The sequence below is a fragment of the Motacilla alba genome, chromosome Z (assembly GCF_015832195.1).
Source record: "Motacilla alba alba isolate MOTALB_02 chromosome Z, Motacilla_alba_V1.0_pri, whole genome shotgun sequence".
NCBI lineage: Eukaryota > Metazoa > Chordata > Aves > Passeriformes > Motacillidae > Motacilla > Motacilla alba.
The window spans coordinates 409,739-548,991 of record NC_052046.1 but is presented as its reverse complement, the minus strand read 5'-3'; the positions used below and the strand labels follow the sequence as shown (position 1 = coordinate 548,991).

At 55.1% G+C, this 139,253-nt stretch overlaps 3 protein-coding genes and 1 long non-coding RNA gene across 8 annotated transcripts in view; 3 read left to right on the top strand and 1 right to left on the bottom strand.

Annotated features, from left to right (window-relative positions):
- LOC119696162 overlaps positions 1 to 6,849 on the top strand; it is a 12,039-nt gene extending 5,190 nt beyond the window's left edge. The window contains exons 2-3 of one of the 2 annotated variants that reach the window (XM_038125835.1): positions 5,388 to 5,656; positions 5,726 to 6,849. In XM_038125835.1, coding sequence (XP_037981763.1) covers positions 5,816 to 6,733 — 918 coding nt within the window. In that variant the 5' untranslated portion in view covers positions 5,388 to 5,656; positions 5,726 to 5,815 and the 3' untranslated portion in view covers positions 6,734 to 6,849. Of the gene's footprint in view, positions 1 to 5,387 lie in introns of both variants that reach the window. The other variant, XM_038125834.1, reaches the window with a different exon arrangement.
- Positions 6,850 to 30,981: 24,132 nt separating this feature from the next.
- On the top strand, positions 30,982 to 33,803 carry LOC119696163. Its single transcript, XR_005255510.1, has 2 exons — positions 30,982 to 32,045; positions 33,347 to 33,803. It is a non-coding gene; the product is annotated as an uncharacterized LOC119696163 (long non-coding RNA).
- Positions 33,804 to 65,204: 31,401 nt separating this feature from the next.
- On the bottom strand, positions 65,205 to 73,605 carry TXNL1 (thioredoxin like 1). Its single transcript, XM_038125686.1, is given in 9 exon segments — positions 65,205 to 65,412; positions 66,256 to 66,360; positions 69,380 to 69,552; positions 70,582 to 70,651; positions 71,034 to 71,051; positions 71,053 to 71,157; positions 71,404 to 71,577; positions 72,107 to 72,203; positions 73,430 to 73,605. Coding segments are annotated over 9 exon segments (870 nt in total). The 5' UTR covers positions 73,528 to 73,605; the 3' UTR covers positions 65,205 to 65,382.
- A 1,152-nt stretch (positions 73,606 to 74,757) lies between these two features.
- On the top strand, positions 74,758 to 130,519 carry WDR7 (WD repeat domain 7). Of its 4 annotated transcripts, none has more exons than XM_038124411.1 (29): positions 74,758 to 74,896; positions 80,680 to 80,848; positions 81,535 to 81,641; positions 82,348 to 82,426; positions 82,557 to 82,731; positions 83,325 to 83,401; positions 84,117 to 84,236; positions 84,947 to 85,092; positions 85,500 to 85,602; positions 85,730 to 85,871; positions 86,161 to 86,409; positions 87,988 to 88,208; positions 88,724 to 88,919; positions 89,194 to 89,408; positions 90,561 to 91,324; positions 91,458 to 91,546; positions 92,910 to 92,990; positions 95,704 to 95,822; positions 97,234 to 97,357; positions 99,078 to 99,191; positions 108,372 to 108,593; positions 112,496 to 112,682; positions 115,474 to 115,591; positions 116,304 to 116,453; positions 116,742 to 116,824; positions 119,322 to 119,421; positions 127,173 to 127,277; positions 128,098 to 128,301; positions 129,357 to 130,519. In XM_038124411.1, the coding sequence occupies exons 2-28, from the start codon at positions 80,693 to 80,695 to the stop codon at positions 128,299 to 128,301; spliced, it is 4,446 nt and encodes a 1,481-aa protein (XP_037980339.1). In that variant the 5' UTR covers positions 74,758 to 74,896; positions 80,680 to 80,692; the 3' UTR covers positions 129,357 to 130,519. The 4 variants fall into 4 exon arrangements, with proteins under 4 accessions (XP_037980339.1, XP_037980341.1, XP_037980340.1 ...); XM_038124412.1 differs by lacking the exon at positions 74,758 to 74,896 and adding an exon at positions 74,913 to 75,090; XM_038124413.1 differs by lacking the exon at positions 92,910 to 92,990.
- Positions 130,520 to 139,253: the final 8,734 nt, after the last annotated feature.

Genomic DNA, 139,253 nt, shown 5'->3' with positions numbered 1-139,253 from the left:
ACTACACGTGTCAGGCTGGGAGCCGAGGGATGAATATTTTAAGGACAATGATTTCTTTTTCCCATTTTTCCCCCGCCAGGACTAACCCAAACTGCTGATCTGCACTTTGGGAGGCACTGCGACACTTGCTCCCAGCTGGAAAAACCAGCCCCAATGTGTTTAAAATTCCACAGGAAATGGGATTTCCCTAGCTCTTCCTATTTTTGGATGCTCTGCTCTGGTTTTCAAGATTCCCTCTCTGATGTTTTCTATTTCCTGAGCTGCTATCCCTGATTATCAATCCCAGGATGGAATTTGCCACCTCATGCCTGGCCCAGGGCCCCTCTCCAGCTCTCTGGAGCTGTAACAGGACAAGCAGTGAACAATCCAGCCCCTCCTCGCAGAAAGAGGTGCAGTTCTGGCAGGACGCAAGGAAACAGGCTCAGGCCGTGCCAGGGGAGTTCAGGAGGAATTTCCCCAGGGAAAGGTTCCTTGGAGGTGTCCAGGGAGGCACTCGGGGACACAGGCTGGGCTCTGTGACCCGGGAGGTGTCTCCAAGCTCTGATGCCACCAGGAGGAGGAGGAGGCGGCTCCCCTGAGGAAGGGCTGGGGCCGAGGTGTGGCCAGAACCCTTCCCCAGGTAATTCCCGCGGGGGTGGGGGCAGACGGCCCGCGGGCACCTCTCCTTCCTTTGTGTCCCTCCGTGTTGCTGTGCATATTGAGCCGTTCCAGCAGGAAATTGCATTTGCATCTTGTGTGGCACAAGCATGTTGTGAATATCATAAAAACACATATGGTCATAAAGGCTGGGAGAGAAGGCGATAAAAGTGACATTTAGGGAACAGCTTTGGGAAAGGCAAAACATGTTCAGGGAGCTGCTTTTGTGCAGCTCCTCCCTGCGAAAGATTCTGGGCTCTCACTTGAGAAGCTTTTACAGCAAACTTCTTAATTTTGTGACAAACTTCTTAATTTTGTGACAAACTTCCTAATTTTCTGCGCAAACTTCCTTTTGTACAAACTTATCCTTTCCAGTCTTCCTTAATTTGTTGGTGCAAACTTCCTCAATTTCATTCTACAAACTTATTTTTTGTTCAAGCTTCTTACTTTTTTCTCCCAAACTTCCTAATTATTTTTGTACAATGTATTAACATTCTCACTTCAAACTTGAGAAATTTTCCTTTGCCTTTTGAGCTTGAACCTCCTGGGATATCCTGGAAGAAACTCGGCCTTTCCCACGTGTTTCCCAGGTGTGGGACAGATTCCGTGGCAGGTTTAAGTGCAACTCTTGAATTTCGAGTAGCTTGGGCTATTGGATGGAGCAATATTTTGGGATGCTTAGCAGTGGGATTTCATCGCTTGCACTTTGATCAGGAGGTTCATGGTGGAGGCTGGGCTGGATGGGAATATCCCTGAATTCAGCCTTTTCCTGCCTGACCTGGGGTAATACTGCAGTTCTGGATAGCAGAAGCCTGTGGACATCATGAAATATTAACTTTCAACAAGGAAAAATAAATTACTGGGAAAAGATTTTCCTGACGGGTCAGAGGCCCTGGATGGAAAAGCAGGAAGTCTCCCATAAAACTATTCCCAGTTTTTCCCTGTCTTGACGCTCCGTGGGTCAGGGTTAAGAGCTCCCTGTCAGGATCGTCCCAGAGCTGCCAGCAGGATGGTTCAGCACAGCCAGCCCCATGCCCGTGCCCTTGGAGCTGCTTTTCCAGCCCTCCTGGTCCACGGGCAGGATCCCTGCGAGCCCTTGCCGCGTGCTCCCAGCAGGGAATTCATTCCAATTTTCCAGGGCTGTAAACTGCAACCCTTTTATCTGGAGCCTTTAGCAGGCTCTGTGACAGCAGATCCGATGGGAGCGTGCTTTGCCATAAATCCTCCCAAAATGTTCCTTTGCTCACAAATGATGGGGCTGATTCATGCTCCAAAGGCGGATCTTCAGCTCCTGCCAAGTCACCATGGCTCCCTTCTGCTTGGAACGAGCGGGAGAAGTGTCTACCCCGGGAAGCAGCTCTGCATCACACGGGCAGGGGGAGGAGGAGGAGGGAGCCTTGCAGATCTCCTGCTTTTCCAGAGGATTTCACTTCCACGCAGCTGTGGCCTGTCCTTCAGCCGCTCCACGGGGACACTCCCAGGGGTGCCTGCATTTCCTTCTGCTCCCTGCAAAGGAGCTTCCTGTCCCTGCTTTGTGCAACCTGGGAACGAGCACCCTTGGCCCCGCTCAGGGATCCCCGCTGCGCTCCCAGGGGGTGGCCAGCCTGGAGAAGGGAAGGGCCCAGGGAGACAGAGCCCTTCCCAGCGCTTCAAGGAGCGCTGGAGAGGGGCTTGGTTCCCTTCCGTGTCACCGGAATCATTCCAAGGTCACGGGCGCTGCCCATCCCTCCAGTCCCGCGTTAGGAACCACCGGGACAAGGTGACTCCCTGGCTGTCCCCGATGCTGGCTCCCTTCCCCGGCTGCAGCGAGGATGCGATTCCCCCCGCGCTTCCCTGGCCCCCCGCCCAGCAGCGACTTGGGAAAGAGGGGGAGCCCGCAGGCTTTGGGAATTCACAGCCTGACAAAGTTGTGACTTGCAGAAGCACGAGGGAAGAGGGGGAAGCGGCTCCGTCCCCGCGCCAGCCGCCTTTTCCCGGCAGCTCCCATCCCGGTGAAATTCTTCCCCCTAGTTTCCAGTCATGGAATAGTTGCCATTACAGCCAGAGCTGCTGCGCAGCGCCGGGGGAGCCGGGCTGGCTTAGGGTGGCTCCGGAGCAGAGGAGAGGAGGAAGGCTGGAGGATGGGGCAGAGATGCCGCAGATGTCCCGGCAGCTACGTGCGTCCCTCCACCGCTCCGGGATTCACTTCCCAGCTGCTCAATGGAAGCGATTGTTGCTTCTCCCGAAAGAGAAGCGGCCTCTCCCAGCTCCGGAGCCTCCAGAGCACAGCAGGAAGAGGGGCAGCAGCAGGCAGGAGCCGGGCAAACACAAGGATCTGCCCAGAGGGAATGCAGGGGGCAGAGCTGCAGCCCTTCCAGAGGCAGGAGCCGGGCAAACACAAGGATCTGCCCAGAGGGAATGCAGGGGGCAGAGCTGCAGCCCTTCCAGAGGCAGGAGCCGGGCAAACACAAGGATCTGCCCAGAGGGAATGCAGGGGGCAGAGCTGCAGCCCTTCCAGAGGCAGGAGCCGGGCAAACACAAGGATCTGCCCAGAGGGAATGCAGGGGGCAGAGCTGCAGCCCTTCCAGAGGCAGGAGCCGGGCAAACACAAGGATCTGCCCAGAGGGAATGCAGGGGGCAGAGCTGCAGCCCTTCCAGAGGCAGCAGTGAGTGCCCAGTGCCCAGAGCTCCTCAGACCCCATGGAGGCACTCTCCCAAGAGCCTCCTGCTCCCACTGCTCAGCCTGGCTCGTGCTTCCACACTCTTTTGAGATGGATGGGAGAAGCTGCTCTTCCCTGCCTTCACGCAGGTGGCACTTTTGTCACCGAGCAGGCGTAATTTTGGGAAGTGTTTGTACTGCAAATGGAAACCTGGCGTTCCCAGCACCTCCCTTCCCACTTAATCACAGCAGCCACTGGAGACCGTGCTGCTCCCATTGAAACCCAACACTCCAGAAGCACAGACCACTGCCCCCTTTGTCCCTCAAATTCCAGCAGACTCCAAGCTCCTTCCTTCCAGCACCAGAAACCATCCAAAGGAGGGGATGAGACAGGAAGGGGAATATTAAATCCCTGTTTTAGCAAATCCTTCTTCTGAGGAGTTGGGAAGCGGGATAGGTGTTGTTTGAAAACTAGCATGGATTAAGGGGGAGGGAGGAAGAGCCACAGCTGGAGAGAGGCTGAGGGTGATGCTCCACTGCAAGGAGAAGCTCTACTGCAAGGAGATGCTCCACGGGAAGGATATGCTCCACGGGAAGGAGAGAGATACCATCCTGCTATCCACACACCCCGGCTGTGCTGCAGACTGGGAGCTGGCTTTGGTTCCTGTTCCTCTTCCCCAGAGCTCCTGGATCTGGTTTGTGTCCCACAGGGGTTTCTGGGTGTGAGCTCCAGGCAGGATCCGGGTGACTGAGGCTCCTCCAAGCCCGTTCCCTGTGCCCGCGTCCCTGTGGCACTGCAGACAATCCGAGCCCATCCCTGTGGCACAGCCACATCCATTTTTAACACAGGCCTTCTGTGCTCTCCCTTTTCCAGCTCTGAACAGAGTGAAAGATGTTCCTGGCTTAGCGGGATTAAAAAACAAAGTGCAGCCCAAATACCCTGGCAGGCACAGCAGCACTGCCCTAAACTGCGTGCCACGGGCACTGCTGGAACGGGGAGCTGAAACCACCCGGCCACCGAGCCATCCTTTCAGGAGTGCCACACATGGACACACAGGGCAGCTCCCCACGGCACGTGGAGAGGCGGATGTGGATGGAGGGCTGGGATGACCACGGGCAGGAGGATGGAGATCTGGGACTCAGAGCTGCTGCTGGGCCCTTTCCATGCTCTGCAGGTTCCCAGTGCCTTTTGCTGCCGCTCAGAAACACAAGTCTCTCGGTTGCTGTTCCAGGATTGCAAATTGGAATCAGAGAAAGAGGATGAAAAGGAGATGAGGGAAAAAGAGAGAAATGGTGCTTTGGAAGCCTGTGCAAGTGTCTGATCTCCTGTGCTGTTTGTGCTGAGAGAATAAATCCATGCTGCATTCCAGGCTGGGCCAGTGGGGAGGGGAAATCCCCCTTCCCTGGGCAGGGAGTCATTGAGGCTGGAAAAGATCTCCCCGTGGAGAGGGCACTCGGGCACTGGCAGGGGCTGCCCAGGGAGGCTTGGAGTGCCCAAGGAAGGACTGGAGGTGGCACTTAGTGCTCTGGGCTGGGGACAAGGTGGGGACCAGGAGCAGCTTGGACAAGATGGTCCTGGAGCTCTTTTCAACTGAAATGGCTCTGGGTTTCTGGGATCCTCGTGTCCCACCCTCATGCAAAAAACAGGCACTGTGTTCAGGCAGTTCATGTGATCCTTGGGGAAGATTCCAATGTTTTCTTTGAGGGACTGTGAATTCCTGTTGTGTTTTGTTTTGCTCTTTCCCAGAGCAATATTGTTTTTCCCCGGTGTCTCAGGAACTTCTCCTGGCCATCTGCACCATTCCCATTGCCGCTTTGCTGCCAAAGCCCTTTGGGTTTTGCAGCCCAGCGAGGGCTCCCCCAGCAGGCGGGCAGTGCCAGCCAGATCTGCTTCTGCTCCTCGGGAGAAGGCCCTGGAGGCAGCGGGGCTCCATCCCAGCCCCGTGCCCACAAAGCTCTTTCACAGGCTCATAATGGAGCCATTGAGAGCACGGAGTTATTTGGAAAACTCCCGAGCCGGGAGGAATCTGCGCCTGTTGGGGTTGAGTCACGCCTTGGCAGCGGCCAGCCCTGCACAGATTTCCTTTTTTTAAAGTGCACTTTTCTCTTCCAGATCCAGAGACAAGGGACCTTTATCAGCCTGAACTTCATCTCCGCCCCAGAAAAGCTGCACCCGGCCCAGTCCTGCCAGAGGAAACTTCCAGAAGGTCTTCATTTGGGGACTTGGAGCTTCCAGTGGCTGCACTCTCATCCCAGCTGGAACTTGGTCCCCAGGCCTGCTTATCTCCAGCCTGAAATGATTTGGCTGCAGCTTCCCCTGTGGGTGTCAGTGCCTTCCTGCCTGCAGGATTAAGGGATCCATTCCAATCTCTCCGTTGGCAGGTGTGTGAAAGCCTCTGGTTTCTCCTACCTTTTCCTGTGCTTTCTGCTAAAAGAACAGCTTTTCCTTAGGCAATTTCGGTGCTCTGGTGCTGCCCGGTGCAGAACACACCACACTCCCTTGACCCCACAACATCCACACTCAGCTCCTGCTCAGCCTGGATGGACCAGAGGGGAAAAGCTCCATCCCAAGCACCCTCAGGCCCTGGGTGCTCCGGGGCTCCTGCATCCCTGGGCCATCTCCCAGCCATCCCCGCCGAGTCAGGCCGCTGCCTCCATCCTGCCGTATCCCAGTGGAAAAGCGGCTCTCTCCTGGGAACGGGGCACGGGCTGGCAGCCCCGCGCCTCCTGCAGCGGCACCTGCGGCCCGGGAGTGGCTCCGGGCCGGGCGTGGGCAGCGCGGGAGCTGCCGGGCCATTGTTGCGGAAGCGCCGATGGGATCGGGCACAGATGGGAGACACGGAGCTGTCGCAACGAGCCGGGATTGGAAAATGTTATAATTGGGATGGTAAACAAGTTCACAAGGACCCCATTGAGGCAAGGCATTGCCATGGTAACCGCCCAGAAAAGTCTGGGAATGAGGAAGGGATCGATCCGTGGGGGCAGCGGAGGGAAGGCGCCGGGGCTGCTCCGGGGAATGAGGGCTCTGGGACGTGCTCCAAGCCTGCCCCGCTGCTCCAGGCTCCCAGCTGTGTGGGATGGGATGCCGTGCTTGCAGGGCCTGTGGGATGGGGCTGGAAAGGGCCCTTTGGGGTTGGAACGCAGCCCCCGGTGCTGCGGGGCCTTTCCCATCAGGCCGAGCAGCACTGGAGCTCTGTGGGCTGGGCAGGACGGAGCCTCAGCATCCCCAGGATGCGCTCACCTCCCGGGGCTGTGCTTGGACAGCAGGCACAGGTGCCGTTCGGGGTGCCCTGTGCAGGCCACTCCTCATCCAGGTGGGTCCTTCACCCCAGGAGATCCTGTGATCTTTCCAGCTGGGAACAGCACGGAGCCGGTAGCACTTCACCATCACCATCAAGATGGGCAGTGGCGTGTTTGGAGTCCCTCGTGCCCCAGCCTCTCAAGCCACAGATTCCATAAATGAGATAGGTGGGGTTGGAAGTGACCACTTTTCAGCACAAGGAGCAATCCCCCCTCCCTCTGCAGCCCACACCTCCCTGCCGCGGCCTCTCCCAGGTTTAGGGCCAGAAGTTGGATGAGAGCAAAGTAAATAAAAGGTCCTGCAATGAAAGCAAGCTTAGCAACTTCATACTCAAAATAGTGTTTTTAAAGCCTGATTTTATTAATCAGCTCCCCGTCTTTAATGGGGTAATGCTCCACATTCCAAGATGGATGCAGCAATTTTCCTCACTCCAATAAAACGATAAAATTTGTTTATAGGCCAAAAGAAATGTTAAGGGCCCGGGGCCACTGAAAGCCTCAGAACAAATCTTTTTTAAGTGGCAGGGCTGCAGCCCAGGGCAAAGGACACCAGAAGGAGTTGTCTGCCAGGACTTGCACAGCTCACTGGGGAAGAGGCCCTTGAAATCCAGCTGCTTTCCTCCTGGAAATCAGTGGGTTTGAAGCAGGGAGGTTGGACTGTTCCAGAAGTGGAGGGAGCACACGTGGGCACAGTGCTGTTCAGCCAGATTTTTCCATCCCTCTCCGAGCTGCACGGCAGCACTATCCATCATTTTTCCGGGGGCTGCAGTCCCTTGCAATCCCGATGAATTGCTGGGACAGATCTTTAATAATAACCAGCCAGCAAGACATGGGAGATTTCATTTGTTCTGGCACAATCCACACATTACCCGACTCGTGCGGGACCATATGGAGCGCTCTCCGCTGAATTTGGTGGAGTTACTGGGGTGAAACAAGGAGGAATTTTGTTCCTCCTGCTCTTCAATTATGCCGTGGATTGGATTGTGCAGCAAACTCCGAGAGCTCATCTGGGCACAGCAATCAGCCCTGAGGAGCCATCGCCGAGCTGGGCTGTGCCAGGAAACCCTCGGAGTGAAAGCACTGCTGGGAGCCCCTCCCTGGAGGGAACCGCTGGGGCTGAACGCTCCCCTAAAGCTGGCCATGGCACCACAGCCCTCAGGCTGTCACCTGTGGGGTGGCACAGAGGGAAAAGTGACATCAGATGACCCCTGCTAGATTGTACACTTTGCCATCGGTAGCTGGGAAACGAAGGAACCCGGCCTTGCTCCTTTGCAGAGAATGGTTTGGGATGGGAGGGACCTTAAAGCTGGCAGGGACACCTTCCTCTGTCCCAGGTTGTTCCAAACCCTGGCCTGGCACATTTCCAGGGATGGGGAGTCTCCAGCCTCTCTGGCCACCCCACACCCAAACTTCTGTGCCCGTATGAACCCTTCCCCAAAATCTCCCCAATACACAGACTGCAAGGGACCAAAAATGCCAAAATGCCCTTTTCTGTGCCTAGGGCCTAGTGGAACATGACATTTCTCATTCCAGAGGGTGCCAAAGGAACCAAGGCCTTGATTCCATGTGAAGAGGCAGAGTGGGATCCCTGCTCCTGCCTCTCGGAGCCATCAATAACAGAACGGTTCCCATTCCCATTCCATTATGGCTAATAATGACTTATGGATAAAGCCACCACGTCCCGTGCAAAAAGCAGGATCTGGGCTGATTATTAGAGGCTCAAATCAAGAGATTGATGCCCAAAGCCAGCCTAATTAGCAGGAGTCTATTGGAGAGGAAGCTGAGCATGCTGCTCCAGCACTGCCAAATGAAATTAAGGCCCAATTATTGATAAATGAAGAGTGGTTTGTGCTGGAGCCTGGCCTGGAGTCGAGGAAATGCATCTGTCACTTGGGCTGCCCGGGAGTCACTCATGTGTGACACGGCATCCTGTGCGTTCCCTGTGCTGCAGCTGGAGGCTCCGTCTGACTGGAGCTGCTGCCATGGCAGCCACAGCGGGGACACGGGGGCTGTCCCCACACGGGACAGCGGGGACAGCACCTGCTGCTCCTGCCCTGCTGCCCTGGAGACACACACCCCATCACTGTGCCTTCACCGTCACCATGAAAATGGCAGTGGGGAGCTGGAAATCCCCCGTCCCCCTGCCTCTCAAGCCACAGATTCCATTCATTTCCCCCACCCCTTTGCTCTCAGAACCAATCTTAAAGGTGCAAAGCTTATTTCTGGGCTAAACAGATGAATGGGGATACGAGCATCATAAAATCACCCCAGGACACTGGGGTTGGGAAGTGACCACTTTTCAGAAACCTTCAATTGGGGCAGAGTTTGTTCAGTCCACTGCCTAAGGCAAATGGAAAACATTTGAGCACAGAGAGCAGAGGGAGTTTTTTCAGGAGTTCTGGGGCAAAGGAGGGCCAGGGATGGCAGAGGAGACCTCCTGCCATGAAAAGGGGAGGTTTAGATGGGATATTGGGAAGAAATTCCTGGCTGGGAGGGTGCCACAGGGTGCCCAGAGCATCTGTGGCTGTCCCTGGGAGTGTCCAAGGCCGGGCTGGACACTGGGGCTTGGAGCAGCCCAGTCATGGGGTGGAGTGAGCTGATCCTTAAAATCCCTTCCAGCCTGAAGCATTCCATAATTCCCCAGTGCTTCAAAGAGCCCTGGCCAAGCTCTTGGCTTCAGAGGCCCCAAAATACCGCTGAGGAAGTGGGATCACGCCTTGGGAAGTGCCTTTTCTCAGCAGGCACCTGAGAGAGAACACGCTCGGAAATAGGCTGCTCGTTGTCACAGGTGTCACCGCTTCCCCGCTAGGACCCCGCGTCTTTTCATACCCAAACGCTTTTGGAAATCTGCCCCACTTTTAAGTAGGGCAGGAAATGGCAGTTCATCTGCGGGAGCTGCAGATCCTTTCTCCACGCAGGGAGGGAGCCAGGTTTGGTGACCGTGGCTCCTCCGAGGCTGTGCCTGGATGCCAGCTTTGCACGGTGTGTGCCCCAGCTCACCGCTGACCACTGTGCGGAGAATGCCGAGGTGCCAGGCCTCAGGCTGGCCAGAGAGGAGCTGGAAGTGTTCGAGGCCGGGCTGGATGGGGCTTGGAGCAGCCTGGGCTGCTGCAAGGTGTTGGAATAGGGTTGGGTTCAGGGTCTGTTCCAATCGACGTCGTTCCGGGATAAATCCTCTCACTGCTGGGTGAGCCTGAGACTCCAGTGGGTTTCTGCACTGGATTTCCCTTGGATTAGACACAGGACCCTTTCCCTTCCCTTCCAAAGAATCCTCACTCTCTGACTGATAGAATTTGCCACCCTGGATTTAAAGCATTCCCATCTAAGATCAAATCAATCCTTTCTGGAACATGCTTTTCCTCCTGACATATCTCCTGGTCCCTCCAAACCAGAGAAGTTATCCCAGGCTGCTGCTCCATGGATACTTCTCCCCCCGGAGCAGCACCAGGCCAGCAATCGAAGCTACATTTCAAATATTAAAAATAACAATGAAATGTAATTCCAGCTACTCATCCTAACTGGATTTGGGGCTGCCAGGAGAAGCCGGCTGCCATATGGAGATGTGCTGGCCATTCCTGCAGCAGCCCGGTCCCCCTTTCCCATGGATCGCTGCTCTGCAGCCTCCAGGGCAGCTCTCGGGGATTTCATCCACTTGCATCACCTCTGGCTGCCCTGGGAGGCTGAGCTCCTGGAGAGGTCCTGGAAGGGACAGAGCCCACAGGATGGCAGCTGCTCCGGCTCACCTTGGCTGTCCCCTGGCTGTTCCACCTGTGCCGTGACCCCGGAATCCGCAGGGAAAAGCAGGTTTTGCTGCCAAGGCCAGCTGTGTGTGTGCAGAACAACGTGCAGGGCTGAGGGGACAGGGACGTTTTCCTGTCCCAAAGAGCCACATTCCCTGCTTTGCCTGAGTGCACAGCTCCAGGACAGGGCTTGGAGAAACCTGGGGTGCTGCAGGGTCCCTGCCAACGGCAAGGAAGGAGCGAGAGGAGCCTCAGGGTTCCTGCCCACCGCAACCATTGCAGGGCTCCGTGCTGCAGCTCTGGGTGCTGAGGCGGAGGGGAATACAGAGAGGAAAATGTCTTTCTCTTAGTAAAAAAGCACAGCAATAAAACTCTTAGATTAAAAAAAGGAACAGGAGGAAAACAATCTGAGCTACAGAGACACAATAACCACCGAGGGCTGAGACCTTGGGAAGGAGCTGGAGCCCAGAGTGGGGTTTTGCAGTGAGGCTTACACCGCTCTCAAATGTCAGCCTGGGCTTGTTGATGCTCTCACATTCCCTCCATAAAAATGAAGGGATCCGAGGACCCTGCTCAAGGCAAGGAGGGTTTGGAGCTGGGCTGGTGAAGCTGGGCTAGTGAAGGAGGGTTTGGGGCCGGGATAGTGGAGGTGTCCCTGCCCAGGGAAGGAGGGTTTGGGGCCGGGATAGTGGAGGTGTCCCTGCCCAGGGAAGGAGGGTTTGGGGCCGGGATAGTGGAGGTGTCCCTGCCCAGGGAAGGAGGGTTTGGGGCCGGGATAGTGGAGGTGTCCCTGCCCAGGGAAGGAGGGTTTGGGGCCGGGATAGTGGAGGTGTCCCTGCCCAGGGAAGGAGGGTTTGGAGCTGGGCTAGTGGAGGTGTCCCTGCCCAGGGAAGGAGGGTTTGGGGCCGGGATAGTGGAGGTGTCCCTGCCCATGTCAGCTCCCGTGCAGCAGCCCCGGGCTCAGGAGCTCTCTGTGCCCTCGGCAGGGCTGGGAGGCCGAGCTCGGTGCCCAGGATGCTCCGCAGCAGGAGCACTGAACACTGAAGCAGGGCTGGCTGTAATGTGTTATGACACAGATCAGCTGTTGTTTTCCAGTCTCAAAGGAAACCTTGTGGAATCTCATGCCTTTGACTGGATTAAATTAGCTGCAAATGTTGTCCTTTAAACGCAAACTCAAGGCCTTTCGCTGGAAAGCGAGGATGGCAGAGCTGGCGAAATCTCTTTCAAGCCATTGTTTCTTTGGAGCTGTGGTTTACCTTTGGTTCCCTAACAAAGTAAATTAATAAATGAAGGGGTAGCAGAGTTGTTTCTATAGCAATCCCCATGGAAACATCAAAAATGCCACAAACACTCATCCTCAGCCTCCAGCTCCCAGGAGAGCACAGCTCAGGGTAAAACACAGCCATGGCTCCTGGATTCAGCCCAATTCCTGGTGCCCTTTCCCTTCAGCAGCTTGGATAGCCACAGATCCCAAAAATCAAAGTTTTCACAGCAAACCCAGTGACATTCCTCTGGGAAGTGTCCCTGGGAGGAGCTGGAGCTGCGGGATGCCCTTCAATCAGCCCCAGCACAGGACGGAATAAAGAGGCATTGCTGGGGGACTCGTGGTGGGTGAAATCCTGGGGATTTCCCTGAAATGAACCTTGCTTGGGAACTTTGGTGAATTCAGTGAGGTGGTCCCACACCTCTGATCCTGGCATTCCTGGCTGGGAGGTGGGGAGGCCCTGGCTGTGGCTGCCCCTGGACCCTGGCAGTGCCCAAGGCCGGGCTGTTCAGGGCTTGGAGCAGCCTGGGACACTGGAAGGTGTCCCTGCCATGGCAGGGTGACCCCAAGGTCCTGCAGGGCTGTAATGGAAGGGCTGAAGGAGCAGAGCAGGGAGCAGGGGTGGGCTCTGGAGAGCAGCCACATTCCAGGGCCCAGCATCCGGCCGGGATGGATTTGGCTCCCGGTCAGGGCTGACAATTAGGCCGTACAGTTAATATTTTTACAGCTGTTTTATTAATAACACATCCAGAGCACGCAGCCAGGATTTGTTGGAGACACCTCAGGAAAAGGAATGATGTAAATAACAGATGGATGCAGAGCAGTCTTACAAACAGGCACCGAGATATTCCCATCTTGTTTAGGGAGAAGCTAAATAGACAGATTGGAGATAAACAGGCGAGTGGAGAGGAGAGCCTGGGACTGGGCAGGGATAAACTCAGCTCCTCGGCATGGTGGCATCCCTCGGGGTGAGCAGCCCTTCCCGCACACCTGCAGCCCAGGCAGCCTGCCTGACCCCTGGCAGGGTCTCGGTCCCGGCTCCCGGCCTGGAAATGGTTAATGGGATCGTTCCAACAGCCCCGCATGGCTTCGCCTTTAACTCTTTACTCCTCTGTAGCACGGGCTTGCTGCTCTGCCGGAGCGCAGGGACTGGGGGACACGGGGCAGCAGCTCCCGCTGGGAGGGGGGCACGGCTTCCCAGAGAAGGCAGCCCCACGCCGTTCCTGCCGGGATTCTCCCGGCTCCGAGGCAGCATTCCCACCTCCACATCCCAAATCCACAGGTAGGTGCCGCTCCGCGGTGACCCCAGCGGGGAAGCGGCGCCCGGAATAGCAGCCGAGGCTGGGAAAGCAGGGAGAGCGAAGCGAGGCAGGAGCTCCAAAAAGCAAACTGTGATAAATCTCAGCCTAACACGCCTCGGTTGGGAACACACCGTTCTCCCGCAGGAGATGACTGCCTATCAGTGCCTTCGGAAAGGCGCTTTCTCCAGGGCTCGCTGCGGAGCGCGGAACACAAACACGAGCGCCTTTTGCAGCCCCGGCAGCCGAACGGGAGCTTCCGCCGGCAGGGATGGAAGTTCATCCCGCCTGCTTCCTACCCATGGCTTCGGCAGAGGGAGAAACCAGCGGCGATTGGCGCCTGATTAGCGCCCCCGACATTTCCTGCACCCCCTGCGCACAGCCCGTCACCTGCCGCATCTCAGCGCGGCTCCAGGTGGGGTTTTGGGGAAAATTCCCGGTGGAAAAGGTGCTGAGGCACTGGCACAGCTGGAATCCCCACTCCTGGAGGGACTGAACTGCCGTAGGGGATTTTAGGGAAAACTCCTCCGTGGACAAGGTGCTGAGGCACTGGCACAGCTGGAATCCCCATCCTGCAGGAATTGAGCCGCCCTGTGCTCGCGGCAGTGGTGGCCTGCGCAGGGAGACACTCAGTGGTGTTGGAGGCATCGGTTCCTGTGATTCCAGAGGATTCCAGGAGAACATTCTGGCCATGAAATCACATGTGCACTTCCCAAACTTCCGGCTGGAGGAGCAGCCGCTCCCCTGGATCCCGGACGGTCAGGAATTCCGATGGAGAGGAAGAGGGAGACAAAGTGGAGGCAGGAAGTGTGAGGAGCTCCGTGTGCCGAGCCGAGCTCTACAGTACAGACGTGTTAACACATAAATTTAACCATTATTATTGTGTTGCCCTTTTCCCGGAAAGGGTAAAGGAGATTTGTAGGAGCACTTAACACATGTAAATCCCCACCTCTTTAAGGCAAAGCAAGGCGCTAAATGGGGCCATAAATATCCCCGGTATTCTGTCCTTTTGGAAATCATACCTTTTCCCCCTCCTCTCCCTGCAATTAAAGCCGGGCCTTATTCTAACTCTGGGGAGGCAGCGGTTCCAAACCTCCAAACAGGGAGACAGGAGCTCCGGGGTGCTGCTTTCCCAAACATGGGATCGGCTCCCAGCCAGCCGCACTTTATCCTCGTGCAAGGGCTGAAATTCACCTGTGGCTCCTCCTTCTGCTTCGTGGGCAGCCAGGGAGGCAGTGCCCGGCCTCCAGGGTCACTGAGTCCAGCCGGGCCACCCGAGCAGAGTCTGCTCACTCCCTGGCACTGCCACACCTCCCTGAGCAGCCCCTGCCAGTGCCCAGGGCTGGCATCCCAGCCTGTGCTCCACTCCCTGAGGATCCCAGCAGGTTTCCTGGCTGGAGACCCTGAGGATCCCAGCACCTTTCCAGGCTGGAGATCCTGAGAATCCCAGCAGGTTTCCTGGCTGGAGACCCTGAGGATCCCAGCACCTTTCCAGGCTGGAGATCCTGAGAATCCCAGCACCTTTCCAGGCTGGAGATCCTGAGAATCCCATCAGGTTTCCAGGCCGGAGATCCTGAGAATCCCATCAGGTTTCCAGGCCGGAGATCCTGAGAATCCCATCAGGTTTCCAGGCCGGAGATCCTGAGAATCCCATCAGGTTTCCAGGCTGGAGATCCTGAGAATCCCAGCAGGTTTCCAGGCTGGAGATCCTGAGAATCCCAGCAGGTTTCCTGAGCTGTTCCCTGAGGAACCCAGAACCTTTCCCCTTGAGATCCCTGAGATTCCCAGCAGGTTTCCTCTGGAGATGCTGATAATTCCAGCACCTTTGCAGGCTGGAGATCCCTGAGATTCCCAGCACCTTTCCAGGCTGGAGTTCCCTGAGATTCCCAGCAGGTTTCCCCTGGAGATGCTGACAGTCCCGGCGGGTTTCCAGCCCCGGTGCCAAGGTGCCATTTACGTGTCCAAAGCCCCCGTTGCCCGTGGCCGAGCCTGGCCAGCCCTAAATGCCCATTGCCAGCCCCAAGTGCCTGCCTGGCCTCTCCTTTTAGGATTCCTGTCAGAGCTCGGCGGCGCTGCACCGCTGCCAGTTGAACTCCCCTCGTACCGGGAGGACGAGGACGCAAAAATGGAAATCACATTTGGCACATTTAATCAGATAATTATTTTTAAGGAACGAGCAGGAATGTTAAATACATTTCCCCGTTTTTTTCCATCTGTTGAGGCCGACGTGCAAGACTGGGGCCCTAACGGCAAGGCACATCTCCTGATGAATGTTTCAGGATTGCCGAGGTGCGGGACATCTGGCTGCCACGTGTGCCTGGCTGCTCACACCTGCACAGGCAGGGGCGGCAGGAGCCCGGGATGAAAGGGTTAATGATGGATGGGCAGGGTGTCAGGAAGCAGGGCTGCAGCCAAAGTGCTTTGTGTGCTGAGCTCTGGGCCATCCCATGGGATTTACTGGGTGAGCTTCAGAGCCATCCCTTGATTCTGGGGGAAATTCCAGGGAACTTTTCCCTGAGCAAACCCAGAACTTTGCCGTGGAGCCAAGAGCATGGCAAGGAGGGGAACTTGCCCCTTTGGAGAGACTTTCTTACGGATTTGTCAGCCCAGGCAGGGTGGGACAGTCCTGGGAAGGTCACTGACCACGGAGCCACCTGGCCAGGACAGAGCCAAAGAGGGAAGCAGAATCCCTGGGAACAGGAGAAGCAGCTCTGACGTTCACCTAAAGTGAGGTTTCCAGGGATGTGTGCTCTCCACAGTTCCCTGTCCAGCTGGGAATGGCAGCACGGAGGTTTGCTGTCACTCCGAGTTGGTTGGTTTAGGGAAAGCATTCCGGAAAATCAGTTCCTTTGTTTGTTGCTCCTTTCTCCTGTGTCCATGTGAATGGACATGTGAAAGGTCTTTTCTCCCTTCCAGAGGAGGGTCCCTCATTCCCAGGGAGACAGGAGTTCTGACACGGCCACCTCGTGGGAAGTTGAGCATTCCTGAGGATCTGTTCCACTGGACAATGGAGCAGGCCTGGAATCCCCCAGGGACTCGGGAAGCACCAGGGTAAGCTGCTTTGCTCAAAGTTTTGAAGTTTGCTTTTCCCCCAGCCAGAGGAACGAGTCCAACCCCCTGGACATGGAAGAGGGAACATCTCCTGTTGAATTTTGCCGTTGCTATAGCGATTGATTAAATAAAATAAACCCCCCCTCCACTTGTAAATTCCAAATCCTAATTGTACTGACAACAATCTAAATGTGGTTGGAACAGTGAGTCACACTCCAGATTCCGTGTCTGAGCAGGGCTTCATTTCCATCTAACAAGGCAATTACTGTACCCGTGTTAATTCCATATCATTTGATTAACAAAAACGTGCTGGGGAGCTTTAGCACCTCTGCTGTTCCAGCAGATCCCGATCTGCCCCCCTGCCCTGGCTCATGAGCATACAATACGCAGATGTGGCAGTGCCCCTGAGAGGCTCCCAGCAGCTCCCAGCCTGCTGGGAATCTCCAGCCCGGGATGGGCACGGGACTGGGCACGGCCCCGGAGCCCCCAGGAGCCCCAGGTGTGCTGATGTCACCCTGCTTTCCTGCCAGGACCAACTCAGAGCCATGGGAAGTCATCAGGAAAAGATTTCCTTTAAAGCTGAGGTGCGCTCTGCAGAGAGGCCCCGTGGCCTTGTTTCAGTCATTTGCACATCTGATCCCATAAAAGCTTCTGTTTCTCAGCCCTGGAAGCTGCCAAGGAATTCGGGGCCACTTCCAGCAGTTAGGTCAGTCCACAGAGTCCCCAAAATGAGTTGTCAGTGACTCAGCCCCAGCCTTGGCCAGGGCAGCAGGAACTTTTCCCGCCTGGCTCTGTTCCTTCCTCCCAGGGAGATCCCAGAGGATCCCAAGGAGCAGCTGCAGCCACCCAACCCCTGGCTCAGCCCCGAGCCTCTTCCCCAAAAACCATTCTTTAACACTCCAGGAGGAGATGGGGAGGCCATTCCAGAATGCCAGGTGGGAAATGAGGCCCTTCAGGGATGATCCCGTGGCAAGCAGAGCTTTGGGGTGTTCAGGGATGATCCCCTGGCAAGCAGAGCTTTGGGGTGTTCAGGGATGATCCCGTGGCAAGCAGAGCTTTGGGGTGTTCAGGGATGATCCCGTGGCAAGCAGAGCTTTGGGGTGTTCAGGGATGATCCCGTGGCAAGCAGAGCTTTGGGGTGTTCAGGGATGATCCCCTGGCAAGCAGAGCTTTGGGGTGTTCAGGGATGATCCCGTGGCAAGCAGAGCTTTGGGGTGTTCAGGGATGATCCCCTGGCAAGCAGAGCTTTGGGGTGTTCAGGGATGATCCCCTGGAAGCAGAGCTTTGGGGTGTTCAGGGATGATCCCGTGGCAAGCAGAGCTTTGGGGTGCCTGAGGCAGCACCGGGATGTGAGGCCGGGTCCCATTTCCCCGTTTCTTTCAGCCATGTCTCCCTGATTACTCCTGGCCTTGATCTGGAGTCATTGTGGGTGGATGTTTAGCTACAGACAAATGGCATTTCCTTTGCAATCCCCATTCCCAAGGCTGTGGACAAGCCCAGTTGAGCACCAAATCCCTTGGAGGGCTGGACTTTGGGATTTGCCCCTGGGAAAAGGGGAAGCAGCTGGAGCTGGGAGCGCTCTGCAGCCCCAGTGCCACGTGCGGAAGCTGTTTGCCTATGAATATAGATTACATTTGTTCCATGGCAAATAAACAAATGCATAAAGATGCATTATTTCATAAGCATAAAAAAACCCTGCTGCAACTATAGTGCTCTTCATTTGTTTTTATGATTACTTGTAATTAATTAGCATCAAAAGAAGATTATCAACATTGCTAAACCCCGAGATCGTAGCGGCAAGCGCAGCGATGATGGCGCTGCTTTATCTTTCTATTAAGGTGGGAAAACAGGAAATTATCCTTTTTTTATTTCATTTCTTAACTCTGCCGAGATTGAATGTCAGAACCCGGTGGCAGCTCGGCCTCAAAATGCACCGAAATGCACAAAAAGAGAAATAATCTTCTCTAATTACAAGCTGTGCTGAGACCAGGCCCACAAGTATTAAAGGCAGTTTAAATTGTTATTAAAGTTAGGTTTCCAAAAGCCTTTTTCCAGTCCATGTTCACATTTTATCCAGCAATTTATGAGGTCGCTGCTCGTGCACCTCATCAAAGCCCTCCCCCTTGCCCTGAGAGCCATAAAGCTGAGGCTTTTAGAGGGGATCTGCAGACTTTTACCAGGTTCTCACTGGCTGTGGGCATGGAAATCCCGCAAAAAGGGATTTTCCTGACCCTCATCCACTGCTCCTGGCATGCCTGCTGTCAGGTCTGTACACAGCCTTAGGGACTTGAGGAGAGGAGGTGGCTGCTTGTATCCCAGGGATGTGGAACGTGTCAGATCCCATCCTCACATCCAAACCTCCCAGCTGGGAGGGAAAAAACAAACGCACACCACAGGTATGTTCCCATTCTTGTGGGGATCCAGCAGGTCATGGAGGAGCACGGAGCTCTGCTGCCCTCCCAGCTGGGAGTGTCCCAGCAGCGCCCAGGATTCCAGGAGTTTCCAGCTGAGTCCCCTTGGTCCTCCAGACACAGCCAGACCTTGGGAACGAGGCAGCGTCCCCCCAGAACTCTGATCCCATCTCCAGGGGCTGCCAAGCCTCTTCCCAGACATCCCTTTTCCTGGGAAATGCCAAATCCAAACGCTGCCTGATTAATTAATTAATGAAGTTTGTCCCAAACTGATGGGCACGGGTCTGCTCCCGTCCTCGCATGAAATATTAACGCAGGCTCGGGCTCAGCACCCGTCTGCAGCCATTAGCTTTCATTTGCATATTCATGAGGGCTCATAAATGTTGGAGGAGCCCGAGAGGAGCCGGCAGCAGCAGCCGGGCGGAGCCAAGGCGTATTTACAGCCCTTGGTGGGACAAATGGGCAGCACCAGATCCCAGGAATTCCGGTGTGCCAGCACCGTCCGTCCCGGGAGCGCTGCCCCTCCTGCCTCGGAACATGAGTGAAGCCTGGAAACTGACCTGATTAAAGTCCCTGCTAGCAGGAGAAATGCTGGTGATTTACCTCGCTGCTATCGATAATAAACTGCTAAATGAACGTTATTTAATAACATTTTCCTGTCTGTTAAGTGTAGCTAAAGCAGGACAGCGATTCATTGGCAAGACAATAAAAGTTCCTTTTCTGCTTACTGGATGTTTTCCCCTCTGCAGAGAATAAATCACATTTTGTGTGAAGTGTGCATCCTTGCTCTGCCAGTTATTTGAATCTCTGGTACTTTATAATAAATGCTTTTTATTGATTTTTATTGTGCAGAGCCAGGAATTGAATAAACTCCTGGAGCAGGCAGCTGAGAGGAGCGGGCTGAAGGAGAAAATGGGATCAGCATCTTTCAAAGGTAAAGGTGCCAGCACAGGGGGACTTGCCTTGCTCAGCAGCTGCGGGAGCGCCACCACAGCACAAACTGATGGCCCAGTGGCTCTTAAAGTCCCCAAGCTGGGTCGGCTCTGGGCAAGGCCAGGAGGGGCTGGAGAGTCAGTGAGTCCCAGGGGGAGCTGCCTGGGAAGGGACCTGGCAGCTCAATGGGGACATTCCACTGGGCCAGGTCCCCATTTCCCTTGGAAACCGAAGGGTGCAGCCGTGCTTTGCCTTCCCGCAGGGGTATTTCTGCTGCAAGGGTTCAGGGTTACCTGCCCTGAGGAACTGGGTCCATCTTTGGAAGGAAGGAGGTTTTGGGGCCCCTGGGCCGGGTGCTCTGCTCCGTGTCACTGGCAGCCCTGGAAATGCAGGATGGCAGAGCGGGGCACTGCCCTGCGGTGGGAAACTCCTCCCCATGCAGGGGGCAGGCACTGCACACACTCCTCTGATGTCCCCCTCCCCTGGGGCTGGCCTGCAGGACTTCCAGCCATCCTCCCAGCCCCTCAGGCTGAGGAGCTGCTTTCTGTGGGCGCTCTCTCTGGGACCTGCTCCGGGAAGTGGCACCTAAATTCCAGGCGGATGGAGCAGGCTCAGCTCGGGGCTGCGCTGTCACATAACAGCCCGGACTGGGAACGGCGCTGGGCTCTGTCACACGGCTCAGCAAAGGTGGGATTTCTGCAGGGTATGGGCTCACGCCCCCTGGCACAACAGAGCTTCACACCCCAGAATCACCCGGCAAAGGCCACGTTGTTTCCCTGCTGGGTTCGCTGGAAATGTGCTCCTACTCCAGGTAATGCGGTGCTCATTACACAATTACCTCAAGTGCTTCACAATGCATTAATTGCTGCTTGATTTAAACATTCCCCATCCAGGAGCCCACCTCTGTCATTGTGACAAATTGCACGGCAGTGATGGGGTTCCTGCAGGAGGGAATGGAGAAGCTGCAGGTTCCTTGGTCAAGGGAAGCAGACCCTCAGTGAAACCCCTGGCATCAGCTGTGGGATGCAGTGCCTGGATCCCAGGAGAAGCACGAGGCAGAACTGATCCTTCTGGTACTCAAAGTACCAGTCACAGGCTCACAGAATCATTTAGCCTGAAAAGGACCTCCAAGGTCCTCTTCCAGCTCAGGACATTCTGTCATTCCATGACTTTATGGTGTTATTTCGGCATTATTCACAAAATATTCCTCAAGCCCCGGGCCTTGTCAAGAACACGGTCCCAGCCACCACCTCCATGACTCTGGTCCCAAATTCTCCAAAGGGACAGGGGCATTCAGAGCACATCCAGGTTCCCCACACTCGCCCTGTGGGATGACACCTGGAATTGCCAGTCTGGGACAGGCTGGCAGCAGCTGGGGGATGCCAGCCCCGCTGTCCCACTGCCTCCTGCAGACCTCTGCAACGGAGCCTGGGGACACAGCCTGAGCCTGGCTCCGGACCTGGGCACAGCCATGAGAGCTGTCACTTGTGAAGCCCAGCTGGATCCAGAAGAGAAAAGTTCCCCATCAGCCTGCAGCCCTTGTCTCCAGCGTTCCACCCTGGCTCTGGGGCTGTCCCTGCCACGTCCCCGTCCCACAGCCCGGCACTCCCGGACGGAACCGTGGCCATTTGGAGGTCACAGGGAATTTTCCATTCAGCGGCGAGAGGATTTTGCCCGAGGTGCCTGCAGATGTTCCCAGAGATGCCCCAAGGCCCTGTGGATCACCAGGAGGGGCTCCACTCCCTCCCTGCAGTGCTTCCTTCTGCCTCGCTGCCCGTGGAGCCATCGCAGGGAATCCTGGCTGGCCCAGCCTCCCTCCACCTGCTGCCATCCTCCCTGGCACAGCCCTGGGCTCTGCCACGCCTGCAGGACGCTTCCAGCTCCCAGAGAGAATTCCAGGGGGTTGTGAGCTGCAGATTTCCCCCAAGCTTTTCTTGCAACGGAGAATCGCAGGCCGAAGAAGGTTCCAGGGGTGCTCCTTCGTCAGTGAGAGCCGCATCCTCCCTCCAGGGAGAAACGTGTTTGGAACAACACTGAGATGGGAACCAACAGGTTTAAAAATAATTGCCAGGACTGGCGTTGCAGGCGGCGCGGCTCCGATGTGAGGGGCCTTGAATTGCCGGGGTTTGACGAGCCCGCTGCACACGCAGGGAAACTGTCACCGGGAATTCTCCCTTCCAGACTTTATATAATAGGGGAGGTATTAATCAGGAGTGGAGGTCTGCAAATATTTGCCTGTTTCCATAGCGATGGGGAGCCCACACACACAATAAATACCTTTTCCCACATGCGTTATCATCGCTGCCTAATCATATAATCACCAAGCCGTGGCTCAGGCGGGGCCGGGAGGAGAATAAACACCATTAATTAACAGATTTATCAACTAGAGGAGGAGGAGGAGGTGGCAAACGAGGAATGGAGTGGAAAACGCGCTTCGGAGCAGGTTCGGGCCTTTCTCATTTCACCAGGAAACTTCGCAAACTCTTAATTAGCTCACCAAATCCTCTCCGTCTTCTTCCAAAAATAAAACTTCTGACAACTGTTCAAACCACGCCGCACTCTCACCCACCAAACACACATTGGAGTACAAATAGAAAGCCATGGCGGGGAAGTGTCACAGGCATTGCTTCGAAGGAGGAAAAGTGACACTCTTGGCGTCGCTCGCGAAATCCGACGGGCTGTCTCCGGGAGCGGGCTGGGATCCTCTGGGGCTGCGGGCACGTGACAAGGAGTGACGCTTGGCCAGCGAACTCCGAGTGTGCGGGCAGCAGCTCCCCTCGCCTCAGCTGATCCCTCCTGGCACTGCCAAACGCCTCTGCCCAGGCTGGCACGGCCAGCCTGCTCCCCATGCCGGGAATGGAGCGTCCCGACCCAGAGGGATCTTCGGGGCTGGGTCTGGGGCTGGTCATTCCTCATTCCGTTCTCAATCAAAATCGAGTTCTGTAATTAGCAAAGTTTGAAGAGTTCCTTTGGTTTCCAAGGGCCCAGAGGATTGAGCCCTGAGTTTCCAGGCATGAAAGTACCTCTGGCTGCTCCTGCTGCCGGGGGTGAAGAGGAGCCATCCCCAGGGATCGTCCAGTGGATCATGGAATAAACCATTCCGTGGTTTGTGCTGGGGCTGAGCAGGGACCCAGAGCAGGGCAGGAATGTCCCTGTCCCAGGCTGCTCCTAGCCCCGTCCAGCCTGGCCTGGCACTCTCAGGGTGGGGATGGAGCTCCCTGGCTCGCAAGGTTTGTCATTCCCACGGAGGTTTGTTATTCCCGCTGGGAATCTGTGATTTGGGGGCTGCTGCAATGCCAGGGTGGGCACCCGCAGACCGACCCTGTCCAGGGCAGGCTCCCGTCGCCCTCTGCGGGACCCCCAGGCGGGGTGCAGGGCAGATTGGGGGCGAACCGGGGTGTCCCCACCCTTAGCGGCACTCGGAGTGTCCCCGGGCTGCCCGGCCCTGCTGGGCGTGGAGCCGGGCTGGGCCACGCCCGTCCCCGCTGACATCTGAGTAATGTGCATTTCGCCGGCATGACGAGCTCATTATGGAGCATAATTGCGACGCAGTCTCCTGGTAAACACTGGGTTAAACCCCCTGGAAGATGCTTGTTCCTCTCGTTATTAATTAGCACGTGTCCACTCCGCCAGATCCAGAGCCCAAACTTCATTTGTTATGTTCAGCCAAATGCATGAGTAGCTTTGGAGTAATTATTTTCCAACATCATCTAATACCTCTCTGCACATCAATTAAAAATCCTCTTAACAAGGAACTGCATTTTGTTTGAGATCAAATGCCTCGTCCAAAGCTGTATCAATCATGTAGAGCTAATTAGTGGGTCTGCTTTATATCATTTGTTTTACTTTATTATTCTATTATACACTTCCTAATGAAACCAATTGAACAATTTTGAAATCTTTGTTCAATTAATTGAAGGCTTAAAGGCCAGCTCCCTCTTCTTTTGGCTTTAAAAAGCACGGATGCAAAGGGAAATAAGATTCCCTGCGTGGTTTATATCTATTTCTTCTCTGGGGTAAATGCTCCACAGCTGCTTTTAAGGTCTAGCACTATTTTTATGTCACTTGCAAACACCTCCTGGCCCAGCGCCCCTCAAGGCCTTTCTTCACAGGCAGGTGATGGCAAAGGGCTGGAGCAGCAGGACAAGGATCTGGGGGAGCTGCCACATCCTCAATCATTGCTGCTGGACACGGGTGTTTTCCAAGCCTCTTCCAAAAAGGAGCCTTGGAGAGGATCTCTGAGTAAATATTGATGTGGGGAAAGGAGCTTTGAGTTCCTTCCTGCTGGAAAAGGAGAGGATCCAGTGCTCCGGGAGGCTGCGAAGAGCGGATGCTGTCGGTGCCGCTGGCCACGAGCTCCTCGCTCACTCCGTGGTTCTGGAGCAGGGCTGTCCCAGGAAGGCTCTCCAAGCCCTGCTCACTCCATGGTTCTGGAGCAGGGCTGTCCCAGGAAGGCTCTCCAAGCCCTGCTCACTCCGTGGTTCTGGAGCAGGGCTGTCCCAGGAAGGCTCTCCAAGCCCTGCTCACTCCATGCTTCTGGAGCAGGGCTGTCCCAGGAAGGCTCTCCAAGCCCCGCTCACTCCGTGGTTCTGGAGCAGGGCTGTCCCAGGAAGGCTCTCCAAGCCCTGCTCACTCCATGGTTCTGGAGCAGGGATGTTTAAGGAAGGCTCTCCAAGCCCTGCTCACTCCATGGTTCTGGAGCAGGGCTGTTTAAGGAAGGCTCTCCAAGCCCTGCTCAGCCCATGGTTCTGGAGCAGTGCTGTCCCAGGAAGGCTCTCCAAGCCCTGCTCAGCCCCAGCAGGTCCAGCAGCTGGAGCTGAGAACTTCCAGGCCATCCTGCAGCTGTTTTCCAGACAGCACAGGGAGAGGGAGAGGCCCAGGCAGGATTAGAGCCAGAAGCAATAGCAGAGCATCCCAACAATAAAACTGCAGCTGGAGAGAGGGAGGACTGGGACAAGGGACAGGCTGAAGGATGGGATAAAGGGGATCAAAAAGTGTCTGCATCCAGGAAGGCCGATGGCACCTGGATTGTGTCACCCCCTGTGGCTGCAGGAGCAGGGCAGGGACAAAGCTCCAATCCTGGGCACAGTTCTGGGCTCCTCATGACAGAAAAGATGTGGAGCATGTGCAGGGAGGGGAAAGAGCTGGAAGGGGGCTGGAGAGTTCCCGAGGGAGCTGGGAAGGGGCTGCAGAGTTCCTGAGGGAGCTGGGAAGGGGCTCAGCCTGCAGAAAAGGAGGCTCAGGGCGGGCCTTGTGGCTCTGCACAGCTCCTGCCAGGAGGGGACAGGGACAGGAGCAGAGGGAGCAGCCTCAGGCTGGCCCAGGGCAGCTCAGGGTGGACACGAGCAGGAATTTCCCCATGGAAAGGGAGCTCAGGAGCTGGAACTGCCCAGGGAGGTTTGCAGTGCCCACGGTCCAAGGTGCCCAGCGTTCTCGGGCACCTCAGGCGTGGCACAGCGCAGCTCCAGCAGTGCCCCCACTGCTGCTGGTGAGGAGCAGGAGCTGAGTGCAGCCAGGCTGCCCGAGCAGCCCCTCTGCAGCCACCGTGAACGCTTCTCAGCTAAATCAAACTGACAAACCAGCAGATGCTGAGGGGCTTGCAGCAAATGGACTGTGTTTCCTTTTTCATATGGAGAAGGAGGGTAAAAATAAGAATGACTTTCACATGCCGTCAGATTGCTTGGGAGAAATCAAGGGATATTCTAGAAGCATTGGAGCAGAGGGAACTCAGATTTAGACCTCTCGAAATCTGGGGTTCGAGCTGAGCTCCTGCTTGGCAGTAATAGAAAAATCTATCCCTCGGTTGGTTACCAGGCACGTTTAAAGGCCCGGGTCTGTCAGAAGGGCCAGCAGGAGCCACCTGTGCGTGCCCGTGGGCTCTTCTTCCCCAGCACACGGGCCCTGCCATCGCAGGACCAGACAGGCACCTCCGAGCCTTGCCACGGGCTGCAGCAGCTCCCAGCCGAGCAGAGAGGGACTGGCAGCAGTGCTGGGTTCCCCGTGAGCAATCAGAGCACTTAGGCTGGATGTTTATTGTGCACACAGGTCCCCCTCGGCTCCAGCTGCTCCAGATGTGCTGGAAGTGCAGCCGAGCGCATCCCGAGAGCGCCGCTCTGCCGAGGCAGCGCCGCTGGACGCAGCCCCCGAGCGCGGGTGGTCCCGGCCCCGCAGAGCCTTTGATGTGCACGCCCAGGTAGGAAGGGCTTGGTTCGGGACATTTGGGAGCTATTAGGGTTCCTCGCTCGCACACAGCCTGGTTTCCGTCCCTCCCCGGGAGGCAGGGAGGGAGGGAGGCGGGGGAAGCATCCTTTTCGGATTATCCCGGCTTCCTGTTTGGAGAGTTGCGGCCAGCAAGAGCAGCCCCAGTTCACATCCAGCTAGGAAACAAAAGCAGACACGCACACCAAGCCCAGGGCCCCTCGGTGTCAGAGGAGAGCTGAGCTGCCCTGCCTGTGGGGCCTCAGTCACTTCCGAGCTTAGGAAGCGTCCCAGGAAAAAATCCCGAGGCTGGGCGAGAGCAGCCGCGGAGCGGAGCCCGGGGAGTGCGCACAGGGAGCTGAACACGAGCGGAACAGTCGCTGCAGCATCCGCGGTGACCTGGGCCGGAGCTCACCTCTGTCCTGAGGGTGTCACTCAGCCCTCACCACACTGTAGCCCCGTTTCCAGTCTTAAAATAGGGCTTAAGTAGGCCAGAAGTGCCGGGAAGCTTGTGCTGCCGGCGCGGGGATGTTTCAGCTCCAGCGAGCACTGAGTTCTCGCTTGGCCCGGCCGAACCCTGCTGGCACCGAGCCCTGAGCCGGGTTTAGCGAGGGGGGCTGGCTCCAGCGGCCCGAGCGTGCCCTGAGCCGGGTTTAGCGAGGGGGGCTGGCTCCAGCGGCCCGAGCGTGCCCTGAGCCGGGTTTAGCGAGGGGGGCTGGCTCCAGCGGCCCGAGCGTGCCCTGAGCCGGGTTTAGCGAGGGGGGCTGGCTCCAGCGGCCCGAGCGTGCCCTGAGCCGGGTTTAGCGAGGGGGGCTGGCTCCAGCAGCCCGAGCGTGCCCTGAGCCGGGTTTAGCGAGGGGGGCTGGCTCCAGCGGCCCGAGCGTGCCCTGAGCCGGGCTTGCCGAGGGGGAGCTGGCTCCAGCAGCCCGAGGGGTCCTGAGCCGGGTTTAGCGAGGGGGGCTGGCTCCAGCAGCCCGAGGGGAACTGGCTCCAGCGGGTCCGGCAGCCCGAGCGTGCCCGGGGCGAGCCCAGCGCGGCCGGGGCCGCTCCCGCCCGGCTCGGAGCAGCCTTAGCGCATCCCGGCAGGAAGGACAGTCAGCCGCGGGATGCGGCCTCCGTTGCCTCGTGCTTCCCCTCTGCGCTGCGAATTTAGAACAGCGGGAAGAAGGCGCAGCCCTCTCCTCGCATGGGTTTAGGGACAGCAGCTTGCGGTGTCCTGACAATGAATCCGGAAAAAGGCGGGAGGGTCCCCTCCCGCTCCTGGTCCGCGCAGCCTGGGATCCTCTCCTTCCCCTCAGCCGGCACAGCAGCCATCTGGAAATTAATTTGGAGCAAAGTGTAAAGGGAGAATATTTTTGTGATCTAATCCTGTAGGTCCCATTATTTAATTTATTGATACAAAGCAGGGAACACAGAGACAGATGCGGGAGAGAGCTCGAGAGGCAGCGAGGACATTGTTCAGCTCTGCTCCTCTGAAGAGCCAATTATTCCCTTCAAGTCCTTTAGTTTCAGGGGCTGCTGCAGTAGTTGAAGGGATAAAAGTGGGAGTCTTTCATCTGGAGCATTCAAGTGCCAGTCCTCCAGGCAGACCAAAGCCACATGGAGTGGGCTGGCTTCTTTTCCTCCTTAATGCATTATTCTGGAATGGGATTATTAAACATTACTGAATAGAGAATTTAAATTTGCAGCATTGACAGATGATTAATTTTTATTTTTTTTAACAAGAAAAAAAAATCACTCATCATCAGAAATATAAATTAAACCTTTTAAGGGAACCTCCAAGGAAAAACACAATGGTTGCTGTTTTCCCTGGCTCTAGGGCTCATTTCTGTAATCCTGCATTAAAGGGGAGTTTCCTTTTAGCTACCAAATAAAATCCAGGTTTCAGTCCATGAAATCAGCAAGTTGGAGGTGTGTGTCCCATGAATCCCTCCCAGCAGGTGCCAAGGAGCTCCTGCACATCTGGAATTCACCAATTCCTTGGCAGTGTCCAGCACTGACCAGGAACTGGGCCCCAGCCTCTGGCACATCCATGTCCATCCATACCCATCCATAAACATCCATACCCATCCATGTCCATCCATACCCATCCGAACCCATCCATACCCATCCATACCCATCCATGTCCATCCATACCCATCCATACCCATCCATGTCCATCCATACCCATCCATGTCCATCCATGTCCATCCATACCCATCCATGCCCATCCATGTCCATCCATACCCATCCATACCCATCCATGTCCATCCATACCCATCCATGTCCATCCATGTCCATCCATACCCATCCATGCCCATCCATGTCCATCCATACCCATCCATGTCCATCCATGTCCATCCATACCCATCCATACCCATCCGTACCCATCCATACCCATCCATGTCCATCCATGTCCATCCATACCCATCCATGTCCATCCATACCCATCCATACCCATCCATGTCCATCCGTACCCATCCATGTCCATCCATGCCCATCCATGTCCATCCACGTCCATCCATGCCCATCCGTACCCATCCATGTCCATCCATGTCCATCCATACCCATCCATGCCCATCCATGTCCATCCACGTCCATCCATCCATGCCCATCCATGTCCATCCATACCCATCCATGTCCATCCATGTCCATCCATACCCATCCATGTCCATCCACACCCATCCATGCCCATCCATGTCCATCCATGCCCATCCATGTCCATCCATACCCATCCATGTCCATCCATACCCATCCATGTCCATCCATGTCCATCCATACCCATCCATGCCCATCCATTTCCATCCGTACCCATCCATGTCCATCTATGTCCATCCATACCCATCCATACCCATCCATGCCCATCCATGTCCATCCATGCCCATCCATGTCCATCCATACCCATCCATGTCCATCCATGTCCATCCATACCCATCCATGCCCATCCATGCCCATCCACGTCCATCCATCCATACCCATCCATGTCCATCCATGTCCATCCATGTCCATCCATACCCATCCATGTCCATCCATACCCATCCATGCCCATCCATGTCCATCCATGCCCATCCATTTCCATCCGTACCCATCCATGTCCATCTATGTCCATCCATACCCATCCATACCCATCCATGCCCATCCATGTCCATCCATGCCCATCCATGTCCATCCATGTCCATCCATGTCCATCCATACCCATCCATGCCCATCCATGCCCATCCACGTCCATCCATCCATACCCATCCATGTCCATCCATGTCCATCCATACCCATCCATGCCCATCCATGTCCATCCATACCCATCCATGTCCATCCATACCCATCCATACCCATCCATGTCCATCCATGCCCATCCATGTCCATCCATGTCCATCCATGTCCATCCATGTCCATCCATACCCATCCATGTCCATCCATGTCCATCCATGTCCATCCATGTCCATCCATACCCATCCATGTCCATCCATGTCCATACCCTCCCATGTCCATGTCAGAAAATCAATGTAACTTTCATCCCAAATGGAACTGATCCATTGGAAATCAATGAATTTTGGATAAGGATAATTCCAATTTTTGGAATGGATAATTCCCATCAGCTCTCCCACGTGTCCCGGTGGGGAACGTCTCGTCAGGGAATCACGGCATGGTTTGGGTTAGAAAGGCTGGGAAATTAAATACAAACCAGCCCAAATCCTGACGGAGCAGCTTCAGGAGCCGCGCCCGGCTCTGCTTGGCTGCCGGTCCCCCTGCCCTGGGCGAGCGGCAGGCGGGGGACGATCAGCGCCCCCGTGGAGCTGACCTCCATCCCTGCCCGGAGCGGCAGAGAGGCCCTTCCGGGGCACCCCGGCATGGGCTGCTCCTTGGCATTTATTATTATCATTATCATTATCATTATTATTATTATTAGTGCCGTGGGTCGTGGAGCACGCCGCGGTCCAGCCGCTGGGAATGAGGCAGAGGAGGGTTTAACCAGAGCACGCACTGGGGATGGATTTAGGTCACAGAGCCACAGCACCCGGAATGGTTTCAGCTCCGGGGGTTCCAGGGATTGCCTCATTCCTGCCGTCCACAGAGGGACGCCTTTCACTCGCCCAGGCTGCTCCAGAAGCCCCGAGTGCTCACAGCCACCACACCGGGAAATGCAGCATCCCATAAAAATGACACAGCCCAGGAAAATGGGGATCCTGCCGCACCTTCCAGCTCTTTGCATGGACTTGGGAATCCAAGGGATTAGGGGCTTTAGCTGTAAGCCCAGCTCAGGCTGCTCGGCAGCACTTCAAACTCCTAATTTCCCAAAATCTCCATTTTACCCGGTCAAGATCTTTGAGCAGCCAACAGATTTGCCCAGACTGTTAATCCCACATTTCATCCTTTTCTGGGCTTTTTTTAGAGGCTGAGAAATGTAATCCTAATTTAATCCTGACTGGAAGCCGGCGAGGGAGGCCAGGCGCAGGGCTGCAGTGGCAAGGTCTCCATGTGGCGCTGGCACAGCCATGGGTCAGCAGGAAAGGCTTTCCCAGAAGTTTCCTTTGTGCTCCCGAGGCCAAGGCTGCGTGGGTGGGGCAGAAAGGGAGTTCCGGGGACACTGGTGGATTTTCCCCCATGGCATTCATTCCCTGTGGGGTGGGTCCTGGTGGGACGCTGGAAGGTGAGGGGGAAACTTGGAAATCTGCACCAAGAACAGCCTCAGAGACAACCTCAAGTCACTTAATCACCATCCGCCTTGGTGCCAGAGTAAATATCCTTGGCTCTCTGAGGCCTTGGCACACTCAGAATATTCTGAGAGCTTTCATTCTCCTCGTCCCCATCCGCCTTTTTCAGAAGAGCTCTTGATTTTAAGTTGGGAAAACCAGATCGAGATTGAGAACACGGAACAAATCAGAAGCTGGACTCTGCTGATCCCTGTGGGTCCCTTCCAGCTCAGGAAACTCTGTGGTTCTGTGATCCTCCTTCTCTCACTCAGGTTCCAAATTCCACAGGAGCCGTGTCCAGGCAAATTCCACTGCAGAGGAACCCCCCGTGCTTCCTCCCGGCCCCAGCCCTCGCAGCTCCTGCCCCTACTGGCAGGAGGCAGCCCCGTTCCCACCTCCTGCCCAGCTGCTGGGATAATTCTCAAGGCATTTCTCATTTTAGTTCTCTGTTCCGAGGGAAAAAGCAGCTTTCCCTCCCCGTGCTATTCACACTGCACCCCAGCAATGCTGGGCTCAGTTCAGCCCGGGTTTAGGTGGTGCTGTAGGGCTCGGGTTCTGGGTTTGGGAGGTACAAATAGAAAATGTGCCATCCCAAAAGCAAGCGGAGAGACGAAGCCGGAGGTCTCGGCCTCCAACCCAGTTCCTGGAGCCGGGATTTAGGGGATTAGTGGGATGGATCACCTCACTTCCCCCGAAGATTCACCAGGGCTGTGATTTGTGCCTGCTAAGCCGCTATAATGATGAACAATCCTTTTTATTAACGGGCCTAAAAATAGCAGCTGCAGCCAGCCCTTACATAAAGCAGCAGTGCCATGTGCCAGCCCTGCCCCGGTCCCCTGGGACACTCACAGCTCTGGGGCAGCAGAGAGGGCAGCGTGGGGTTCAGCTGCTCGGAGCTTCCCCTGGAGCTGTCCCAGCAGATCACGGGGCGTGTGGGGGCTCTGGGGCCACGCGCGCTTGGGCACCCATGCAGGACACCCAGACCCCACTGCCACGGGGGGATTTCACCCCGTGTTACCCTCAGCTGTCCCCTCAGTGTCCCCCACCGTGGCCACTCACACACAGCAGTGCTGCTCCCTCTTTCTCCATGAGTTTAGGGGCCCACCAGGCAGCCTGAGATCCCCACTGGGCTGTAGGCAGCTTTGATTCCTTGGAGTCCTCTCAGGGATGCCTCAGAGAGCACCTGAGCACCTCCTGGAAGCAGCCTGTCCCCTTTCCACGTGGCCTCTGGAATTCCAGCTGTGCCTTTGGGAATCAACCCTGGCATAAAACGGGGATGAACCAAGAGAGGGAATTCTGTCCTGGCAGAGATTAACCCTGGGGAGAACTCCCAGCTCCGGGGGAATCCTTCCCCAGGGAGCTCTGAGAGCCTGAGGCAGCTCCGAATGCTGTGAGTCCCAGCACCCCAGCCCTTTGCAGCTTTTCCCCAAGTCTCTGCTGCTCTCTGGAACTTCCAGCACCGAATTAGCAGCGCAATCATGAGAAAAGGAATCGCAGCCTTCTCCAAGCTGTCAAGTGCATTTTGCTGGATGATTAATTGGCAGAGCTCTGGCCAAGCCCTGGGTCCTGCTAAAGGCCATGCCCTTGACTTGCACCTGCCACTGATTGCAGAAAATGGATGTCTTCACTTCTCCCTTTTTTTCCTCCCAGGTTTTTTTTTTGGTGCAGCTGTTAAACTGCTTTAAGGAAATCTTATTTATCTCGACCAGAAACTTGAACTTCTTCTCTAATCTCAGGAGGCTGAAATGAGTGTAATTCTCTGCCTCAGCCTGACTTATGGAAGCAATATTTTAGGATCTTTAGGAAAGCTGTGATAATTGGACATGATTTTTGCTCCTTTTCTAGGAGCTGGGATGTTCCTGTGCTTTGTGGCCCCCACGGGGTGCTGGAGTGGGATCTGCAAAGGGTGAGTGCAGCAGACCTGGGGAAACCCCGGAGCAAATTGTGATTTTGCCTGTTGGATCCAGTGGAGGAGTGGAGGAAAAGAAGTTTTTACCTTTGGTGTTGAATTTTGTGGCAGAGACCAAGGCAAAAGGGGCAAATCCAGGGGTGGTTAATTCCAGGCCATTTGGTGCCACAGGGCTTCACTAATGGGGACAAACCTGGGGCGGTGACACCGAGGAAAAGCCCTCAGAGCTCCTCAGGGAGTGATCCCAAAGAGTCCTGGCAGGAATGGTCTGGAACGGCAGCTCTGAGATGGTGCCCCTGGATTGGAGGTGACACAACCCAGGGGTGACTGCTGTGATCCCTGAGGAGGAGGAGGGAAGGGTCACTCCCGTCCCAGGAGATGTCCTGCAGCGTTCCTCTGCTCCTGGTTCACCGGAGCCCTCGGGAATCACTGAAACCGGGCCTTTAGGAGCTCAGCCTAACGCTGCAAGGCTCGCAGCGCACGGGAAGGGTTGGGAAGGAGCACCCGAGCTCTATAAATAACTCCTGCTGGAGCCCATCTGCAGCTCCCGCGCTGCCGGCTCGCTCCGCAGGCTCGGCCGGGCACTGCCGGGGCTGCGGGCCGCTCACTGGGGCGGGGAAGGACGGCTCTGCCTGCCGGGGCTGCTCCCCGGGGCACTGCCGGGGCTGCGGGCCGCTCGCTGGGGCGGGGAAGGACGGCTCTGCCTGCCGGGGCTGATCCCCGGGGCACTGCCGGGGCTATGAGCCGCTCACTGGGGCGGGGAAGGACGGCTCTGCCTGCCGGGGCTGCTCCCCGGGGCACTGCCGGGGCTGCGGGGACAGCGGGAGGTGACAGCAGCGCGATCGGTGCTGGCTTCAGCGGGGAGAAGCCCTGCGGAGCCCAGGGGAAGGGCAGGGTGCCCTGGGCATCCTTCCCTTGCCCGGGCTCTGCCCGGGTGACCCCGCTCCTGCGGGGCTCTCCAGCCCTCTCCATCCTCTGGAAGTGGCTCGGGCTCCTTCGGGAGAGAAGCCTGTGGAGATCCGTCCGGGCGTGCTCCGGGGTGAGCGGGAGTTACTCCTGGGAGTAAGGAGAGAGCAGCGCCAGCCGCGGTGCCGCTGATCGTTTAAAAGGGAAAGCAACATCTGCTCCGCTCCATCCAGGTGTTTTATGTCCCTGTCATTAATTGGAGGGGACATTATGTCATCATACATCAACGGGGAAAGTTGCCTAAAGTGCCACTTATCTCCGGGGCTGCCATTAATCAGCTCCCTTTCAGCGGGAGCCGTGACACCTTGGAATGTTTTCCTTCTCCTTCCCAGGTGCTTTGGAATTAACAGCGTGGAAATCTCCCCCCCCACACACGCAGCGGTCACCGGAGCTGTGAGCTGGGAGGGATTTTAAGGATCATCTTCCACTGGAGATGGCCCTGGAATGCCGGGAACGTCACTCACTCCCCTGGGACACCGCAGGTCCCGTCCCCTCCCTCCCCAGGGCTCCGGGAAGCGCGCGGGGGAAACTGATGGAGGATCGCGAGTCGAACAAATTGAGTGTGACAGGAAAAAAAAGCCAAGTCTTGACTGGATTTGCTTGCCGGGAATGACACGAAGTCAAGTATCTTATTAAGTTCAAGAGAATTACATTTTCCATGCTCCAGCGAGAGACACGGGCCCTTTGGAAAATCATAATGAACGGCTTTCTGCCGCCCTCATTTACATACCTTTGATAAATGGCTGTAACCAGATTAGGGAGATAAAATAAGCAGTCTATTAATTACAATGATTATTATTTAATAGAAAATGGGATTCCGGGCGCTGCGGCAGGGAACGGGGAGGCTCAGCAATGCATTATATGGATGTGCTGGTTTATCTTTGGGAGCAAGATAAGTGTCCAGCTCTTCTGCAGTCCCAAGAATATGTTCATTACCTGGGCAAGATTTATAAGTATAATTGAGTGTAATATTTGAAAACTCTTTGCCTTATTTGGTGGACAAGGCAGGGCTGCTGCTTTAATTAAGCTGGGTAAATGAAGTTACCAAGCAGGGGCCCGTTTGTCGGGAAATTACTGCCTTATTTGCAAAGTTTGGGGGCTGGAACACCCCCAGTCCTGCCCGAGCTGAAGTGAGGTGTTGTTCTCTTCAGCCCTGTGTGCATTTCAGGGCTGTCTCATGGAAATAAAAACTGAGAGGCCACAGGGCCCAGGGAGCGCTGAGGCCAAACCTCAGATGGTCCTGGGCTCCTCAGGACACGGCAGACCTGGAGGTGTCCAGGGCAGGGATGGAGCTGGGATGGGGCTGGGGGAGCTGGGATGGGGCTGGGGGAGCTGGGATGGGGCTGGGATGGGGCATGGATGGGGCTGGGATGGGGCTGGGGGAGCTGGGCAGGGGCTGGGGGGGAGCTGGGCAGGGGCTGGGATGGAGCTGGGGGAGCTGGGGATGGGGCTGGGATGGGGCAGGGATGGGGCTGGGATGGGGCTGGGATGGGGCAGGGATGGGGCTGGGATGGGGCTGGGGGAGCTGGGCAGGGGCTGGGATGGGGCTGGGGGAGCTGGGATGGGGCAGGGATGGAGCTGGGATGGGGGAGCTGGGATGGGACTGGGGGAGCTGGCAGGGCCTGGGGGAGCTGGGCAGGGGCTGGGATGGAGCTGGGGGAGCTGGGATGGGGCTGGGATGGGCAGGGATGGGGCTGGGATGGGGCTGGGATGGGGCAGGGATGGGGCTGGGATGGGGCTGGGGGAGCTGGGCAGGGGCTGGGATGGGGCTGGGGGAGCTGGGATGGGGCAGGGATGGAGCTGGGATGGGGGAGCTGGGATGGGACTGGGGGAGCTGGGCAGGGCCTGGGGGAGCTGGGCAGGGGCTGGGGGAGCTGGGATGGGGCTGAGGGAGCTGGGATGGGGCTGGGGGAGCTGGGATGGGGCTGGGGGAGCTGGGATGGGGCTGGGGGTGGAGCTGGGATGGGACTGGGGGAGCTGGGCAGGGGCTGGGGGAGCTGGGATGGGGCTGAGGGAGCTGGGATGGGGCTGGGGGAGCTGGGATGGGGCTGGGGGAGCTGAGGGAGCTGGGATGGGGCTGAGGGAGCTGGGATGGGGCTGGGGGTGGAGCTGGGCAGGGGCTGGGGGTGCTGGGATGGGGCTGAGGGAGCTGGGATGGGGCTGGGGGAGCTGGGCAGGGGCTGGGGGAGCTGGGCAGGGGCTGGGGGAGCTGGGATGGGGCTGGGGGTGGAGCTGGGATGGGGCTGGGGGTGCTGGGATGGGGCTGGGGGTGGAGCTGGGATGGGGCTGGGGGTGCTGGGCAGGGGCTGGGGGAGCTGGGCAGGGGCTGGGGGTGCTGGGATGGGGCTGAGGGAGCTGGGATGGGGCTGGGGGAGCTGGGATGGGGCTGGGGGTGGAGCTGGGATGGGGCTGGGGGTGCTGGGCAGGGGCTGGGGGAGCTGGGATGGGGCTCAGCCTGGAGAAAAGGAGCTCGGGGGCACCTCCTGGCCCTGGGGATGTCCAGGGCAGGCCTGGACGTGGTGCTGGCTTAGAACGACTTTTCTCCGAGGAGATTTGTCTGGGGCGCGGCAGGGGCAGGGGCAGGGCCAGGAGGGGCCGGCCCCCGTGTCCCGTGTCCGGTGTCCCGTGTCCCGGCCTGGCTGCCAGTGGCAGAGGGAATGAAAGATAAATGGTACCATCTGCGCCCGCACATGCCACGGCGGCAGGGGAGGCGAAATGCTAAGTAGAGCACGAGACGTGGCTGGCAGAGTCACCTATGCATAAAATGAGCCTCCCCGCGGTGCCCGGGAGCCGCGGCCATCCCCGGGCCGCCCCCCGGGAACCGCGGCCATCCCCGGGCCGCCCCCCGGGAACCGCCGGCTCCGCGCCCGCAGCCGCGCCCGGCCTGGGCCGTGTTCCTTGTCCCGTGTCCCTTGTCCCCTGTCCCTTGTCCCGTGTCCCGTGTCCCGTGTCCCGTGTCCCGTGTCCCCTGCCCTGTTCCCCTGCCCCGCAGCCCCTCTCGGGCTGGGCCGTGTCCCCCTCCCTCTCCCCTCGGCTCTGTCCCCGCTCCCGCGCTGCCGGAGCTGTTGTCACCTTTCCGGAGCCGGTGCCGTGTCTCACATGTCCCGCTGGCACCCGCAGCATCCATCACACGCGGCCTGGCTCCGTGACCTCTCCTGGCATCTGGCAGGTCACCCTCGGGCGTCTGTTGGGCACAGCACGATGGATGTGCCCGGCGTGTCCCCACGCCGCGGCCCGGGCTGGCCTGTCACATCCGCTTCGGGTCACACAGCTGGCAGGGACGGCCGCTCCCTCCTGGTGTGCCAGCCCGGCTCGCAGCTCCTCTTTGGGCGCCTAATCACAATCGCTGTTAATTAACGCTCCGAGCGCTCGCGGCGGTGGCGGGAGCGTGGCAGTGCTGGGAGAGCCACATCCGGATGGCAGCTGGGCCCCGTGCCACCCCGAGCCGGGCACGGAGCCCCGGCACGGGCACCGGAGCCGGGCTCGGGGAGCAGGAGCTGCCCGCATCCCGTCCTGCTGCCAGCAGTGGCGGCAATAAATGCTGCCAGCAGGCAGCCCCAGTGCACAGGGAGCCTGCGAGCAGGGCTCTGATCGGTCATTGATTGGGATAAATTCCCTCTCCACAGGGAGCTGGGCACTTGCTCCCGTGCCCACCTTCCATGCCCACCTTCCATGCCCAGCCTTCCATGCCCAGCCTTCCATGCCCACCTTCCATGTTCCATGCCCAGCCTTCCATGCCCACCTTCCATGTTCCATGCCCAGCCTTCCATGCCCACCTTCCATGTTCCATGCCCAGCCTTCCATGCCCACCTTCCATGCCCACCTTCCATGCCCACCTTCCATGCCCACCTTCCATTCCCACCCTTCCATGCCCACCCTTCCATGACCACCCTTCCATGCCCACCCTTCCATGCCCACCTTCCATTCCCACCCTTCCATGCCCACCCTTCCATGCCCACCCTTCCATGACCACCCTTCCATGCCCACCTTCCATGCCCAGCCAGGAGGATCTGCCACAAGGAAAGGATGGGGTTCTGGTTCCTTTATGCCTGAAATAAAATACATTTTACTGTGTGCCCTGATTTCATAGCCCCAGAAATGATATCTGTGGCTTGGACGAGTCCATTTCCCTTCCTTCATTGCCACCCATGCGGAGCAGACAGTCAGGATAAACTGAGTGAGAAACAGCAGAGCAGTCCCCGAGGGTGGAGCCGATCCTTTTCTGGGTTCTGTCCTGAGCCCCTGTGTGACAGCCGTGGTTCAGGTCAGAGGGAGGCCCTCTTCCCCTAAATGCATCTCACAACGTGCAGGCATTCCTTCAGGGCATTTCAGAAACCAGGAGCAGCGTGGTTAATAATAACCCAGCAGCACGGGAAGAACAGATTGCAGTGGGAATTACTGTCTTTCCCCAGATTTGGGGGGTTTTTTTGGGTTCGGCGCTGTTGTTTTTAGCCGAGGGATCCCAGCTGGGCCTGAGAATTGGTGTGTGTGTGGGGAGCTATTTTCCTCCCTGTCTGTGCATCCAGCACTTCCCCTGCCACGGAGTCACGCTCAGAAATCCTGGGAGAACAGCTCTGCTGTGCCGAGTTTCCCGTTAGAAAAGCGGTGCTGGGACGGGCAATTTGAGCACCCCAAAAAAGCGGGAGCAAGCTCAGGGCAGGCAGGAGCTACCTGTGGTTATCCCGAGGGTTAAACAAAACAGATCCCATCGCCATCCCCCCCCAGGCAGAGACAGGAGCAGTGCAGCTTTTCCTGGCTCCTCTGCCAGGGGTGCCTGCAGCCAGCTCTGCCTTGGGAATCCGTGGGAAGGAAATTCCTCTCTGAAGCACAGAGGAAGCGCGTGGACTGTCGGGGAGTGAGGCTCTGCAGAGCAGGAGCTGAAGGGGAGGTGAAGTACGAGGCCGTAACCCGCACGCAGCCACGCGCCGTGGCCGTAACACCACAATAATGGAATAGAGATGACCCTCATAAAAGCAGATCCAATCAGGCCCTTACCCCAGCTCTTGGCAGTTCTTTACAAAATAATTGCTAATGACCTCTGATAAAGAAATCACTCGTGGGAGGCAGCGGGGCAGCCACCTCTAAATCAGGGCCAGGGCTGCCGGGATGGGCTCAGGATGGGCTCAGGATGGGCTGAGATCCCAGCAGCTCCACGGGGCTCGGTCCCACCCAGCACCTGGCAAAGCCACCACGTCCAGATTGGGATGGGGAGCACGGCAGGAGCATCCCAGGAGCCACAGCGGCGCTGAGCATTTTAATCCTTTGCTGATTGTCCCAGCTGGAAGACAGTGAGGAACTGCTGGGTTTAGGGACACCCAGAAACTCTCCATGCCAGCAGGAGAACAGTGAGGAACTGCTGGGTCTAGGGACACCCAGCATCTCTCCATGCCAGCAGGAGAACAGTGAGGAACTGCTGGGTCTAGGGACACCCAGAAACTCTCCATGCCAGCAGGAGAACAGTGAGGAACTGCTGGGTCTGGGGTTCAGATATTCAGGCTGGGAAAGCCTTCCAAGAGCCCTGGATTCCTGCTCTGGGGCTCAGATATTCAGGAAAAGCCTTCCAAGAGCCCTGGATTCCTGCTCTGGGGCTCAGATATTCAGCTGGAAAAGCCTTCCAAGAGACCTGGATTCCTGCTCTGGGGCTCAGATATTCAGGAAAAGCCTTCCAAGAGCCCTGGATTCCTGCTCTGGGGCTCAGATATTCAGCTGGAAAAGCCTTCCAAGAGACCTGGATTCCTGCTCTGGGGCTCAGATATTCAGGAAAAGCCTTCCAAGAGCCCTGGATTCCTGCTCTGGGGCTCAGATATTCAGCTGGAAAAGCCTTCCAAGAGACCTGGATTCCTGCTCTGGGGCTCAGATATTCAGGAAAAGCCTTCCAAGAGCCCTGGATTCCTGCTCTGGGGCTCAGATATTCAGCTGGAAAAGCTTTCCAAAGCCCCAAGTTCAAGCATTCTTGTCCCCACGTGCCACATCCACATGGCTTTCCATCCCTCCGGGGATGGGGACTCCACGCTGCCTGCTCCAAGGCTTTCTCACTCTTTCAGTCGGGAATTTTCGCCCTGGGAAGGAGTTTGCAGGGATTTTGAAATTGCTGAAGTTGCTGAGGTGTTTCACAACATCCCTGGAAATCAGGAAACTCGGGTCTCTGTGATCCTCCACTCCGAGTGCCTAAATCAGGGAAGGGGAGGAAGGATCATTGCTGTTTCCTTGCTAAAGTGAGGGGGGAAATGGAAAAACAGGTGCTTCAAAATTTTCCACTAAATGACAAAACGCAGGAGCATTTCATTGTTTGAGTTTGGAATAAAAGGCAGCTAATTAGGAAATTGGGAGTCTATTAATTTCCCAAATTTACTCAGGCACGAAGCACTGAGCTCTGGTGATATTTGCTTACCTCGTCATTATGCAAAAATATATTAGCTAATTATTTTGACTAATGCAATTAAGATATGCATATTTAGCATAAACTGCACAATAGAAACGTTCCAGTCAGCAGTTGCCGTGTTGCACTCGTGGGCAGCGGAGAGGGAAGAGGCAAACAGGGCTCTTGCTGTGCCACACGAGGTGCCAGCTCTGCCACCTCCCTGCTGGGTGCCTTTAGGGCCTGTTTTCATGGAATGCTTTAGGCTGGCTCTGGGCATCCTGTGCCCCCTGTCTCGAGCTCTCCTGGTGCCCCTCCAGGCGCTGGCAGGGGCTCTGAGGTGTCCCTGGATGCCTCCCTTCTCCAGGTGGGCACCCCCAGCTGTGCCAGGCTGGCTCCAGAGTGCCCAGGAGCATCTCCCTGCTCTTTGGCTCTTTATTTCATCTGGGAGCAGCCCTGCTCATCCCCGTGCCCCTTTTCCCTTCTGAGCAGGCCCGGCACGGAATGCCAGGCTGGCACTGCCAGCCCAGCTCCCCAGGGCTGTGGGGCGGCTGAGGAGCCCCCGGAGGGCTGGGAATCGCCCAGCCTGGCACTGAGCCGCGTGCCGGTGCCGCGGGGGAGGAGAGGAGAGCCGGCGGTGTTTGGGTGGCAGCCCCGCCGCAGCCCGGCCGTGCCCGCCGCTGGCCGTGCTGCCAGGGGAGCCCGTGTGGCCGCTGCCGTGCCAGCCGTGTGGGCTGGCAAATGGCTCCTGCTGTATTTTGGTGCCCTTTCAAATATTGCTGCGAGAGTGGGATGTACCATCTGCTGGCCAATCTGGCTGCGTCTGCGACAGCGCGGCTCCCAGCACCGCACCCATGGGCGCTCGGCACCCAGCGGAGCCAGACGGGCACCCAGCTGGCACTGCCCGCTGCACCCAGCCCTGCAGTGGGACCACAGTGCCCCCTGACCCTGCAGAGGCAGCCGAGCACCCAGCTGGCACCAGCCAGCCCTGGCAGGGGCCCCACAGTGCCCCCTGACCCTGCAGAGGCAGCCGAGCACCCAGCTGGCACCAGCCAGCCCTGGCAGGGGCCCCACAGTGCCCCCTGACCCTGCAGAGGCAGCTGGGCACCCAGCTGGCACCAGCCAGCCCTGGCAGTGACCCCTGGGTGCCCCCGGACCCTGCAGAGCAGCCAGGGCTCCCAGCTGGCACCAGCCAGGCCTGGCAGTGACCCCACAGTGCCCCCTGACCCTGCAGAGCACCCAGCTGGCACCCAGCTGGCACCAGCCAGGCCTGGCAGTGACCTCACCGACCCGAGCTGCTCCGGGCAGGGCTGCCCCATCCCCTGGGTGCCAGCCTGGGTGAGCGGGTGGCATCCTGCCCAGGGCAGGGGTTTTGGAGCTGGGCGATCTTTGGCTCCCTTCCAGCCCAGCCCATTCCATGATGCCACCCCTGCAGGAGCAGGAGTCCTGGTACTGCCCCCCCGGGGGATGCCGTGGCCTCCTGGCACTCCTACCTGGAGTAGGGTGTGTGTAACACCCACACACAGCTGGCACCCTCAGAGCACCCCAAAACCTGGAGCAGGGTGTGTGTAACACCCACACAGAGCTGGCACCCTCAGAGCACCCCAAAACCTGGAGCAGGGTGTGTGTAACACCCACACACAGCTGGCACCCTCAGAGCACCCCAAAACCTGGAGCAGGGTGTGTGTAACACCCACAGAGCTCCTCGAGGTCCTGTCCCAGCAGTGCCACCTCTGCCTCGCCCCTTTTTCACCCCAAAATCTGCTCCTTAGCAGAGTCCAGCCCAACTCTGCTTCATCTCCTGGGTGGGGGTGAGAATCCCTGGGGGTTCCAGGCTGTTTGTTCTGCCAGGGGGTCTCTGGACAGCGTTCAGGCGCAGTTTCGGGGTTGGGAGAATGCCTGGGTGCCGTTGAAGGGACCAGGAATGGACTTGCAGGTGGGACCTCCTCCCCAGCAGCTCCAAAACTCAAGGCACAAAGAGCAGCTCTAAGAACGGGAACTGCCAGCCCCTCCTTGGCTAGATTCTCATCTTGTCCGGATTTAGGGAACTTTGGGGCCGTGGTGATATAAAATTTAAAAAGCAGGGGTTGGTGAGAGCGAGGTGTGCCCAGGACAGCCCCTGGATTCGCTGCTGCCACATCCCAGCTGCCGCTCAGGGTCGCCCCTCCACAGGCAGGGATTTTATCTCCCCCTCGCAGCGCTTTCCTTTTATTCCTTATTATTTTAGAGACGCTTAACAAGTGCGATGGGAAGAGCTTTGGGGCAGATTATTCCGGAATGCAAATCCCATTAGGCTGCGCCGGGGCTGCGGCACACATCTGACAGGGATATCTGGCAGCCCATCTCACCCCGCTCCTCCTGAAGGGATCTCCGCTCCCCGGGAAGCTGCGGCGAAACTTAATCGGGAATTACACCCTCTAAATACCCGCGGAGGAGAGAGCGGACTTTTCAAACCCAAAGCCCTTAATCTTCTTAGGTAATGAGGGGAAAAGCAGCGGAGATGGGGCTGCGGCTCTCCGAGGGGAGCGGCAGCTCGGTGATTGGGGGCTGCAGGGAAACTGCGGCTCGTCCTCCGCTTATGCCGCTCTCCACTTCCTTACCGTCCCCAAATACTTGTAACACCCCCGAACAGCCTGCAGAAAGGGCAGAGAGCTCCCGGCAGCCGGCAGAGAAGGCCTTTCCCTTCCCGTTCCCCGTAATTAATTCCACTGGGCGCGGGGCAGCAGCTGGATCCTGGGAAGTCACCCGAGATCCCGAGGATGCTCGGGGCGACGGAGCCGGGACGGAGCCGGGCGGGGCTCCCGGAGCTCGGGACGGAGCCGGGCGGGGCTCCCGGGGCTCGGGACGGAGCCGGGCGGGGCTCCCGGGGCTCGGGACGGAGCCGGGCGGGGCTCCCGGGGCTCGGGACGGGACGGAGCCGGGCGGGGCTCCCGGGGCTCGGGACGGAGCCGGGCGGGGCTCCCGGGGCTCAGGATGGAGTGCTGCTGGCAGAGGTGCTCCAGAATTCCAGCGCTGGGATGGCAGGAAGGGGCTCTGTGGGCCCCAAATCGCAGGAGAGATCACTGGTGGGATCCTGCCTTCACTCGTTAACAAATAATCTCATGATTAAGGAGTAATTATTAAGGATGGTACTGCCCGAGCTGCAGACGATTGCTCACAAAATCATCGTCCAGGGACGGCAACCCGCAGCCTTTCCTCTCCGTGGTGGATGGTGGGGAAAAAGGCAAAAAAAAAAGCCAAAGCAAACTTCAGCTGGGCCTTGCAGGGACAGCACAGAGCTCCAAGCAATGATTTCTTTATTTCAGAATAATCCCAGGGCCTGTCTGCAGGGAAAGCAGCCTGGCTTGTGTCTGCGCTGAGCACACCACGATCCCCGTGGAAGCAGGAGTGTCACACACGTGGGACACGCGGCAGGAGTGTCACACACGGCAGGAGTGTCACACACGTGGGACACACGGCAGGAGTGTCACACACGGCAGGAGTGTCACACGCGTCACACACGGGGACACGCGGCAGGAGTGACACACACGGCAGGAGTGTCACACACGTGGGACACGCGGCAGGAGTGTCACACACGGCAGGAGTGTCACACGCGTGGGACACATGGCAGGAGTGTCACACACGGCAGGAGTGTCACACACGGCAGGAGTGTCACACGCGTGGGACACACGGCAGGAAGGGCTCAGCTGCAGAGCATCCTCCAAGGGAGGATGAGGTGAAGCCAAGGGAGTCTGGGGGTCCCCACAACGCCCCGAGCTCCGGCAGAGCGGGGTCACTGCCACCATCACTGCCAGGGAGTCTGGGGTCCCCACAACGCCCCGAGCTCCAGAGAGAAAGGGAGAAGCCAAAGGACTTCGGGGTTTGGGAGACCCATTTTCATTAGGGTTTCCATCGCAATTTTGCCTAATTAGTCTCCAATAATTAATGCTGCGAGCGCAACGGAGATGGAATCAGACGAAATGCTGGTGAGGAAGCCCCATGGAAGCCATCCGTCTTTGGATAGTAATGATTATGTTCTTTTTTATTATTAAAGATCCCATTAGAAAGAATTTATGATTTTTCCCCTTTGTGAGAGAAATAATCAACATTCCGTTGGCTGCTCCCGGTTTTGGTGCGGATCCGTAATTAGGCACAGTTAAAAAGAGATTTTGCCTGAATGGCTTTTGGGGAACATTACATCCAAATTACAGCCCCGCCGATTTATTTCCAGGGAAAACACGCTCCCGATAAATAACTCAAATCCACTCGGTCTGAAAAAACATTCCATCCAGGAGAAGGCAGGCGGGGAAGGAGCATCTCCCACGGCCCCTGAAGGCACACAGCAGCGGCCTCCGGGGCTCTCCCAGCCCAGAGCGTGCCAGCGTTTGGGGCCAGCAGAAAGGAGAGCCCCGGTGGCCGCGCGGGGCCTCGGCTCTGCGGGCTCCTCGTCCGGGTGACGTTCCCAAGGTGTCGGGAGTCGGCTCCGTGTGTTGTGCCGGGATCCCGTTCCAGCTCAAGGTGCGTCTGCCACCGGCGCCGTCTCCGCAGCTGCACTTGGAAGCGCCTCTAATGGGAAGCCATTACAAGAGGAAGTCATTTGGAGATCATTCCCATGCTGGGAAATTTTGTTTCCGGAGCCATTTAATGCAAATTTCAGCCTTTGCTTGTTGGGAGTTGATGAATTCCAACGGCGCTCGCCTCGAGTGAAAAGATCCGAGTTTTACGGCGTCGGATTCGCTGCGGATCTTAAAAACAATGCCTGCACGAGTTCCATTTCATGTGGGAGCGGAGCTTTTCATTCCCAGCCCGCAGCTTGGCAGGCGCCTTCATTCCGCATCCAGGAAGGATGGAGCGGGAGCCTTTCCATCCTGAATCAAATGGAGCTGGCGATTTGCATGCACCTTTGGAGTCAAAATCAAACATTTGCCCTGCCTTGGCCCTCGTTTAATTAAAATGATGAGAACGCGCGATAGGCTTTTGGTCTGAGGCACAAAGGATGCACAGCCCTGAAATTTGGAACAAACATTAAAAAAATTGCGAAAGGCATGGTTGGAAGTGATAAGAAATGCCAAGACTATGTATTACATGGGATCACGGGATGAAAATAGAAAATATCCTTAAAAAATCCCGGCGTGCTGTGAAACTGTTGTAGGAAGGGCTGGATTGGATTACAGGCTTTATGGATAATGGCCCTGCACCCAGCTCTGCCCAGGCTTGTCCCCCAGCCGAGGGGGCCAGCGGACGGAAGGCAGCGGGAATTTTCTGGTGGATACGGGCTGGAAGAACGGGTGGGCTCTTATTTGCATTTGTGAGCGCAGATTCATTTCTTTAATTGGGAGTTTAATGCATTTGAAATGAGTTGAAATGCGAGTTCTGGAAAACAACTGCTCGTTCCTGGGGAGCGCCATCCATTTTGAGAGTGCCATTCCCATCCCTTCTGGCTCCAGGGACTGGGAACTCAATATTTCAGGTAAACTGGGGGGTGGAGTGTTTGAGGAACGCATTTTCTCCACCGAAGAAAAAAGTTTATTTTAGAAACTGTAATTTCAAATGGCCGTTCAAAGAGCTGATGGAAGTGGAGGGGTTTTTCCCCCTAGCCCGAGTCGCCGCTTGAACAGCTGAGCTATTTTTAGCCCCAAAGCTTTGCGCTTTTAGGTGGTTTGTTTGATAGCAGCGAAATAAAGAACAAAGGAGGAGTTCTTCTGACCCCGTTTCACGTCCAGAGTCTGGGCTCTGCTCGAGCCCGGTCACCGGGGTGTCCTGGAGGTGCCTGTGCAGGCCCATCTCCACGCTGCACACAGCAGCTCCGCGGGGAAAACTCCTCCCCGTGTGGATTCTCCTCCTGGGAAGCGCCCCACACGGGGTCTGTCCCCTAGCCTGTCACCACAAGAGCCGACTTCATTTCCATTGGCGAGAGCTTTGGAGGCTGGGGACTTGGCTCCTGTAGAGCCTCAGACTCCAGCAGGAGGGAGCAGATCCCAGCGCTTGTGGCTTGCTCATTTCCCGCTGTCCTTCAAGCCTCAAGGGGGAACCGCTGGCTTCCCACGGGATTCTCTGCTGCTCGTGGGCGCGCTGCTGGCCCAGGAGTCACCGAGGCTCCTGCAAACCGATCCCTGCATCTGCTTTGGGATGGGGATGGGAATGGCAATGGCAGTGACAATGGCAGGGGCAATGGCAGTGGCAATGGCAGTGACAATGGCAATGGGATGGCAATGGCAGTGACAATGGGATGGCAATGGCAGTGGGATGGCAATGGCAGTGACAATGGGATGGCAATGGCAGTGGGATGGCAATGGCAGTGACCATGGCAGTGACAATGGCAATGACAATGGCAATGGGATGGCAATGGCAGTGGCAATGAGATGGCAATGGCAGTGGCAGTGACAATGGCAGTGGGATGGCAGTGGAATGGGAATGAGAATGAGAATGGGAATGGGATGGGAATGGCAGTGGCAGTGGCAATGGTAATGGTGATGGCAATGGCAGTGGTGATGGCAGTGGCAATGGCAATGGGAATGGGAATGGGAATGGGAATGGGAATGGGATGGGAATGGCAGTGGCAATGGCAAGGGCGATGGCAGTGGCAATGGCAATGGCAATGTGATGGCAATGGCAATGGCAATGTGATGGCAATGTGATGGCAATGGCGATGGCAATGGCAATGGCAATGTGATGGCAAATGGCAGTGGCAGTGGCAATGGCGATGGCAATGTGATGGCAATGGTGATGGCGATGGCGATGGTGATGGCAGTGGCAATGGCGATGGCAATGGCAATGGCAATGGCAATGTGATGGCGATGGGATGGCAATGGGATGGCAATGGTGATGGTGATGGCAATGGCGATGGCAATGGTGATGCCAATGGGAATGGCAATGTGATGGCGATGGGATGCCAATGGCAATGGTGATGTGATGGCCATGGGATGCCAATGGGAATGGCAATGGCAGGGATTCACATCGCAGTGTGGGCTACCAGCCTGGCACGGAGCAGCACGAGCGCTGGGATTTGCCAGTGGTATTTGAAATGCCAGCCCCAGAAGAACCTCGGCAGGCAATCACATCCTGTTTCCAGCAGTTCCCCAGCAGTGGGAAAAGGCTGCTCCGAGCTCCTCAGCGCTCGCCGAGCTGGGAGCGAATATTGCTCCACCGGCATACCACATGGAAAGCGTTTCGCACATCTCAAACCTTCCCACACTGCTGGGGAATAAAACACAACCTGCCGCGCCGCGAGGGACAGCTGGGCTGGTGGCCTTCAGCTGGGGACTTCAGGTGGCATCTGGGGAGGGAGCAGGCCCTGGCTGTGGCTGCCCCTGGCTCCCTGGCAGTGCCCAGGGCCGGGCTGGACGGGGCTTGCAGCAGCCCGGGACAGCGGAGCTGACGCTGACCTGGGGAGGTGGCACAGCCCAGGGCAGTGGAAAGTGTCCCTGCCACAGGGAGGTGGCACAGCCCGGGACAGCGGCAGTGTCAGTGCCATGGGGAGGTGGCACAGCCCGGGACAGCAGCACTGTCCCCTCCTCATTGGCACTGTCCCCTCCACAGCAGAGCTGTCCCCCCCATTCCAGAGCTGTCCCATCCACAGCAGAGCTGTCCCCCATTCCAGTGCTGTCCCCATTCCAGCGCTGTCCCCCATTCCAGAGCTGTCCCCATTCCAGCGCTGTCCCCATTCCAGAGCTGTCCCCATTCCAGCTCTGTCCCCCGCTCCAGCGCTATTCCCCGTTCCCGCTCTCTCCCCCATTCCAGCGCTATTCCCCATTCCAGCTCTCTCCCCTATTCCAGCTCTCTCCCCCGTTCCAGCTCTGTCCCCATTCCAGAGCTGTCCCCTCCACAGCCCAGCTGTCCCCATTCCAGCTCTGTCCCCATTCCAGAGCTGTCCCCTCCACAGCACAGCTGTCCCCGTTCCCGCTCTCTCCCCCATTCCCGCTCTCTCCCCATTCCAGCGCTACTCCCCATTCCAGCTCTTTCCCCATTCCCGCTCTTTCCCCATTCCCGCTCTCTCCCCGTTCCCGCTCTCTCCCCCATTCCAGCTCTTTCCCCGTTCCCGCTCTCTCCCCATTCCCGCTCTCTCCCCGTTCCCGCTCTCTCCCCCATTCCAGCTCTTTCCCCGTTCCCGCTCTCTCCCCATTCCCGCTCTCTCCCCGTTCCCGCTCTCTCCCCCATTCCCGCTCTTTCCCCGTTCCCACTCTCTCCCCGTTCCCGCTCTTTCCCCGTTCCCGCTCTCTCCCCGTTCCCGCTCTTTCCCCGTTCCCGCTCTCTCCCCGTTCCCGCTCTTTCCCCGTTCCAGCGCTATTCCCCATTCCCGCTCTTTCCCCATTCCCGCTCTCTCCCTGTTCCCGCTCTTTCCCCGTTCCCGCTCTCTCCCTGTTCCCGCTCTTTCCCCGTTCCAGCTCTCTCCCCCATTCCAGCTCTCTCCCCGTTCCCGCTCTCTCCCCGTTCCCGCTCTCTCCCCGTTCCCGCTCTCTCCCCATTCCCGCTCTCTCCCCGTTCCCGCTCTCTCCCCCATTCCAGCTCTCTCCCCATTCCCGCTCTCTCCCCGTTCCCGCTCTCTCCCTGTTCCCGCTCTTTCCCCGTTCCCGCTCTCTCCCTGTTCCCGCTCTTTCCCCGTTCCAGCTCTCTCCCCCATTCCAGCTCTCTCCCCGTTCCCGCTCTCTCCCCGTTCCCGCTCTCTCCCCGTTCCCGCTCTCTCCCCGTTCCCGCTCTCTCCCCATTCCAGCTCTTTCCCCGTTCCCGCTCTCTCCCCGTTCCCGCTCTCTCCCCGTTCCCGCTCTCTCCCCGTTCCCGCTCTCTCCCCGTTCCCGCTCTTTCCCCGTTCCAGCGCTATTCCCCATTCCCGCTCTCTCCCCGTTCCCGCTCTCTCCCCGTTCCCGCTCTCTCCCCGTTCCCGCTCTTTCCCCGTTCCAGCGCTATTCCCCATTCCCGCTCTCTCCCCGTTCCCGCTCTCTCCCCGTTCCCGCTCTCTCCCCGTTCCCGCTCTCTCCCCGTTCCCGCTCTTTCCCCATTCCAGCTCTCTCCCCGTTCCCGCTCTCTCCCCATTCCCGCTCTCTCCCCGTTCCCGCTCTTTCCCCATTCCAGCTCTTTCCCCGTTCCCGCTCTCTCCCCATTCCCGCTCTCTCCCCGTTCCCGCTCTCTCCCCGTTCCCGCTCTCTCCCCGTTCCCGCTCTCTCCCCGTTCCCGCTCTCTCCCCGTTCCCGCTCTTTCCCCATTCCAGCTCTCTCCCCGTTCCCGCTCTCTCCCCATTCCCGCTCTCTCCCCGTTCCCGCTCTTTCCCCATTCCAGCTCTTTCCCCGTTCCCGCTCTCTCCCCATTCCCGCTCTCTCCCCGTTCCCGCTCTCTCCCCGTTCCCGCTCTTTCCCCATTCCCGTTCCCGCGCCATTCCCTCACGTGGCCGTTTCCCGCCCTCGGCCGCGCAGCGCGGGCCGCCAGGGGGCGCTGCGGGCGGCTTTCCCCTCACGGAGCGGCGGCAGCGGCGCCCCGGCAGCGGAGCCCGCCCGGAGCCGCCCCGGCTCGGCACGGAGGCCGCTTCGGGCTCACCCGCTGCCACACCCCACCTGCCGCCGCCCAGGTAATGCCGAAGGGCCCTGGAACGCCTCCAGGGACGGGGCGGCCGCAGCTCTGTGGGCGCGCCGGGCCGGGGCTCAGCCCCCTCACAGAGTTCCCGATGTCCCGCCTCGGCCCTGTGTCTCAGGGAAGGCGCTCGCCCTGGTCTGGGCGTTCCGTGCCGTGTCCAGGGTCCCTCTGCGGCTCTCCTGCAGCCCCCTCGGGCCTGGAGGGGGTCCCAAAGGCTCTCTGGGGAGCTGCCGCATCCCCCATCCCGGGCGCTCCATGAGGGGAGCATCGGCCCTCTGAGACTGGAATGAAATCCATGACAGATGGCTGAAAAAAACCAAAAAAGCAATTATCAAAGGGGAAGGGTTTGGAACATGTCCTTTGAAATCCAAATTTGTTTAGCATTTTTAGCAGCTGAAATAATTTTCGGAGCATCTGATGAGAGCTTTGAGTGCTTCCTTCCCTCCTCTCCCTCGCCAAGCCACCCGTTCGAAGGCTGCCACTGGCACAGCGAGTTCCCTGCTTTACTGCCGTTGGAATTTCGCACCGGGGAATGGTGCAATGAGGGCTGAACTGCGACATGTCCTTTTGAAACCCTCTGTGCCTTTGCAGAGCATGGAAGAGCCGTGCTCTGAGATTCTTCAAACATAACTACATGGGAATGTGTCTCATTATAGCTTCCCTTCCGTCCTCACTCTATCCTGATCTTCTGTTCTCCCGCCACCGAGAAGATGGGGATTAATCGTTCCCCTTGTCCGTTAGGCATGGCAGGTAGCAGGTCACTGGGAAAATGAACGGCATCCCACAGCTGAGGGGTGAAGGAAGCTCCTTGCTGTCACGGGCAGCTGCTCGGCTGTCCTGGTGTTTTGAACCCGCTCCAGAGCCTTGCAGCTCCCCCAGGGAGTGAGGTGCTGGGCAGTTAACGGGTGTGTGGCCCAGCTAGCTCCCACGAAAGCAGATCCCGGCCATGGAGAGGATTCCCAGCCTCCCCACACAACCCGGCCCCAGGCAGGGGCAGTTTCCCCGCTGCACTGTGGGCCCATGGGCAGCTGGAGGGGCACGGCTCGCCCCCCCGGGAACCTCTGGGGAGGCTGCACATCCGATGGGATGAGTCTCAGAAAAGAGGATAACAAGGCCCTGGAGGAGATTAAAGTTCTCTCCTTCTGCTGTGAATCTGGAGGACAAACACCCTCTAATCCTGCTCCAAAGGGGAGATCCAAGGCCTTTAAGTCTCTTAAGCCGCGTTCGTTCGGGCTCAGCCGGGAGCTGCCCTCCGGCTCTGCAGCTCCTTCCTGCTGCCAGCCTGGGGAAAGGGGGGCTCTGTGCCAGCCAGGGGGGCTCTGCACCCCCAAATCCGAGTTCTTCCCTGGGTTCAGGTCGGTGGATGGCAGCGAGGCCGTGCGCTTGCTTTGCTTAAGGGTATCTCAGTCTCCGGGGATCCCCAAACCAGGGCTGCGCTTAGAGTCCAGCTTCATCCCTAGAAAAACGTATACAGTCTTGGAGCAGCTTCCCGGGACTGAGAGCGTTTGCTTCTTTCATTACGGCTCTGATGGAGGCAAATCCCGGGTTTCCTAGGATGGAGCTGATCGAATCACGGAGGCTCAGTCAGGAATGTAGAGCGGGAAGTGTGGGGACGAGTTTGGGAACACGCTAAACCTTTGTGCATTTTGGTGGTGACCGAGGTGCGACTCACCCCGAGGGGCTTCGAAGCTTTCATGCCCATTCCCAGGATTTCCCCCAGAAATTCCACGATTTTCACATGCCACACACCCCTGAGGTGCAGTAGGCTTCACCCAGACCCCCTGCCTGTCCCAGGGACTCCGGCGTCTCCTGGAACTGGTCCCAGATGGGCTGGCAGAGCAGCAGTTTGCCTCTGCAAGAGGAACCAGCCGGCTGCAAATTGGGGTGCCCGGTGAGAGAGCTGGAAGGTGCTGCCAGGTGTGCGGCTCCCTACCTGGAGCGGGGCCACGGGCTGGAAAACGAGCACGGGAGGGAGGGCGGCAGGCAGGCAGCGCCGGGAGCTGGAGCGTGGGTAATGCAATTGCACATCTCTCCTCGTGCTGCCGAGCAGGCCAGGCGGCACTAATGCCCAGCCCGTACCTGCGGGGAGGAGACGGGCAGCAGCTGCCGGGACACCGAGGAGCCGCCAGCACGGGCACGGCAGCCGAGCGCTGCGCTCCTCAACAGCACGGGGCTGACGGGGCTGCAGAGAGCTTCCCCAGCCGCTCCCAAAGTGCTCCTGCCCGCCTCGGGTGGCACGGGGCACGCAGAGCCCTGAGGCAGGGGGGCTCTGCATCAGAGGGGCAGGTGCTGGGGGGTTTGGGAGTTCCTAAACAAGAGGGATTGCTCTGGGAATGTCCTGCTCCGTGGCTGGGATGGTGTTTCCCTGCCAGCACCGGCAGAGCACGTTCATTCCAGAGCCTCTCAGCTCTTCACCACCACGTCAGTGCTTTAATAACCTGGACTGTATTTACAACTCGTTCCTGGGTCTGGGACCTTCCCAGGAATAATCAGGATGACTCCGGGGGTATCCCAGGCCCTGTCCCGTGTCTGCTCCCACTTCTGAGCTCGTCTGTTTGTGTCAGTGAGGAAAACAGTAGAAAAGCAAAATATTTGTACATGTCTGCCTAAAATCAGCTTTCCCAAAGGCACTTCCGTAACACACCCCCAGGAGCCGACTTTGGAAAGTGCAGGAGGTGTTTGGGAGCCTTTCAGCCCCAAAAATAGTCAGTGTCCCTTTAAAATACGGATTTATCGGGTCTGGCACAGGCTCCCCCAGGACACACTGCCCCAGCCAACAGCTTCCTGTGCTGGGAGGATGTTCCAAAGGGTCCTCAGTGCCTGGCCTTGTTCCAAGTGGAGGCTGGCAATGAGCAGAGCTCCTGGCTGAGGAGCCAGGTACGGCTCTGTTCTCACGGGGTCAGGCGGTCCCAGAAGGGTTTGGGGTACAGGGGACCCTCAGGATCGTTTCACTGACTCCCTGCCACGGGCAGGCAGAGCTCCCGCAGCCCCGGTGCCCAGCCTGGCCTGGGGCACTGCCAGCCATGGGGCACACGGCTGCCCTGGGCCCCTGGGGCACATCCCGCGGGCTGCAGGGCTGGATCCTGCCCCTGGGGCACATCCCGCGGGCTGCAGGGCTGGATCCTGCCCCTGGGGCACATCCCGTGGGCTGCAGGGCTGGATCCTGCCCCTGGGGCACATCCCGTGGGCTGCAGGGCTGGATCCTGCCCCTGGGGCACATCCCGCGGGCTGCAGGGCTGGATCCTGCCCCTGGGGCACATCCCGCGGGCTGCAGGGCTGGATCCTGCCCCTGGGGCACATCCCGAGGGCTGCAGGGCTGGATCCTGCCCCTGGGGCACATCCCGCGGGCTGCAGGGCTGGATCCTGCCCCTGGGGCACATCCCGCGGGCTGCAGGGCTGGATCCTGCCCCGGGAGCAGATCCCGCGGGCTGCAGGGCTGGATCCCCTGGCAGTGCCCCCTCCCTTGTGCTTTGCACACCAGCCCGGCACTCCCGCTCCAATAAGGATTCCCATTAAAGCAGCACCAGCGCTGCCGGATAATGTGCGCAGGGTACAGGAGGCATTTAGAGGATGGAAAACTAATTGCTTTAGGAATCAAACGTGAAAAATGCACCATCTTCCTGAGCAGTGGGAGTGCAAAGGCTCCTCCTGTAACGAGCTGCCTCCGAAGGAGGCGGCTGTGCCGCGTGTGCGGGATGAGGCCGCGGCAGGAGCTGCCGGGGTGGAGCAGCCATTACCCGCTTCCCACCGGGCCGCTGGCTCCTGGCTCCGGAGCTGCGGGGCTCGCGGGGCGTGCTGCCCGTGCAGGTGCTGCCGTGCGCCTCTCCCGGAGCTGCCTGCCTGGGCCCAAGAGGAGCTGGGGCGCCTCTCTAATGAGGCTCATTTACCGGGGCAAGCAGCTCTGCCTCGTTATTGCTCCGGAATCCTGCCTGCGTGCTGCGGCTTCGGGGCAGCCAGGCTGCCGTGCGCACGCGGGTGACGTCCCCAGCCAGGACACCTGGGTGTGCCAGCGGCCCCGGCAGCCCTTGGGAAGGGAGCTGGCAGCCGCAGCCGTGTGCTGTGGGATCGGCGTGCGCAGGAAATGGATCCCACTGGGATCCTGCCCGGGGGAATGTTATCCGTCCTTACCCAAGGCCCTGGGCAGCCAGGTCAGAATGTGACCTTGGGATTGTCCCGGTGCAGCTGCATCCCAGTTAATCCCAGTGAGCAGCCACCTTTGACAGGGGTCGCTGAGAATATCCCATGCCATTCCTGCTGGCCAGGGAGCACCTGCAGGTGCCTCGGAGCTTTGGGAAGCTGCTCTTTCCTTTCCCTGTCTGGTCAGGGAGCCGGGAGCTCCGTGTCCCCGGCAGAGCACGCGGGTCCCCCTTGGGCCGCCTGGCAGCTGCAGCTGGCAAGCCTTGCAAAGGTCAGAGAATACATTAAACTGTCTCCCGGCCACCTCGGCAGATGCCGCGGGCTCCTCCGCGGCCCGGAGCTCGGGCAAGGCTGGCCCGGCAGCCGCAGCGCCTGGGCTCCGCCTCCCCGGGGACCCGAGCGGGCCGGGGAAAGCGGGCGTGTGCTGGGGGCTGTCCGGAGCACGGATGGCCAGCAGCAGCCCCCGAGATGGGGTCAGCCGTGGCTGGGGGTCGCTTCTGGGACAGCGCCAGCCATGGCTCTGCTGTTTGCCTGGGGCAAACTCGGCTGCGGGAGCTTTAATCCCCCTTTGGGGCTCTTCTTGAGCTCTGCTCGTTTGGCTGCGAGCCTCAGTGGTTCAGCCCCAGCAATCCCGCTGGCATCCCCACGTTGGCTGGAGCCTGTGCTCAGAGGACACCGAGTGCTGCCCCTCCTCGTGCTGGAGCGCCCAAAAAGCGCCAGGGACCTGAGCGGGGCAGAGCCCCTTCCCCGACATCCCAGTCCTGCCTTGGGCTGCAGCTGCCGGTGTGCTGCTGGGAGCGCTCATGGTGGGGGCAGAGAGGCAGCTCTGGAACCGGCCAATATTCCGTGATTCAGGAGAAGGAAGCGCTCAGGGCTGCGGATGCTGCTGCCAGCTCTGAGCACGCAGCCTCGCTGGATCCCGCGCAGTGCCGAGGGCTGAGGGAGAGCGGGATGTGGCCACGGCTGGCAGAGACAAGCCCTGCAGGCTCCTGACTGGCAGCAGGGGTAATGAGGTGACAGTGCAGCTGATAAGGAGCCCTCCCTCCCCTTATCAGCAGCCAGGGCAGGTGTCGTGGAAATCGATACCACGATTGCTGTTCCCTGCCTGTGGAAAGTGGAACTCACTGTGCCAGGCTCCGGGCCCTGGGGGGCTGGAGCTGCGTGCCAGAGCTCTGCTGGCGCTGGAGAACCACGGGCTGCTGTGGCTGGGGAGGGACTGTGGGGCCGTGGTGTGCCACCCGCGCCATGGCAGGGACACCTCCCAGCAGCCCAGGTGGCTCCGAGCCCCGTGCGAGCTGGCCGGGGCGCAGGGGAAGCTCCTGGCGCGGGGAGCGCCCTGCGGGTGTCCAGGGCACGGGCGGCAGCGCCTGGGGCTGGGGCCATCCCCAAGCCCGAGGGTTCTTTGTGCCAGCCCTCCCAGCTCCACGTGTTTACGTTCCTTCTGCTTAATATTTCTGCAATCTTCTCTGGCATCATCCACTCGGGATTTTTCTCCTCCCACTTCACACCTCGGCGGAGCCTTCTGGTCCCGCAGCAGATGCATTGTGAGCTTCTCCTTCTCCGGCGCCCGCATATGCTCCATTAAAAGTGTTTGTTTCTTTGAGCGGCTCCCAGTCGGGATGTGACAAAAAAAAACCCTCCCAACTTTTTTGGCCGGGGCTCGGCAGCCCCCGGCCCCGTGGCGAGGAGCTCCAGGCGCGGGGTCCCCGTGTGGCCCGCCCGCTCCGTGCCAGCGCGCTCCCTGTCCTCGCCGGGGCCTCCGACGAGCACGGCACCCAAAGATAGAAACCGGGCCTCGCATCCCTGCGAGCGGAGCGGGAGCGGGGTGGGAGGTGCCAGCTGGGAGCCAGGAGTCGGGATGGAGCCGTTGCCTAGCGATGGGAGCGCGGGCAGGCTGGCATTTCCCGCGGCAGGAGCGCCAGCCCCCACCTGGCACCGGCGCGGGGTGCGCCGAGGGGAGAGGGCGCGCCGAGGTCACCCCGGGGAAACGGAGACCTCTCCTCCGGGGAGCGCTGCTGGCTCCTGCAAGGACGCTGGGGCTGTTCCCCCAGAATCCCGGCATGAGCAGCGGGGACACCCTGCACCAGACAGACACCCTGCCCAGAGGCAGCAGAATTCCTGCCCGGATGAACAGCTCCACCGCCGATGTTTATGGAGCGGCTCTGGACACAGCTGCCCCCCGTGAAATACCGCGGGCCGCGCTTTTTCTGCTGCTGGAAAGGGCGTTTGGTTACAATTGCTGCAGATGTGGGAATTGCAGTGTCCTGCGCGGGAATTTCCCTCCGTGCGGCCCATGCCGGCTCCGGGTTCCCGGCCCGGCCTCCCCGCGGCGGCGGGCACCGCCCGGGGCCGGCACCGGAGCACATGCTCGGCCGCTCCCGCCGGCCCGCGGCTCGCTGAGCCATTTGGGGCTGATGGATGCACGCTCCGAGATGATTTCCAGGCGTGCCGTGGGAAGGAGACTCCCGTCCTCCCAGAGGATGGGAATTGCTGCTGAGCGTGCTCTGCTCCTGATCCCTCCAGCAGCCCATCCCAGGGATCTGCAGCTCCGGGAGCTGCCCTGTCCCTTCCCGGCTCCACAGGCAGGTTTGATCCCATTCCCCAGCACAGGAATGGCGCCTCATTCGGCGTGTTCCCGTCTCCCTCGGGCCGCCCGTGCCCAGCGTTCGGGTGCCCGCTTTGCCGCCGGTGGCTCCGGCACGGACACGGGGGCCGCGGTGACCCTCGCCGGCTGCCGGGCTCCTCCTTGTCGCTGGAAGCCGTCGTGCCCCGCGCCGGGGCCGAGCTTCACATCCCGTTTTCCCGCTGTCTGGCATGAAAACCGCGGCTGCCGCGGATCCTCCCCCGGCAGGTACCGCTGTGGAACATGTTGCCTTCACACCACGACACGGAGCCTAAGAGCTCGCAGAGAGACTCATCAGCGCGGGGAGCTGCGGGCCGAGCGCGCTCCGGGGCCGGGCTGACAGCCGGGGCCGGCCCCGCTGCCGCGGGAGCTCCCCCGGAGCCGCTGGCAGCCCGGCGAGCCCCGGAGCGCCAGCCTGCGGAGCCTGAGCCCGGCCTAAAAACTGCAGATTGAACCGGGCAGCCCTGCCTGGAGCCAGAGCCCTTCCTGTGGAAAATGGGGCTCCATCCGTGCCTCAGCAGCTACAAGTGCTCTCTGCCTGGGGGATTTTATCTGCAGGGAAATCCTGGGGGGTAACCGGCCTGAAGCTGAGGCGGGGCTGGGAACTGGCTCCCACTCACCTGGGGTGGGTAAGAAACGCAGCCCAGAGCGTTTCTGTCGGGACATTTCACATTTCCCTGGCATCCCTAATGCCCCGTGAATTCCTCAGGACAAGCAGCCTGGGAGAGCACATCGTTCCCCGTGAGCAAGTGGAGTCATTCCATGCTCCGAGCAGAACTGGGGAGGAAAAACACCTGTGCTCCCCTTGGAGCTGCTTGGGAAGTGGCAAAGCTTTCAGTTCTGCTGCTCAGAAATGGGGGAGTCGCACCAAATACCATCGTGGCTCTCCCTGTTCCCACTGCCTTAAAATGTAATAAACTGAGACACCACCTCAACCTTCCTTTCCCTTTCCCTTTCCCTTTCCCTTTCCCTTTCCCTTTCCCTTTCCCTTTCCCTTTCCCTTTCCCTTTCCCTTTCCCTTTCCCTTTCCCTTTCCCTTTCCCTTTCCCTTTCCCTTTCCCTTTCCCTTTCCCTTTCCCTTTCCCTTTCCCTTTCCCTTTCCCTTTCCCCCCTTTCCCTTTCCCTTTCCCTTTCCCTTTCCCTTTCCCTTTCCCTGTCCCTTTCCCTTTCCCCTGTCCGGGTGGGTTTGGCCCACGGTGGCTCTGGTGCTGCCTGGGGCTCCGGGCCGTTCCCTGCCTCTCCGGCCCTTTCCCGGCTCGGGGAGCAGCTCCGGGAGCCCCTGGGGCTCCTCCCGCTCGGGCAGCGGGGATAGGACGGGAGCGCGGCACGGAGGATGCGAGTGACCGATTGCTCCCAAATGGTCCCAAACGGTCCCAAATGGTGCCCAAACGGTCCCAAAATGATCCCCAAACGGTCCCAAAATGGTCCCGGAATGGTCCCCAAAGGTCCCAGATGGTCCCCAAATGGTCCCAGAGTGGTCCCCAAACAGCCCCAAAATGATCCCCAAATGGTTCCCAAATGGTCCCAAAACGGTCACAAATGGTCCCAAAATGGTCCCCAAAGGATCCCAAAATGGTCCCCAAAGAGTCCCAAAAGCGTCCCCAATGGATCCCAAAATGGTCCCCAAAGAGTCCCAAGATCGTCCCCAAAGGGTCCCAGAATGGTCCCAGAATGGTCCCCAAAGGTCCCAGATGGCCCCAAAATGGTCACAGAGTGATCCCCAAACAGCCCCAAATGGTTCCCAAATGGTCCCAAAACGGTCACAAATGGTCCCAAAATGGTCCCCAATTGGCCCCAAAATGGTCCCCAAAGGGTCCCAGAATCCCCACAGGTCCCCACAGGTCCCCACAGGTCCCCACAGGTCCGCAGTGCGTGGCGGCTCCCGGGCGTGTCGCTGTGCCCCATGTGCGCCCTGCCGGCCCCTGGGCAGCGCCACCCGTGCCTGTCCCTGCTCAGCCGCGCGGTGTGCTCTGCGACACCCGTCCGGTCCCCGGCCGCAGCACTTGTGTCCCCTGTCCCCGCGCGGGAGTGTCCCCTGTCCCCGAGCGTGTCCCGGGGGTGACACAGCTGAGTGTCCTGTGTCCCTGAGTGTGTCCTGGGGGGTGACACAGCTGAGTGTCCCCTGTGTCCGCGCGTGAGTGTTCCCTGTCCCCGAGCATGTCCCGGGGGTGACACAGCAGACTGTCCCCTGTCCCGGGGGGTGACACAACTGTCACAAGTGTCCCCTGTCCCTGAGCGTGTCCCAGGGGTGACACAGCTGAGTGTCCCCTGTCCCCGAGTGTGTCCTGGGGGGTGACACAGCTGAGTGTCCCCTGTCCCGGGGGGTGACACAGCTGAGTGTCCCCTGTCCCCGCACGTGAGTGTCCCCTGTCCCCGAGCATGTCCCGGGGGTGACACAGCTGAGTGTCCCCTGTCCCTGAGTGTGTCCTGGGGAGGTGACACAGCTGAGTGTCCCCTGTCCCCGAGTGTGTCCCAGGGGTGACACACCTGAGTGTCCCCTGTCCCGGGGGGTGACACAGCTGAGTGTCCCCTGTGCCGGGGGGTGACACAGCTGAGTGTCCCCTGTCCCGGGGGGTGACACAGCTGAGTGTCCCCTGTCCCTGAGCATGTCCCGGGGGTGACACAGCTGAGTGTGACCTTTCCCAGAGTGTCCCAGGGAGGTGACACAGACACATGTCCCCTGTCCCTGACTGTGTCCCAGGGAGGTGACACAAATGTGTGTCCTGGGGGGTGACACAAATGCGTGTCCCCGAGTGTGTCCCAGGGCATGACACAGACCTGTGTCCTGCAGAGGTGACACAAAGGAGCGTCCCCTGTCCCTGAGCGTGTCCTGCGGGGTGAACCAAACGTGTGTCCCGTGTCCCCAGGTGTGTCCTGGGGGTGACACAAGTGAGAGCTGCAGGGAGGTGACACCAACGCGGGTCCCGTGTCCCCGGTGTGTCCCGGGGGTGACACAGCGCGGGTCCCGTGTCCTGGGGGCGGCACAGCTGAGTGTCCCGTGTCCCCGTGTGTCCCGGGGGTGACATAGCGCGGGTCCCGTGTCCCGGTGTGTCCCGGGGGTGACACCAGTGGCCCTTCCGCGGGTGACAATCGCGTGTCGGCGGCCGGGCGGGCCTGCAGCGCCCCCTGGCGGCGGAGAGCGCCAACAGCAGCGGCAGCGAAAGCGCGGAGTGCAAATAATTAACTAATAAACTAATGAATAATTAACTAATAAACTAATGAATAATTAACTAATAAACTAATGAATAATTAACTAATAAACTAATGAATAATTAACTAATAAACCAATAGAATAACGAATGGCAAACGCATCAGGAAAGGAACCGATGCAAACATGAAGCGAACGAAAGCTTGAAAGGCAGCAGGTCCCTGCCCCGGCTGCTCGGGACGTCACAAGCCATTCTGAATCGTTTAATGAGAGCTAATATTCATCAGCACATTGCTGCATCAATGGCTATTATTAACATTATTAACATTATTAACATTATTAACATCGAACGTGCTGGGCAGCAATGCTCCAGGGAGAGATTCTGCCTACTAACGAGAATTATTAATTACCTAATAACAGTTAATCAATCATCATGTCTTATATTGCCATTCTATTATTATTTGACAACTAATAATTAATTATTCATTAAGTAACTAGAAATTACAATTCTTTATTAATAAATGATGACATAGAATTAATTATCAATATTATACAATTGAATGCATTCTGTCAATATAATATTGATAGTATGGATAATTAATTAAATATTTGAAAATACTTACTTATAGAGATTAATTAATAAATAATAATTATAGAGGTAATGGCAAAGAGTAAGTAATTTTATCACTACTATTATTTAATTACATAATTAATAACACTTAAGAAATTATAAAAATTATTCATTAGACGCTAATTAGAAATTAATGACATAATAATTAACATTTTATCACGTGACTGTTATTAATTATAAAATAATGACTAATTGTTCATTATGTCATCATTAATTACATATTAATACATAAATAATTACACAAATAATAACTAATGAGGTAAGTATTAATTATTTACAACTTAAAATTATAATTACTGAATTATTGACTCATAATTAGGTAAATATTAATTCGTTATTAATTTTTAATTATTAATTAGTTATATTACTCTAAAATTCTTAATTATTTTCATTTTAATAATTCTATAATTAAGGAAAAACTAATTAAATATCAGGTGATTATTAATGAATAATTATAGAGTAATAATTAATTAGGTATATTTTATATTAGTTAATTACACAATTAAATTTCAATAATCATGAAATTAGTATTTGCATTATTAGTTAATTATTAGTAAATAAGTAATAAATAATTACCTAATTAATATTTAATTAATCGGTAATTAGTGCTGTAGTAGTAAACAATTACTAATTACCAAATTATAGATTATTTCAAAAATTCATTACCTAATTATACAATTAATTATTAATGACCTAGCTGATTAATCACCAAATTATGAATTAATAATTACGAAATTAATTTTTGATCAATAAGGAATAATTATGACTTAGGTAGTAATTAATAATTAAGTATATATTATATTGACAATTAATTATTAATAAGATAATTATAAATTGCTAATAATTAATTAACTAATTAATATTAATTAACTACATACACATTTTACCAATTAGCTGATTAACTAATTACCAATCAATTACGAAGCTATTGATTACTTAATCCTCAATTTGGGAATAAATTGGTAATTGTATAATTAGATAATTGGCTAATTAGTTAATTACATTATTAGGTAATTAATTAATAATTAATTAGGTAACAGACTACTAATTAAGTGGTATTTAATAATGACAATTAATAAGTAAACAATGAATAATTAATTAGGTAATTAAATAGTCATGATCCTGCTACATAATAATTAGCCAAGAATAATTACCTACTTAATTATTAATCGCTCAATAGTTACTAATTGGTAATTAATTTGGTGCTTTGTTAATTAGGTAATTAGTAAATTAGGTAGCTAGTTAGTTAATTAGGTAATTGAGTAATTATTAGATATCAATTAGGTAATCAAGTGGAAAATTAATTAATTAATTAATTACCTAATCCTTAATTGGGGAAGTCTTGAGAATTTACTAATTAACAATTAATTTTATGATTAAGGAAAGATTATTTATTATTTTTATTTATTTTTATTTATTACATTTATAAACTCAGTGATAATTAATTGATAATCAGTTAATAAATAATGCCATAATTATGCAATTATTGAATTAGCTAATTAATTACATATGATGTAATTATGTAACTAAGTAATTACGTAATAATTACATATATGTAATTTATTAGTTAAATCATTAATTACATAATTAATTATTAAATTGGCTAATTATGTAATTAATTACATAATTAACTAGTTAATAGTTATCAATGTAATTAATCCTTAATTGGGTAGTTAATAAGTAATTAAAAAGCAGATACTGACTACCTAATTAATAAATAATCAGCCAGTAATAAATAATTAATCATTAATTACACAGATATTTACATTAATTCCATAATTACTAAGGTACTTATGTTATTAAGTAAGTAACTAAAATAATTAAGTAATTAAATAATTGATTATATTATAATGTAATAATTAATCATTAATTGGGTAATTATTATTTCTTATGTACTATTATTAATATTATTACTAGTAGTATTAGTGTCATGCCTACTATTAATATTAATATTACTATTATCATTATTATTATTATTGCTATTAATATTATTATCAGTATATAGTAATAACTATTGTTATTACTATTATTATCATTACTATAATTACTATTATAATTGTTTCAGTTATTATCACTATTACAATTGTTACTATAACATTAATTATTACTACCACCATTATTAGTATTATTATTACTATTGTTTTTATTACTACTTTTTATTGCTATTATTATTATTACCGTGATTACTATTATTGTTATCAATATTATTATTGCTATTATTACTATCGTCATTACTATCCTTATTATCACTACTACAACTACTGTCATTACTATTACTGTTAGTGCTATTGGTACCACTCGTGTTAGTTTTATTACTACCATTGTTATTATTATTATTACTACTACTGCTGCTGCTATCATTACTATTACTATTGTTATTATTACTATTGTTATTATTACTATTGTTATTATTATTATTATTATTATTATTATTATTATTATTATTATTATTATTATTATTATTATTATTATTATTATTAATGTTATTGTTGCCCCTCCCTTCCTCTCCAGTCCACCTCTTTGCGGGGTTTGGTTTCCATTCCATTTTCATTTCACACTTTTATTCCCCACGGGGTCGCTCGGTTTTTCCTTTCCCTCTCTTTAAACGAGGACACTTTTCTGTCCTAATCCTGTCACAAACTTTTATAATTCCATTCACATTAAACTCTTTGCAGCTCGGTTTAACTTCATTCTCTTTTTCTCCTATTTCATTTCCTTTTTATTTTTTTATTTTTCGTGGGGTTTTTGTGGGGTTTTTCCCATTTTCAATTCTTTTTTTTTTTTTTTAATTTCAATTTTTTTTAAATTTTGGGGGCTTCTTTTCTTTTCTTTTCTTTTCTTTTCTTTTCTTTTCTTTTCTTTTCTTTTCTTTTCTTTTCTTTTCTCTTCTCTTCTCTTCTCTTTTTCTTTCCTTTTCTTTTCTTTTCTTTTCTTCTCTTTTCTTTTCTTTTCTCTTTTCTTTTTCTTTTCTTTTCTTTTCTTTTCTTTTCTTTTCTTTTCTTTTCTTTTCTTTTCTTTTCTTTCCTTTTCTTTTCTTTTCTTTTCTTTTCTTCTCTTTTCTTTTCTTTTCTCTTTTCTTTTTCTTTTCTTTTCTTTTCTTTTCTTTTCTTTTCTTTTCTTTTCTTTTCTTTTCTTTCCTTTTCTTTTCTTTTCTTTTCTTCTCTTTTCTTTTCTTTTCTCTTTTCTTTTTCTTTTCTTTTCTTTTCTTTTCTTTTCTTTTCTTTTCTTTTCTTTTCTTTTCTTTTCTTTTCTTTTCTTTCCTTTTCTTTTCTTTTCTTTTCTTCTCTTTTCTTTTCTTTTCTCTTTTCTTTTTCTTTTCTTTTCTTTTCTTTTCTTTTCTTTTCTTTTCTTTTCTTTTCTTTTCTTTTCTTTTCTTTTCTTTTCTTCTCTTTTCTCTTTTCTTTTTCTTTTCTTTTCTTTTCTTTTCTTTTCTTTTCTTTTCTTTTCTTTTCTTTTCTTTTCTTTTCTTTTCTTTTCTTTTCTTTTCTTTTCTTTTCTTTTTTCTTTTCTTTTCTTTTCTTTTCTTTCTTTCCCTTTCCTTTTTCTTTTCTCTTTTCTTTTATTTTCTTTGCTTTTTTCTTTTCACTTTTTATTATTTTGTTTTTATTTTTGTGGGCTTTTTCTATTTTCATTTATTTGTATTTATTTCATTTATTTATTTATTTATTTATTTATATTATTATTTAATTTTTTTATATTTTGGGCAGCTGTGTTCTCATTTATTTTATTTTTATTTTTGTGGGTTTTTTCTATTTTCATTTTATTTATTTACTTATTTATTTATTTATTTATATTATTTATTTTTTTATATTTTGGGCAGTTGTGTCTTTATTTATTTATTTAATTCTTATTTTATTTTTTATTTTTGTGGGGTTTTTTTTTCTATTTTTATTTATTTGTTTTTTTTTATTTCAGGTGGTTGTGGTTTTGTTTATTTATTTAATTCTTATTTTATTTTTATTTTTTCTGTTTTTTTTATATTTTTAATTATTTTTTAAGTTCTTGCAGGAGGTTTTTTAATTTTATTTTTGTATTTAATTTTGGTTTGTGCTTTATGTTTGAATTATTGCTGTTCCTATTTGGTGGGCTATAAAATAAATAATAAAAAATATTTCTATTGCTTTTGTATTTTTTCCTATTTTTATTTTCTATTTTAGGGTTTCTCTTTTTTAGTTCATTTTTAATGATTATTTTTATTGTCTGGGGGGTTTTGTGTTTATTTTTCTTTCTTTTCTATTATTTTGGGGGCTTTTGTTTTTATTTTTTATTTTAATTTAGTATTTTTTTTTGGTGGATTTTTAAAAATTATTTTTTGTGTGCTTTATTTTCCCCTATTTTTTATTATTTTGGGGTTTTTACTTTTACTTTATTATTTGTTCCTGTTATTTTATTTTGGTGGGTTCATTTCTGTGTGTTGATTTTCCTTATTTATCATTATTTTGGGGGTTTTGTTCTTATTTTTAATTACTGTCATTCGGTGGGGTTCATTTTTCATGTGTTTATTTTTCCTTTTTTTCTTTTGGGGTTTTTATTTTCTCTTTTACTATTTAATTCTTGTTATTCTTATTTGCTGGGGATCATTTTTTGTGTTTATTTTTCTTTATTTTTTATTGTTTTGGGGGCCTTTTTATTTTATTCCTCATTTCCTTTTGGGTTTTTATTTTATTTTTATTTTTGTGGGGTTTTTTTATCTTTTAAATTTTTTGTGCCTTTTTTCCATTTTTCTTTCTGAATTCTTTGGAGATGTTTGGGGATGCTGTTTTCTTCAATTTTTTGAGTAGTTATTTTTACTTTTGAGGTTTTTTGGTTTTTTCCATTTCTTTGTGTGTTTTCAATGATTTCCCACAGCTCCTGACTTCCCTCCCAGCGGCGCTCTGCTTCCCGGGGATCAGCCCGCGGGGCCCCCGTGCTGCGGGATTTGGGGAATGAATGCAGTTCCTGACTGACCCCACGGGCTGCTCCCTGGATTCCAGGGGAAGGGGACGAACCTGCGGGGCTGGGGCAGGAATCTGGGAATGCACCCCGGGAATGGCTTGGATGCCATAGAGAGTTCCAGATTAATGCCACAGGCTGTGTGCTCTGGGATGAACCTGGAGCTGTGGGGCTCCTGCTCCGCAGGAATCTGGGGAACGCACCCCAGGAATGGCATGGATGCAGTGAAGAGTTCCAGAGTAACCCCGCAGTCCGTGCTCTGGTTTCCAGGGAACAAACCTCTGGGTTCCTGCTCTGCAGGAGTTTGGGGAATGCACCCTAAAAATGTCATGAATCCAATAAAGTTCCTGACTGCCCCAGCCTGCCCCTGGGCTCCAGGGCTGAAGCTGTGGGGCTCAGGCAGGACTCGGGGGGCTCCTGACTGGCCCTGGGCTCCAGGGCTGAAGCTGTGGGGCTCAGGCAGGACTCGGGGGGCTCCTGACTGCCCTGGGCTGAAGCTGTGGGGCTCAGGCAGGACTCGGGGGGCTCCTGACTGCCCTGGGCTGAAGCTGTGGGGCTCAGGCAGGACTCGGGGGGCTCCTGACTGCCCTGGGCTCCAGGGCTGAAGCTGTGGGGCTCAGGCAGGACTCGGGGGCCCCGGGCCAGGGGCAGTGGCGCCGGGCGCGCCGTGCGGCGGTCAGGGCGCGCGGCTGCAGCCGTACTTGCGTCTGGCCCCTGCAGCTCTCTGCAGCTCTCTGCACTCTCTGCAGCTCTCTGCAGCTCTCTGCAGCTCTCTGCAGCCCGGCAGGCCCGGCTCCCGCAAGAACGGAACGCGGCGTGGCAAAAGTCAGCGGTTTATTTACAAATCCGGGAGGAGGAGGAGGAGGAGGAAGGCCCAGCGGGAAGCAGTGATTTATTGGGAATGGCAGCAGTCGGAGGGACAGCCCCGGCTCGCGGCAGGCGGCGATCCAGGAGTGGAGAGAGGGACCCCGGCCGGGCCTCGCAGCGCGGTCCTTCCTAGTGGCTCTCTCCCTTCTTGCCCACCACCTGCCAGAGCAAAAAGACGGTGAAGCGCTGGGCTATTCCCCTCCCAGATTCCCCTCTTTCCCACCACAACCCCCATGGCTTGGGATTTTGGGAGAAAATGGGGATTTCACAAGGAAAAAATGGCAATTTGGGGGGAACATTAAGTATTTTATAGAGGATAAAAGGATTGTTTTGAGGAAAATGAAAAAATATGGGAAAAGGGGGGGAAAAAGGAGAAAAGGGCAGAAAAATGAGGAAAAAGGAGAAAAAATGGAGAAAATGGGAATTCTGGGGAATAGTGAGGGGCAAGATGGGAATAAAGAGGGGAATAAAAGGAAAAAGTAGAAAAAGCAGGAGAAAAAGGGGAAAAGATGGGAAAATGGCAAAGAAAGTTGGAAAACAATGGGAAAAGGATGGGAAAAGAATGGGGAAAAGGGGACCTCAGCATTCAGCTGCTGAGAAACAGGAGAGGCTCTGGAAATGCTGCATGTTGGTGTTAGTGCTTTCAGCCTTCTGAAATTAGAGGGTATTGGTACCACAAATACTGAAGCACTTTATTTCAAAATAAGAGTTTTCACAGTGACGTTGTCAAAAGAGAGTCCCAAAATCAAGATACAAATCTCACAGCTATTGAAAGAATGTTGCCTCTGGTACGTGCAACTCGCCAGCCCCCCATGAGTTCAGTTCTTACCACTCCTTTGCACCAAGCTGACGATTCAAACCTGCCAGAAAGCTCAGCAAAGCCAGGCCAAAGCCCCAGACCTGCCCCAGGCGCCCGAGGGTGGCGGAACTGTGTCCCCAGGGGTTTGTGCCTCAGCCCGGAGCGGGCTGCAGCTGCCCCTGAGGGGTTAGCCAGGCACTCACTCGTTTGAAGTCGTTCATGTTGGTGGCCTGCACCGGGGTGCCAATGAATGTGAAATATGTGATTCGTGTCGTCTCTTCGTCACCATGATTGGACTGCACAAACAACTGCAGGGGGAAACAAGCCAAAAGAGGGAACTCAGTTTCATCCCTGTGCCGGTACCCACAGCCTGAGCTGCTGCAGTCCCTGCACTGATACCCACAGCCTGAGCTGCTCCAGTGCCTGCACTGATACCCACAGCCTGAGCTGCTCCAGTGCCTGTGCCTGTCCCCACAGCCTGAGCTGCTCCAGTGCCTGTGCCTGTACCCACAGCCTGAGCTGCTGCAGTGCCTGCACTGATACCCACAGCCTGAGCTGCTCCAGTGCCTGTGCCTGTACCCACAGCCTGAGCTGCTCCAGTGCCTGCACTGATACCCACAGCCTGAGCTGCTCCAGTGCCTGTGCCTGTCCCCACAGCCTGAGCTGCTCCAGTGCCTGTGCCTGTACCCACAGCCTGAGCTGCTGCAGTGCCTGCACTGATACCCACAGCCTGAGCTGCTCCAGTGCCTGTGCCTGTACCCACAGCCTGAGCTGCTCCAGTGCCTGCACTGATACCCACAGCCTGAGCTGCTCCAGTGCCTGTGCCTGTACCCACAGCCTGAGCTGCTCCAGTGCCTGTGCCTGTACCCACAGCCTGAGCTGCTGCAGTGCCTGCACTGATACCCACAGCCTGAGCTGCTCCAGTGCCTGCACTGATACCCACAGCCTGAGCTGCTCCAGTGCCTGCACTGATACCCACAGCCTGAGCTGCTCCAGTGCCTGTGCCTGTACCCACAGCCTGAGCTGCTCCAGTGCCTGTGCCTGTACCCACAGCCTGAGCTGCTCCAGTGCCTGCACTGATACCCACAGCCTGAGCTGCTCCAGTGCCTGTGCCTGTCCCCACAGCCTGAGCTGCTCCAGTGCCTGTGCCTGTACCCACAGCCTGAGCTGCTCCAGTGCCTGTGCCTGTACCCACAGCCTGAGCTGCTCCAGTGCCTGTGCCTGTCCCCACAGCCTGAGCTGCTCCAGTGCCTGTGCCTGTACCCACAGCCTGAGCTGCTCCAGTGCCTGTGCCTGTCCCCACAGCCTGAGCTGCTCCAGTGCCTGCACTGATACCCACAGCCTGAGCTGCTCCAGTGCCTGTGCCTGTACCCACAGCCTGAGCTGCTCCAGTGCCTGTGCCTGTACCCACAGCCTGAGCTGCTGCAGTGCCTGCACTGATACCCACAGCCTGAGCTGCTCCAGTGCCTGTGCCTGTACCCACAGCCTGAGCTGCTCCAGTGCCTGCACTGATACCCACAGCCTGAGCTGCTCCAGTGCCTGTGCCTGTCCCCACAGCCTGAGCTGCTCCAGTGCCTGTGCCTGTACCCACAGCCTGAGCTGCTGCAGTGCCTGCACTGATACCCACAGCCTGAGCTGCTCCAGTGCCTGCACTGATACCCACAGCCTGAGCTGCTCCAGTGCCTGCACTGATACCCACAGCCTGAGCTGCTCCAGTGCCTGTGCCTGTACCCACAGCCTGAGCTGCTCCAGTGCCTGTGCCTGTCCCCACAGCCTGAGCTGCTCCAGTGCCTGTGCCTGTACCCACAGCCTGAGCTGCTCCAGTGCCTGTGCCTGTACCCACAGCCTGAGCTGCTCCAGTGCCTGTGCCTGTACCCACAGCCTGAGCTGCTCCAGTGCCTGTGCCTGTCCCCACAGCCTGAGCTGCTCCAGTGCCTGTGCCTGTACCCACAGCCTGAGCTGCTCCAGTGCCTGTGCCTGTCCCCACAGCCTGAGCTGCTCCAGTGCCTGCACTGATACCCACAGCCTGAGCTGCTCCAGTGCCTGTGCCTGTACCCACAGCCTGAGCTGCTCCAGTGCCTGCACTGATACCCACAGCCTGAGCTGCTCCAGTGCCTGTGCCTGTACCCACAGCCTGAGCTGCTGCAGTGCCTGCACTGATACCCACAGCCTGAGCTGCTCCAGTGCCTGTGCCTGTCCCCACAGCCTGAGCCGCTCCAGATGTGGGCGGTGAGCAGGGCACAGCTTTGTCCCGTTGTGCGTGTCCCTGTGCTCCTCACTCCAGGAACTGCTCAGGGAACACTGCTGGTCCCTGGCAGGCCAAGCCCCGCTGGGAGCTCCCGGCTCCACACCCAGCAAACACAGCCCCCAGTGCCAGAAACGTCCCCGCTCTTCTTCTGCTCGGAGCAGACCCGGGCTGAGATCAGAGCAGTGATGGCTACTGAGCTCCGGGCAGCCCTCCCTGCCAGGGGCTGTGGCTGGCTGCTCAGGACAGCAGGGACACACTATGACACTGCAACAGGCACAGTGACACTGCAACAGTGACACTGGAACAGGCACAGTGACACCCTGGAACAGGCACAGTGACACTGCTGACACTGCAGCAGGCACAGTGACACTGAACAGGCACAGTGACACTCTGAACAGGCACAGTGACACCCTGGAACAGGCACAGTGACACTGCTAACACTGCAGCAGGCACAGTGACACTGAACAGGCACAGTGACACTCTGGAACAGGCACAGTGACACTGCTGACACTGCAGCAGGCACAGTGACACTGAACAGGCACAGTGACACTCTGAACAGGCACAGTGACACCCTGCAACAGGCACAGTGACACCGCTGACACTGCAGCAGGCACAGTGACACTGAACAGGCACAGTGACACCCTGGAACAGGCACAGTGACACTGCACAGGCACTCACAGTGACGCTGTTGACACTCTGGAACAGGCACAGTGACACTGAACAGGCACAGTGACACTGAACAGGCACAGTGACACTCTGAACAGGCACAGTGACACGGCTGACACTGAACAGGCACAGTGACACAGAACAGGCACTCCCAGTGACGCTGTTGACACTCTGGAACAGGCACAGTGACACTGAACAGGCACAGTGACACTGCTGACACTGGAACAGGCACAGTAATACTCTGAACAGGCACAGTGACACTGCTGACACTGAACAGGCACAGTGACACTGCTGACACTGAACAGGCACAGTGACACTGAACAGGCACAGTGACACTCTGGAACAGGCACAGTGACACTGAACAGGCACAGTGACACCCTGGAACAGGCACAGTGACACAGACAGGCACTCACAGTGACGCTGTTGACGTTCTGGAACTTGACGTAGCGCAGCTGGACGACGCCGTCCTCGCGGATGTCCTCGGGGCCCAGCTGCAGCGCCTGCGTGGGCTCGCTGCGCTCCGCCTCCTCAAAGTCCATGGAGCGCGGCAGGTTGATGAAGATCTTGATGCATTTTGGCCCTTGCCCTGGGGGACACAGAGGGGAGGGTGCATGGCATTCCCCAGGCCGGGCTCACCGCGCAACGGAGCTCAGCTGCCAGAGGAACACGCCGAGTCTCTCAGGCAATCTCGCTCCAGCCTGGAATGACATCCAGGGGTCTCTCTGCAGGCCACCAACCCAGAAACACTTCCATTTGGGTATCAAACTGCAACAAACACTTCTACTTGGGTATCAAACTGCAACAAACCTCCTATTTGGGTATCAAACATCAACAAACTCTGCTATTTGGGTATCAAACTACAATAAATACTTCTATTTGTGTATCAAACTATAGTAAATTATTTGTGCATCAATCTGTAAGAAATACCTCTATTTGTGTATCAAACTACAGTAACTGTTTGTGTATCTATACGAAATACTTCCATTTGTGTATCAAACTACAAAAAATACTTCATTTGTGTATTAACCTATAATAAATATTTCTACTTCTGTATCAAACTACAATACATACTATTTAAGCATCGAACTGCAATAATGTGTGTATCAATCTATAAGAAATACTTCTATTTGTGCATGAATATGTCATAAATATTTGTATTTGCGTATCAAGCTACAATAAATACTTCTACGTGTATATTAATCTATAATAAATACTTCTATTTGTGTTTTAATCTATAATAAATAGTTGTATTTGTGCATCAATCTATAATAAATACTTCTCTGTATTAATCAATCTATAATAAATACTTCTCTGTATTAATCTATAATAAATACTTTGATTTGTGTATCAAACTGCAATAAATACTTCTACACGTATCAAATAATGATAAATACTTCTGTTTGTGTATCAATCTACAATAAGTATTTCTATTTGTGTATCAATCTATACAAAATACTTCTATGCGTGCATCAATCTATAATAAATAGTTCTATTTGGGTATCAAACTGTAAGAAATACTTTGTGTACCAATCTAGAATAAAGCTTTTGATTTGTGTATCAAACTCTAACCTTTGCCCATCAGTCAATGATAAATAACTCCACCTGCACCACTCACCATTGTCTGGCCCCTGAAGTTTCATAGAGTAAAGCTTGACAGGCTGACTAAAAGCTACAGTGATAAGCAGCTGTGGAGGGAAAAAACCACAATTACACACTGGCTTCTTCACTTGGAACCAACCCAGCACAGGAAACAGGGATAAGGCAGCTCTGGAGTGAACGCTGCGCTCACTTGCCCCTGCTGCACACATTCTGGCCCTTTTTACTGCCCAGCAAATGCTGCCGGGCCTGGGCGTGCTCAGCACGGGGCCTTTGGAGCCCAGGCCTCCTGCCCAGGAGAACAGGCACTGCCCTGCAGCCCAGGCACTGCCCTGCAGCCCAGGCCCCCCGAGCTCCCAGCCCCCAGAACATCCCCAGGGGCACAGGGCTCCCCTGCAGCCCAGGCCCCCCGAGCTCGCAGCCCTGGCAGAGCCCTGCACACCCCCAGGGGCACGCAGCCGTGCAGCACACCTGCTCGTCGCAGTCGGACCTCCAGGTAGGAGGAGTCCTTGCGCAGGCAGTTCTCGAAGCCGTGCTCGTCGCTCTCGTTGAGGCACTCGCAGCCAGCCTTGTTGATGAAGGGCAGCAGATCCATCTGGGGACAGAGAGCACAGCTGCTCACAGCTGGGACAGCCACGGCGTGGCACACAAAATGCATCTTAATGACTAGGGATACATGTCAATATTTACGTTTTTTCTGGAAAAGAAAGCCCAGACAAGTGATTTTCTTGGGCAGCTCTGCCTAAAATCCAATTATTTGACTTCAAGTACATTTGAAAACCAGGTTTCTTCAACACCTGAGCTACACAAGCACTCCAATCAGCTCTGGGGAGATACTCACATATCCCTTGGGGATGTCTGTGTCTTCGCTGTTGCCAGGATCGTTCTCCAGGTGCTGCTTGATTTTGTCTTCCAAGCCCACGGCATCTGCTCCCTGGTACTGGTCGATGCGCACTTTGTTCCGGAAGAACAGGAACGTGGGCGTTGCCGAGATGTTGTTGGTGGCAGCCGTGCCCTGGCGGCACACAGGAGTCCCCATCAGTGCTTTGCTCACCCTCACCTGCACCACCGGGAGCTACCCGGTCCCACCAACAAATCCGCTGATTTATTTCTGCTTCTGACTTCAACAATTGCACCAATATTGGGCTGGAAAGGCTCTGCTGCATTCCCCCTAGTGCTGCGTGCGGTATCTAAAGTACTATTTCAGCAAGACAGGCAGCAGGGGCTGGGAACCAATGAATGAATGAATGACTGTGCTTTTACACTGCTCAGAGGAAGGCAGCACAGCAGGCACTGCAGGAATGCTTCTCCCCAGGAGGGATTTACCTCTCCCACTTTGGGGCAAGTCACTGTCAGGGCTCCCGTGCTGCAGCAGGCACAGGGGAGGCACGGACGCTGCTGGAGCCTTTCCCTCTGCTCTCTCCACTCCCTGGCTCTCCCCCCTGTCCTGCCCCAGCCCCATCCTGGACAGGACACCTTTCCCTCCCCACTCCCTGGCTCTCCTCCCAGCCCCTCCCCAGCCAGGAGGGCTCTGGGGCACACACCTGGCACTGGTGCACGTCCACCTCCAGGAAGGTTGCCTGCGGGTACTTGTTGCTCAGGGCGTTGAAGGCGGGCGCGATCCGCAGGCAAGGGCCGCACCTGTGGGAAAAGTGACTTCGTTCCACCTCTGTTTCCTTTTCCAGGGCCTGCCCCAAATGGAACCAGGACAGTCCTGCTCTTCCTGATCTGCAGCTGTAAAAACAGCCTCTCTACCTGGCCGCCAGCTGCTGATACAACGAAAGATGACATTTGGCAGTCTGCAATTTACTGTCCTTATTTGCAGCATTTTTACCTCAGTCCTGCTCAATAAAGTGTTACAAAGGAGGCAAAAGCAGCAAAAAATACTACTAACAAAAAACTCGTATCATTAATCCATGCTACCTCCTGGGAAAAAATTATATTTACATACAACTTAAATATTTAATGGTCAACATGTATCAAAGCTTCAGGGATCATAAAACTGTTCCCACAATAAATCTCATGTACACCTGTAACCAGTTATTCCTATATTTATTTGCCCCTGGGAGAACAGAGCTGGTTTCTTTTGATTTAATTGCATTGCCCTGGATGAAAATGTGTATTTTTTACTTGTTCTGCATCAGCAAAAGTGCAGGAAGTGCTCAGCTGCACCAATTCCTGTAAAGGGAGTTTCTCACTGAGAAAGAGAAACAAAAAGTGGCATAAAAAAACCCCGACGTAGAAAATTGGCAAAAAACCCACCCATAAACTAAGAGGCAGCCGCCAAAAAAATAATGAGGTGCCCCATGAACCCCAAACCCCCGAGATTATCACTACTGTCCCTAATTTCACAGATTAACGGGAATAATTCAGATGCTGAAGTTTGTTTGGTGACAAATTCATCCCCGATTTCACCACAGCTGCACCTCCCCTGCCGAGGAGGGCAAAAGGCACAATCTGCTTCTCCTGGGCAAATGGGGTGCGGATGCAGCCAAGTTTCATGGGGCAAAAGGTGTTTTTTCCGAGTTTTTAAGGTATTTTTAGTGCAGTCCGTGCCTTGTTCCCATCAGTTTTCCGGCGCTTTAAACGGGGCTCTAAAGCAGCGCAGCCGCCGCTCCCTCAGCGCCTGAGGGCTGCCGGCTCCGCGGGCAGTGGGTTCGGCGGGAGAAACGGGAATTTATCGCAGGATCTGGGAACACGCTGTTAAAAATCATGGAACTTATGAAGGCGCTGATGCTGTGCCCGCACTGACGCGTTCCGGAGCGCCCCTCACGCCGCAAAACCGCGCCGGGGAACCCCGCATAAAACCACGGGAACGGCGGAGCCCTTCCCGGCAGCCTGAGGCGCCGCACGCCGCCCTCACTCACCCCCTCATGGTGAACTTCACCACGGCCAGGCGGGAGCCGGCGGCGCTCAGCTCGGGCTGGAACTCGGTGTCGTTGGCGATCACCTTCACGCCCGCCATGGCCGCGGGCCCCGGTGGCGGCGCCGGCTGCGATGTGCAGCGTCACGGCGGGCAGCACGCCCGGCATGCACCGCGGGCACGGCGCAGGCGCGGCCGCCCCTCCGCTCCCGCCCCGCCGGCCGCCATCTTGGGAACGGGCAGCGCGGGGACGCGGGGACGCCGCCCGCGGCCATCTTGGGAACGGGCAGAGATGCCCCCGGCGGCCATCTTGGGAACTGGCAGAGATGCCCCCGGCGGCCATCTTGGGAACGGGCAGAGATACCCCCGGCGGCCATTTTGAGAACGGGCAGAGATACCCCCGGCGGCCATTTTGGGAACGGGCAGAGATACCCCCGGCGGCCATTTTGAGAACGGGCAGAGATACCCCCGGCGGCCATTTTGAGAACGGGCAGAGATGTCCCCGGCGGCCATCTTGGGACCGGGCAGCGATGCCCCCGGCGGCCATTTCGGGAACGGGCAGAGATGCCCCCCGGCGGCCATTTTGGGAACGGGCAGCGATGCCCCCGGCGGCCATTTTGAGAACGGGCAGCGATGCCCCCGGCGGCCATTTCGGGAACGGGCAGAGATGCCCCCGGCGGCCATTTCGGGAACGGGCAGAGATGCCCCCGGCGGCCATTTTGGGAACGGGCAGGCCGTGAGCGCGCGACGCCCCCCGGCGGCCATTTTGGGAACGGACAAGTGCGGGAATTCCGTGAGGGGAGTGGCGACTTTAAATATAAACATTAAAATTTAGTACTAGTTTCGCCATTAATTCGTTTTTTGATGACATTATGGGGATGAGCCTTCTGTCTTGCAGGCAGAACTGGTGTAAATTTCTGTCACTTTACTTAAGTGATGTTTTTTAATAAAGTCACTCTGTGGCGATACGGAAAAGAATTCTGAAATAAACGCTGAATCCAAAAGGGGAGAAAAAAGAGATAAGTGCTTCTAATAACCACAAAATAAAACCAAAATTAAATCCAGGACTTTCTCTGACCCCCTTTGCAGCGTCATTCTTGACAACTTCCCAACCTACTTTAGAACACATAACGTCACTGCAAGATGTCTCATAATTCCGCTTTTCCTGCTAAACACCGGGAATATCCCCAGCATTCTACTCTCGCCGGCTGTAATTCAGAAGCCTTGCAGTAATCGCTAATTAATGAATTAATTTTTTAAGCAGGTAATCACCGGCTCCTCGCGCGCCCTCAGCGTCACCCGGCAGTTTTCCCCCGGCAGCGGCGCGCTGCCGTCAAGCGCGCCGGGCGGAGCTTTGCGGCAGTGTCGCGGGACGCGGTGTCATCCGGCCGCTGCCGCACCGAGCGCGGCGGGGCCGCGGCGCCCGGGGCACGTGAGGGCCGGCAGAGCCACCGGCACCGCGACCGGACAGGTGCGACCCGGGACCGGGCGGGAGAGCGGCCCCGCTGCCTGCGGGAACATGGGGACCCGCGGCGCTCCGCAGGCCCCGCAGCATCCGCTGCGCCGGGAGCGCTGAGGAGGGCCTGCGGCAGCGGGAGGCGCGGGGCGCCGGGCGTTCCGGGACCGAGACTCGGCTGGGCCGGAGCCCAGGGAGCCCGGACACCGGTAACGGAGCAGGATGGGGTTTGGAGTCCCGTCAGGGTTCCCCTCAAAGCGAGCGCCAGGTTATTAATGGATGGAGGTTTCCATCGCTGCTAACGGAGCCTTACCTAAGGAGAGGCTCCTCGCAGGAACTGAGCCTCAGGGGGGCTTAAATGCCTTTTAATGCCGATTTTTGCTACCTCGCAGCCTTCCCCGGTTTTATTTCCCTTTCCTGTGCCAGACGCGGTGCTCTTGGCACCCAGGGATGGGGTTTGGAGCGCTCCAGCTGCTTTGGATAACTGTCCTTTGTGACAGTTCGAAACAGGAAAATTTACTGTGGGTTCGGTGTGTCATCACATGAAGCACCAGGGAAGCCTGCAGGTGCCTTCCGAAGGCGTTAATTAACTCCAGTCTCGCGTCCCAAATTAGTGTTTTGTTCTCTGTGAGGGTTTGGAACCTCCTGCATACCCGGGGAAGGTGTTCTCATTGTGTTCTCCCTCCCTCAATGGTCCCTCTTCTCCATCCCTAAGGAACCACTGGAAAGTCTAACCTGTCATTAAATTTAAAATCGTTACACTTTCCTAAAATGCACCAAGAGCCCATTCATAGCTAGATGATACATTTCACACTGTTTCATGCTATTTCTTAGTATTTTGGAGGCAGATGTTTGGAGTGTGCACACATATCCTGGGATGCATTCCTTCCTTAATGGAAGTACAAGTGTTTGGGAAGAGCTACTGGATTTGTTGTCTGGGGGCTTTTCTGGCTGTGAAAATCCACGGAGTGGATTTCTGGCTAGACCCCTTGGAAAGGGGCTTAGTTGAGTCTCGGATTCAGTGTTTAATTCCTTGTACTTGAAAAATCAGTTTAGTGGCTTTACTGAAATAGGAACTGATCCGGGATTATTAAATGTGCCTAAGTCCCACCTTCAAGCAGAGCAGTTCAAAGAGTCACTGGATTGTTCTGTCAGGTTAACAGATTATTTAAGAATTTTTTGGTTCATTTCCTCATTTAAATAATTGCTTTCTGTTGAAGTATTTAAAAAATCCTGGCTTTGGGAAGGTGTTTTTCCACATGCCTGCATTTGTCCTGTTTACTGTACAATGTTGTGACGTGTGTTCCACGTCCCTGCATTTATTGTATGTCCAAGACTAGAATTATTTCTATATTATTTGTTTGTTATTATTTGCAAGGTCCTATGTCAGAAAATTCCAAGTGAAGGGAATAAATACAGGGATGGTGAGCTAGATATGTGTGCATATATATCCCTGTGTACATGGAATAACAGAATAACCTGCTCCATTGTGTTTTGGGAGGACAAGCAGGATTTTGGCACTTGAGGATGGAGACACGTTTACCCCATGGAGGCACAAGTACTAACAGCAGGAATTGCACTCGTGGCCTCTCCATTTTGTGTTTCCAAGTTCCCTTTTCTGCAGGAAGCAGAGGGTTTGGGGCAGCTCTGAGGGGCCGCAGGGTGGAATTGGTGTGCGGTGATTCCCTGCCCGATTTTGGGCCCTTTTGGCACTGCGACAGTGCCGATTTGCTCCTGTGCTTTGTCAGCACTGATGTCAAAAAATGGAATTATTGATTGTTTCCAGGCAAAAAGGGATTTTGGTGCTGGCAGGGGCTGCACTTGGTGTGTGCTGGGGCTAAGCTCTGGAATCCAAATTGCTGGGGAATTAAGATGTGGCTTTTCCTGAAAAGGAAGTTTTTTATGAAGGCCTTGCGCTGCCACAGTCAAAAACTAGAAGGAAAGAGGTAGTTTTTATTTTTCCTCTCTCTCCCAGAGCCTTGCCATGAAACATTCTGAGCGCTGGGTTTGAAATGGGGCTGTCAGGGGGTTGATAATGTGGTTTCTGCTTGGAAAATCTGGGATCTCCTCGGGTTAGTTGTGTGCTATTGCTCTTGTGTGTTGTACTGTCCTCCTGTATGTTCCTTTTGAAAATTCCCTTTATTCGGAGTGGTGTTTGGAAGTGTTCAGAAGTGGCTCTAAATGCAGAATTGTTAAATGCAGGGTCCCAAGCAGCAATTCTGGGCCCCAGCAGGGGACTTTCTGTATTTATTAAAAAATGCAGCTGTTTTTGACAGCCTGGTGACACAGGAACAGTGTGACTTTTCCCTGGACTGGGAGCAGTATGGCAGCAGAGGCATGGGAAGGGACTTTTGTGTTGCTCAATGGTGTTTTTCAGCTCTGCTTTAGTCGTTTTTGGTTTGTTTCCTCACAAAAACTGAGTGGGTATTTCTGTTTGCTGTGGGTGGTTTTGTTCTTGTTGTTGATATTTGCATTTTTTTTCTGTTGCATCTGGACACTTTATTCCTGCTTTTATTCCATTTTTATGATGATTTCTCTGCAAATCAAGCCTGGTTTAATTGTAGGTCTTGGTTTGTTGAAAATGTTGTTTGAAATGCTGAATTAATTTCTCTTTCTGTGTTGTGATGGTCCAGACAGAGCAATTGATCCAGCATTGCATAACAATTAACTCTGCGGGGCCAGGTGTGGTTTGCAGCGTGCAGAAAGACTGGGTTTTTGGGCTTTATTGATCCTGATCATTACATTCGAGCTCTTAATTAAATAGCTTTTAGCGAAGATGGGCCAGTGGGCTGCCAGAAATGAGCTGCTTCGCTGGGAAGGGTCATTTGACGTGATATTACCGATTTTGTGATGTGGATTTTGTGGAAACCCCACAATTGATCCCTGACTTGTCAGCAGCCTCCCGGGAGCCGCGTGTAATCCTTAGCCATTCATTAGCCTGCCCTTGCTCGCTCCCTTCCCCCTTTTTTCCACGGACACAGTCTGTTCCAGTTCTCTGGCTGCAGAGGGTGGCAGCACTCATCAAACGGAGTAACAGCTCCTGTGGTTTTACACGCGTGAGAAATGACAGGGATCCCTGATGGAATAGATCAGGTGCTGCCGCAGGTTGTGCAGGGAAGTGTCCAGGTTGGAGTGACCTTTATTTTTCTGTCATAATTCAGATTTATTCCCTCTGAAGTGCTGTGAAACAGGTTTAAGGACCTGTGAAAACTCAAGGTAGAAGAACGTGCATACAGCTATAAAGACCCCACAAAACCACACATATTTTAAAACAGTTCTTCCACGAATTCTACCTGTTTTGGTGTGTTCATGCTCCTCTAAATCAGAGCTCTGCTTTGAGCTGGGGTGAGTTCAGAGCGTAAACCTTCACAAGATAATCCACAAGGAGTGTTTGGTTATTAATTTAACACGACCTTTTCACCGATAAGAAAACCTCAGTTCTAAAAGCATGGAAGTGCTAGGCAAGCTGGGAATGTTGCTACCACAAACAGAGGGTTGTTGTGGCGTTTAAGTCTTGTGCAAATTCAAGTGGGTTTTATTGCCACAACTTGAGTTTCTATTCCCAGTCATTGAGACCGTTTTGGCCCAGGGACAATTGAAATTCCACTGTGTTTTTTGTGTCAATATGTTCAGAATATCCGAAATGTTGCTGTAAAGATAGTGCTGGACCTGTTTCCTGCTGGAGAGTGGCCAGGATCCAGTTTATCAGTGGATTATACAAGGCTGATTTCACCTAAGGCAGGATATTCCATATTCCAACATGAACGTCTGTGAAGCAGGGACATAACAACACCAGGGGTATAAAAATGGCTTCAGCCTCAGGGCTTAAAACATTTGTAACTTCAAAATTACTCTAAAAAGAGGGATTTGGGCAAAAATCCTTGTGTGCACAGGGATGTGCTCTTTGACCCCCAACTTTTACTCCCCTCCTTCTTGGTTTGAAGGGTAATATTTTGGATTTTGGGGGACTGCAGCCTTCCCCCCACCCCCATAATGTAAATAAACAGCATCGTTGCCTCATACCTGGGGGTTCATATCCGTCTGTCCGTCTGCTGCTCCCCATCTGCTGCATCCTGGGACCTCCCAAATGTGAGGGGGAAATGGCGGGAACCATGAGGAGACACAATGGCAGAGATAGGAGGGGACTAGATGTTAGAAACATGAGGGGAATAGAGCAGGAAACAGGAGGGGAAAAGACAGAAAAAACATGAGGGGGAAAGGGTGGTAAACATGAGGGGGAAAAATGGCAGAAAAATGAGGGGGAAAGAGCAGGAAACGTGAGGGGAAAAGATGGCAAAAACATGAGGGAAAAAGACCAGGAAATGTGATGGGAAAAGATGGCAAAAACCTGAGGGAAAGAGAGCAGGAAATGTGAGGGGAAAAGATGGCAAAAACATGAGGGAAAAAGAGCAGGAAATATGATGGGAAAAGATGGCAAAAACATGAGGGAAAAAGAGCAGGAAACGTGAGGGGAAAAGATGGCAAAAACATGAGGGAAAAAGAGCAGGAAACGTGAGGGGAAAAGATGGCAAAAACATGAGGGAAAAAGAGCAGGAAACTTGAGGGGGAAAGGGCGGGAAACATGAGGGGAAGAGATGGCAAAAACATGACGGAAAAAGAGCAGGAAACGTGAGGGGAAAAGATAGAAAAACATGACGGAAAAAGAGCAGGAAACGTGAGGGGAAAAGATAGAAAAACATGAGGGAAAAAGAGCAGGAAACGTGAGGGGAAAAGATGGCAAAAACATGAGGGAAAAAGAGCAGGAAACGTGAGGGGAAAAGATGGCAAAAACATGAGGGAAAAAGAGCAGGAAACATGAGGGGAAGAGATGGCAAAAACCTGAGGGGAAAAGAGCAGGAAACCTGAGGGGAAAAAAACAGGAAACATGAGGGAGAAAGAGCAGGAAACGTGAGGGGAAAAGATAGAAAAACATGACGGAAAAAGAGCAGGAAATGCGAGGGAAAAGGTGGCAGAAACATGAGGGTAAAGAGCAGGAAACATGAGGGGGAAAAAGATAGAAAAACATGAGGAGGAAAGAGTGGGAAACATGAGGGGGAAAGATGGCAAAAACATGAGGGAAAAAGCAGGAAACATGAGGGGGAAAAGAGCAGGAAACATGAGGGGAAAAGGGAAGGAAACATGATGGGAAAAGAGCAGGAAACGTGAGGGGGAAAGATGGCAAAAACCTGAGGGAAAAAGAGCAGGAAACATGAGGGGGAAAGGGCAGGAAACATGAGGGGGAAAATGGCAGAAACATGAGGGAGAAAGAGCAGGAAACGTGAGGGGAAAATATAGAAAAACATGAGGGGGAAAAGGTAGGATATATGAGGGGAAAAGGGTGGGAAACATGAGGGGAAAAGAGCAGGAAATGCGAGGGGAAAAGAGCAGGAAATATGAGGGGAAAAGGGTGGGAAACATGAGGAGAAAAGAGCAGAAAACATGAGGGGAAAAAATAGAAAAAATGAGTGGGAAAGGGTGGGAAACATGAGGGCAAAAGATGGCAAAAACCTGTGGGAAAAAGAGCAGGAAACATGAGGGGAAAAGAGCTGGAAACATGAGGAGGAGGGGGCGGGAAGCCTGAGGGGAAAAGACAGAAAAACATGAGGGGAAAAGAGCAGGAAACATGAGGAGAAAAGGGTGGGAAACCTGAGGGGGAAAGGGCGGGAACCAGGAGGGGAAAAGATGGCAGAAACATGAAGGGAAAAGATTGGAGAAACATGAGGGGAAAAGATGGGAAAACCATGAGGGAAGGGAGCAGCCCGGGACGTGACTGATGTTGTTGCGCTGTTGGATTGCAGGCGCTCGGTGGCCATGGCCGGGAACAGCCTGGTGCTGCCCATCGTGCTGTGGGGCCGGCGTGCCCCCACGCACTGCGTGTCCTCCCTGCTGCTCGTGGATGGCTCTGTCATCGTCACCGGCTGCCACGACGGGCAGATCTGCCTCTGGGACCTGGGTCCTGACCTGCAGGTACTGGGTGCGCCATTCCCCCTCGGCCTGTCCTCCCTCTCGCCATGCTTGAGCGGCTGCTCCATCCTGCCCGCAGCGCTGTCAGAGGTTACAAAGAGGTGCTGTGGCTCTGGGGCTTCCTACAGGAGCAGCACCTTTTTTAACTCAGTCCAATTTCTTGGAGCTGCTCTAAACCAGTTGCTTTCTACTTGAGCTGCTTAATATTGTGTTGTGAAAAGGAGTTCCTTCCCAATATCCCATCTGGCAGTGGGAAGCCGTTCCCCCTTTTCCTGGCACTCCATTCCCTATCCCAAGTCTCTCTCCAGCTCTCTTGGAGCCCCTTTTGGCACTGGAAGGGGCTCTGAGGTCTCCCCTTATTTATGGATTTATGGGAACTCAACTGGGGAAAGCTCTTAATGTACAGCACAATCTTTTTCATTCAGCCGAACTCAATTTAAATTGAATTGAGCCAAATTCAGCTCCTGATTTGTAAATATTGAGAGGAGTTTGCAAAATGCTTTTCCCCCCCCAAATTCTCGTTCCTGTGTGAAGCAGAAAGTCTTTCAAGATGATCCATCCACTGCTGTGTTAATTAAACGTGTGTGCACGTAGGAATGGATATATAACACATGAAGTAGAAAGCTGGGATATGGATGTTCTGTTCATTTGTGGGATTTTGACTCCCTGTTTTCTTTCCCTGCTCCCAGATCAATCCCAGAGCTCTGCTCTTTGGTCATACAGCCTCAGTTACTTGTTTATCCAAGGCCTCAGCTTCCAGTGAAAAGCAATATATAGTGAGTGCATCAGAGAGTGGGTGAGTTTCTAGGTGTTTATTATGTGCAGAACTGCAATAGTGGGAATTTGTGCCCAGTTTATCCATAGATTCAATGCTGTGTTTGATTTTTATCCTCAAGAGAAAATTCCTCAGCAAATATATTTTACTTTTTGATTGGTTTTATTTATTAATCAGAGAGCAGAAGCAGGTAGAAGCAGGAAGAATTTCTTGTGCAATTGATATCCAAATAGATAGACATTTTTTAATCCAGAAAAGCTAAGGAATGATTTGCCTAAATAACCTTTTAGCAAGGAATTTGAGAGGAGAATGTGTCAAAATTTAGAATTTGCACCTTGGGCTGATTTCAGGACTGAGTAATCTCCTCCCATTGGATTTGAAACCAAAATGTGTTTTCCTCAGGAATTTATCTGTCTGATGGAAAGGAGAAAGCACCTCACAGATTCTGTTCTGATGAAATTTGAATATGAAGTTTTAAATTAAAAAGTACTGTAAAGGGGGGTAATAGCTGCTCATTTGAACTCCTGCAGGTTCTGTAATTTATCCTCACAGGGAACAGGAGGTTGTGTGGATTTAGGAGGACTGGAAAGTCCAGTGGATTTTGAGTTTCTCTAAATACAATTGACCTGATCCCTAATAAATGGTTCAAGTGAAGTTCCCCCCGGTTGGAGGGTTGGAAGTGCTTGGAAGCCTGGCCTGTTTTCCATGGGGTGTCCCTGTGTTTCAGGGAGATGTGCCTGTGGGATGTGAACGATGGGAGGTGCATCGAGTTCACCAAGCTGGCCTGTGCGCACACGGGCATCCAGGTGAGCGCTGGCAGAGCGGGAGTGTCCTCTGCAGGCAGCAGGGTGGGTTTGGGCAGCACACCTCAGGCCCAGGGTGATTTACTCCCTGTCCTGCACGGATTCTAATCTGTCTTCGCTCCCATCTGCGCAGTTCTATCAGTTCACAGTCGGCACGCAGCGGGAGGGGAGACTCCTGTGCCACGGGCATTATCCTGAAATTCTGGTCGTGGATGCAACCAGCCTTGAGGTTCTTTATTCTCTGATATCCAAGATCTCTCCTGACTGGATCAGCTCCATGGCCATCATCCGCTCCAACAGGACACAAGGTGATTGTTTCTGTGGCAGGCACACCTTCCACCATCCCAGGCGCTCCAGGCCCTGTCCAGCCTGGCCTTGGGCACTGCCAGGGGTCCGGGGCAGCCACAGCTTCCCTGGGAATCCTGCTGCAGCTGGATCAGCTGGCACAGCCTGAGGTGTCACCTGAGCACAGACTGGTTTGGTTCTGCTCACTGGGGTTAATTTGGTGGGCTTTAATTTCTGGCAGATGAGTGTCTTGCTGGGGTGTTCCTGTTGTGGAGAGTGGAGTTCCTGAGAGGTTTGGGGAGCACTGAGGAGAAAATCCTGACTAAAGGACTTCTCTCTTGTGTTAAGGCTCAGCAGTAGTTGTAAACTGGGCATTCCCAAAATCCTGGGGTGGGAAAGCTCAGCTCTTATCCCCACAACACAGAAATTGCTGGGACAACTGGAAATGAGCCCTGCTGTGAAGGGTTTCCTGCTAATGCCTTTCATTTATGCCAAATAAACATTCCCCCTGGAAGCACATGCTCCAGGAGTGCTTGGATCAGGGTTTCATTTATGCTCAGATGTGCCCAGGTGAGGAGCAGCTCTTTGTGCCTCAGGCTCATTTTGTGTTTCCCAGAGGACACTGTGGTGGCCGTGTCCGTGACTGGCATCCTGAAGGTCTGGATCATCACCTCGGAAGTCAGTCGGATGCAGGTAGGCACAGGCTGCTGGATTAGTGGCACTTCTGGTGGGATGGAGGGTTCTGTTCCTGATATTCTGCTGCTGATAGTCTTCTTCCTCTTTGCCAGTGGAAAATGACTTTCTGAATTTTCCTTTACTGATTTAAGTTGCCACCAGAATTCCTAATGCTTCTCAGAGAACCGATTTCCAAATGAACTGTAGGATTATGTCCAATTTTTCCACATCTGTTTTTTATTTGTACTGGTTAGGGATTTGGGGTAATATTTTGCTGAGCAGACCATACAATTTTTAGGAATATTCATTATGTGGGATTATCTCCCTGTTATTTGGGATTTCTTGGGTACTACTGAATAAAAGTCTTAAAGGAGATTTGCCCCAGGTCTCAGGGGCAGATCAAGGGTTTCTTCACAGAAACCTCTGGTAAAATGCATTTATCAGTTAAGGAGGAATTACCTTCTCTTTGGGAGTGACAGGGAGTGGAATCTGCTTCACTCCGGCTTCCTGTGTGGCTGCAAGGTCAGCAGCACTAATCTGTGCTGCTGGGGAACCTGGGGATTTAAGTGCCCTGAGAGGACACCACGTGCTCCTGCAGACCTGCTTAGGAGGAGCTGTGGGATAAAACCCGCTCCGAGGGTTTGGGTTTTCCACAGAACTCAGCCCTGTGGCAGCTGCAGAGGGCCCTGGCACGGCGCTGAGCTCGGCTGAGTGCTGGTTCTGTTTGCTTCAGGACACCACACCCGTGTTTGAGGAGGAGTCCAAGCCCATCTACTGCGAGAACTGCCAGAGCATTTCCTTCTGCGCCTTCACGCAGCGCTCGCTCCTGGTCGTGTGCTCCAAGTACTGGAGGGTAAGGCACAGCCCCTGGGGACCCTCCCTGAGGAATCCCATTAAAAACCATCCAGGGGAAGGTGCTCCAAGGGCCTGCTCCCTCAGGAACCCCATTTAAAACCATCCAGGGGAAGGTGTTCCAGGTACTGGAGGGTAAGGCACAGCCCCTGGGGACCCTCCCTCAGGAACCCCATTAAAAACCATCCAGGGGAAGGTGCTCCAGGTACTGGAGGGTAAGGCACACCCCCTGGGGCCTGCTCCCTCAGGAACCCCATTAAAAACCATCCAGGGGAAGGTGCTCCAAGTACTGGAGGGTAAGGCACGGCCCCTGGGGCCTGCTCCCTCAGGAATCCCATTAAAAACCATCCAGGGAAGGTGCTCCAGGTACTGGAGGGTAAGGCACAGCCCCTGGGGCCGGCTCCCTCAGGAACCCCATTAAACCATATGGAAACATCCAGGTGAGGGTGCTCCAAGTCTCTTCAATCTACCTCTACATTAAAATATACATATATTTAATGTAAATATGCACATATTGAATGTATTTCTAGATATTTAATCCACATCTCTGCCCGTGGTGCAGGTTTGGAACAAGATGGCCCTTAAGGTCTTTGACAACCCAAACCATTCCATGATTCTGTGATCCTGACCCCAAAATCAGCTGCTGCCTGGGCATTTTATTGTGTAATCAATTGGTTAATAACAACAGACTTTGTTCCTGTTTCCTCTCAGGTCTTTGATGCTGGAGATTATTCCCTCTTATGTTCAGTGCCCAGTGAAAATGAGCAGACCTGGACTGGTGGGGACTTTGTGGCAGCTGATAAAGTGATTGTGTGGACAGAGGATGGACAAAGTTTCATCTATAAATTACCAGCCAGGTACTCAACAGAAAAATACCCCCTTTATTTAATTCTGATTGATTTGAATTGAACTGAGTTTATTGAAGAACTACTGAAATATCGGTCCAGTAAGGGAAGACATGTAAATATAAAACTATATTGAATATATAATTCAAAATATGGCATCAAAGAGGTTAAAAATTACAGGAGCGAAATCAATGACTTTCATTCTGAAATCTTCATGGTGTGCAGATGTGTTTGTTCTGGGTATAGATAGTGTTTTATCTTGGATATTCCACATAAATCATGTTGGAGCTCCTTCCTCGCGCTCATCAGAGCATGAGGATGGGAGCAGCACCCATGTTCTGCTGTAGGAATCACTCTTTAAATGCAAGGAGTTTTTTTACTATAAATGTATTATCTCCTCTCTTTGTTCCTACACCCAGCTGCCTCCCAGCCAGTGATTCGTTCCGCAGGGATGTGGGGAAGGCAGTGGAGAACCTGATTCCACCTTTGCTGTACAGCGTGTTGGACAGAGCAGAGAAGCAGGTGCATCTCTGTCTTGGGAGCTTTTTAAGGGGCTGTGGTGGGTTTTGTCGTGCTTTGAAAGGAAGGAAGCGTGGAGCTGAGCACGTGCTCTGTGCGTGTCTGAGCTTGTTCCCTGTTTTTCAAACAGCTCCTGATATGTCCTCCAGTGACTCGCTTCTTCTGTGGCCAGAGAGAGTTTTCCTACAGGCTCCTAATCCAAGGGGACTCCTCAGGGAGGCTGTGCATTTGGAGCGTGCCCGACACCCTTGACCAGCAGGAGGGTGCCAAAGGTACCTAATTAATAGCCAGATCTTTGTGCTCTCTGTGAGTTTGTGCTGGTGAAGCCATGCTGGTTCTCCCACAGATCACCAAGTTGGGGTTTGGTTGTTACCTCCTTGCAGGAGTTGTGGTATCTTCATCTTATCAGACATGCTCACAATCCTGGTTAGCATTATTCTTGCAGTGACTTCATTCCCAGTGGAGAATCCCACAGTGGCTGGGGAGACCTTGACTATCCAATTCCAGCTCCCAGCGCCTCAAATCCTCCCACCTCAGCCTGGCATTTCCCTCCTTTCCCAGGCCTGCAGGCGACCACGTCCACGTCCCTGCAGGAGGCCTTTGACCAGCTGAGCCCGCGGCCCGCGGGGATCATCGACCAGCTGAGCATGGTGGCCAACGCCAGCGAGCCGCTGCGTGTCACCGCCAGCGTCTACATGCCGGCCCACGGGCGCCTGGTGTGCGGCCGCGAGGACGGCAGCATCGTCATCGTGCCGGCCACGCAGACCGCCATCGTGCAGCTGCTGCAGGGGGAGCACACCCTGCGCCGAGGTACGGCCTGTGCGAGCAGCAGGAGCCCACAAAGCTGCTGCCATGGTGCAGCTGCTGCAGGGGGAGCACACCCTGCGCCGAGGTACGGCCTGTGCGAGCAGCAGGAGCCCGCAAAGCTGCTGCCATGGTGCAGCTGCTGCAGGGGGAGCACACCCTGCGCCGAGGTACGGCCTGTGCGAGCAGCAGGAGCCCACAAAGCTGCTGCCATGGTGCAGCTGCTGCAGGGGCAGCACACCCTGCGCCGAGGTACGGCCTGTGCGGGCAGCAGGAGCCCGCAAAGCTGCTGCCATGGTGCAGCTGCTGCAGGGGGAGGACACGCTGCGCCGAGGTACGGCCTGTGCGGGCAGCAGGAGCCCGCAAAGCTGCTGCCATGGTGCAGCTGCTGCAGGGGGAGGACACCCTGCGCCAAGGTACGGCCTGTGCGAGCAGCAGGAGCCCGCAAAGCTGCTGCCATGGTGCAGCTGCTGCAGGGGGAGGACACCCTGCGCCGAGGTACGGCCTGTGCGAGCAGCAGGAGCCCGCAAAGCTGCTGCCATCGTGCAGCTGCTGCAGGGGCAGCACACCCTGCGCCAAGGTACGGCCTGTGGCAGCAGCAGGAGCCCGCAAAGCTGCTGCCATGGTGCAGCTGCTGCAGGGGGAGGACACGCTGCACCGAGGTATGGCCTGTGCGAGCAGCAGGAGCCCGCAGAGCTGCTGCCATGGTGCAGCTGCTGCAGGGGCAGCACCAAGGTACAGCATGCAGGAGCAGCAGGAAGCCCAGAAACCTGCTGCGCCCTTCTGTTATTACCGTGGGTCTTCAGGGCAGTCAGGACTTGGTGAAGGGAAGGAGAGATCTTGACTCCATTTCAGAAGGCTGGTTTATTACATTACGATATATATTACATTAAAAAAGACCACACTATAACTACACCACAAAGAACAGAGAGAAAGATTTATTAGAAGGTGAGACAGGAACAGAATGGAATGAATAACAAAGTTCTGTGACTCCCAGAGAGTCCAAGAGCTGCTGCCTCCTCGACTGGCCACCAAGTAGAAACATCCCACACTGACCAATCGAGAAAGCACCTGCTGCATTCCACAGCAGCAGATAACAAACTGTTTACACTTGAAGCTGAGGCCCTTCAGCTTCTGAGGAGAAGAAAATCCTAGCAAAGGGATTTTCATAAAATATCACAACCGCATTCTGTGCTGGCAGTCCCTGCAGCTGTCCACCCAGGCGAGCTCAATCTGGGTATTTCTGAGGGGGTTTGAGATGCAGGAGCAAAGATCAGGCAAGGGGGCATGTCCTGTCCTGTGCAGGATTGTTCCTGGCACTGCAGTGCTGGGTAGTGATGTGCCAGTAGGAGTGTCAGTGGGGAATATGTAGATGCTGATGCTGGCTGCTGATGTGCCAGTGGAAATATCAGTTTGGAAATCCTGGTGGGATCCATGTCTTGTGCCTGGGCTGCTCTTGGATGTGTGGGGTAACATTATCTTCGTAGTTTGGGGGTCTGAGTTGCAGAACAAACGCTTGGCAGTTGATTGTCTATTGAATTTTATTTTTCCTCTCTTTTTCTGTTTTTCTGTGCTTCTGGCCAGGCTGGCCCCCCCACCGGACGCTGCGAGGCCACCGGAACAAGGTGACGTGTTTGCTGTACCCTCACCAGGTGTCCTCCCGCTACGACCAGAGGTACCTCATCTCAGGCGGGGTGGATTTCTCTGTCATCGTCTGGGATATCTTCTCGGGAGAGATGAAACATATCTTCTGTGTCCACGGGGGAGAAATCACCCAGCTGCTCGTTCCACCAGAAAACTGCAGTGTGAGTTCTCTAGGATAACCTTCCCAGTGCTCCTTGACAGCGGGAATGCAGCATGGAATGCTGGGGATGTATCACAAGAGCTTCACAAAGAAGAGCTTGGTTATTCTATTATTTATGGTTTCTTCCACCATGTTTCAATTCTATACAGGGTTCAAAATTGGGACTTTATTAAAGGTACTAAAAATAGGGTTTAGAGACAATTTTGCCTCTTGAAACTTAGCTGAATAAATAGAATTTAATGAACAAAGTGACATTGATTGAATACTCTGGGGTTTGCCTAGCAAATTAGTGTTTAGTACCCATTTTCTCTTCATGATGTGCAAAGGATGGATTAAAGGGAATTTCTGGTCAGGGAGTTCAGTTCCCAGTGACCTCAGTGAGTTTGAACATTGGTGTAGGTGCCTGAGTTTTGTGCATTAAAGAGGCTTTTGGTCGCCCTGCTCTGCCCAGTGGGGAAGGTTTTCGATACCAGCTCTGCATTATGGTTAAGCTTTCTCTCTTTGTCCCTTCGTTAGGCCAGAGTGCAGCACTGTGTTTGCTCTGTCGCCAGCGATCACTCCGTGGGCCTGCTGAGCCTGAGGGAGAAGAAGTGCATCATGCTGGCATCCCGGCACCTGTTCCCAATCCAGGTGATCAAGTGGAGGCCGTCCGATGACTACCTGGTGGTGGGCTGCTCCGATGGCTCCGTGTACGTCTGGCAGATGGACACTGGTGAGCTCAGAGATCTCGGCTAATCCGTTTCTCATGGCTGTAAATACAGATCTGCTCCTGGTGCTGTCGAAGCTGCGTCTGAGGGAGAATTGGCGCATTTGTATTAGGAGCTTATCGCTCCAGGTGAATCACACTGGGGGTTTGTGAGCCCCATGGACACTCAGGGAATTCCATCCTTTGGGGCGTGCTCGTTCAGAGCACAGAGGTTACGTGTCCCGCCAGGTGTCCCTGCCCCTGGCAGTGGGGTGTTGAGCTGTCCCTGTCCCCGCTGCAGGGGCTCTGGACCGCTGTGTGATGGGCATCACGGCCGTGGAGATCCTCAGCGCCTGCGACGAGGCCGTGCCGGCGGCCGTGGACGCGCTCAGCCACCCCGCCGTCAACCTGAAGCAGGCCATGACCCGCCGCAGCCTGGCCGCCCTCAAGAACGTGGCCCACCAGAAGCTGCAGACCCTGGCCACCAACCTGCTGGCCTCCGAGGCCTCGGACAAGGTGGGTGTGCTGTGTTCCCAGGAGGAACTGGAGCACGGGAGGTTTCCGTCCTCGTAACCGGAAGGTTCTCAGCAGAGCCCTCCAGCACATGAACGTGGCTCTTCCCCAGTTTATGTTGCTGTCTGTGATACCACTCAGTGTGTATCCTGCTCTTTGGCTGAGTTACAGAGTCTGGAATCATGCAGTGCTTCAGGCTGGAAAAGCCCTCTAAAATCAAGTCCGAGCGTTCCCCAGCACTGCCAAGGCCAGCGCTATCCCGTGTCCCCATGCGCCACATCCACACGGCTTTAATTCCCCCCAGGGATGGGGACTGCAGCCCTGCCGTGGGCTGGGACAGCCCGTTCCATCCGGAGCTGTTCCAGTGGCCAGCCCAGAGCTCCCCTGGCACAGCTTGTGGCCAGCAGAGAGCAGCAGAGCTCCATTCCCGGCTTCTCCAGGCGTCCCTTTCTTTGCCTAGTGTGCCACCTTCTGTCGGGAGAGAAATCTCCCGCGGTGACAGCATTCCTTAGAGCACCACCGGCGTGTTTCCGTCGAAAATGTCTGCTCAGGGTTCCTGCTGCTGCTCCTGCTGGATCCAGGCAGAGCTGGGAATGTTGCGTTTGTACCTGCAGGGTTTGGTGTGTGGGCTCCTCCTCCAGTGAGGGTGCTGGGAATGAAGGGGCTAGGGAGACTAATGCTTAAAAGCTGTTGTTAATGTTCTGGTTTCCAGTCTCCTTTCTGACATTCTTCAGCTTTTCTCCCCAGCACCTTCATTCCCTGCCTCCTGCCTTTTTCCCCCTTGGGAGGGAGGGAGGGAAGGAGGAAGAAGATGGACTGAAGGGGAGTGACAGTGGTGCAGTAATTGCAGGTCCAGGTGAATCTGGGCAGCTGCAGCTGCTTTTCCAATGGCATATATTGATTCCATAGTTCACCCTCCAAATATGAAATATTTAATGTGTTTCAAGCTTAATAACAGTTTTGCTGTTGCTTGGAATATAGCTACACTCTCATGGGGCTCAGGAGGAGGAGGTGTGAACTTGCGTCTCACCTGGAGAGCTCTGTTTATCTACAGACACCTGTAAATGGAATTTCTGTGGCTTGTGGGTGCGTTTCAAACTCGCCTCATCCACAGCTTCCCTCCTGGAAGTTTCACTTTGCTCTCTGTTTTTGCAGGGGAATTTACCGAAGTACTCGCACAACTCCCTGATGGTTCAGGCCATCAAGACGAACGTGACAGACCCGGACATCCACGTGCTGTTCTTCGACGTGGAGGCGCTGATCATCCAGCTGCTGACGGAGGAGGCCTCGCGGCCCAGCGCCGCCCTGGTGTCCCCGGAGAACCTGCAGAAAGCCCCCGGCGGCGCCGACAAGGGCGGCTCCTTCCTGGCCGGCAAGCGCGCCGCCGTGCTCTTCCAGCAGGTCAAGGAGACCATCAAGGAGAACATCAAGGAGCACCTCCTGGACGATGAGGACGAGGATGAAGAGGCCATGAGGCAGAGGAGAGAAGACGGCGACCCGGAATACCGCTCCAGCAAATCCAAGCCGCTGACTTTGCTGGAGTATAACCTAACCATGGACACAGCCAAGCTCTTCATGTCCTGCCTGCACGCCTGGGGCCTCAACTCGGTGCTGGACGAGCTGTGCCTGGAGCGCCTGGGCATGCTGAAGCCGCACTGCTCCGTGTCCTTCGGCCTCCTGTCGCGGGGCGGCCACATGTCCCTGATGCTGCCCGGCTACAACCAGCCCGTGGGCAGGCCGGCCCTGCAGGAGCTGGGCAGGAAGATGTCGGTGACAGAAGGCCTGGGCAAGGGCACCTACGGGGTGTCGCGGGCCGTCACCACGCAGCACCTGCTGTCCGTCATCTCCCTGGCCAACACGCTGATGAGCATGACCAACGCCACCTTCATCGGGGACCACATGAAGAAGGGCCCCAGCAGGTACGGCAAGCGCTGCCGTGGCTCGGCAGGCCCCTCTGGAATCCCGGATTTGGTGGGGTGTGCCTGGTGCTGGAGTGGGTGGCTCCCACTGGGCTGCAGCTGATGTGTCTCTCCGTGGATGTTTCATGTCTAGGCCACCCAGGCCGGGCACCCCCGAGATGGCCAAGGTGAAGCCGCCCCCTCCCGTGTCCAGCCATGCAGCACAAGGGCAAATCAAACAAGGTAAAAACCACCTCCTTTGCAACCCTTGGATCTGTTATTGCAGCTCATGGCGCTGAATTAAACACCTTGTTGTTTATCAAGAGATAAAATTACTGCAGATGTAGAGCGATGTAGTCATGTAGTGTTAATGTCCATGAAATTACTGGGGGTTAGGACTTGTTTAAGAACCAGTACAAGATGCTGATGCTGCCATGACTTTATTCCCTGACAAGGAGGTTTTGCCTGTTTCAAGTGCTCCCACACATTCTGGCTTTGAGGAGGCTTTAAAGCCTGGAGCTAAAGGCTCATCCCAAAGTGTTTCTGTGGGAATGATCCCAGCTCAGTGCCAGGATCACTCCTTGGCTGGTTGGAACTCCTCACATTGGAACAGAGTGAGCAGCTCCAGCAAAACCAGGCAAAAAACTCTGGAGTGAAGCTTTAGTTTCAGTCTGGGGTGGGTTTGTGCAGCTACCATTTATGTTTTTCCTTAATTAAGCATCTTTTTTGATGCAGCCTGTGCAAGTGGGGTGGGAAGGGATTTCCTGCAGCCACTCTGTGCCTCCCACGTGTTGGTGGGGTGGAAGGCCTGGAAAAAAAGGTTGGAAGCAGATGTTCCCCAGACACAGGGAGTGGTGGGCACTGTGGGGCCAGCTCCTGGATGGATTGATCATCTCCCAGGTCTTTTGCAGCCTTAACAGCTTGGTGAAATGGGAGTTTCCAAAATCCATGTCCCAGGTACTCCTGTGAGTTCCAGGCCCCAGTTTGTGCCCTTCTCCTCCAGGCTTTTTGGCATTTCTGTGATACAGAGTTACATTTTTGCCTAGAGGCCCATTTCAAATGAAGCTAAATTCCAGCCAGCCCTCAGGAGTTCATCCTGGACATCTTGGAGTGACAGATGGGGCAGCTCAGACTGGTTGAGGTTTATTTTTTGGGCCTTTGGTGCATAGTACAACTTCCAAATCTATGGAAATGTGGGAGAAGCACAAGGAGAAGCAGTAAAATTCCTGGGTTTCTAATTTATAGTCGAGCATGAAGTCAAACCAAAGCCACCTGCCTAAAAACATATTTAAAATCCCTTGATGTAGATGTACTTGGGTCTTTTCAAAGCATCCCAGTTTCTCTCACTGTGTCCATGTTCCTCTGCAGCTGCATGTCTGCCTCTTCCTTCCTGGAAAACCTGGAATTCACTTTAGTTGGACATTATTTTGAGTTAAATGTTATTTTGAAGCCGAGTTTTATTTTTCATTCGAATATTTAAGTTGAAGATCATCTCAGCCTTCCCTTGTTTTCCATTCTGCAGTGATACTAACCCGTTTTTCTGCTGCTGCTCTCCTCACTTCCCTCTTTTTTTCTCTCTTTTATTTCTTCTTCTTTCCTCTGCAAGTTGCTCCTGCTGCTGCTTCCAGCACGGAATCTGGGCACTCTGACACTTCTGCTTTCCATTCCTGTTTCTTAGTCAACGAAGGTATTCCTTCCTCACTTTTCTACTTGTCCTTGACTTCAGCTAAACCCCCTTCTCATTGTTATTTTTATTTGATTTCTAAGGGAATTCTTCTTTGGACATGGGGCACCTGGGCTAGGCTTCCCTGTTGGCTTTTAACCAAGTTTCACACCACTTAAATCTGAGTTTTGGTGTCAGTGGTGATTTGAATATAATACTGGACATGTATTTCGTAGAATGTGGGATATTTTAACACACTGCCTTGCTTCAACTCTGTATTTCGCTCCTGGTTTTACCTACACAGAGCTGTAGTAGGGATGCACCTGGATTAAGTGTGCTGAAACAAAGATTCAGGTGGAAAATAGGGATGGCAGGCAAACCGTGCTTGGATCTATCTGCATAACTTAAAATGAGGGCAGAAACCTGGTGTGGTCCTCAAAGGGATGGTTGCTGTGAGTTTGAAGGGGTGGTTGCCGTGAGTTTGAAGGGATCATTGCTGTGAGTTTGAAGGGATGGTTGCCGTGAGTTTGAAGGGATAGTTGCTGTGAGTTTGAAGGGATGGTTGCTGTGAGTTTGAAGGGATGGTTGCTGTGAGTTTGAAGGGATGGTTGCTGTGAGTTTGAAGGGATGGTTGCCGTGAGTTTGAAGGGATAGTTGCCGTGAGTTTGAAGGGATAGTTGCCGTGAGTTTGAAGGGATCATTGCTGTGAGTTTGAAGGGATGGTTGCCGTGAGTTTGAAGGGATGGTTGCCGTGAGTTTGAAGGGATGGTTGCCGTGAGTTTGAAGGGATGGTTGTTGTGAGTTTGCAGGGATGGTTGTTGTGAGTTTGCAGGGATGGTTGTTGTGAGTTTGAAGGGATGGTTGCCGTGAGTTTGAAGGGATGGTTGCCGTGAGTTTGAAGGGATGGTTGCTGTGAGTTTGCAGGGATGGTTGCTGTGAGTTTGCAGGGATGGTTGCCGTGAGTTTGAAGGGATGGTTGCCGTGAGTTTGAAGGGATCATTGCTGTGAGTTTGAAGGGATGGTTGCTGTGAGTTTGAAGGGATGGTTGTTGTGAGTTTGAAGGGATGGTTGTTGTGAGTTTGAAGGGATGGTTGTTGTGAGTTTGAAGGGGTGGTTGCTGTGAGTTTGAAGGGGCCGTTGCTGTGAGTTTGAAGGGATGGTTGCTGTGAGTTTGAAGGGATGGTTGCTGTGAGTTTGAAGGGATGGTTGCTGTGAGTTTGAAGGGATCATTGCTGTGAGTTTGCAGGGATGGTTGCCGTGAGTTTGAAGGGATCATGGCTGTGAGTTTGAAGGGATGGTTGCCGTGAGTTTGAAGGGATCATGGCTGTGAGTTTGAAGGGATGGTTGCCGTGAGTTTGAAGGGATGGTTGTTGTGAGTTTGAAGGGATGGTTGTTGTGAGTTTGAAGGGATCATTGCTGTGAGTTTGCAGGGATGGTTGCCGTGAGTTTGAAGGGATCATGGCTGTGAGTTTGAAGGGATGGTTGCCGTGAGTTTGAAGGGATGGTTGCCGTGAGTTTGAAGGGATCATTGCTGTGAGTTTGAAGGGATGGTTGCTGTGAGTTTGAAGGGATGGTTGTTGTGAGTTTGAAGGGATGGTTGCTGTGAGTTTGAAGGGATCATTGCTGTGAGTTTGAAGGGATGGTTGCTGTGAGTTTGAAGGGATGGTTGCTGTGAGTTTGAAGGGATGGTTGCTGTGAGTTTGAAGGGATGGTTGCTGTGAGTTTGAAAGGATCGTTGCTGTGAGTTTGCAGGGATGGTTGCTGTGAGTTTGAAGGGATGGTTGCTGTGAGTTTGAAGGGATGGTTGCTGTGAGTTTGAAGGGATCATGGCTGTGAGTTTGAAGGGATGGTTGTTGTGAGTTTGAAGGGATGGTTGCCGTGAGTTTGAAGGGATAGTTGCTGTGAGTTTGAAGGGATGGTTGCTGTGAGTTTGAAGGGATGGTTGCCGTGAGTTTGAAGGGATAGTTGCTGTGAGTTTGAAGGGATAGTTGCTGTGAGTTTGAAGGGATGGTTGCCGTGAGTTTGCAGGGATGGTTGTTGTGAGTTTGAAGGGATGGTTGTTGTGAGTTTGCAGGGATGGTTGCTGTGAGTTTGAAGGGATAGTTGATGTGAGTTTGAAGGGATGGTTGCTGTGAGTTTGAAGGGATGGTTGCCGTGAGTTTGAAGGGATAGTTGCTGTGAGTTTGAAGGGATGGTTGCTGTGAGTTTGAAGGGATGGTTGCCGTGAGTTTGAAGGGATAGTTGCTGTGAGTTTGAAGGGATGGTTGCCGTGAGTTTGAAGGGATAGTTGCCGTGAGTTTGAAGGGATGGTTGCCGTGAGTTTGAAGGGATAGTTGCTGTGAGTTTGAAGGGATGGTTGCTGTGAGTTTGAAGGGATGGTTGCCGTGAGTTTGAAGGGATGGTTGCCGTGAGTTTGAAGGGATAGTTGCTGTGAGTTTGAAGGGATGGTTGCTGTGAGTTTGAAGGGATGGTTGCCGTGAGTTTGCAGGGATGGTTGCTGTGAGTTTGAAGGGATGGTTGTTGTGAGTTTGAAGGGATGGTTGTTGTGAGTTTGCAGGGATGGTTGCTGTGAGTTTGAAGGGATCATGGCTGTGAGTTTGTAGGGGCCATTCCTGTGATTTTGAGGTGCTGCCTGACGGGGTGTGTGGTTGTTCCTGTGGGTTTGCCATGCTGCCTGACGGGGTGTGAGCAGCAGTGTGAGCGGGGCTGGGCTGTGCTCACTGCTCTGCTCTCCCAGGTTGGAGCCAGCTAGCTGCCATGCACTGCGTGATGCTGCCGGACCTGCTGGGGCTGGAGAAGTTCCGGCCGCCCCTGCTGGAGATGCTGGCGCGCCGCTGGCAGGACCGCTGCCTGGAGGTGAGCTCAGCCTGCCTGCTGCTTGTCAGAGAATAAATGTTCCCTTTGCATGAGAGCCCCGGTCCCTCATTGCCAGCAGGGATCCTGCAGCTTTACTCCTGATTTGGGAATGTCTGCTGGTTAAAGCCCACTTTAACCCTGTCAGGAATTGTATTTTCAGAGACCCCGACAAAGGGAGGAATGATGGATCTGAGTCCATGTTCTTAGAAGGCTAATCTATTATTTTATGATACTATATTATACTAAACTGTACTAAAGAATGGAGAAATGATACTTACAGAAGGCTAAAAGATACTAATCAAAACTCGGGACTCTTTTTCCAGAGTCCGACACAGCTTGGCACTGACTGGCCAATGACTAAAACCAATTCCCATGAAACCAATGAAACAATCACCTGTGGGTAAACAGTGTCCCACCACATTCCAAAGCAGCAAAGCACAGGAGAAGCAAACGAGATAATACTGTTTTGCTTTTTTTCTGAGGCTTCTCAATTATGACAGTGACATGGAATGGCACTGAACCTTGGTGTTTGTGTGGTTTGTGACCCTCTGGGAGCTCATGCCTGGAGAGGCTGCCTGCAAGAGAGGCTGGACAGACTTAAAGGAATAAAGTAGGGATTTATTAAAAGGCCTTTAAAGGATACACCTCGGGCAGTGCAGGAGCACAGCCAGGGCTGCACCCCAGATGGACTCCAGCTCACAGGTTTTCACACTTTGATAAGTTTTGGTCCCTTTCCATATTGGGGTTAATTGTCCAGTTCCAGCTCCAGGTGATGCAGTCCCATCCTCCCAGGTTGCTCTCCTCCATTCCCTGCTGTTTGTACGTTATGGTACTGAAGCTGCAGCACTGTCCTTGGTTCTGGGGCTGGAAAAGGATTGTGTGACTGAGCTGTGAGGAGAGCTTGCTAACTCTGTATATGAAGTTCAGAGTTACTCACTAATGCAGTACAGAATGTGGAAAACACGAAGGCTCAAACTGAAGGCATCAGAGCTGTGTTTGTGCTGGCTGCAGCTGGCTGTCCTGCAGGGGCTGCTGCTGCAATAGTTTCAATTTATGTTTCTATGGAATGTAAAGTCCAGTTTAACCCTGTGAGGAATGGCACTCAACCTTGATGTGACCCCTGGGAGCTGTGTTTGTTGTTTTGCTCTCCTGGCTGCCTGGCAGGCGCTGCTGCTGGAATAGACTCCAGTTAAAGCCCAGTGTAACCCTGTCAGGGATGGCACTGAACCTCGGTGTGTGTGTGGTTTGTGACCCCGGGAGCTGTGTGTGCTGTTCTGCTGTGCTGGCTGCCCTGCAGGTGCTGCTGCTGGAATAGATTCCAGTTAAAGCCCAGTGTAACCCTGTCAGGGATGGCACTGAACCTCGGTGTGTGTGTGGTTTGTGCTGTTCTGCTGTGCTGGCTGCCCTGCAGGTGCGGGAGGCGGCGCAGGCGCTGCTGCTGGCGGAGCTGCGCAGGATCGAGCAGGCGGGCCGCAAGGAGACCATCGACACCTGGGCCCCCTACCTGCCCCAGTACATGGACAGCGTCATCTCCCGTAAGGAACACCTGGGACAGCCCCTGAGCAGGGGAATGGGGGGACGGGGCCTGGGAACCCACACTGCCAGCCATCCACTGGGGACAGGGCCTGGTTACCCACACTGCCAGTGATCCACTGGGGACAGGGCCTGGGAACCCACACTGCCAGCCATCCATTGGGGACGGGGCCTGGGAACCCACACTGCCAGCCATCCATTGGGGGACGGGGCCTGGGAACCCACATTGCCAGTGATCCACTGGGGACAGGGCCTGGGAACCCACACTGCCAGTGATCCACTGGGGACAGGGCCTGGGAACCCACACTGCCAGCCATCCATTGGGGGACGGGGCCTGGGAACCCACACTGCCAGCCATCCATTGGGGGACGGGGCCTGGGAACCCACACTGCCAGCCATCCATTGGGGGACGGGGCCTGGGAACCCACACTGCCAGCCATCCACTGGGGACAGGGCCTGGTTACCCACACTGCCAGTGATCCACTGGGGACAGGGCCTGGGAACCCACACTGCCAGCCATCCATTGGGGACGGGGCCTGGGAACCCACACTGCCAGCCATCCATTGGGGGACGGGGCCTGGGAACCCACATTGCCAGTGATCCACTGGGGACAGGGCCTGGGAACCCACACTGCCAGCCATCCATTGGGGACGGGGCCTGGGAACCCACATTGCCAGTGATCCACTGGGGACAGGGCCTGGTTACCCACACTGCCAGTGATCCACTGGGGACAGGGCCTGGGAACCCATACTGCCACCATCCACTGGGGGACGGGGCCTGGGAACCCACACTGCCAGTGATCCACTGGGGACAGGGCCTGGGAACCTGGGAACCTCACATTGCCAGTGATCCACTGAGGGACAGGGCCTGGGAACCCACATTCCCTGAAGGGCTCCTGCAGAGGTGTCCCAGGCCTGCAGGGAATGCACTGATAGATGCTCCCTGCAGCGTCAGCATCTCAAGGGACTCATCTTCCTTAGAATGAGCTTTATCCCCTGAAATTGTGGCCTGTGTTGCTCACCAGCTGATTTTAGAGTGTCCGCTCCTAGTGTTAAATCTTAATGGAAGGTGTTAGGGTGTGGTTTGAGTTTCCCTGAGCTCAGACTGGAAATCATTCCAGTGGGTCAAAACTAGCAAACTGGGGTTAGGTTTTTATGGTGAGCGTTGAAAGTCTTGGAATTAAGGATACACAGTTGGAGGAGTTGAAGGGAATAAGAACTATTTGGGATGTAAGAGACTTGTGAAAAGTTTCATTTCCTGCATAGGAAAGATGAAGAAACATTCTTTATTCTAGCTCCTTTCTGCCCAGGGATTACCTGTGGGGCCTTCTGCTCCCCTGTTCCTGAAGTTCTCCTAGTTTGGGTGAACTGTGGTTGGTTTTGAAGGGAAGATCTGCAGTGTGGCAGCACAAAACCAAAGGGATTTGATGGGTGTCCTGAATGCTCTGGGCTGGGTTGGACAGGGACACCTCCCACCAGGCCAGCTTGTTCCAGACTGGCCTGGGACACTCCCTGGGCTGGGGAATAATCCCTGTTAGCCCTGGAAAGTCAATGAATTCCACGTGTTGCTGTTTCTGGATGAGGCTGAGCATCCTGTGCCAGGCTGGAGGGGAAGCAGCCCAAGCAAGGCAGGACTGGAGGAATGGAAGGAGGTTTAGCTGCTGCAGAACAGGGAGTTGTTTCCCCACGTCCCTGATTTTGGGCTCTCGGCTTGTTCCTGCAGCTGGAGTGACCACAGAAGCCCTGCAGAGTGCCAGTGCCAGCCCGGATCCCTCGGGAGCAGAAGCCAAAGTCCAGGAGGAGGAGCACGACCTGGTTGATGATGACATGGCAGCAGGTGAGCACTGGGATCATGAATGCACCAGGATAATTCTTGTGTCTCCATCTCACTGCCTTGGGAGCTCTTGAACCTGCGCACAGGCAGCAGCAGTTCTTTGAAAAGAGAGCCTTTCTGTGATTGTCTGTCCCTCTTTTAACTGTTCCCTAAATAATTGATTCTGCTGGAAGCCCTGGCTTAGGGGGCTGCCTCCTGAATTTTGGTTTCAGTGCGATACAGTGAGGCTTGTATTGGGAGAACAGAGGGAAAAATAAGCATTTTGAGACAGCTTCACCTCAGCTCCTTTCTCTGCTGGTCCTATTAAGAGCAATATTTGTTGATGGCATTGCTGGTGTGTGCTGCTCAGTAGGATCTTTTCCAGCTTGGCATTCCCCTAAAGCTTCCAGTTATCAAGATCATTTCTTAAAAGGATCATTTGCACCTCAGAACTTAGGGAGAGGGAAACATTGTAGCTGAAAATCCTTAATACACTGCAGTGGCTTTTAAACGTTTCAGAAGTTACTTAGAAAATTTGGTCTGTCCTCAAATCTCCTTTTAATGCCTGAAAGGCTTTTTTGGGTAACTAAAAATAGACCAAATGTTTTGTTTAAATATTTCACACAGGAGCAGCAGCGTTTTTTCCCAGTTGGGCATGAAGTCTCCTGGCTCCAGTGCTCAGAATTTGGGAATTTGGGGAATTGGCTTCTTCAGGGTATATTTTGAATTGTGTAAATTATAGACTTTCTGATTTTGGTTCCACCTAACTAAAGTAACCTCAAATGAATTCCAAAGTGATTTATTATTTGTTCTGTGTGAGATTACAACTGTTTTACTCGAAGAAATCAAACCTTTCAGGAGGAAATTCTGTAACAAATGGTAGGCGCTGTTTCAATTTTAGTTGCTCCTGTTGATCTTGTACCAGTGTGTATTTTTATAACCTGACTTCTGCACTCCTCTGGAAGTTTCTCTTCCTCAAGGGAGGAGTTGGAGGGGTTGGAAGGGAGGGGAGCAGCAGGTGCTGTTTCCCAGTGCATCCCTCCTATTTTCCAGCCCCGAAAATCCAGGCTGGGCTGGAGCTGCACAGCAAACAGCACCACCTGGCAGCCCCTTCCCCCAGAATTCCTGCTGCCTTTCCTTTCGGGGGGTTCCACTGGAGCTGCGCACCTCCCAGAAGCTGTCACAGGCAGGCTGTGTGCCCCGAGCCACTGGCAGAGGGGGAAAAGCGTCTAATTTGTGTTTGCCCACCCACTGGAGCCCATCCAGGGTGTCACGGACTGTTGTGTGACAGTGCCAGAAATGTGGGGGTTTGTCATCCAAACCCCGGTCCCTTTCAGAGGCTAATGGGGGAAATGCAGAGCGCTCCTCCCTCTGCCACCTTTGCAAATGGAGTGGCAGTGCAGGCACACGGCATGCAGCAGGGAGCCTTGGGCTCTCAGGCAGTTTTTGGGTGCACTAGCAGGAGTTCAGAGTGTGAGGGGATGTCCCGAGCTCACTGTGTCCAGGGGAGCAGAGAACTCGGGTTCCTCCTGTCTGCAGTGTGACAGGATGTCCTGAGCTCACTGTGTCCAGGGGAGCAGAGAACTCGGGTTCCTCCTGACTGCAGTGTGAGGGGATGTCCTGAGCTCACTGTGTCCAGGGGAGCAGAGGATTTGGGTTCCTCCTGTCTGCAGTGTGAGGGGATGTCCTGAGCTCACTGTGTCCAGGGGAGCAGAGAGTCCAGCAGGGTTCCTCCTGACTGCAGGCAGCTGTTTGTGGGAAAGCCTGAAGTTCCCAGGCACGCTCTGCTCCTTTCCCCTTTTGGAGGAGTGTGGCTCAGGGAGAGGGCTTTTCCAGCAGAGCCCGTGCTGGGAGCCTGGGGCAGCTGAAGGGAAGCAGATGTCTCCCAGTCAGCCCCATTCAGGGCTGGACATGTGTGGGGTCAGCAGCTGCCGCTGGGGATGTCCCTGGGGAAGGTCCCAGCCCCAGCAGAGCAGTTCCAGCCTGCTCCAGGGGTTCTGGGGCTCAGTGGGGCTCTGGGCAATTCATACTCACTGGGAAAAGCTGGCTCTCCTTGTGTTCAGCCATTTCTGCTGTGGTTTTTCCCTGCTGGCTCAGGGATGTGAGGCAGGAACAAGCTGGGGTGGTTTCCTGAGCTCCAGGACTGCTGGCATTGAAAGCTGCCCAGGTTTCCTGCATTTTCCTTTTGGGATCTCTCAGTGTGTGGCAGGAGCGTGCTCCTGCCTTGTCCTCCAGCTCCCTAAAAGAGGGGCTGGGATTCCCCCAGGCTGTCCAGCTCCAGGGGTGGGATAGAGGGGAAGGAGAGCTTCTAGTTGGGCTGTGCAGGTTTGAAAGCGTCCTGTGGTTCCTTACTGAAAGGGAAATCCATGAGTTAGATCCATTAAATCACTGCTGAAATGGTATTTCTTGATTTGGGGGTCCATTCTTGTGGGTAAATTTTTGTAGGTGAATTGATGCCAATGACTCTAAAGCTCTAAAATCCCATTCCTGCACATCAAAAATCTGGTGGAAGTTTAAAAAAAACCAAAAAGCCTTATTGCCCCAAAAAGTGTGCTTTTTTTTTCCTTTATTTTTATTTGGGCTGGAATTTGGGCTGTAACTACTCCAAATTAAGTCTTACTCATCACTGTTTGTTCCAAGTGATGCTGTTGGGAGGTTGTCACTAAAGTTCAAATCCAGTTTATTTAAGTGTTAAAGATCATTGGCTTACAGGCTCTTTATATTGAGATCCCATTAATAAACAGATCTTTAAAAAATTGAGATTCTCATCCCTTAAATGGCCCCCTGAGGGAAATATTGATGGATGGGCCCAGTGCTTTAAAACCTGGATGAAAGGTGCCTGATATTCCCCATCTGAGCAGCACAGGATCCATTTTGTCTCTGCCTATTTCCCTGGAAAAGGCTGCAGCATCCTCACCCATTTTGTGTTCCCAGGTGCTGCAGCACAGTGAAACATTCCCTCGTAAAAGGGAGCAGAAAATTCCAGTAAACTGCAGATGGGAATGGCTGCAATGTGTGGAAAAGCACATCTTCCACCTGCAGTTAAAGAAATTGAGTTGTAATTTCTAATGCATGACAACTCCCAGCACTTAAAGAGCTCTGCCATTAAATTATTCCCAATTCAGAATTCCAGATATTCCGGAGCAATGATTGTATTGACACTGTTTGTGATTAGAAGTGAGCAGTTGGCACTGAACTGTGGTGGCAGACATAATTCAGGATGGGCTGTCGGGGAGAAATTCCCAAAATTCTCTTGGAGTGGGCCCTTCCAGGCAGGAATTCAGCTCCCTGCCAGGCTCCCGGGGCCCCTTCAGTGCGGGGCCAGCAGAGGGAACTGTGCTTCCAGGAATGGCCCCACTCCTGGGAGCTGGGGATGAGAAACCCCAGGTTTAGAAAATATAAAATATTCTCCTGTTCTGCAATCCCCAGCCTTGGAGTACCGGGAGCTGGGGATGGGTAACCCCAGGTTTAGAAAATATAAAATATTCTCCTGCTCTGCAATCCCCAGCCTTGGAGTACCGGGAGCTGGGGATGGGTAACTCCAGGTTTATAAAATATAAAATATAAAATATTCTCCTGTTCTGCAATCCCCAGCCTTGGAGTGCCGGGAGCTGGGGATGAGAAACCCCAGGTTTAGAAAATATAAAATATAAAATATAAACTATTCTCCTGTTCTGCAATCCCCAGCTTTGGAGTACCGTGAGCTGGGGATGAGAAACCTCAGGTTTAGAAAATATAAAATATTCTCCTGTTCTGCAATCCCCAGCCTTGGAGTACCGTGAGCTGGGGATGGGTAACCCCAGGTATATAAAATATAAACTATTCTCCTGCTCTGCAATCCCCAGCCTTGGAGTACCGGGAGCTGGGGATGGGTAACCCCAGGTTTTATCAAATACAAAATATTCTCCTGCTCTGCAATCCCTGGCCTTGGAGTACTGGGAGCTGGGGATGGGTAACCTCAGGTTTATAAAATAGAAAATATTCTCCTGTTTGCCTGCAATCCCCAGCCTTGGAGTACCGTGAGCTGGGGATGAGAAACCCCAGGTTAGAAAATATAAAATATTCTCCTGCTCTGCAATCCCCAGCCTTGGAGTACCGGGAGCTTGGGGATGAGTAATCCCAGGTTTTATCAAAGTGTTCTCCTGTTTGCCTGCATTTTCCTCGTGGTCACTGTCACCGGCATTCCCAGACAATATTTTCACTTCTGATTTATTTGGGGAGAGTCCTCACGACTCTCTGTGTGCTGAGCAGATCATTTATCCATGTGAAACCTGTGCTTCCAGTATTCCTGTATTTCCAGGTGGTTTCTATGCTGGTGCCGTGCCGTGATTAACTCCCGGTGCTGAGCCTGCTGCAGGTGCTGTGTGCCTACACCCCCGAGCTGGGGATCCTGGTGCCATGGCTACACCCCCGAGCTGGGGATCCTGGTGCTGTGCCTACACCCCGAGCTGGGGATCCTGGTGCCATGGCTGCACCCCCGAGCTGGGGATCCTGGTGCTGTGCCTACACCCCGAGCTGGGGATCCTGGTGCCATGGCTGCACCCCCGAGCTGGGGATCCTGGTGCTGTGCCTGCACCCCCGAGCTGGGGATCCTGGTGCTGTGTGCCTACACCCCCGAGCTGGGGATCCTGGTGCCATGGCTACACCCCCGAGCTGGGGATCCTGGTGCTGTGCCTACACCCCGAGCTGGGGATCCTGGTGCCATGGCTGCACCCCCGAGCTGGGGATCCTGGTGCTGTGTGCCTACACCCCCGAGCTGGGGATCCTGGTGCCATGGCTACACCCCCGAGCTGGGGATCCTGGTGCCATGGCTGCACCCCCGAGCTGGGGATCCTGGTGCTGTGTGGCTGCACCCCCGAGCTGGGGATCCTGGTGCTGTGTGCCTACACCCCCGAGCTGGGGATCCTGGTGCTGTGTAGCTGCTACACCCCCGAGCTGGGGATCCTGGTGCTGTGCCTGCACCCCCGAGCTGGGGATCCTGGTGCTGTGCCTGCACCCCCGAGCTGGGGATCCTGGTGCCATGGCTACACCCCCGAGCTGGGGATCCTGGTGCCATGGCTACACCCCTGAGCTGGGGATCCTGGTGTTGTGCCTACACCCCCGAGCTGGGGATCCTGGTGCTGTGCCTGCACCCCTGAGCTGGGGATCCTGGTGCTGTGCCTGCACCCCCGAGCTGGGGATCCTGGTGCTGTGTGGCTACACCCCCGAGCTGGGGATCCTGGTGCCATGGCTACACCCCCGAGCTGGGGATCCTGGTGCTGTGGCTACACCCCCGAGCTGGGGATCCTGGTGCTGTGGCTACACCCCCGAGCTGGGGATCCTGGTGCTGTGCCTGCACCCCTGAGCTGGGGATCCTGGTGCTGTGCCTGCACCCCCGAGCTGGGGATCCTGGTGCCATGGCTACACCCCCGAGCTGGGGATCCTGGTGCCATGGCTACACCCCTGAGCTGGGGATCCTGGTGTTGTGCCTACACCCCCGAGCTGGGGATCCTGGTGCTGTGCCTGCACCCCTGAGCTGGGGATCCTGGTGCTGTGCCTGCACCCCCGAGCTGGGGATCCTGGTGCTGTGTGGCTACACCCCCGAGCTGGGGATCCTGGTGCCATGGCTACACCCCCGAGCTGGGGATCCTGGTGCTGTGGCTACACCCCCGAGCTGGGGATCCTGGTGCTGTGGCTACACCCCCGAGCTGGGGATCCTGGTGCTGTGCCTGCACCCCTGAGCTGGGGATCCTGGTGCTGTGCCTGCACCCCCGAGCTGGGGATCCTGGTGCTGTGTAGCTGTACCCCCGAGCTGGGGATCCTGGTGCTGTGTAGCTGCTACACCCCCGAGCTGGGGATCCCCAGGGCGTTCTCCAGGGCTGTTCGCAGCAGGGATCTGTGGGCCAGGTTGGGTTTTGGGGTGCATTCCTGGCTCTGTGCCCTGCAGGGCAGCACCCCCAGCACCTGCCGGCAGATACAGAGTGCACCTCTCCTTAAGCCACACCCGTGCATTCCTCTGCCAGCTCAACCTGGAGAGCTCTCTGGGCCTTTAATCCTTTTAGTGTAAGCTGGGCTGAAATTAATTTTGCCCCAGAAGTGTGCAAAGCCAATTAGGGGAGCTCGGGAGCGGCGTGCTGCCGGTGTTAACTGCAGCCTGACCCCTGGCTCCGGCAGCATCGATCCGTCGCCTCGCCTCGCCCGCAGCCTCAGAGCCCCGAGCTCTGGGCCCTGCCCGCCCTGCTCCCAGCACCCGGGGCTGCGGGGCGTGCAGTGCACACCCTTGGGAATGCCGAGGCTGCTTTGTGCCATCGGCCGGAGCCGGGATCTTCCCGCTGAAATCCCGGCGGGTTTTGTCCTTCTGGCCCCGCAGCCTGCGCTCCGCGCCCGGAGCTGCTGGAGGTTATTCATTTTGTGCCGGTGAGAGGGTGATCAAGCGTCCTGTCAGGAAAATGGATCTGTGTGTCAGCCCGGGCCGTGATTAAAGGGGCACGCGGCGCGGGGAGAAAATACCAAATTGTCCTGGCCAAATCAAAGGCTCCTCTTCCAGGTGCTGCTCCACAGGAAATTCTGCCTGGCAGCTCAGCTGGGGAGAACCATTCCCATTAACTGGGGGCTTCCCCTAGGAATTAAACAAAGATGAAAAATCAAGCATTAAGGAGTTTTTATCCCCCTCTGTTTGAGCAGGTTTTTCCCCCATCCAGAGGTTTCCAGGGGGGTGGTCTGGATTTTGCTGTATCTGAAGGGTTTGGTTGGTTAGTTTTTAATTTCATGGAGTTTTGGCAGGTTTGGGGGATTTTGGGGGTTGTTTTCTTTCTGAGGCAGAAAATCGTGCACCGCAGCTGTGAGGATCAAGCTGTCAGATTCCAGATTGCTAGTGGAACACTGTCCTGGTTGGAGTTTCTCGTGGGGTTAACAAGGAGTGATGTCTTGGCACGGGGGGAGCAGCAGGAAGGAGCTCAGCTCCTGGTGCCCAGCCCAGGCCTGGGAGCTTTCCCAAGGGAAAACAGTGGATGGAGGTGGATTCCCAGCAGGATTCTTTTTGCCTTTCCAGGTTGACACATGAAAATTCTCCTGATACAGATTCTGTAGCCCAGAGAGCTGAGGAGTGCCCATCCCTGGAAGTGTCCAAGGCCAGGCTGGATAGTGCCTGAGCTAGTGGAGGGATGGGATGATCCTTAAATCCCTTGCACCCCAAAGCATTCCGTGCTCTGAGGGCTGCTCCCTGTGGGATGCAGGAAGGGTTAACTGGGTGCTGCTGCAGTCCCTGGAGCGGGGGAGGCCCGCAGAGGTTCATTTCCTTCTGGAAGCCGCACACGTGCTGGCTTTTCCTTTCTTGCCGCGGGTGGATGGAGCGGCGCGGGGTCAGCCCTGGGCTATTGATCCGAGCGCACCCCAGCGCTGCTGCAGCATCTGCCGCGCTCCCGCAGGGCAGGGAGAGCCCGGGCTGTGCCCAGACCAGGGCAGCGAGCTGGCACGGTGTGCGGGGTCCTGCAGCGCCAGGCAGGGAGCTGGCATGGTGTGACACAGTGTGCAGGGTTCTGCAGCGCCAGGCAGGGAGCTGGCACGGTGTGACACAGTGTGCGGGATCTTGCAGCGCCAGGCAGGGAGCTGGCACGGTGTGGCACAGTGTGTGGGATCTTGCAGCGCCAGGCAGGGGGCTGGCACGGTGTGGCACGGTGTGCAGGGAGGTGGCACGGTGTGACACGGTGTGCAGGTCCTGCAGTGCCAGGCAGGGAGCTGGCATGGTGTGCAGGGAGCTGGCACGGTGTGCGGGGAGCTGGCACGGTGTGGCATGGTGTGCAGGGTCCTGCAGCGCCAGGCAGGGGGCTGGCACGGTGTGGCACGGTGTGACACAGTGTGTGGGGAGCTGGCATGGTGTGCAGGGAGCTGGCACGGTGTGGCACGGTGTGCAGGGAGCTGGCACAGTGTGACACGGTGTGCGGGGAGCTGGCACGGTGTGGCACGGTGTGCAGGGAGGTGGCACGGTGTGGCACATTGTGTCACGGTGTGCGGGGAGGTGGCACGGTGTGGCACGCTGTGCAGGTCCTGCAGCGCCAGCCCAGCCCCAGAGCCTGCGGAGCCCCTGCCAGGGCTGTGACATCGCTGGGACACCGCGCTGTCGCGCTGACGACAGAGAGCCCGCCGCAGACGGCTCCTGGACACCTCCAGCTGTTCTGCCCTGCTTTGTTCAGCCCTTTGCATCCTTCTTCCTCCAAAGGCAGTTGCTATCGATTTTTTCCCTTTTTCTCCCTCCCTTGCCATTGTTGAGCTTTCCCTTGTTTTTCTCTTCCTTTTGGCTGGCGGGGCTGCCTGACCACAGCTCCTAAAATTTGGTTAACTTCCTTATTCTCCTCTGGAGCCCCGTGGATGTCATTAACAGAGACATTCATTAATCCACCAGCCTCATCCCAGCTCCTCAGCAAACAGCACTTGGGAAGGATTCAAGCTTCCTTCTGTTTTGGAACAAATGGTTGGGAGTTTCCCAGGATGCTGGAAATTAACATCTAGGTGAGAGGGGACTTTATTTGTCAGAATAAGCGACTGTGGTTTTGTTGCAGTAATTTCTTCAAAGGTTTTGGGATTTTACTCCAAATAAAGAAACCTCCTCTGCTTAGCGGAATTCAGAATCCCTGGACTATGTTAAACATATCGCACTTTTATGTACAATTCATAATTGTGGTTTTGTCCCAGTGTTAAAATTCCATAGGTGCCCTTTTGCTGTATGAAAATATCCGCTTGATGTAATGGTGTGTACTGTTATCTTAAAATTTAAATATCCTAACATTTAATAGGAAGCTGGATGTGGTGATGGATCCTATATCAAAAAGATGTTTTTATATCATACATAATGCAAAGAACTTATCCTGAAAAAAATCCATCTTTTAAAAGCAATAAAAATTGCAGTAAAAAAAAAAAGTGAACAAGAAGCAACCCAGAAATCCCTGGATAGGCATAGAATTCCATGGATCTCCTATCACTGAGTGAACCAGCCTGGAAATGAGGGAGTCTGCTGGTGACTTTCTTTCCCCCCGAGTTCTTGGCAGCCTTTGGAGGGGTGTTTTGATGTTTTGGAGCTGGTCAGAGGTGGCTGGAGCTGCGTCCGTGGCTGGCAGCCCCGGTGTCCCCGAGGCTGCAGTGACGCGTCGCTGCCATCGCTGCCATCGCTGCCGGGGTTTGCTTTGCTGCGTGCGGCACTGACAGCCCTGCTTCGGGCTCTCCCTGCAGGCTGCCTGGCGGGGCTGGCCCAGCCCAAGAAGGTGTCCACGTCCTACGAGGAGAGGCGCAAGCAGGCCACGGCCATCGTGCTGCTGGGCGTCATCGGCGCCGAGTTCGGCGCCGAGATCGAGCCGCCCAAGCTGCTGACGCGGCCCCGCAGCTCCAGCCAGATCCCCGAGGGCTTCGGCCTCACCAGCGGCGGCTCCAACTACTCCCTGGCCAGGCACACGTGTGAGTACCCCCGGGCCCCTCCCGCCTCCCTGGGGATGGGGTCCTTCCCTTTTCCTGGGAAAGGGTGAGATGGGGGAGTGGGAATGGGCACTAGGATGGTGCAGAGGAATCGGTTTGCTGGGATTATTCTCATCCCAGAGCACTGGCACTGCTCTTACCTGCTTTGTTCTTGGTTATTTGTCACCTTGCACTGCCCCAGGCTGCTCCAAGCCCCACCCAGCCTGGCATGGGCACTTCCAGGGGTGGGGAATCCGCAGCTTCTCTGGGCAAGCTTAAATCCACCAAATGCACGGTGTTTCTCTGCCTTCCAGTGGCACGGAGCTGTGATTGTGTGCCTTTTTCAAGAAAATTCTCTAGAAATCCCTGCTGTGCCCTTGCCTGGCACCTGCATTAATCCCTGCAACCCTCACAAGTCGTTCCCAGAGCTCTTCCATGGTGAAATGACCCCAGGAATCGCTGGCTGCAGGTGCCCCCAAACGTGCAGCTGATGCTGTGCTTACTGAGCTCACGGGCTGAGAAAAGGGGCTGCTTGGCCAGGGCGTGGAGATGCTGGATTCCATGGACAGTCCAGGGGGTTCTCCCGGCAGCTGCCCCCGTGCAGTTACAATAACTGCATGCAGTTACTAACGAGCAGCTCTTTGCCCTTCAGCTCTGGCCGTGCCTCAGGTGCCACCGTGGCCACGGAGCCGCTGAGCTCTCCTTGGGCCTCCTTCCAAAGGGAATGGCAGCTTTCCATGCTGCCTGATCCATGCAGTTTTGCTGCAGTCCGGATTCCACAAGCCAGCCAGCAGACCAGTTCCCAACTCAGACCCCTCTGCCTTTATTTTTTAATTAACACTAATTTTGGTGTCCCACATTCCTGCAGCTGGTGGGCAGGAGGGAAAGCAAGTGGAATTTCTGAGCAGAAACGGGAATCTCCCTGCCTGGATAACCGTGGGGGGTGTTTGGCTGGGATATTGGGAAGGAGTTGCTGGCTGTGAGGGTGCTGGGGCCCTGGCACAGGGTGCCCAGGGAAGCTGTGGCTGCCCCATCCCCTGGGCAAGGATAGCTCCCACCAGCCCGGGGTGCTCCAAGCTTGTCCAGCCTGCCCTGGAGCAATTCCAGATGGGAGGTGATTGTAACTGGGGGGGGGGGGGAAATAAATCTGATCATCACTATGCAAAAAACAAGTGATTTTTAATTTAGGCCTGAAAATATCTTGATTTGATACCTGAGAGAAGATCTGGAGTAAAAAACTAAAAATTCACAGGGCCAGGAGCAGGAAGGGATGAAGGGATATGGAATTTTAACCCAGCTCTCTAAATTTGTGTCTCTCTGTGGACAGTCAGGGAAAAAAAATCATCTAGAAAGGGTCACAATCAAGTTAAATCCTATTCTTGGAGTCCATCATTTGGATTTAGTTGGATCTTGATCAGAGTTCTCAGTGTCTCATTCCTGCCTGGCTATTGATTTTCCCAAGCAAATAATTTCATTTTTTAAAATCCATTGGCAAACTGGGGATAACAAGGCTGCCTGGAGCTGTGTGCTCAGAGAGATTCCGTGGCAAGGCAGGACATTTTGGGAATCCAGGGGCTTCTGTGCACTGACAATAAGGGATAAATTTCAGCATTTGGGCACATCTGGGATAATAAAGCGATATAAGGAGCGAATGTGCCAGTGCAGAACGAAACACCTGGAATAAAGCTCTGGCTTAATGCCAGTTTGAGTGGGAATGGCATTCCCTGAGCTCTGGGGAGTAGTGCCCACCTGCATTTTCGTCTGGAGAACATGAATGGGCAGCAGCACGTCCAGGCTCTGGGGGTGCCCATCATCCCAGTGCTCCAGGGGATGCCCATCATCCCAGTGCTCCAGGGGATGCCCATCATCCCAATGCTCCAGGGGATGCCCATCATCCCAATGCTCCAGGGGATGCCCATCATCCCAGTGCTCCAGGGGATGCTCATCATCCCAGTGCTCCAGGATGCCCATCATCCCAGTGCTCCAGGGGATGCTCATCATCCCAGTGCTCCAGGATGCCCATCATCCCAATGCTCCAGGGGATGCCCATCATCCCAGTGCTCCAGGGGATGCCCATCATCCCAATGCTCCAGGATGCCCATCATCCCAATGCTCCAGGGGATGCCCATCATCCCAATGCTCCAGGGGATGCCTGTCATCCCAGTGCTCCAGGATGCCCATCATCCCAGTGCTCCAGGATGCCCATCATCCCAATGCTCCAGGGGATGCCCATCATCCCAGTGCTCCAGGATGCCCATCATCCCAGTGCTCCAGGGGATGCCCATCATCCTGGCTGCTCCAGGATGCCCATCATCCCAGCTGCTCCAGGATGCCCATCATCCCAGTGCTCCAGGGGATGCCCATCATCCCGGCTGCTCCAGGGGATGCCCATCATCCCAGTGCTCCAGGGGATGCCCATCATCCCGGCTGCTCCAGGCGATGCCCATCATCCTGGGTGCTCCAGGCTCTGGGGATGCCCATCATCCTGGCTGCTCCAGGGGATGCCCGTCATCCCGGCTGCTCCAGGCTCTGGGGATGCCCATCATCCCAGTGCTCCAGGGGATGCCCATCATCCCGGCTGCTCCAGGCTCTGGGGATGCCCATCATCCCAGTGCTCCAGGGGATGCCCATCATCCCAGTGCTCCAGGGGATGCCCATCATCCTGGGTGCTCCAGGCTCTGGGGATCCCCATCATCCTGGCTGCTCCAGGGGATGCCCGTCATCCCGGCTGCTCCAGGCTCGGGGCATTGTGCCGAGCTGTTCCAAGGCTTTTGCAGGGCTAATTACCTCGTCGGCCCGACTCTAATGTGACATGTTTATTGCCCTAACGAACAACTCATTAGCGCTGGGATGTTTTTGTCAATATTCATTCCTTCGCTTAAGCCCGGGCAGAGCTTTAAACAAAGCTTTAAACAAAGCTGTCCCCGCTGGCCGGGGCCGCTGGCACCGCCTGTGGCTCAGGGCTGCTGCTGTCAGCAGAGGGTGCTGAGGGGAGAGGGCAGCATTTCATTGCAGCGCTGCTGGAGGAGGCACGTTGTTAATGAGGGCTTGGTCTGGAGGCACAGAATCACCTCGTGGCACGACAAGAAGGAATTTTGGGGCTGTTTCACATTGGTTGGTGTGAATCGACTGGAAAAACTCTGTTGGCTTTTCCCGGTCCTAATAACACCAGGAGGCTTGTTTAATAAACAAAACAAGCAACTTGTTGAGGACAGTTCAAGAAAAACCTGATAAAATCAGCAATTATCTTTACCACAAGAAGCAGCATCGAGGGGTAATAAATAATGATGGAGAGATAATGATAAATTATCGGCGAGCGCTGCTTGGTTTAGCCCTCCTCCAATTATGTGCAAGTAATTGCTTTAATTTCAAAGTTGGCCATTAAATTAAATATTAATAAGTATTTCCAAAATGTGCATAACCTGGGCCACTATTCAGGATTGGTGAAGTTGTTTGGGATGTTTCTCTCCCCTTCCCTCTTAAGCTGTTTCTCAGTAATACTAGGCATGTCCACTTCTCCTATTTTTCCCCCAAAATGCATTTACTGTTATTTCTTAGGTAGTGAGAATAGAATCACAGAATAATGAGGTTGGAAGAGACCTCTAAGATCATGCCCTAACACCTCAGCTAGACTGTAGCACCAGGTGCCACATCCAGTCTTTTTTCAAACACATCCAGCGGTGATTCCACCACCTCCCTGGGAAGAGCAGTCCAGACTTTTTCCTGCCGTCCAGCCTCTGCCTGCCTGCCGCAGCTGGCGTTTGAGTCAGCGTGGCCCGGCTGTCCCACGCGGGTGGGCCGGGGCTCGGGGCTGGCCGGGCCGGGGGAAGGTGTCGCTGCCCGTGGCAGGGGTGGCCCCGCGTGTCCGTGCCGGCGCTCTGACCGCGCTGCCGTCCCCCCGGCAGGCAAGGCGCTGACGTTCCTGCTGCTGCAGCCGCCCAGCGCGCGGCTCCCGGCGCACAGCACCATCCGCCGCACCGCCATCGACCTCATCGGCCGCGGCTTCACCGTCTGGGAGCCCTACATGGACGTGTCGGCCGTGCTCATGGGGCTGCTGGAGCTCTGCGCCGACGCCGAGAAGCAGCTGGCCAAGTGGGTACTGCACGGGCTGCCGGGGCTCAGAGCCTGCCCTCCGGAGCTCGGCAGCGCGGGGCACGAGGAGACCGGGCCAGGTGGAGGGCGGGGGTGGCTGCCTGGTGGAAAGGGACTGGTGGGGAGGGATGGAACTCCCAGAGGAGCCGTGGCTGCCCCATCCCTGGAGTGTCCAAGGCCAGCCTGGGCTGCTGGATGGTGTCCCCATCCTTAAGGTTCCTTTCAACCCAGAGCATTCCACGATTCCGTGAAGTATTTGTTGGCAAACGCAGAATTTAAATGGCAGCTGCAATAAGGAGCTGCCCAGGGCTGCTTTAATCCCAGAAATGTGTTTCCACATCCATCAGTCTTGAGGGTTCTGACATTACTGTAAGGTAGAGATTGCCCATTTTATGCAAGTTTTCATTTCCTCAACATCCAAAGAATGGATCCTTGCCCTGTGTTGGCAGGAGGAGTATGGACAAATTGGATTACCATTGTTTTTTGTCTGAATTCCAGTTACGCCTCGCAGTGTGACAGGAGGCACCACCACCGTGTCCCTTCCCAAAGCCCCTCCTAAGCCCCGTTTCATGCAAATCCCGACTGCAGGATCCAAGTGCCCAGAGCTCTTCAGCAAGTCCTTTTGCTCGTGTGATTCCACCCTTAGCTGTCAGGAAGATTAGTCTGGCTCTCCCTCCACAGAGCAGGGAATAAATGAAGGGATCAGCGTGGAGCCTTGAGGAGCCCGGCGCAATTTTCCTCGTGATAAATTGCATAATAAGCGTGAAAGCGTTTGCTTATTAATCCATAACAAGATTTAGATTGAAAATGGCCTGTTACATTCCTGACAGATCCGGGATGGAGGGAGATGGAAAGAAATGGAGCAACAATGTGTGCAGGGGTTAAGTGTGGATCTCACCCTGGCGGAGCCCCGCTGAGCCCCCGCTTTGTGCCGGATTTGCCGTGGACACAATAACGGCACACAGCTGCCGGCGCCTCTCCCGGAGGTTTTATTAAAGAGCTTTTATGTCAAGCTTCTGCTTTTAGATAGAAAAGAAGAAATCACATTTATTGACCAGGAAAACGAGTGGGGTTCTTTTTTCCCTGCTGAATCAAGGGAATATCCGAGCAGTTAGGCAAAACTCAGGTGCTTGGAACTCCTCCGCTTGCCCAGCTCGCCCTGGTTCCCGAAGCTTAGACTGTGCCAAGGGAAATGCTCAGTTGTGAGGATAAAGAGTGTTTTCCCAGCATTTTGAGGCTTTGTGTCTTGGCTGGGACAGTGATAGGAATCATGTTTGGCTGTGTTTTTGCTTTCTGAGTTAAGCTGTGTTTCACAGAGATTTTCATGCAGTGGTTCGAGTTGGGGGCTATTTTAGGATCATCCCATTCCACCCCCTGCCATGGCAGGAGCACCTTCACTTGTCCAGGTTGCCCAGGTTGCTCTGAGTCCCATCCAGCCTGGCCTGGAACAATTCCCAGGATGGGGCAGCCACAGCTTCTCTGGGCACCATTCTGATGTGAAGCAGCCAGATTAGCAAATCACCTTAGCATCAATCACCTTAGCATCAATCCATACATTCTGTCTGTGCCTTGGAGCCGTCTGACCTGCTGGAAGGTGGAGCAGGATGGGCCGGGTGCTTGTGGCCTGGCTGGAATGTCCCCTCGCAGGGCTGGCCCCGAGCTCTCCCCTGTCACATCCTCCCAAGGGAAGGAATTCTCTAGAAGCCTGTTGCTTTCCAGGAAAATACACACTTTGCCAAGCATCCAAACACTGCTGCCGTGACACGGAGCCTTCGGAAGGGGCCAGAGAGGCACTTGGGTTTGCTGGCTTTGGCAACCCCTCCAGAGGTTAGCTGGGATAACTCCTGCCCTGGCTTGTCCCTTTTTCATGGAACACCTGGACAGGAGTTTGGAAGTTACATTTAGATGTGGTTTTCCAAGAAAGGCCAAGGGGGACATCACCTTGTGAAAGAGACTTTATTTAGTTTCACGTTTGGGAGTTTTAATTTGTGTAGTGATGGGGAGGGATGGGAAAGGAAAATGAACTGGTTGGGATTATAAACCCCTGCTATTCTCTTCCCAAAAAATCAGGCAGAGAGCACAGGGAAGAAGGAGGAACCCCTTCCACAGGTTTTCCAGAACAATATTGGCTGCCCCATCCCAAGGCCAGGTTGGACAGGGCTTGGAGCAACCTGGGCTAGTGGAAGGTATCCCTGCCCATGGCAGGGAGTGGAATAGGTGATCCTTAAAGCCCCTTCCAACCCAAACCAGCAGTGATTCCATGTGCCTACATTTTGGGGAATTTTTGGATAATGTGCAGGGCACGTAGAAATTTTATTTTTGCAGTTACTGGGTACTTACCACCTTATTGCTTTTTGCTTTTATCTTGTCACAGCCAGTAAAAGCCTTGAATTAAGGAGAATTACCCTGGCCGGGGGATTTTTCGGGCTGCGTTTAAAATACTGTAAAAGACCAAACCATAAATCCTTGGGAAGACGCCGTGGGCTCGCCTGGGCCTCCGTGGGGTGATATGTATTCAGCACATACAGATAATTTGTTAACAAGGCCTTTTGCCCACTTTGGACAGATGCACTTACTGTTTTCAATCTTCATGGTTAATTATTCGATTTGGGGTTGATGCTGGAACACCCTGACTCCTAATCACTGCTCTTTGTTGGGAGTCCATTATATTGGAACTGCCGGAGTGCTCCCGGTGACCTTGAGCTGACATTATAAGCTGGTTCTAATCTTTTCACTCTGTATCTCTAACGCTGCTTTCCTTTGTCCCTGCCTTTGTGCGGCTCCCGTTCAGCATCACAATGGGGCTGCCCCTGAGCCCCGCGGCCGACTCGGCGCGCTCGGCTCGCCACGCGCTGTCCCTCATCGCCACCGCCCGCCCGCCCGCCTTCATCACCACCATCGCCAAGGAGGTGAGGGCTCGGGGCTGGGGCTCGGCAGCCTCTTCCCTCCCCTGGGAGGGCTTTGTGGGCTTTGGCGGTCTCAGGAGCCTTTTCCCTCCTTTGGGAGGGCTGTGCAGGGTGGGCAGGACGGGCAGTACTGGGAGCCCCGGGCATGGCCTGTGCGAGGCAGGGCTGAGCCGCCCTGGCCCCGGCCAGAGCCCAGCTGAGCTGGGGACAGGCAGGGCTCGGTGGTGAGGCCGGAGCCCAGCTGGGCTGGGGACAGGCAGGGCTCGGTGGTGAGGCCGGAGCCCAGCTGAGCTCAGGGACAGGCAGGGCTCGGTGGTGAGGCTGGAGCCCAGCTGGGCTCAGGGACAGGCAGGGCTCGGTGGTGAGGCCGGAGCCCAGCTGAGCTCAGGGACAGGCAGGGCTCGGTGGTGAGGCTGGAGCCCAGCTGAGCTCAGGGACAGGCAGGGCTCGGTGGTGAGGCCGGAGCCCAGCTGGGCTCAGGGACAGGCAGGGCTCGGTGGTGAGGCCGGAGCCCAGCTGAGCTGGGGACAGGCAGGGCTCGGTGGTGAGGCTGGAGCCCAGCTGAGCTGGGGACAGGCAGGGCTCGGTGGTGAGGCCGGAGCCCAGCTGGGCTGGGGTCAGGCAGGGCTCGGTGGTGACCGTGAGGCGCTGCGTTCAGGGCCAGCCCCGCTGGTCCTGGAGCCTGTCCCGGGTGCCACGCTGCCTGCTCCCCCAGGTGCACCGGCACACGGCGCTGGCGGCCAACACGCAGTCGCAGCAGAACGTGCACACCAGCACGCTGGCCCGCGCCAAGGGCGAGATCCTGCGCGTCATCGAGATCCTCATCGACAAGATGCCCTCCGACGTCGTGGACCTGCTCGTGGAGGTGAGGCCCTGGCCTGGGCCCGCTGCCAGGGTGAGGCTGACTCCTCAAGGAGTTGCTCCCCGTGTGCACTTCGGGAGTGGAGAGGGCTTGCTTTAAATTAATTTTGTTGTTGGGGAAAATAGCCCGAGCAAAAGAAGGTCAAAGGCGGGGTGGACGCAGCTTGGAACGACCTGATCTGCTGGAAAGTGTCCCTGGCCGTGGCAGGGCTTGGGATGGGGTGACCTTCAGAGCTTGAATTGTAGAGCATAAAGCACAGATTGCCAGCTGATGGTAATTCTTGTTTCCAAGGTGATGGACATCATCATGTACTGCCTGGAAGGATCCTTAGTTAAGAAGAAGGGTCTTCAGGAATGTTTTCCAGCCATCTGCAGGTGAGCTCCTCCTCTGGGAATACTGTGAAGTAAATGATAGGATCACCAGCAGGATATATTTCCTAATTAAGAGTGAAACAGTCTTTTAGGTGACACAACAAAGAGTAAAAGGTGATTTATAAAATGGGAGCATTTCCAGTATCTTTAAATGTGAATAAGTATCCCAGTCATCCTCTTAAACTGGCCCGGCCAATAAATTCTAATAATCACCTGTCGGCCATTACATTTTAATTTAATAACCTATTAAAATATGGAATAGTTTCACGGAAAGAACAATTACCCTGTTGCCAGGGTGGATACTGATGGAGATGATCTTCCTCCTTCCTGATGCTTTAAGTGGCTTTCCTTAAAACATAAAGGGAAGGATAAGTGGGAATTGGTGCCCAGTCTCCCTATTCCTGCGCATATTTATAGCCATCCAGTGTTTTAAAGTTCTCTGCAAGTGCTGGTAATATTTCCTGGTTACAGCCAGTGTAAAAATGATCCAGCACCCGGCGACAGCACGGCGGAGCCCGGGGGAAATTGCCACCAGGCCGTAGCAAGCGGGGGATCTCTGCAGAGACGGCAGGGGAAGCGCTCTGCAGCACGCCGCGGTGCGTGCCTTTGGTTCCCCGTGCTGGCTGCAGCGTGGGCACGGGCCTGGCCAAACCCTTGGGCCAAAGAGCAGGCAGGGCAGACTGAGGGGAAGGACGGGCAGCACCTCAGGGAGGGACACACCGCCCTGCAAAGCTGCGCCTGAGCTGCACTTTCCCTTCTGCCTGCACAGAAAGCGGGGGTTTTCCTCCTTCTCTTTTATTCTGTATTGGTTTTTCCCCTGTTTCACCCTGCTTTTCTTGCCAGCTGCCATCCTGTGGTGCAGGACGTGTCTGGTGCCTGCGTGCGAGCAGTTGCTATGGCACTGGGAATCCCCAGGAACCCGGAGAGAAGTCTCAGAGGGCTTCTTTGAAGCCCTAAATACGCTCAGCAATGCAGTTTTTGAGACTGATTCCAGGTGTTTCTGGTGGATTTTGGTAGAGGAGAATTTAGCTGCAAAATTCCAGTGTCACACGGAATGCAGCTGGCACTTGCACAGGTCTGCTCTCCCATGATAAGGCACAGTGGCATCCCCAGGGATTTGAATCTGCAATTAGGATTTAGTGTCTCTTGGGTTTCAAAGTGTTGAAATTCCCTGGATTTTGCAGCTGCTGGAATTCCAATAAATGCCACGTGGTCACACTGGGTGTTCAGGACTATTGCAGCCTTTACCCCAAGGGTGTTATTGGAGTAGAGAGTGTGATGGCCAATTTCCCTCTTCCTTTCTCTTTATGCCCATCAAAAATTGATGAGATTGCTTATTTCTCCTTCCACTTTCCTTCCTTTCTGTTTGACTTTCATGGGAAACGCCCTCAGTCACGCAGGGTGTTGGATGGGCACTTCCCCAGCTTTACTGAGGTGTTCCAGCACAGGGGGGATACACCCGTGGTTATCCCATAGACTATTCCCAAATAAATAGATCTGATGGATAAAGCTGATCAGCTTCCATGGTAACATACCAACCATCAGCTGGTTTTGTGGAGTGCCAGGGGTTATACTGGCAGCGAGTGGATCCTTAAACCACCTCTCAGTTCCAGCCCTTAGTTAATTGCCTGGTAGAATCCCAAATGAGTGTGCTGTGCCAGGCTGAGCCAGTGAGTGTGCTGTGCCAGCTCAGCCAGTGAGTGTGCTGTGCCAGGCTGTGCCAGTGAGTGAGCTGTGCCAGGCTGTGCCAGTGGGATCCCAGTGAGTGTGCTGTGCCAGGCTGTGCCAGTGGGATCCCAGTGAGTGTGCTGTGCCAGGCAGTGCCAGGCTGTGCCAGTGAGTGTGCTGTGCCAGCTCACCCAGTGAGTGTGCTGTGCCAGGCTGTGCCAGGCTGTGCCAGTGAGTGTGCTGTGCCAGTGAGTGTGCTGTGCCAGATCACCCAGTAAGTGTGCTGTGCCAGGCTGATCCCAGTGAGTGTGCTGTGCCAGGCTGTGCCAGGCTGTTCCAGTGAGTGTGCTGTGCCAGGCTGTTCCAGTGAGTGTGCTGTGCCAGGCTGTGCCAGGCTGTTCCAGTGGGTGTGCTGTGCCAGGCTGTGCCAGGCTGTTCCAGTGAGTGTGCTGTGCCAGGCTGTGCCAGTGGGATCCCAGTGAGTGTGCTGTGCCAGCTCACCCGGTGAGTGTGCTGTGCCAGGCTGAGCCAGTGAGTGTGCTGTGCCAGCTCACCCAGTGAGTGTGCTGTGCCAGGCTGTGCCAGTGGGATCCCAGTGAGTGTGCTGTGCCAGGCTGATCCCAGTGAGTGTGCTGTGCCAGCTCACCCAGTGAGTGTGCTGTGCCAGGCTGAGCCAGTGGGTGTGCTGTGCCAGTGGGATCCCAGTGAGTGTGCTGTGCCAGGCTGTCCCAGTGGGATCCCAGGGAGTGTGCTGTGCCAGGCTGTGCCAGTGGGATCCCAGGGAGTGTGCTGTGCCAGGCTGAGCCCCTTGTGCCCTTGTGCTCCTCCCCAGGTTCTACATGGTGAGCTACTACGAGCGCAGCCACCGCATCGCCGTGGGAGCGCGCCACGGCTCCGTGGCACTCTACGACATCCGCACGGGCAAGTGCCAGGTGAGGAGGGGCTGGGGGCACTCAGCACCCCTGGGGGCACTCAGCTGCTGAGATGCTGAGCTGCTGGGCACCCGGGGTAACACCCAGGGATCAGCAGCTCAACGAAGGATTGAAGGGTACGAGTCCTGCTGGCTCCGGTCCCTGGCGCTGAGCGAATGCCGCCGGATTCATCGGGGAAACCTCAGCCTCGTTTCCTGGGCTGAAGGTCTGGGGGTTATTTTCCCAGAAATTGGGAATTATTTACTCTGTGCTGGGCAATATTCACTTAGTTCCTTACTTTTCTTAATAATTAACCATGGAAAACAGAGCTGGGGGTGACCAAAGGGACTCCCAGGATAATTAGGACAGGTCCTTCTCAGGCTTAATTATTATTCATGAGACACAAAAAATTTCCAGATAAATTACTGTGGGGCAGCACCATCTATTGGCTACAGATTCCTACCTCCAAGTCTGATTTTATACGTAATTTTTCACAACTGCAGATTTTTCTGGCTGCTCAAAAACATGAAATAACTTGAGGGTAGTGCAGCTGAAAAAGCTGTGCTATTGGAGAAATGCTCAGATTTTTAATTTCCTTTCCTGTGAGGGGTTTTGGGATCCTGAAAAGCATTTTGGGTTTGGTTTTTTCCCTCCTTCCAGGTAATTTAAATCTTTTTAAGAAAGGTGGTTGTAGGAACTGACTGAGAAATTACTTGGAATGATCAATAGGATGATCAATGGATATCAAAAATCCCCTTTTTAACAAAAATAAATTGGCATTTATCTAGGATGGGGTTTCCCCTCAGTAAAATTTACTGTCTTAGTAGACTGTATTATGACTATTCCAAACGCAAACACTGAGTCTATTTTTCCGTAAGTCCATATCCAAAAGTCCATATCCATATCCATAAGTCCATATCCATAGCAGGTTCTTTCTCCTCCCCCTCCCATGACTGTATTAACCCTCTGTGGGCGTTGCTGCTGTTCCCGTGTGGCACACGGCGCGGTTGGGCCGGGCAGTGCCCTTCCCGTGCCGCTATTGATCCGTCCCTCGGCTGCTGGCAGCTCCCGGGGTGCCAGGGCCTGGCTGTTGATTATTCCCAAGCAGCTCGCAGAGCTATTGACCCGGAGCCGCTGGCTGCGGTGGCTCCGCTCGCTCACCCGTCTGCATGAGGCTGCTGATAAACGCTGGGAGCGCCGTGCCTCTGGGAGCCACCATCCTCTGCCAGGGTGCCTCTGGGAGCCACCATCCTCTGCCAGGGCTGCTCCCTCTGGGAGCCCCCGTCCTCTGCCAGGGCTGCTCCCTCTGGGCCAGCCTTGTCCCTCTGGGATCCATCCTCTGCCAGGGCTGCTCCCTCTGGGAGCCACCATCCTCTGCCAGGGCTGCTCCCTCTGGGAGCCTCCGTCCTCTGCCAGGGCTGCTCCCTCTGGGAGGTCCTCTGAGCCTGGGAGCCTCCATCCTCTGCCAGGGCTGCTCCCTCTGGGAGCCACCATCCTCTGCCAGGGCTGCTCCCTCTGGGAGCCTCCATCCTCTGCCAGGGCTGCTCCCTCTGGGAGCCACCATCCTCTGCCAGGGCTGCTCCCTCTGGGAGCCCCCGTCCTCTGCCAGGGCTGCTCCCTCTGGGAGCCTCCATCCTCTGCCAGGGCTGCTCCCTCTGGGAGCCTCCATCCTCTGCCAGGGCTGCTCCCTCTGGGAGCCCCCGTCCTCTGCCAGCCTTGTCCCTCTGGGAGCCTCCATCCTCTGCCAGGGCTGCTCCCTCTGGGAGCCTCCATCCTCTGCCAGGGCTGCTCCCTCTGGGAGCCACCTGTCCTCTGCCAGGGCTGCTCCCTCTGGGAGCCTCCATCCTCTGCCAGGGCTGCTCCCTCTGGGAGCCACCATCCTCTGCCAGGGCTGCTCCCTCTGGGAGCCACCTGTCCTCAGCCAGGGCTTTTACCTCTGGGAGCCCCCCATTCTCTGCCAGGGCTGCTCCCTCTGGGAGCCAGCTGGGAGATAGGTTTGGCCCCTGTTCCAAGGAGGATCCATGCCCTGCACTCAGGTGCTGTCCCACACGGCAGCAGCAGCCTTCTATATTCCCCCTCATATCCCCTTCACACATTCCTGCTCCATGTTCCCCCTCCATATTTGTCCTCAATATTCCTGCTCCCTATTCCCCCTCACTCATTCTTGCTCCCTATTCCCCCTCACTCATTCCCCCTCCATATTCCCCCTCCATATTCCTCCTCATAGTCCCCTTCCATATTTCCCCTCACACAATCCTGCTCCATACTCCCCCTCACACATTCCCCTCACACGTTCCCCCTCCACATTCCCCGCACCCATTCCCCCACAGAGACTACAGGGATTGCCTTCTGAAGCTCAGAATTCCTCACAAACTGGCTGAACTCCACTGTAGCTTTGGGAATAGGTAGCAGTAGTATTTGCTGTGGATCCACGCAGAGCTTTCCCAGCTGGAGCAGCAGTGGCTTTGTGGGCAGGTTTTGGAGCTCCTGAAGCGCCGGGACAGGTGGGAGGTGGGGGCTCTGTGTGAGGGGCTCCCAGGGGGTGGGGAGGGAGCCAGCCCCTGGGCAGGTGGGGTGCCCTCGCACCTGGGAGGATCCAGGAGCCCACCAGGTTCGTTTCATCCTGTGTCCAACAGCCAGGTCTGGGGCTGAGCGTTGCTCTCCAGCCATTCCAGCGGGACTGGGAGCACTCCTGTTTCATCCTGGAGCACAGGCTCCCTGCCATCCAACAGCCAGGTCTGGGGCTGAGCGTGGCTCTCCAGCCATTCCAGCGGGACTGGGAGCACTCCTGTTTCATCCTGAAGCACAGGCTCCCTGCCATCCAGCAGCCAGGTCTGGGGCTGTCCCTGGGGCTGAGCGTGGCTCTCCAGCCATTCCAGCGGGACTGGGAGCACTCCTGTTTCATCCTGGAGCACAGGCTCCCTGCCATCCAACAGCCAGGTCTGGGGCTGTGTCTGGGGCTGAGCGTGGCTCTCCAGCCATTCCCGTGGGATTGGGAGCACTCCTGTCTCATCCTGGAGCACAGGCTCCCTGCCGTTCAGCAGCCAGGTCTGGGGCTGAGCTCCCAGCTGGGAGCCCAGGGCTGTGCTGGTTCTGAGCTCCATCCCGCAGGGCTGTGGTGGGATGGCTCTCCAGCCATTCCAGCGGGATTGGGAGCGCTCCTGTCTCGAGCAGAGCCAGGTCTCAGGTGAGGCAGAGGTTAAACTCCAGCAGCTTCCCAAAAAGAAGGCTGAGCTTCCCTGAGCACCTTGCAGCCCCTGAGCTGCAGCACAATCCGATGATGAGTATTGATCCCTTCCTTCTTCCTTCCCAGCTTTTCCCTGGCTCTGGCAGTCCTGCTCCAGCGAGGCTCCATCTTGATCAGGGCTGAGATGAGATCTGGGATTTGATAAAGATAATTGATGCTGCACAGGGAATTGGAAAACAGTTCTGAGAGCAGCGGCTCCACCTGGAAATGTGCCCTTTGTTTGCCCAGCTTGGAACCCCACGGCACCGCCCCAGCCAGGCACACGGGATTAGGCACAAATGGCAATTTGTAGCCCAAAATAAACCCCTTGGATTAGTAATTACAACTATAATTCGTGTATAACAATACTGAAAGGATTAGGCAACAGGATTAAGGTATTTGAGCATAAGCTTTGTTTGCCCAATTAAACACTAAAATAATATAAAATTCCAACCAAATTATTAATATTTTGCATCAGATTCCTAATTATTAACACACAGGTAAAAATCCTGCACTTAAAGGTGCAGTAACACAGGAAAATACTGATGCTGTAAGATGGTATTTTATATCAAATTAATCACTCAAACGAGACTGGAGAGAGAGATTGCAGGGAACTGAATTTTAGGATACCTGATAGTTGATTTTGGGATGATGGGAAAATGTTCATATTTTCCCAGGTAAATTCTTGCTGAGTACCAGAGTCTGTCCCAAAATCCCTCAATTATTTCCTCAATACAGGTTTTTTAATTATCTTCTTGTCCTTTACAACCATATTTGGGTCTATAAGGAGAGACCCTGAAATATTCCATTTTTATTGATTAAATCTTGGGATTCATCATGAATATTTAGAGCTGCATTTCAGAAATACATGTAATTTTTGTACCTAAAACCTGGGTCATTTGCACCGGAAGATTAAAGAGAAACGTAAGTTATTTTGGGTTTATTTCAAAGCAAAAACTACTTTTAAGCCTGGGCTGGAATCAATAATGTTTGGTCCTGGGTCCTTCCAGAATTAAAATCCCAACAATCCGAGCATTAATTGGATTGTGCAGGGCTGATTTTATTTCAGTCCTGGATGCCTTGGCAAAGTTTGATTTATGTGGAAGGCAGAAAAGGATTTAATATTCCATTTGGAATGAATCGTGGCTTGGCTTAATTAATTACAGAGTAAAAGATGCTGCTGTTGGAAGCGGTGCTGCGAAGGGGTTTGTCCTGCAGTGCACACCTGCGTTTCCAGGCAAACCTGCTCACTGGAAAGCACATCCTAGATTTCAGAGAACAGGGAATTCCTGAGCCTACCCTCAGCTGGATAGCCAGAGGCCTTTGCTAAACACAGAAATAACAGAGGAGGGGATTTGCATTGATTTATTTATGAAATCAAATGATGAAAGGTGCTGACAGCGATGTGGGTTCATAGAGCTTTCCCTTACATTGCTTCCAAACCAGGATTTCTTTTGGAAAGCTTGGTGTGACCGCTCTTCCTTTCCCTTATCCCTGGCTCTCCACGGCTCTGCCAGGCCACGGCTGCTTTCCCACTGCTGCAGGTGCCCCCGTTAGGGGGGAACCCCTGGGATGTGGCACGGTAGATTCCAGATCATAAGGGATCAGATACCAGGGGCTGTCTCCAGGAGGGCACTATCAATTTAAAATACGCATTTATCAATAGGAAAGTGATCCAGTGTGGGTTTTCACATCACCTCTAGTGCCACAGTGCATTTCCTGGAGGCTTTCCCAAGCACGGGGTTTGGGCTGGGTTGCTGGGACAGCTGCAGTGGGTGCAGTGGGTGCAGTGGGTGCAGTGGGTGCAGTGGGTGCAGGGGTGCAGTGGGTGCAGTGGGTGCAGTGGGTGCAGTGGGTGCTGTGCTGCAGTGGGTGCGGTGCTGCAGTGGGTGCTGTGCTGCTGTGGGTGCAGTGGGTGCAGTGGGTGCTGTGCTGCAGTGGGTGCTGTGCTGCAGTGGGTGCAGCGCTGCAGTGGGTGCTGTGCTGCAGTGGGTGCAGTGGGTGCTGTGCTGCAGTGGGTGCAGTGCTGCAGTGGGTGCGGTGCTGCAGTGGGTGCAGGGGTGCGGTGGGTGCTGTGTTGCAGTGCTGCAGTGGGTGCAGTGGGTGCTGTGCTGCAGTGGGTGCAGTGCTGCAGTGGGTGCGGTGCTGCAGTGGGTGCAGGGGTGCGGTGGGTGCTGTGTTGCAGTGCTGCAGTGGGTGCAGTGGGTGCTGTGCTGCAGTGGGTGCAGTGGGTGCAGCGCTGCAGTGGGTGCAGGGGTGCAGTGGGTGCTGTGCTGCAGGGGGTGCTGTGCTGCAGGGGGTGCAGGGGGTGCAGTGGGTGCAGTGCTGCAGTGGGTGCAGTGCGTGCTGTGCTACAGGGGGTGCAGTGGGTGCAGGGGTGCTGTGGGTGCAGTGGGTGCTGTGGGTGCTGTGCTGCAGTGGGTGCTGTGGGTGCAGTGCTGCAGTGGGTGCAGCGCTGCAGTGGGTGCTGTGGGTGCAGTGGGTGCTGTGCTGCAGTGGGTGCAGGGGTGCAGTGGGTGCTGGGGTGCAGCGCTGCAGTGGGTGCTGGGCTGCAGTGGGTGCAGTGGGTGCAGTGGGTGCAGGGGTGCAGTGGGTGCTGGGGTGCAGCGCTGCAGTGGGTGCTGGGCTGCAGTGGGTGCAGTGGGTGCAGTGGGTGCAGTGGGTGCTGTGCTGCAGTGGGTGCAGCGCTGCTGTGGGTGCTGTGGGTGCTGGGCTGCAGTGGGTGCTGTGCTGCAGTGGGTGCTGTGCTGCAGTGGGTGCAGTGGGTGCTGTGCTGCAGTGGGTGCAGTGGGTGCTGGGCTGCAGTGGGTGCTGTGCTGCAGTGGGTGCTGTGCTGCAGTGGGTGCAGTGGGTGCTGTGCTGCAGTGGGTGCAGTGGGTGCTGTGGGTGCTGTGGGTGCTGTGGGTGCCGTGCTGCAGTGGGTGCAGTGGGTGCAGTGCTGCAGTGGGTGCTGTGGGTGCAGCGCTGCAGTGGGTGCAGTGGGTGCAGTGGGTGCTGTGCTGCAGTGGGTGCTGTGGGTGCAGTGCTGCAGTGGGTGCAGTGGGTGCTGTGCTGCAGTGGGTGCAGTGGGTGCTGTGCTGCAGTGGGTGCAGTGGGTGCTGTGCTGCAGTGGGTGCAGTGGGTGCTGTGGGTGCTGTGGGTGCTGTGGGTGCAGTGCTGCAGTGGGTGCAGTGGGTGCAGTGCTGCAGTGGGTGCTGTGGGTGCAGCGCTGCAGTGGGTGCAGTGGGTGCAGTGGGTGCCGTGCTGCAGTGGGTGCCGTGCTGCAGTGGGTGCAGTGGGTGCAGTGCTGCAGTGGGTGCTGTGCTGCAGTGGGTGCTGTGGGTGCAGCGCTGCAGTGGGTGCTGTGCTGCAGTGGGTGCAGTGGGTGCAGTGGGTGCCGTGCTGCAGTGGGTGCAGTGCTGCAGTGGCTGCAGTGGGTGCTGTGCTGCAGTGGGTGCAGTGCTGCAGTGGGTGCAGTGGGTGCTGTGGTGCAGTGGGTGCTGGGGTGCAGTGGGTGCAGGGGTGCAGTGGGTGCAGCGCTGCAGTGGGTGCAGGGGTGCAGTGGGTGCTGTGCTGCAGTGGGTGCTGTGCTGCAGTGGGTGCAGCGCTGCAGTGGGTGCAGTGCTGCAGTGGGTGCTGTGGGTGCTGTGCTGCAGTGGGTGCAGTGGGTGCTGTGCTGCAGTGGGTGCTGCGCTGCAGTGGGTGCTGTGCTGCAGGGGGCTCCCAGGAGCGTTCCCTTCCCGTTCAAGCCCTGGGCACAGGGAAGCTGGAAGCTGCCCTCGGTCCCAGCGTCCTTGTGGGACACAATGAAGACATTTCCAGGCTGGTGTCACAGGGATTCTCCCAGTTTCCAGTGTGCTCGCACAGCTGAGCAGCTGCACGGGTCACTTGCAGTATTTGGAGCAGCAGCAGTGATCTGCTCGTGGAAAACACAAGCTAAGAGCACAAAAATCCTGGCTGGGAAGGATTAGCATCAATTAGAGAAGCACTTCCTTTAAATAACAAAGCAGCTGGATTCCCTGAAGGATTTGTACTTCTTGGAACGTGTTCCAGGAGTAAAAAGAGCAACAAGTGTGCTGCTCCTATTGATTTCTACCTTTGTCTCACCAAAACATATTTTATTGACAGGTATTCCGTGCTTGTTAAGTGCTAAAGAGTGGGGTGGGGCTAGACATGGGATCAGCTAATTAACTGTGGGGATCCCATTGAAGAGAGAGATCTGGGGTTCACTCACCTTTTCCACCAGGAATAAATGAATATCTTAATGGGTTCTTAATATACCAGGCTCATTCCAGGCACACACACCGAGCAGGGCTTTTAATAAGCCGGGCATGGGCACAGGAGCCCTGCTAATGGGGTTTTGCTAGAGCTGATCCAGTAGGGAATGGGGTTTTCCAGGAGAATATCATGCGGCATCTTGGATTTAAAAAACTTGGGCTCTTTGATCCTTTTTGGGGGAACTGCTGTGGGACAGGAGCTCTCTGGGGAGACATTTCCCTGGAGGGCTCCTGTTGTGGGGCTGCCGGCTCCTGGCTGTGCCACATTGCTGTTGTGTGACTGTTCCCAGACGATCCATGGCCACAAGGGACCCATCACTGCCGTGGCGTTTGCCCCCGACGGCCGCTACCTGGCCACGTACTCCAACTCCGACAGCCACCTCTGCTTCTGGCAGGTGAGGACACCTGGGCCGTTTTATCCCTGCTTTTCGTGCACTCAGTGGCTCCAGCAGGGAAAAATCCCAGGTCACATCTCGACTGGGCTTGGAGCAGCCTGGGCTAGTGGAAGGTGACCCTGCCCATGGCAGGGGGTGGAATGGGATGGTCCTTGAAATCCCTTCAGCCCAAACACAAGGGGTTAATCAAGCTCTGTGCAGTTCTCAAATGTGACCTCGTGCGCTGGTGATTTTTCCCTTCCGTGTCCTGTTTGGCACGATTATTAATGCAGGAAAATCAGGAGCATTAGTCATCCTAAAAGGGTTATTACTCAAGATGATTTAAATTGTGAAAATGTCAGCGGGGCTCGCACACTGCCGGCCCCGGATGCCGTGATTTACACCCTGACACCGCCGGGCTGCCGGGAGAGCCGGGAGAAGGGTGGCTGGGACAGGGCACTGCTCGGCACTCGGGGCACGGCACCGGCAGCGAAACACCCCGGGATTCCTGGGGTCTGAAATTCCAGGCTTGCCACGCATGTTGGGGCATGGAGAGCGGGCTGGGGGATCGCAGTGTTCAGAGCTTGGTGCTGGCACCAGCAGTGCTCGGCCTGTTTCCCAAGAGTGGAACCCAGCAGATCCCTGGGAGTGTCCAAGGCCAGCTTAGAGGGGGCTTGGAGAACCTGATGGGGATGGCTGGGTGGGACTGGCTGAGCTCCGAGGTCCCTTCCCACCCAGCCGTCCCCTGATCCTCAGTGCTGGGCGGCACGGCGGTGTCGGAGCCCCGGGCTGAGGGCACCGCTGCCCCTCAGAGCCGGGCTCAGGCAGGCCGTGTCCCCAGATGAACACCTCTCTCCTGGGGAGCATCGGCATGCTCAACTCGGCGCCCCAGCTGCGCTGCGTCAAGACCTACCAGGTGCCGCCGGTGCAGCCCGCCTCGCCCGGCTCGCACACCGCGCTGCGCCTGGCGCGCCTCATCTGGACCTCCAACCGCAACATCATCCTCATGGCGCACGACGGCAAGGAGCACCGCTTCATGGTCTAGGTACCCGCCCCGCGCCGGGGCGCCGCGGCACGGGAGCGGCCTGCGGGCTCTGCGGGAGTCCTGCGGGCTCTGCGGGAGTCCTGAGGGCTCAGCCGGGCTCTGAGGGGCTCAGCCGGGCTCTGCGGGAGTCCTGAGGGCTCAGCCGGGCTCTGCGGGAGTCCTGAGGGCTCAGCCGGGCTCTGAGGGGCTCAGCCGGGCTCTGCGGGAGTCCTGAGGGCTCTGCGGGAGTCCTGAGGGCTCAGCCGGGCTCTGCGGGAGTCCTGAGGGCTCTGCGGGAATCCTGAGGGCTCTGCGGGAGTCCTGAGGGCTCTGCGGGAGTCCTGAGGGCTCAGCCGGGCTCTGAGGGGCTCAGCCGGGCTCTGCGGGAATCCTGAGGGCTCTGCGGGAATCCTGAGGGCTCTGCGGGAATCCTGAGGGCTCTGTGGGAATCCTGAGGGGCTCAGCCAGGCTCTGCGGGAATTCTGAGGGCTCAGCCGGGCTCTGCGGGAATCCTGAGGGCTCAGCCGGGCTCTACGGGAATTCTAGGGCTCAGCCGGGCTCTGAGGGAATCCTGAGGGCTCAGCCGGGCTCTGTGGGAATCCTGAGGGGCTCAGCCAGGCTCTGCAGGAATTCTGAGGGCTCAGCCGGGCTCTGCGGGCTCAGCCGGGGTGTGAGGGCTCAGCCGGGATCCGAGGGGCTCAGCCGGGATCCGAGGGGCTCAGCCGGGATCCGAGGGGCTCAGCCGGGCTCTGAGGGCTCAGCCGGGATCCGAGGGGCTCAGCCGGGATCCGAGGGGCTCAGCCCGGATCCGAGGAGCTCAGCCGGGATCCGAGGGGCTCAGCCGGGCTCTGAGGGCTCAGCCGGGATCCGAGGTGCTCAGCCCGGATCCGAGGGGCTCAGCCCGGATCCGAGGAGCTCAGCCGGGATCCGAGGTGCTCAGCCCGGATCCGAGGGGCTCAGCCGGGATCCGAGGGGCTCAGCCCGGATCCGAGGGGCTCAGCCGGGATCCGAGGGGCTCAGCCCAGCTTTGGCAGCCGGCTGGTGGCACTGACAGCCTTTCCTTTCCGTGCCTCCAGGAGGAAGAGGGCGCGGGGCCGCTCCGGGCGTGCCGGGAGCGGGGTCAGGAGAGCCCGGCCCCTCGGCGCTGGATGTCCCCCGACCCCTTTTCCCTCCGGAGCCTCCCCGAATGTCAGTGTTTACCGCAACGCTCGTGTTTACATGGACGTGCTCCCGGGGCCCGGGAGCGCCGGTGGGTGCTGCCCCGGAGCCAGGCGCCTGCCTGGGAGTGGGGCTGGAACGGGCGCCGTGGCCTGGGCTGATCCCGAGGGGGAAGGCTCCTTCCTCAGGGGTTGGAAGTGCTGCTGTGCCCAGGCCAGAAGGAAAAGTGATGATCCACGTGTAAATAAATAATTTAAAAATCCTGTTCAATGGCAGACTTGGAAAAAAAGCAGTATTTATGTAGAAAGGTGGTTTTTGCCACCAGTGCAGGTATTTATTTAAATAAAGGACCATGGGGGCCATTTTGAATGGAAAAATGATCAAAATTATGGAAAAATGAATTATTGGCTGTATGTACTGAAATATTTCCTTCAGTAGGAATATTCCTGTGTGACACTCGCTGTGACTGTGTTTCCTTCTTACATATCTGATTTTGTGGAATATTTTGTGTGAAATTTTCTGGTTTCCGCTCATGGGAAAGAGAAACAATCTCTCCAATCCTTTTGTTTCAGTTTCTCTGTTGGTGCAGCTTTTCCTTGGCTGCAGAGCTCGCACCTGAGGCTGGCACTACCTGCTAAGCTAGAAATGGTACTTGTTCCCAAAGTGAAGGCATTGACTTTTCACATGGCTCCGAAAGAGGAAATGAATGTCTTTTATTCCGCTCTGGGTTACCTGTGTAGTGCCCAGGTGGGATGTGCAGCCCAGAAGCTCCATCTCTGTGTGCTGTTGCAGCTGAGTTCCACAGCAGGAGGCTCAGAGCCCGAGGAAGGTTGAGCAGAAGCTGCTGGAGGTGGGTCTGTGCCAGGGGCTGTCCCCGTGCCGCTGCTCTGCTGCCGGCTCCGCGTGTCCTCGGCGCTGCTTGGCTCTGTCCCTGTGCGTGTGGAGGTGGCCCTGGATGAGAGGGGGTGCTGAAGTCACCGTGGGGTGGTTCCAGAGTCTGCTTCTCCACAAACCCCTGCCCTCTGTGGATTACAATTCCTGGTGTAAATATGCTTGTGGAATAAAACTGGACTGAAACGTGTTGGTCTGCATGGGTGTCAGTGATCTCTGCTGATGGTTCTTTGCCCACTCATCAGGAATCTGTCCCTCTTAAACAAATTTCTCCCATTTCCTTTGGAATGAGAGCAGAATCCTGGAATGTTTGGGTTGGGAGGCTGTTAAGGGTCCTTGTTCCCTGCCTTGTTCCCAGTCCCTGTGCAGTTCTCCTGGAGCCTTCCCTTGTGCAGGGGAACAGCCCCAGCCCTGCCGGGCTGGCTCCGGAGCAGAGGTGATTCCCCAGGGGAATTAACTGCAGTGAATAATTGGCTGTGTTGCACTGGCTCTGGAATCTGGGCTGCCCACTGCTTTTGGGGCAGGGCAGCCTGCAGAGGAAGCCCCTGTGCCGTGGGATGTTCCAGAGCAGGTCAGGAATTACCTGCTCAGTCTCCAAACTCAAACCCCGCAGGAATTGTGGGGATGTGTTCAGCGTGTGTTCCTGAGCCGGGGTGGGCAGTGCCAGGGGGGCTCCAGGGAGGGACGGGCAGAGGCAGTGCCTGCAGAAGCCTCTCCTCTCCTGTCCTTCAGCTGCAGGGCAGGGCAGAGCCTTGGAAATCAATAGCTGGGAGCCAGGAGGGAAATACTTCCCAGCTCCGAGTGGAGGATGTGCTGTGACAAGGCTGGGATGGTCCAGAGCATGGAGAGGGAGGGAGGCAGAGCCGTGTTTAACACCTGGCACCCCTGGGTGGCTCTGGGCAAAGGAGCCTGGCCCCAGCCAAACCCCAGAGGTCCTGGAGCAGAGCCTGGAGAATTCCCAAGGCAGGGAGTGCTGCTGCTACCCCACAGCCCCACAGCTGGGGAGACACAAAGGGGAGCTCCGTGCTCGCTGCCATCTCCTCTAGGGGAATGACAGCCCAGGGGAGGCCAGGGTACCCCGGGTCATCCCCTGCTGCCCTCTGTGAGTGCTGGGGCTGCTGGCCCTGCCCTGGCTGTGCTTCCAGGCTGGGGCTGCTGGCCCTGCCCCGGCTGTGCTTCCAGGCTGGGGCTGCTGGCCCTGCCCTGGCTGTGCTTCCACGCTCTGCCCTGGCTGTGCTTCCAGGCTGGGGCTGCTGGCCCTGCCCTGGCTGTGTATCCACGCTCTGCCCCTGCCCTGGCTGTGCTTCCACGCTCTGCCCTGGCTGTGCTTCCACGCTCTGCCCCGGCTGTGCTTCCACGCTGGGGCTGCTGGCCCTGCCCCGGCTGTGCTCCCATGCCCTGTCCTGGCTGTGCTTCCATGCTCTGCCCTGGCTGTGCTCCCATGCCCTGCCCCGGCTGTGCTTCCATGCCCTGTCCTGGCTGTGCTTCCATGCTCTGCCCTGGCTGTGCTCCCATGCCCTGCCCCGGCTGTGCTTCCATGCCCTGTCCCGGCTGTGCTCCCATGCCCTGTCCTGGCTGTGCTCCCATGCCCTGCCCTGGCTGTGCTTCCATGCCCTGCCCTGGCTGTGCTCCCATTCTCTGTCCTGGCTGTGCTCCCATGCCCTGCCCCGGCTGTGCTCCCATGCCCTGTCCTGGCTGTGCTCCCATGCTCTGCCCCGGCTGTGCTTCCATGCTCTGCCCCGGCTGTGCTCCCATGCACGCAGCCGTTGTTTGCTACCCTGGCTGCAGCCCCAGCTCGGGGCCGTGAAGTGCTGGAGCAGCCACGGCCCTTCTGCTCCTCCACCTGAGCTGAGGAGACAGCAGAGGAGGCTTTGCTTCTGCCCAGCCTTTAGAAAACTTCACCAGAGTTAATACTTTTGTCTGAACAACAACAACAACAAAAAAATCAGGAAAAATCTGGATGGGAGCCTCCGGTGTGATAAATTGACACTCGATCCAGCGGTTGCCTGGAGCGCGCTTTGAAGCGGGAGAGGCTCCTGGGGAACTTCCCCCTCTCTCTGATGTCTGAAAATTAAAAATTAATCTGCTATGAAAAATTAAAAGGTGAAACTTTCTGCTCTTTCAGCAGCAGAGCTTTTGGAATGCTGATGTGGGGCTTGGAATGGAGGCTGAGTGACATCTCCGGGAACATCACCGTGGGCTGGTGCATTCTAATATCAGATTTTAATTGATTTTTGTAAATTGGAAACCTGTTTGCAAGGAGTGGAGATGCTTAAAATGGGGCAAATATTTATTTATTGATGTAAATAACCTTAAACAGGCATTTACTCACTCCTGCAGAGCTACTCACAATTTACAACACAGTGAAAGGAAACTGATGCTTCCAGCTTGGAAGCTGCACACCTTGCAAGGCTTAATTTGGCTTTTTTGTATAACAATGGATTCAGGCAGAAAACGGGTTAAAATGCACGTTATTCCAGGAACAGACAGCGAAGGTGCTGCTGGTGCCTCGTGGGAGGAGGGAGAGGATGGGGACAGGGATGGTCCCAGGGTGTTTGTCCAGCACAGGGCTGTTTTCCACACGGAGCCTGAGGGAGATTCCCGTCTGCCTGAGGAGAACAGAGCTGCCCGTGTTCCAGAGGTGAGGCTGTCTGCCCAGCTGGCGGGAGTGGGAGCACAGCAAGGCAGAGCCCAAATGCAATCTGTGCCGTGGCTTCAGGGACTCAGCCAAGCCGAAAGCGGCCGTGGCCCGGCCCGGGGATGCCAGGGACGCCGTGGGGAGTGCAGAGATGAGTTCCCATCAAGTGCATTGGCTTGGAAAATGGGGAAGGTTTAGGGTCAGGCGCACACGGTCCCGGGGAAGGTTTGCCAGGGGAAATGGGAAGAGCTGCAGCCGCCTCTGCTGTGATTGCTGCTCCCAGAGTCAATTTTCTGCAGGTTTCAGTTGTCCAGAGCCATCACCTGCTCCTGGAGCACCCGCTGTGGGAGGGGGGTACAGAATCCTGGAGTCCTGGAGTGGTTTGGGCTGGAAGGGACCTTAAAGCTCAGCCAGTTCCAGCCCCTGCCATGGGCAGGGACACAGCACAGGATAGAGCTCCCTAATGGAATCCTGTCAGACACAGGTGGGGGCACTGGGAGGGAGGATAAATGGGACTCGTGGACTCAGAGCCACGCACTGCCTGCCAGGGACAGCTTCTGCATTGCCCCTGCAGCTGCTGGGAGTTACCCTCTGTGGGAGGGAGGGAGTGAGAGCTGCAGCTCCAGACCTGCCTGTCCCAGCAGCCCCATGTCTGTCCCAGCAGACCTGCCTGTCCCATGCAGCATGCAGCACTGCATGTTCCTGAAGGTGCTTTCCAAGCCAAACCGGGCAGGGGCTCGGCAGGGTGCAGGTCACCTCCTCCCAGGATGGATCTGGAGCCCACCTGCAGAGGCAGCTTACCTGGGCAGCACTTCCTGGGATATAGGGAATCCTCCGTGCCTGGGTCCTGTGCCGTGGGATGTGGGAGGTTGTGGGTTCCAGCTCAGAGGTCCGAGTCCTGGGGGATTAAAAGAGATTTAATACCTTCTTGTCCCAAACTGGGGGTTTGGATAGTTAATTGCTCTTGAATGTGGAGGCTGGGAATGGTCACCCTCCATCTACACCAGATTCCTTTTGCTGCTCTCCTTGGCTGTCTCTGCAGGGGAAACAAAGCTCCCTTTTTTAGGTAAAACACTGCATGATTCCACCCAAACTGCTTGGAGCAGCCTCAGGCGAAGGGGGTGCCTGAGGGGACAAGGACAGGCAGGCACTGCAGGGGGACATGGAGCCTTGGCACCCAGAACACGGCTGGCTGGAATGCCGTGCCCTGCTGGGAAGCTGCCCAGGGAGCCCCCCCAGCTGCTCCTCGGAGCATCTTGTCCAGCTCTGCTAAGGATTTAAACACCCGTTGAAATTAATCTGCTGGATAAAACCTTTTCTTCATAGTCTTCATTAATCACCCGTCCTTCCCGTAGATCCTCGCAGGAAAATAGATTTTTAAACCTGTCAGCTGTGGTTTTGTGGGATTCATTTCGTGCCTGCTCTGTCTGTTCTCCTGCACTGCCGAGGAGGAGGGAGACAATTAAAAACTGCGAGTGCCTATTGCTGCCCCGAGCCCGGAGCTGGGAATTATGTAACCACTGGGTGGGCTGGAGCCATTGAATACAGAGTTTGGGTCGGGGACTCTGGGTTTCCGGCAGGCCAGGAGATTGGCAGGGCTGAAAATCCGTCCTGAGCCACCTCCCTGGCACAGCGGGGGCTGCCAGCCGCGTGTCCCGCTGGATCTGGGGAGGGGGCTCCAGCGCTGGCGGGGGCGCTTGCACACCTCGCCCGGAGCTGATCCCCGATAACGAGCTCACCGAGGGCAGGTTTCCATCCAAACGGGCCCCATCCGTGTCCCACGGCCCCAAGACCAGCACGGCGGGCAGCTCGTGGCTGGGATCCCACAGGATGTGGTCCGGCGCTCCCAAACCCTGCTCCGGTCCCTCCCTGGCATCAATTATGGATGGAGGCGGAACGGCAGGGGCCCGAGCAGGAAACACTTCCAGGAAGGGCGGCGGAGGAGCCCCCGGGGAGCGGCGCCGAGGGAGCGCGGCTGTCGCTCCCTAACGAAGCCGGGCAATTAGCGCCGCGCTGCCGGGAAGGGCGGCGGCGCTGCCAGCCCTCCGAGCGGCGGGAGGGGCCAGCAGCCCCGGTGAGCCCCGGGGACGTGCCGGGGGATCCAGGGCATCCGGAGCACGCAGAGACCCAGGGCATGCAGGGCACGCAGAGACACCCAGGGCATGCAGGGCACACAGAGGGACCCAGGGTGCACAGAGAGACACAGGGCACACAGAGAGACACAGGGCACACAGAGACACCCAGGGCACACAGAGAGACACAGGGCACACAGAGACACCCAGGACACACAGAGAGACACAGGGCACACAGAGGGCCCCAGGGCACACAGAGACACCCAGGGCACACAGAGACACCCAGGGCACACAGAGGGCCCCAGGGCAGCATCCCCGAGGATGCAGCAGCAGATGAAGCAGCGCTGGCAGAGCCAGCAGTGCCGTGCTCTCCCTGTTCCCCCAGTGGGGATCACATCCAGCCCCAGGCCGAGCTGTTTCCCGTGTTTGAACAGGGGCCAAGGGGTAAAATGCAGATTGATTTATTCTGTTTTAGCCCCCACAGGAAGGGGGGGAATCAGGAGCACATTGCTGGCTGTGAGGGTGGCAGGCCCTGGCACAGGTGCCCAGAGCAGCTGTGGCTGTCCCAGGGTCCCTGGCAGTGTCCCAGGGTCCCTGGCAGTGCCCCAGGCCAGGCTGGATGGGGCTGGGAGCAGCCTGGCACAGTGGGAGGTGTCCCTGCCATGGCAGGGCTGGCACTGGAAGGGCTCCAAGCTCCTTTCCAACCCAACCCGTCCCAGAATTCTGTGACTTCCAGCGCAGCCCACAGCCTGGCAGAACATCACCGCATGGGGAGGGCTCTGGGGCTGCTCCAGGAGAGCATGGCCATCCCCGTGCTCGTTCTCCATGTGGAGAATCCATACACCAGTGACATTTCTGGGACACGCTATTTTTGCCTTGTGAGGGGGCTGGAAAAATCAGACTGGCTTTCAAGAAATGAAAGCACCCTATTTAAGCTGTGAAAATTGTTCTTGCTGATTAACCTCGAGCTTTTCCACAGTGTGACATAATCCCACAGGATCTGAGGTGAGAAGGACAGGTTTGGTGGAGGTGCTGGAATGTGCAGTGGGGAAGGGTCCAAACGGGGTTTGGAAACTTCTTCAGCTGCTCCATGGTGATGTGCTGGGGTGCTGAAAATGGTCACCCTGAAAAGTAACCCCCCAAAACTGAGGCTCAGAGGCTGCTCCTCAGCAAAGAGCAGCTTGGAAGTTACCAAAGTAATTCCCTGATGGAAAGCAACCACAGATTTAGGTGGGCAAAGGGGCAAAAAGGCAGAAAATAAATTCTCCTAAACTTCTTGTACATCATTTGCTCCAGAGTTTGCAAAATTTCTCAAGTTCATTGATTTTTTTTTTATGCAGGAAATTCCATGAAATTTATGACAATTCTGGGAGGTGCAAACCAGTGCATCTCCGGGGGTGTAGAGCCCGTGGGGGAGGATTTAGCTCTTCCAGCCTCGAGACACACTAACTGCAGTGTGGAGAGGCTCCCAGACTTTCTTTCCCTTTCTTTCTTCCCTTTTTTTCTCCGTGGGGATAATAATAACAGTGTCAAGGACACCATTCAAGCTGATGCCTGGAGAGCTATTCAGTCCAGGCCTATTTACGGCCATTATAAAATGCCTGTGGATAGTTCAACGACCGATTTTCAAGAGTCTTTCTCTACCTTTTGAAGGCTCAGGAAAATCTATCAAACTGCAGAAATTAAGCTATTTTTCTTCAGGGGAAGAGAAACAGAGCGGGGAGCTTCTCACATTAAAATGCTGCCGTAGATTCCCGATGAATGAAAAATTGCCCGGCATAATAATGAGCCGGGAGATGGATTTTGAAACAGCTCAAAGCCGCTCTCCAGGCTCTGTGGCAGCAGTGCCGGGGATTTGGAGGTGAAAGATGGACCTTCTCTGGGAGCTGCTGTTCCCACATCCATCCAGGGGCGTGGGCAGGGAGTGAGGGATGCAGCCAGGCCTCAGAGCAGCTGCTGGGACACAAGCAGGGCACAGGGATGGAGGACAGCTCTCGGGATCAGAGGTGCAGATTGCCTGCAGCAGCTGCCTGGGTGTCACCCGCAGGGACAGGAGGCTGTCCCTGCCACACACTGCTGTGCACAGTGCCCTAAAGGCCCAAAACCCGCTCAGGAAGGAGTGTCCTCACTGTCTCCCTGCCTTCCTCCTGTCTGCTCCAGGCACTCACCTGCATCCCTGGAAAACAGCACACGGAGCAGTTTCCTCTGGAAACTGGGGGGGTTGAGTGCTGTGTGCTAATTCTCACACAACAAAAGCAGTCCATGTGTTGAACAAGCAGCTCTCCCCCAAACGGGCTCCCAGCACGATCTGGTTCTCAAAGCCCTGCCCTCCTGCCATCCCAAAGCCATAAATGGAGCCACTGGCTTTTCCAAAGCCTCCAGTTACATTTCACTGAGTGGGAAACAAGTTTATTTTTCCCTTACAAGATGCCAGCTCCCTCCTGTGTGTAACCACAGAGCATCATCTCCCTGTCCTGTGGGCAGGGCCAGCCTACTTCCCACTGGGAGGCCAAACGATCCAAGGCCACGTCCCTGCCCTGGGGAGCAGCACGTGCTCCTCCAGCTCTCCTCCCGTCCCTGTTCCCTGGGAGCAGAGCCCGATGCCCCCCAGCTGCACCCTGCTGCCAGGGAGCTGTGGAGAGCCAGGAGGTCCCTCCTGAACCCCCTTTTTTCCTTGGCTTGTGCCCTCTGGAGCTGAGGGGTGGAGGGGCTGTGGGACACTCCAGGGCGGTGGCACATCCCAGGCTCTGAGAGCCCTTGGGAGCTGCCCTGGTGCCACTGCCCTGCCCTCCCCTGCTGTCCTCCATCCCAGCCATGCCCTGGTGCCACTGCCCTGCCCTCCCCTGCTGCCCTCCATCCCAGCCATGCCCTGGTGCCACTGCCCTGCTCCTCCCCTGCTGTCCTCCATCCCAGCCATGCCGCGGGGGATGCCCTGCCCTGCCCATGGGATGTTCCTCCCTGGATAACACATCCTGCTTCCAGGGCCTGCTGTGCAAGATCCCGCTGCCGGCCTTCCCTCCCTTCCTGGCCCTGCATCCCAGGCTCCTTTTTTGTGCTCTTGATCGATTGTGTCTGTCCAAGCCCCCGGTCTGTACACGGGGAGTATGAATAAATAATGCCCTGGGGATGAGGGGGATTTGGAGCTGCCACGTGCTCCTCAGGTAAAACCCTTTCCTTCCAACAGCAGCCCTCGCCTGTGCCGCTCCTGCATTTTCTTTTCTGCTGCCGAGGCTTTTGCTTCCCGTTAGAGCAGGAGCTGTGTCCAAGGCATTCCTGAGGGACACGAGCTCGGCTGGAGGCTTTCCAGGGCTGACACGCTGCTGCCAGTGCTCCAGGAGCCTTTGCTGTGGGGTGGGGCTGCGGGGCAGGTGCTTGGTTTACAGCAGCGAGCAGGGATTTGGGCTTTGCCCCAGAGCGGGAGACGGGAACGTGGGTCCCTCTGCTGGGAGGCACCTGGGTGCCCTGGGCTGCAGGCTGGGATTTGCTGCCTGCTGGGACTCAGCAGAGGCGCCCAGCGCGGCTGCCAGGGCATGGGACACGCTGGGACACACCACACGGCTCGGAGGGTCCAGCACCTCTGATGCCCGCACTCCTCGCTCGCCTGGCCTGGAAGGACAGGGAGAGCCCTTGGCTCTCGGGCGCCGGGCAGCGGGATGTCACTGTCGCCAGCTGGCTGCCGGGTGAGGCGCAGGAGCAGCCGGGGCAGGTGTCCCTCCTCCTCCGCGTCCCGCGCCGCCCATCCCAGCCCAGGGCGGGACGCGGCGCTGCCCGGGCCCTGCCGAGGCTCCGGTGTGGCGCTCACGGCCGGGCTGCCCGGGCTCAGGTGTGGCGCTCACGGCCGGGCTGCCCAGGCTCAGGTGTGGCGCTCGGGGCCGGGCTGCCCCCAGGCCGGGCTGCCCGGGCTCCGGTGTGGCGCTCGGGGCCGGGCTGCCCGGGCTCAGGTGTGGCGCTCGGGGCCGGGTCCCCGCGGCTCCCCGCGGGACGCGGGCAGCGCGGGCCGGTCCCCGCGGGCAGCAGCTGCCCGCTCCCGTGGGAACGGCGCCGGCCCGGCCCCGCGCCGCTCCCGCCGCCGCAGCACTTTGTTCTTTGTCAAAAGCGGGAGCTGCGGCCGCTCTTTGTGCCGCCGATTTGAATTTGACCCTTTCCAACACCAAAAATCGATATTCCCGGGGAGAAGCAGTGGGTGCTATTTTTCCAAGCCCTGTTTACAGCGG

Coding starts and splice junctions, on each gene's coding strand:
- WDR7 (XM_038124411.1), top strand. CDS start 80,693: ATGGCCGGGAACAGCCTGGTGCTGCCCATCGTGCTGTGGGGCCGGCGT. Junction 85,093..85,499: donor ATCTATAAATTACCAGCCAG/GTACTCAACAGA, acceptor TCCTACACCCAG/CTGCCTCCCAGCCAGTGATT. Junction 88,920..89,193: donor CGTCTGGCAGATGGACACTG/GTGAGCTCAGAG, acceptor TCCCCGCTGCAG/GGGCTCTGGACCGCTGTGTG.